The sequence below is a fragment of the Dipodomys spectabilis genome, unplaced genomic scaffold (assembly GCF_019054845.1).
Source record: "Dipodomys spectabilis isolate Male_0828 unplaced genomic scaffold, ASM1905484v1 ptg000006l, whole genome shotgun sequence".
In the NCBI taxonomy this organism is placed as follows: Eukaryota; Metazoa; Chordata; class Mammalia; order Rodentia; family Heteromyidae; genus Dipodomys; species Dipodomys spectabilis.
In genome coordinates, this window is record NW_024870683.1 from 8,218,547 (window position 1) to 8,362,725 (window position 144,179).

Consider the following 144,179-nt stretch of genomic DNA (forward strand, 5'->3'; position numbering starts at 1 on the left):
CGGCTCAATGTTGTCTTAATTTGCATTTTCTTTTATGATCAGAGGTGTGGAACATTTATTCATATATTTACTGACCATTTTTACATTCTTTTCTCCTCAGAGGTCTCTATTTAGCTCCTTTGCCCATTCTTTGGGGGTTTCATGAGCTAGCAGGAGCTTTCTGGTGGGGTGGAGCCCAGGGTCTACATAGGCTAGGCAAGCATTCTACTACTGAGCCATAAACCCAGCCCAAAGAATGTCACATACATATAAGTCATATGTCAAAAAAGAAAGTTTATTAGCCAGGTCCTAGTGGCTCACTCCTGTATTCCTAGCTATTCAGGAGGCTGAGATCTGAGGATCACAGTTTGAAACCAATGTAGGTGGGAGAATCCATGAGACTCTTATTTCCAATTAACCACCAAAAAGCTCAAAGGGGAGCTGTGGTTCAAGTGGTAGAATGTTAACCTTGTGTGAAAAATCTAAGGAACTAAAGAGCATCCAGGCCCTGAGTTCAAGCCTGAAAACTGGTGCATGTACACACACACACACACACACACACACACACACACACACACACACACACACACACACACACACACACACACACACACAAGTTATTGAGCTCTTACTGAGTACCAGGCTGGGATCAGGTACATGGGCAATATCTCTGGCCTCCAGTGTTGAATCTAGTCTGAGAGAACAACTTTTTTTGGTCGTGGGGCCTGAACTCTGGGCCTGGGCGCTATCTTTCAGCTCTTCAGCTCAAGGCTAGCACTCTACCACTTGAGGCACAGCACCACTTCTGGCTTTTTTTTTTTGCTTATGTGGTGCTGAGGAATCGAACCCAGTGCCTGATGCATGCAAGGCAAGTGCTCTACCACTGAGCCACCTTCCCAGCCCTGAGAGAACAACTTTTGAGCAACTGATCATGAACCCTGACCAAGTAGTCTGTTGGAGGGCAGACGAGGTTGAATGATCACTGTCACACGAGTAAGGTATACATATTGTTCTGGGACTCACAGCTAAGAACAGAGTTCAAAAGGCCCCCAGTTTGGGGGGTGTTTACCACAGTCATTAAACTTCTAAAGCTGTGGACTATTTTACAAGAGGATTCCAGGTCTTTGGGGACTAGCCTCCATTAACCCCAGGGGTCAACCAAGGTTGTATAAGCTTGGAGCCATGTAATATATATAGGCATGTTGTTTCCACCTTCCCCTAGGACTCTCAAAGGGCTGAAATTCAGAATTGTCCCTCAGTTTGACTTCTGACAAGTGACAAGTGAACACAAGTTTTCCACTCGTAAGACTGGATCCTCACTTTTATTTTCCCTCTCAGTGCTGGAGATTGAACCTAAGGGTTTTGCATGTTAGGCAAACTTTCAACCACTAACCTACCCATCCCCCAGTTTTTTAAAAAATTTTGTTATAATTTGAAACATTGGAAAGTTTTCAGATCTACTTTAATCACCTTATTTTATTTTATTTTTTAGTGGCAATACCAGAATTTAAACTAGGCGCTTGTTAGGAAGGCACTATACCAGTTGAGCCACATCACCAGCCCCCCCCCCCCTTTTTTTTTTTTGCATCTGGTCGTGGGGACTGAACTCTGGGTCTGGGCGCTGTCCCTCAGCTCTTCAGCTCAAGGCTAGCGCTCTACCACTTGAGCCACAGCACCACTTCTGGCTTGTTTCTTTTTTGCTTATGTGGTGCTGAGGAATCGAACCCAGGGCCTCATGCATGCAAGGCAAGCGCTCTACCACTGAGCCACCTTCCCAGCCCCATCCAGACCCCTTTTTTACCTGTAGTTTTTCTTTTAAGTTGTCAATTTTTTTGCCTAGGGCAGTCTTAGGCTGTGATCCTCCTACCTATGCTTCCTGAGCAGCTGGGATTCCAGGTGCATGCCACATTGCCCTGATTAGTGAAATCAAGTCTCACTAACTTTTTTGCCTGGATTGATCTCAAACTTCAGTCCTTCCAATCTCCATCTCCTGAGTAGCTGATGTTAATTCTGTCTGTCTGTCTGTTTTGTGTGTATTATATTTGTGTATATATTATATATGTATATACATGCATAAATTATATCCTGAACTATTTGAAAATAGGTTGTGGACAAGGGTGTTTCTCTCATGACTAAGAACATTCTACTTATTTATGTATTTATTTATTTTTGTTTGTGCTTGAACTCAGGGCTTGGGCTATTTGCTCAAGGCTCATGCTCTATCGCAGCTCTATAGTCAGCTTTTTGGTGTTTGAGATAAGAGTCTCATGGATTTGGAGCCACGATCCTCAGATCTCAGCTTCCCAAGTAGCCAGGATTACATGTAGCATGAGCTACTAGCATTCAGCTAAGGACATTTTTTTTTTTTTTGCCAGTCATGGGGCCTGAACTCAGTCTGGGCGCTGTCCCTCAGCTCTTCAGCTCAAGGCTAGCGCTCTACCACTGGAGCCACAGCGCCACTTCCAGCTTTTTCTGTTGATGTGGTGCTGAGGAATCGAACACAGGGCCTCATGCATGCAAGGCAAGCACTGTACCACTGAGCCACCTTCCCAGCCCCAGGACATTTTTTTTTTTAATAGTTACTATAGTTCAGTTCTCAAAACTAGAGATTTTCACAAATCCATGAAGTAGTTCTCAAATTCCTGAAATATTTCAATAGCTTCCCCCCCCCCCCCCCCCCTCTTTTAAGGTACTGATGTTGAATTCAGGGCCTAACAGGCCTCTTGGTGTTTGATTTTTTTTTTCTTTTTCTTTTGGGTGGTTCCTGGAGCTTGAACTCAGGGCCTGGGCCCTGTCCCTGAGACTCTTTGTGCTGAAGGCTAGCACTCTACTGCTTGACCCACCGCACCACTTTGGGCTTTTTTTGAGTAGTTTATTGGAGATCAGAGTCTTTTCTGCCAGGCTGACTTTTGAACAGCAATCCTCAGATCTCAGCCAGATGAGTAGCTAGGATTACAGGCATGAGCCACTGGCACCTGGCTGTGTTTGTTATTTTTGAGATAGAGTCTCCTTTCATGGCTAAGCTGGTCTGGACTGCAATCTCCTATATATGCTTCCTCATTTTGTTGGGATAACAGGCATGCACCACCATTGCGCTTTCCCTGTAGTTATCATCTTGCATCACTACCTAGCTACTGGTGGAGAAATGGAAATCTGGTGAATTTTTTATGCCTGGATTGGCCTCATATCACAATTTCTGCCTTCCAGATAGCTAGGAGTATGGGCTCCACATCAGGAGGTTTATTATCTCCCTTATCTTTCTCACTCTTTTTCCTTTTTTCCTCCCTCCCCTCCTCACCCTTTCCCTTCCTCTCCTTCCTCTCCCCTTCCCTTCTCTCCCCTCTTTCCTCTGTTTTAAAACCATCTTTTTCTAGCTAGACTATGACCCAAAGCATACTTTTGTATGGCTTTCTAGTTGCAGTTGGACTGGATGTAAAAATCAGGGCAGGTTTTATAGCCTGAGGTCAGCTAGTAAAGGTGATTGCTGTAAGAGAAGCTTTCCGGGCTGGACTGCAGCCTTCATTTCCTGTTTCACTCAAGACTTAGCTACACAGAGTTTGAAAATTGATGGCCTCTATTCTGCCACCAGCCATGTGCAGCCCTCCCCCTGCCTTGGTAGGCCAAAGATTGTCGTCTGTTGATGGAGTGGCTGCTCTGACTTTATTCTGAAATGCAGAGCCACTCATCTCCCTGTCCTGATCAGTGGGTGCCAACTCTGGCTTGACACACAAAATCCTTCCCATTGAGCCCCTGAATCCAGCTCTTCCTCCCTTGTCACACCCCCAACTCCACAGCCTGTGCTCCTTTGTTCACAGAAAATTGTGCTTTCTTGTCTCTGAGTATGTGTGTGCGTGTGTGAGCGTGTGCATTCCCCTGGTCAGAATGAATTGCTCCCTTATTTGAGCTCTAAATTGCATGGTTGCATGCACTTGTATATAGGATTCTGACTTAGGCCTTTATTAGGGTTGGTTGTCTATGAGTTTGGCTTCTCCTGTCTTTGAGTTCCCTTGGGCAGAAGGTACGTCTTTTCTTTCTTTCTCTGGCATTGCTTCTAAGATGGCCTGGAAAATAGGGTAGACACTGGTGACTGATGGTAGAATGGATAGCATATATTATGCTGTGTGAGAGGGGAAGGCTTTGGGTATAGAAATGGTGCTTGTAAGTGCACATTACTCATTCAGAAAACTGTAGTGAGGGGCTGGGAAGGTGGCTCAGTGGTAGAGCGCTTGCCTTGCATGCCTATGGCCCTGGGTTCGATTCCTCAGCACCACATAAGCATAAAGAAAAAAGCCGGAAGTGGAGCTGTGGCTAGAGTGCTAGCCTTGAGCTGAAGAGCTGAGGGACAGCACCCAGGCCCAGAGTTCAGGCCCCACGACCGGACCCCCCCCAAAAAAATTAAAAAATCAAAAAACTGTAGTGGGTTTTATTATTGCCGCTAATGGTGTTATTGTTACATCCCATATGGCTTGACCCACCCAGTTAGTGACTCTTGAATCTGGGAGCATAATCTAACTATCTTACTATTCATATGATAAAGTAGGTTTACTTCAGACTTCTTGGTTCATGCACCTTCCTAGATGAATTGGTTGTTTTCTCTTGCTATTTGGTTACTGTCTTTAACTCAGCAATATTCAAGGTGTTTTGAATATGTACACTCAAACTCATTCTGAAAATTTTAAGTAGACATTCAATTTTTTTGTGTGTGTGTCTGACCTGGGGCTTCAACTCTGGGCATGGGTGCTGTCTCTGAGCTCTTTTGCTCAAAGCTAGTACTCTACCCCTTTGAGCCACAGCTTCACTTCTGGCTTTCTGGTGGTTAATTGGAAATAAAAGTCTTATGGACTTTCCTGCCCAGGCTGGCTTTGAACTTTGATCCTCAGATCTCAGCCTCCCGAGTAGCTAGGATTACAGGTGTGAGCCACCAATGCCCAGTAACATCTAAACTTTATTTGTGTGTGTCGGTTGTGGGGCTTGAACTCTGGGCCTGGGCACTGTTCTCAGCTCTTCAGCTCAAGGCTAGCACTCTACCACTTCTGGCTTTTTCTATTTATGTGATGTTGAGGAATCGAGCCCAGGGCCTCATGCATGCAATGCAAGCACTATACATGGAGCCGCCTTTCTGGCCCCGACATCTAAACTTTTTTTTTTTTTTTTTGGGGTCCAGTCGTGGGGCCTGAACTCTGGGCCTGGGTGCTGTCCCTCAGCTCTTCAGCTCAAGGCTAGTGCTCTACCACTTGAGCCACAGCCCCACTTCTGGCTTTTTTCTTTTTGCTTATGTGGTGCTGAGGAATCGAACCCAGGGCCTCAGGCATGCAAGGCAAGCGCTCTACCACTGAGCCACCTTCCCAGCTCCCATCTAAACTTTTTAAATCATAATTTGGAATTGTTGCAAAGGATAGAATTTCTGTGTCTGGGTATATATTTTCTTTTTACAAACAAAACTTTGGGGGCTGGGAAGGTGGCTCAGTGGAAAAGTGCTTGCCTTGAGCCTTGCATGCATGAGGCCCTGGGTTCGATTCCTTAGCACCACATAAGCAAAAAGAAAAAAGCCGGAAGTGGCGCTGTGGCTAGAGTGCTAGCCTTGAGCTGAAGAGCTGAGGGACAGCGCCCAGGCCCAGTGTTCAGGCCCCACAACCAAGAAAAACAAAACAAAACAAAACAAAACACTTTGCTATATAGCCCAGAGCTGACCTGGAACTTGCTACATAGCCCAGGCTGGCCTTGAATTTATAATCTTCCTGCCTCAGTCTCCCAAGTGGTGGGACTACAAGCAAGTTCTCAAACAATGAATTTATAATTCATTCCCAGCTTGAATTGGATTTTTTAAAAAGTAGGATTGTTGTAAACATTTAAAAAATGAAACAATAATATTACTCATTGAAACTATCAGGGTGATTTGATACTACCAGCATCTACTTCAAAATTACATAAATCAGGCAGCATGCCTGTAATCCTAATACTCCTGTAATCCCACCACTTTGGAGATAGAACAGGAGGAATGTACTATACAGTGAGTTAGTTCAAGGCCAGCATAATCTACATAGTGAAATCTTGTGGAAAATTCAAGGGCTGTGAAGTAGTTAATTAATAGGGCATATGCTTAGTATGTGGAAGGCCCTTGGTTCCATCTGTAACACTACAAAAATTTCCCCAAAACAGCCTTTTAAAACTAATTAATTTTGGGCTGGGAAGGTGGCACAGTGGTAGAGTGCTTAACTTCTGTGCATGAGTCCCTGGGTTCGACTCCTCAGCACCACATAAGCAGTAAAAGCTGGAAGTGGTGCTATGGCTCAAGTGATAGAGTGCTAGCCTTGAGCTGAAGAGCTGAGGGACAGCGCCCAGGCCCAGAGTTCAGGCCCCACAACTGACAAAAAAACAAAAAAATTAATTTTGATGGTGCTAGTGATTAAACTTGGGTATACCTATGTAAACCCTCTAACACTGAGAATATACAGCCCCAGCCCATCTAGGCCCTCTTTAAGTATTCGCTTATTTTCCTTCCTTTTTCTCTTGTATATCTATTCCACAGAATTCTTTTTTCTTTTTTTTTGGGCCTGGTCGTGGGGCCTGAACTCTGGGCCTGGGCACTGTCCCTCAGCTCTTCAGCTCAAGGCTAGCGCTCTACCACTTGAGCCACAGCGCCACTTCCGGTTTTTTTCTTTTTGCTTATGTGGTGCTGAGGAATCGAACCCAGGGCCTCAGGCATGCAAGGCATGCGCTCTACCACTGAGCCACCTTCCCAGCCCACTCCACAGAATTCTTTTTCTTTCTCTCTCTCCCTTCCTTCCTTCCTTCCTTCCTCTCTCTCTCCTTCTCTCATCTCGTTGGCAGTACTAGGGTTTGAACTCAAGGCTCTGTATTTAATAGGCAGGCACTGTACTGCCTGAGCCACATCTCCAGCCCTTTTAGTTTTAATTACAGTTATTTTTTGTGATAGAGTCTGTTTCGCCAGCCAGCAGGTACCTTGATCCTATTTATGTTTTTTTCTCACCTTGACTAAGGGGCCAAACACACACCACCACAGGCAGAGCCAGCTGTGGAATTTTATCTTTTTTTTTTTTTTTTTTTTGGTCAGTTGTAGGGCTTAACCTTAGGGCCTGGGTGCTGTCTCTCAGTTCTTTTGCTCAAGGCTAACGCTCTTACCATTTAGAGCCACAGCTCCACTTCCGGTTATCTGGAGGTTAATTGGAGATAACTCTCATGGTATTTCCTGCCCCAGCTGGCTTTGAAACACCATCCTCTTAGCTCAGCCACCAGAGTAGCTAGGATTACAGATGTGAACTACCAATGCCTGGCTGGCTGGAATGTTACCTTAATGTAATTGTTTTGCTTGAAAATATTTTATCCAGCACTTTATCATAGGCACTGCAATAAAAATATATGTAAATTAAATTTTTTCTTTGCTGTAATTAAAATTGTTTTCTTCTGGGCTGGAAAGGTGGATCAGTGGCAGAGTGCGTGCCTTGTAAGCATGAGGCCCTGGGTTCAATTCCTCAGTACCACATAAGCAGAAAAAGCCGGAGGTGGCGCTGTGGCTCAAGTGGTAGAGTGCTAGCCTTGAGCTGATGCTGAGGGGCAGCGCCCAGGCCCAGAGTTCGGGCCTCACGACCGACCAAAAAAATAAAGCAAAACAAAAAACTATCTTCTTCTAGTTTGAGCTATCATTACAAAAACAGAAGTTGTTCAAAATTACATAAATGACAGAATAGTAAGTACATCAGGAAACTTCTCTTGTGTTGCAGGGTCAAGTGTTAGAGGGCCCTGAGTTATTTAATGGACAATTCCTTCAGCCCTTCAGGGTTATTATTCTTTGTGGCAACAGATTTTAGTAAGATTCAGATTTCTGAAAGATTCTGCAGCAAGCGACTTTCGGTAAACTCTCCAGTACTGTAGGGTGGGAAACCCCCCATTGGACAAGGAAGGAGAAAAATTAAGAACTTTGCCTACTAGAGATTTCTCAGAAAGATCACTTTTAGGAAAGGAAACCTAAGAAAGCAGAGTATCTGTAAACTTTGCAAGTCCATCCGTTTTGGAAAATCTTTACGTGTACCCAGGAGAACGTCTATGACACTAGCAAGAGAGTGACATTTAATTACCTCAAGGCAACCCAAGAGGGCCACGCAGCCTTCCCACCGATTGCCAAAGATCGACCTACTGTGCGCGCGACCCGCCACGGAGAGCCCCGCCCACAGCCCCGCCCCTCTCCGGGATTCGCCTGTGTATGCCCCGCCCCTTCCTGTTTGGGAGGTTTGATTCCTTTGGCGGGCGGAAGCGGCCGAAGCCCGGCGATCGGGAAGACTCCCCAGCCTCTTTTCGCACTTCATCTTAGCGTGGGACTGTTGGCGGATTCGTCTGTCTTTCTGTCCGGCCCTCCTGCCCTTCCCCTGACATCGCCTCTGCCCTCGCCCCTCAGGTCAGTTTTTCTGCCAGCTCTCCTCCGCCGTCCGTGAGGGCCGGGGTCTGGGCCGGGCGGGGCGCGAGCAGCCGCCGCCTCGTCCCAGGGCTCCGGGCTGCGCTGAGATGGAGTTCCCCGAGCCCCGCCTCGCCAGCCCTGTGCCCTGGGTGGGTTTAGCTAGTCTTTCACACCCAGGTTTTCTTCTCTCTGGGGATAAACAGTACCTGCCCAGAGGTACCGATGAGGTATACGGGCAGAGCATTTGCCACGCTGGAGGGCTGCCATCCGGGTGATTCCCGTACCTGTTCCGTGACCCTCTCTCTCTATCAGGAGGAGAAAAGGTCCTGAGGGTATTTACCTTAGAAAAAAAGAGAAAAGTTCTCAGTCCTTCAGGCCAGATCCTGCACTTCTTCAAAGTAAGTAGCGTGAGAGGCTCATATTAAACGGGTGCGCAGAAGGCTAGACCAGTAAAAGGAGCAGCAAGGTTGCAGCTACCTAGACGCCTGCATGGCAGAGGAAAACTCCTCTGAGAAGTTATCCCAAGACAGGAGTCAGGCCCCTTGCACCCAGGATGAGCAGTAATTTTATCTTTGAGTTTTCTCTATAGTTCGGTAAGAAGGCAGGAGGATTAAGATACCCAAAATGGTTAGAGCCCTCTATGACTAACTTTTCTAAAAAAATATGTTTCTATTTTCCTCTGAGGTGTGGGAGAAATCCGAAAAGCCCTTATGACACCTTCATGGATATCAGTGGATTTTTCCTTGCATTCAGCTATTATAGACCAACTAGATAAGCAAATCAAGTCCTTTATGCCTTTAGGAGTGAATGAATGCCTCTTTGTTGGTGCCCCTAGAAGCCTGTGCAAAAGGGCAGGGCAAGATGCCATTTAACTCTTTTATAAAGCCACATTAGGAGTCATTGATTTTTCTGTTTCTCTCTCTGTGTGTGTGTGTGTGTGTGTGTGTGTATGTGTAGCTGTACTGAGATTAAACTCAGGGCCTACCACTTGAGTTACTCTTACCATTGATCCACTCTTCTCTGCCCCCAGCCATTATGTATTATTATTTGAAATTATGCTTAGCGCACATTTGTAATCCTAGCTACTCAGGAGGCTGAGATCTGGGAGATTGAGGTTTGAAGCCATCGTGGGTAGAATAGCCTTCAAGATTCCATCTCCAAAACAACCAGTTGGTGTGGCTAAGTGGTAGAGTGCCAGTTGAGCAAGCTGAATGAATGTGAGACCCTGAGTTGGAACCCTGGTGCCAGCAAAGCTAAAAAATCTTTTGTAGACCTTGAAGTTCTGATAATTTTATTCATATTTTTCTCCACCTGATTTAAGAAGATGACCTAACTACATTATTGCAGGACCTACCTTATTACACTGTTTTCCTTTATGAGCTCACCACACTTCTGAGGTTATACTCTAGGTTTTCAAAATTCATGACCATCATTAAGGTTTGGTAATATGCTGGTTATTCAGCTCTGGAATAAGAGAGAGAACGTGAAGGCAGTGAATATTTTGCCCTACCACCCATCGATCACAGAGGTTTTTTGTTGTTGTTGTTTGGTTTTTTGTTAAGCGTATATTACCCGTACAAAGGAGTTTTTTTCATCGTGGCATTTCCATACATGCGTATGTATTTGATAATTCACTCCCTATATATTAGTCTACTTAATCTCCATGTCTTTTGAGAACATTTGTTTTAGCTTTTGTTCATTTTTTATTTTTTGAACTTCAAAAGTTGTATAAGGAGTTACAGTTTTAACATGTCCATTTAAGTGTCAGTGCTATTCAATAAGTCACTTCTTCCATTATTCCCCTCCATCCCATCTGTTACTTCTCCCTAGACTCATTTCACATTTCCCACTTCCTTTATCACCTAGGTACTTTGAATAGTCTCTCTTTCTTTTTTTGGTCCAAGACTGGGACTCAAACTTAGTACCTGATACTTTTGATCATTGGCTAGTGCTCTATCCACTGAACTATGCCTCCAATCCCTGAATATTCTTGTTATATTTGTGCTGTTCTCTTTTTCATTCACACTAGACCCTCCCATTTAATTTTTTTTTTTTTTTTTTTTTTTTTGTCGGTCATGGGGCTTGAACTCTGGGCCTGGGCGCTGTCCCTCAGCTCTTCAGCTCAAGGCGAGCGCTCTACCACTTGAGCTACAGCGCCACTTCCGGTTTTCTGGTGGTTTATTGGAGATAAGAGTCTCACGGTCTCTCCTGCCCGGGCTGGCTTTGAACCGCGATCCTCAGATCTCAGCCTCCTGAGTAGCTAGGATTACAGGCGTGAGCCACCAGCGCCCGGCCCTCCCATTTAATTTTAGTTTCCTGGTATTCATGTTGTTAGATTGTTAATTGTTTGAAAGATTTACTCCATAGAGTTTCACTCCTACATATTCTGTACCTCAGTCAACTAAATTGTGTACATAAGCATGTGTATACTTACATGGGAGGTTATATTTTGTATGTAAGATCCACATGAGAAAAAACATGCCTTTTGTCTTTCTTTCTTTTTTTTGGGGGGTGGGGGGGGGTCCAGTCCTGGGGCCTGAACTCTGGGCCTGGGTGCTGTCCCTCAGCTCTTCAGCTCAAGGCTAGTGCTCTACCACTTGAGCCACAGTGCCACTTCCAGCTTTTTTCTTTTTGCTTATGTGGTGCTGAGGAATCAAACCCAGGGCCTCATGCATGCAAGGCAAGCATTCTACCACTGAGCCACCTTCCCAGCCCTGGAATATTCTTCCTGTGTAAGAACTGTTGAGGCCTACAGATCAAAGACAACGAAGAATACATTTGTCATAAAGCATACTAGATGTGGCTAGGGATGTAGCTCAGTGGTAAAAACACAAGCTTAGCTGGGGCATTGCTGCATTAGGATATCTTAGAAAGCAGGGGAGGAAGAATGAGGTGGAGCTGAAGATGCTATTAATGAGAAAGCATTCAAATAAAGGATCATTATCATTTTAACAGACTTGTATACATTGTTTACATGGTCAAGTCCATTTCTAACAGACAGTATTTTCTGTTGGAAAAATTGTTCAAAGTTTTGAGAGGAATATCACATAAAGTCTGATTTTTTTTTTTTTTTTTTGATTGGTTGTGGGTGCTGTTTCAGCTTTTCTGTCAAGTCCAGTACTCTACCACTTTGAGCCACAGTGCTACTTCTGGTTTTCTGGTGGTAATTGGAGATAGGAGTCTCATGGACTTTCCTGCTGGGATTGGCTTTGAACCGCAATCCTCAAATCTCAGCCTCCTGAGTAATTAGGAGTACAGGAGGGAGCCATAGGCACCTGGGCTCTGGCAAATCTGATTTTCTTTATGCCACTTCTTGCCCTTTGAGTTATACCTTCACCTTTTCAGTGAGTTAGCTAACCACAGTTGTTTTTCTTCCCAATGTTTATTACAAACTAGTTTGTTGTCTGTTTGCCTTTTGTCTTCTCCACTAAATGTGCATTTTTTGAGTATGGAACTACATTTCTCCATTATACTGATAGTGCCAAGTGAAAGTTTGGCTTATCTTGGGGCTGGGAAGGTGGCTCAGTGGTAGAGCGCTTGCCTTGCATGCATGAGGCCCTGGGTTCAATTCCTCAGCACCACATGAGCAAAAAGAAAAAAAGCCAGAAGTGGCACTGTGGCTCAAGTAGTAGAGTGCTAGCCTTGAGCTGAAGAACTGAGGGACAGAACCCAGGCCCAGAGTTCAGGAACCACGACTGGACCCCTCCCCCCCACCAAAAAAAAAGAATTTCTTAATTTTAATGTATAAAATTTTTTTTTTTTTTTTTTTTGTCGGTCGTGGGGCTTGAACTCTGGGCCTGGGCGCTGTCCCTCAGCTCTTCAGCTCAAGGCGAGCGCTCTACCACTTGAGCTACAGCGCCACTTCCGGTTTTCTGGTGGTTTATTGGAGATAGGAGTCTCAAGGTCTCTCCTGCCCGGGCTGGCTTTGAACCGCGATTCTCAGATCTCAGCCTCCTGAGTAGCTAGGATTACAGGCGTGAGCCACCAGCGCCCGGCTTGTATAAAATTTTTTTTAATGATTAAAGTCTTCCTATGTTGCCTAGGCAACTCCTGGGCTTACTTGGTCCTTCTGCCTCAGTTTCTCAAGCCACTGTGCCTATTTGTTTTTAATGATTTGCATTGTATTTAAAAGTTCCACTCTAAGGAGAAGGATTGGGATTATGGGGGGAGGGGGGAGGCTGGGAAGGGATGTGAAGGATAAACAAAGGAGGAGGCTGCAATGCTTGGTAAGAAATGTACGCATTATCCTGCCCATGTAACTGTAACTCCTCTGTACAGTATGTTCACAAATAAAATTAAATTAAATTAAAAAAAAAAAAATAAAAGTTCCACTCTAGGGGCTGGGATGATGGCTCAGTGGTAGAGTGCTTGCCTAGCATGCATGAGGCCCTGGGTTCGATTCCTCAGCACCACATAAGCAAAAAAAAAAAAAGTTCCACTCTATTCTTTCTCATATTCTTTCAAAAGTTTTGAGAGCTGGGTGCGGGTGGCTCACTCCTATAGTCCTAGCTACTTATGAGGCTGCGATCTGAGGATCGTGGTTCAAAGCCAGCCTGGGCAGGAAAATCTGTGAGACTCTTATCTCCAATAAACCACCAAAAAACTGGAAGTGGCGCTGTGGCTCAAGAGGTAGAGTGCTCGCCTTAAGCTGAAGAGCTAAAGGACAGCGCCCAAGCCCAGAGTTTAAGCCCCACGACTAACCAAAAAAAAAGTTTTGAAAGTTTATTTTTTTATGTTTAAAACTTTATCTGGGATTAATTTATATGTGTGATATGTGAGATAAGAACTCTTTCACTATGACTAATCTGTATCATTTTTATCATTTATATGACTAACATATTTGTTACAAGTGGAGTAGATAATCTGGATAATATTCCTTGTTGATCATGTACTATTTCTGCCTTACAGGTTCTTTCTATCATTTTACATAACTTCCAAGTGGACTATGAAAGATTATGATGAACTTCTCAAATACTATGAATTATATGAAACTATTGGAACAGGTAATTGCTATTTTTTTTTCTTGGAGATAAAGGACCAATCAACTCTTTGGGAGTATAGTCTATTTGGGCTCTCATGAGCTCTTTGATTAACATATGCAGTTTAAAATTTTTTCTCCTTGAGTAGGAAAAAGTAGAACAGAAATAGAGGAAAATAGTAGAAGTTTGTAGGTCATTACAAGGTCTTTGGCTTTTATCCTAAATTAATCTCATTTGTAAATTCTTTTTTTATTTTTTCCAGTCCTGGGGCTTGAACTCAGGACCTGCATGTTATCCCTGAGCCTCTTTGTATTCAAGGCTAGTGTTCTACCATTTGAGCCACAATACCACTTCTGGCTTTTTCTCAGTAGTTTATTTGAGATAAGAGTCTCATGGACTTTCCTGCCCAGTCTGGCTTTGAACTGTGAACTCAGATCTCAGCCTTCTGAGTAGCTAGGATTATAGGTGTGAGCCACCGTCACCTGGCTTCATTGGTAATTTCTGAGCCAGAGTATCTGACTTTTGTTTTCTTTCATAGGGTCACTCTGGCTGCTTAGTGGTGAAAAGATTGGGTGGAAGAGGGTAAGTGTAGAGGAAGGGGAGACATGTCAGCAAGCTATTACAGTGATTTAGGTGGCTTAGATAAGAAATGGTTGTGAAGGTGCTGTGGTAGTTATTTATGGAAATATACAAAACATACAGTAAAAGCATGCAAAGTAGACACATCTCAACATAGACCATATAGAAATGCTCAGATAAGACAAGCTATTTCTAGTCAGTACCTGCTTCCTTTCCCCCATTGTAACTAACCATTGGTTTGTTTTACCCATGGGTAAGCCCATGGACTGGTTGATGGATTGAATATGGGGTACTAGATAAGAGACAAAGTTAAGGTTGATTCCAGGGTTTGGGGCTGGGCATCCAGGGAAATAGAGTGGCTTCTTACTGAAATAAGGAAATTTTCAGGAGTGACAACCAGGAGCTTCTTTTTTGGTAATGTTAAATTGAAGATATATATATATATATATATATATATATATATATATATATCAATCAGTATATATTATTCAGTTTTGACCCAATTTTGAAATGTAATTCTTTATCTTTACAGTTTAAGAATTTGTCTTTTGTCTAAGCAATTTAAATGCTGTGGCCTCTCATTGTTATTTATAAAGCAAGTTTATTTGCAAGGTTAATAATCATAGATCATACTTCTAAAGAGTAAATACTGCTTTTCTACTTCATTACAAAATGAGAGGAATTCTGTTGTGATAGGAAAAATAATCATCACCTAGACATTGAATTAGAAGAGGCTAGAGTCATGGCTAACACTTTGGGAGTAACAGAAGAAAAGTATGCAGACTTCTAGGAAAATGTGGTTCCACAGAGCCCTTTTAGAAAATATGAGAAGGTATATGTGCTTGAGTCATTACTTACCTCTTCTTTATACATTTTTCTTTACTTAGGTGGCTTTGCAAAGGTCAAACTGGCCTGCCACATCCTCACTGGAGAAATGGTGGCTATAAAAATCATGGATAAAAATGCACTAGGGGTAAGTTTGAAATTAGGTGTTTTTTTTGTTTTTGTTTTTGTGCCCAGTGCTGGGGCTTGAACTCAAAGTCTCATATTCAGCTTTTTTTATTCAAGGCTAGTGTGCCACCACTTGAGTCATGCTTCAACTTCTAGCTTTAGGCTAGTTAGTTGGAGATCAGAGTCTCTTGGATTTGTCTGCCTGGGCTGTCTTCAAATCACGATCTTCAGGTCTCAGCCTCCTGCGTAGCTAAGATGATAGGGCATGAGGCATCAATACCTGTCTGAGTTTTTCCTTTTTTTTAAAGACAGAGTTTCTCTGTGTAGCCCAGACTGGCCTGAAACTATTGATCTTCTTGCTTTATTTTCCTTAGTGCTGGGATTATAGGTGTACACTGTCATGCCTGACATGTGTGAGCCACCAGTGCCCGGCTATGCCTGACTTTTTCTTTTCTTTTCTTTTTTTTTGGGTCTGGTTGTGGGCCTGAACTCTGGGCCTGGGCTCTGTCCCTCAGCTCTTCAGCTTAAGGCTAGCGCTCTACCACTTGAGCCACAGCACCATTTCTGGCTTTTTTTTTTCCTGCTTATGTGGTGCTGAGGAATCGAACCTAGGGCCTCATACATGCAAGGCAGGTGCTCTACCACTGAGCCACCTTCCCAGCCCCATGACTTTTTTCAATATTGGATATTGTTTCACTGTGACATTTTCATGTATGTACATTATGAACCTTGATCATATTCACAACCAATGAAATTGTTTAATATTATACTTATGGTTAATTTTGTGATTAGCCCTCCAATATTTTAGTTACTGTTCTTTTCTAAGAGTAATATTTTTGTAGCTTAAAAAATGTAAATATTGGGGCTGGGAAAGAGGCTCAGTGGTAGAGTGCTTGCCTTGCATGCATGAGTTCCTGGGTTCGATTCCTCAGCACCACATAAGCAGAAAAAGCCGGAAGTGGCACTGTGGCTCAAGTGGTAGAGTTATAGCCTTGAGCTGAAGAGCTGAAGGACAGTGCCGAGGTCCAGAGTTCAGACTCCATGACCAACAACAACAACAAAAAAGTAAATATTGAGCTGGGTGCCAGTGGGTCATGCCTATAATCTTAGCTACTCAGAAGGCTGAGATCTGAGGACTGTGGTTCAAAGCTAGCTCGGACAGAAAAGTCCATGAGACTTTTTTTTTTAAATCTCCAATTAACCACCAGAAAACTTGAGCGCTGTGGCTCAAAGTGGTAGAGTGCTCACCTTAAGCTGAAGAGCTCAGGGAGAGTGTCCAGGCCCAGAGTTTAAGCCCCATGACCCACCAAAAAAAAAGTAAATATCTCTGTTTCTAAAGTGTTTTAGGGAAATGGTTCTTTTGTCCTTCATATTTCTTGTAGCCATATAGGTTAAGTGTTTCTGGGAATTTTAACATGTCTTTACCTTTTCATAATGCTAAATGTTGATCTATTTTGTATTATAGATAGGTAGATAGAGAACTCTTATGTCCCAGCATTTTATTCAAAGTGGCTTTAGATTTGCCTAATGAGGGGCTGGGAAGGTGGCTCAGTGATAGAGTGCTTGCCTCGCATGCATGAGGCCCTGGGTTCGACTCCTCAGCACCATATAAACAGAAAAAGCCCAAAGTGGTGCTATGGCTCAAGTGGTAGGGCACTAACCTTGAGCAAAAGCAGCTCAGGGACAGTGCCCAGGCCCAGAGTTCAATACCTAAGAAATCCTTTTCCTGATCAACTTCTTTTTCTCTATGAAAATGCTTTTAGGATTGAGCTACTCATTGCCTAAAAGACTATTCAATTTGTGCTTTTGACTATAATGTACATAAACTATTATTACACTGTGGTAAAATCTTAGTTTTCTGGTGTTTGAAGTTACTCTGAGTCATCTTTTCCTAACTCTACTATCCTTCCTGTGGTTTATTTATTTTCCTTTCTTTAAAAAGAAAAATATTAGCATAGATTATGCAAAAGCCTTTGGTGTGATATTTACAACATGCATGTACTTTGATCACATTTACCCCATCTATATTATTATTACTTTTTTTGATTATGCTGGTACTGGGGCTTGAACTCAGGGCTATCCATTAGCTTGTTGCTCAGATGGATGCTCTACCACTGTAGCCTCAGCTTCAGTTGGTGGTTAATTGGAGTTAAGAGTCTCATGGACTTTCCTGCCTGGGCTAGCTTTGAACCATGATCTAAAGATTTCAGCCACTTGAGTAACTATGATTACAGGCATGAGCCATCAGTACCCAGTCTGTATTACTCTTTCTTGCATCTTTCTCTCTCCTCTTTTTTTTTTTTTTTTTGGTCGGTCGTGGGGCTTGAACTTGGCTTGGGCACTGTCCCTGCGCTCTTCAGCTCAAGGCCAATGCTCTACCACTCGAGCCACAGCGCCACTTCTGGTTTTTTGGCGGAAACTTCCGGTTTTTTGGCAGCTTATTGGAGATAAGAGTCTCATGGACTTTCCTACCGGGGCTGGCTTTGAACCCGATCCTCAGATCTCAGCCTCCTGAGTAGCTAGGATTACAGGCGTAAGCCACCGGCGCCCAGCCTTTCTCCCTCCTCTTGCTTCCTTTTTAATAGTGTTTAGTGAATTTTATTATTCTAGTTACATACATGCATACACATATGATATATTTCTGTAATATTAATTCCCTGTTACCCTTCATGTGTTTGTTTCTAGACTTTTCCTTGTTCTGGTCTTCTGCTGAATGTTTACTAGCAGTATCTTAGTATGAGTATGTATCTGTGGCTGTTTTTTGTTTTGTTTTGTTTTGGTTCTTTTTGAAGATAAACTTTAAAAATTATTTTCTTTGACTAAGTATCTTAAATGTTAAAAAGGAAACTAATTTTCCTTCTGGATTGAGTTAGCTTTAGTAGTACATACTACTAAAGTTAGTAGTACATATTGTTTAAACCAACATAAACATTTTACAGATGTTTTTAATTATCAAACATTAAAAACATTGTAAAGCTGGTAGCTCACACCTAAAATCCTAGCAGTTCTTGAGCCTGAGAGGCAGAGGATCAAGGTTTGAATCCAGCCCCAGCAGAAAAGTCCTCGAGATCCCATTCCCCAAAATAATCAGCAAAATGTTGGCTAGAGGTTTGGCTCAAATGCTAGAGTGCCAGTTGATCAAACATGAGTTCAACCTCCAGTACCGACAAAACAAAAACACATTATAAAATATCTTACTGGTAGTGTTTAACACTAATTATTACCTTGTTTTCATTTTTAATTATGTAAGTGCTGATTGACACACTTAAATCAAAGGAAACATAAGGATTTCTTTTATTTTAATGCCCTTCACTTTTTATTTTGATCTTTTCAAAATATATGCTAAAATTCACAGTTACCTAATTTGTGAAAATTATAAATCATTTTTAATTTAACAAATACCGCTTTATTTTTTATTATTGCTAAATAACATTTATTATTCTAGTAAAAGATTATGAATTAAAAACCAGTTGCCCGTGGCGCACACCCATAATCCTAGCTACTCGGAAGTCTGAGATCTGAGGATCATGGTTCAAAGCCAGCCTGGGCAGAAAAGTCTGAGAGATTCTTATTCTAATTAACTACCAAAAACACAGAAGTGGAGGTGTGGCTCAAGTGGTAGAAAGTTCCATCTTTGAGGGAAAAAGCTAAGATACAGCATTCAGGCCCTGAGTTCCAGTCCAATACTGCTTGGCACATACATACACAAAAGAGAAGTAAATTTTGATGTATTTTTGTATGTTTTGAATTATTTAAGGTGGTTGATACTTTTTGCTATTTACTCTTTTTTTTTTTTTGCCAGTCCTGGGCTTGAACTCAAGGCCTGGGCACAGTCCCTGAGCTTCTTTTACTTAACCACTCGTACTCTACCACTTGAGCCAGCACCACTTCTGGCTTTTTCTGTTTATGTGCTACTGAGGAATTGAACCTGGGGCTTCATGCATGCTAGGCAAGCACTCTACCACTGAGCCACATTCTTAGCCCACTGTTTACTCTTAAAGTTATTGATTAGAACATTCCCAATAAATTTATTGCTCACTTTATTGCTCACTTGAAATGCTTTTATGTCACAGAGTGATTTGCCAAGGATCAAAACAGAGATTGATGCCTTAAAGAATCTTAGACATCAGCATATATGTCAACTCTACCATGTGTTGGAGACAGACAACAAAATATTCATGGTTCTTGAGGTTAGTAGTATGTTCCAGAGGACTAAAAGTTATTTGGTCATTTTATCAATAGTCAAGTGAAAATGAAATTTCATCTGGAAAATTGGTATAACTTAAGTAGTTGACCTGTTTTGAATTCTGTAATGATTTAGATCATAAAAGTAGACATATATAATATATTGGAGACTGATTATAAGAAAATCTTTCTAATACCCTTCTAATATAGTGGTATAGTTTAGTGGATAGAATTTGTTAAAATTTGTTTCTAAGGGAAATTTTATCTTAGTTTTATATCCTTTTATAGTGTCCTATGGCTAACAAATAACTAGTTTAAACAACAACAATTTGTCGTCTCAGAGTTTTTTTTTTTTTGGGTCCGGTTTTGGGGCCTGAACTCTGGGCCTGGTTACTATCCCTCAGCTCTTCAGCTCAAGGCTAGCACTCTCCCACTTGAGCCACAGCGCCACTTCCGACTTTTTTCTTTATGCTTATGTGGAGCTGAGGAATCGAACCAGGGCCTCAGGCATGCAAGGCAAGCGCTCTACCACTGAGCCACCTTCCCAGCCCGTTGTCTCAGAGTTTTGGAACTAGAAGTCTTCCTCTAAATTGAAGGCATGGGCAAAATTGTTTTCTTATGCATATTCCTTAGGAGAATCAGATACATATCATTTTCTTAGTTCCTGGTGGCTGTTGGCAATCTGGTCTTCCTTAGTTTCATATGTATCACTCTCATCTCTGCTTCCATCTTAAAGTGGCATTTTTCTCTCTGTATGTCCTCTATTTCTTGCTGCTTTTTGAATTTTTTTTTTCTAGCTCATCATTGTACCTGGGTGAACACTTCTAGCCACCAGGACTCAGAGTAGTAAATTTTTATGGATTTGAAGTTTTGTAGTGTAAGGTATTTGTTATATATCACCATGAACAGCTAAGACAATTATTTCTAGTCTTTTGCTTTTTAAACAAGGCTGCTTCATTGCATGACCTTTAATGAGCTCCTTTTTTGTTTTTTATTTTTGGGTCCGGTCGTGGGGCCTGAACTCTGGGCCTGGGTGCTGTCCCTCAGCTCTTCAGCTCAAGGCTAGCACTCTACCACTTGAGCCACAGCGCCACTTCCGTCTTTTTTCTTTTTGCTTATGTGGGGCTGAGGAATGGAACCCTGGGCCTCATGCATGCAAGGCAAGCGCTCTACCACTGAGCCACCTTCCCAGCCCTTTAGGAAACTATTAAATGTGAGTATGTTTTTAGTGCTTTGCTATAAAAGTTTAAAACCATGAGTGAGGGCTGGGAAGGTGGCTCAGTGGTAGAGCGCATGCCTTGCATGCATGAGGCCCTGGGTTCAACTCCTCAGCATCACATAAGCAGAAAAAAAAAAGCCAGAAGTGGCGCTGTGGCTCAAGTGGTAGAGCGCTAGCCTTGAGCTGAAGAGCTGAGGACAGCGCCCAGGCCCAGAGTTCAGGCCCATGACTGGAACCAAAATCAAACCAAAACAAAACAAAACAAAAAAAACCCTGAGTGAGCTTTTTAAAAGCAGAGTAGAAGTGGGTTCTACTTTTATATATTAGTTATAAAAGTGTTCAAGGAGGGGCTGGGGGCTGGGAAGGTGGCTCAGTGGTAGAGCACTTGTCTTGCATGCACGAGGCCCTGGGTGATTCCTTAGCACCACATAAGCAAAAAAAGAAAAAAGCCGGAAGTGGCGCTGTGGCTCAAGTGGTAGAGCACTAGCCTTGAGCTGAAGAGCTGAGGAACAGCGCCCAGGCCCAGAGTTCAGGCCCATGACTGGACCCAAAAAAAAAAAAAAGTGTTCAAGGAAAGAGTTACTGTTCTCATTCCTGGAATAATTATTGCCTTGTTTGATCCTGAGAGTGGTGTTTTTTGTTTGCTTGTTTGTTTTCCAGTCTGGGGCTTGAAATCAGGACCTAGGAGCCGTCCCTGAGCTTATTTGCGCCTGGTTAGTGCTCTACCACTTGAGTCAAAGCTCCACTTCTGGCTTTTGGATAGTTAATTGGAGATAAGAGACTCATGGACTTTCCTGCCTGGGCTGGCATCAAACTATGATCCTTAGATTTCAGCCTTCTGAGTAGCTAGGGTTACAGGTGTGAGCCATTGGCACCTGGCCTGAGAATTTATAGGTACCTGCTTAAAATTTATTAATTACTTTATTATTATAGAGGTGATATGCAGAGGGGTTACATTTACATGCATCAGGTAATAAGTATATTTCCTTTTGTATAGTGTCATCTGTTCCCTATTCTCTTGAGAGGCAGTTCCTTTGCCTTTAAGTTTAGTTTGTATATCTATGAGTTTGGTATAATATTTTTATTTTACATTTCATAGAAGTGATTTTGGTAAGATGTAACAATATCTATGTGCTTGTTGTTGTTGAAGTACTGCCCTGGAGGAGAACTGTTTGACTACATAATTTCCCATGATCGCCTGTCGGAAGAGGAAACCCGAATTGTCTTTCGTCAAATAGTATCTGCAGTTGCTTATGTGCACAGCCAGGGCTATGCTCACAGAGACCTCAAACCAGTAAGTGACCATGTTATACTTAGATGTTTACCTGAGAGTTCAACAGCATCTACTTGATGTTTTCATTTTCAGCTATGTTTACAAATCTTAGTGCTTTCGTTGCTGCTCCTCCTCTTCCTCTTCCTCCTCTTCCTTTTTCCTTCCCCCTCCTTCCTTTTCTTGCTTCTTCAGCTTCTGCTTCCTTCTCCTTTTTCCCATCTTCTATTTTTGTTCCAGTCAGAATATATCACATTTCTTTTTCTCTCCTTTTGACTTTGGTAGCCTTTTTGGATACATTTGCATTCTATTTATCTGTCAATTGTATGTGATGTTATAAATGTCTTTGTAATAAGGATTTTATTTCTGAATCATTGAGTATTTTCTATTTAGTCCTTTTCCTACCTGTTTCCCTTTTTTCCTGTGTAGTCCAGGTAGGCTCATGACCCTCCTGCCTTAGCCTCCTAAGTGCTGGGATTATAGACATGTGCTAATTTAAAATCTACTACTCTTTAAAGGAGGACTGTTCAGGGCTGGGAAGGTGGCTCAGTGGTAGAGCGCTTGCCCTGCATGCATGAGGCCCTGGGTTCGATTTCTCAGCACCACATAAGCAAAAAGAAAAAAGCCGAAAGTGGTACTGTGGCTCAAGTGGTAGAGCGCTAGCCTTGAGCTGAAGAGCTGAGGGACAGCGCCCAGGCCCAGAGTTCAGGCCCCACGATCGGACCCCCCCCCAAAAAAAAAAAAAATAAAGGAGGACTGTTCAATAGAATCTACAGACTCCATTTTTTTTTTTTTTTTTTCTGTCGGTTGTAGGGCTTAACTCTGGGCTTGGGCACTGTCCCAGAGCTCTTCAACTCAAGGTAAGCATTCTACCATTTGAGCAATAGTGCTACTTCTGGTTTTCTGGTGGTTAATTGGAGATGAGTCTCATGGACTTTCCTGCCAGGCTGGCTTGGAACCTTGATTCTCAGATCTCAGCCTCCTGAGCAGCTAGAATTACAGGCGTGAGCCTGGCTTACAGACTCCATTTATTGAAGACTGACTAAAAATGTGAATTATTATTTTTTTAATATACTGGGTTTGAACTTAGGGCCTTCTACTTGTTAGGTGTAGTCCTAAAGAGGTGACTATGTGGGTAATAGTGAATGTGGATTTATTTACTTATTTATTTATTGTCATTACTGGCCTTGAACTCAAGATTTTGTGTTTTCCCTTAGCTTTTTCACTCAAAGTTGGCAGTCTACAATCTCTACTTTTGGCTTTATACTTGTTAGTTGAAGATAAGAGTCATTATCAGAGTCCGAGACCTGTTTGCTTATAATTGGTAGTCAGAGTGTCAAGGAGAAATGGTTTATGCTAGTGTGTCTTGAAGGTGTAATGCTATAGTTATCAGCATTCTTTTTCCCCCTTTTTACTTATATATTTTTGCAGTACTGGGGATCAAACTCAGAGCCTTGCACTTACTAGGCAAGTATTCTACTAATAGCCTTATTCCTATTTCTTTCCTTTTATATTATATTTGTCTTTTCATTGGTTTTTAGTGATTTTTTTTCACTCTTGACAGATCCAAGTTTTCAAATATAAACAACCTTAAATCATTTTTAGAAGTGGCTATAAGTGAGTTGTCATATAAGGAAATCACAGTATAGTTTTCAAAATGTTTGTTTCCTAGGAAAATTTGTTGTTTGACGAATATCATAAATTAAAGCTGATTGACTTTGGTCTCTGTGCAAAACCCAAGGTAAGTGCAGATATTAAAATGCCTTCATTTCTTTACAAATGTTCCTTTTAGTATGTTACCTTGCACTGGTTTCTACCTTCCTTTTTTTGTTGTTGGTCAAAGGGCTTTAACTCAAGTCATGGGCACTGTCCCGAGCTTTTCTGCTCAAGGCTAGTGCTTCACCACTTTGAGCCACTGCTGTACTTCTGGTTTTCTGGTGGTTAATTGGAGATAAGAGTCTCCATGGATTCTCCTGCCAAGGCTGGCTTTGAACTGAGATCCACAGATTTAGCTTCCTGAGTAGCTAGGATTATAGGCATAAGCCACCAGTGCCTGACTAGAATTCTACCTTGTTTTTATTGAGCTTGGTTGTATCCACTGTGAAGAATGTTAAATTTCATGCCTGGCATCAATAATTTTTGTATATTCTCTAGATGGTTTTAATGTGTAGCAATAATTGAGAGCCATGACTGTAGGTATAGTGTTGGTCATGTTTAAGGCTCCATGGTTAAGCTGTGAGAAAATCTGTAGTGTTGAGGCCCAGGAAGCCATTGCATGCAGTATGAATTGACTTGAATTGTCCTTGCAGTTTGAGTATGGTACCACTAGATGATGCCTTTGTACATTTAGATAGGAGTTGAAAATCAAGTATAAATCTATCCTTTGTTATCCAAATGGTTATAGAACGAAAAATAAGTTACATTTTGTGAGATAACCTTCTTTTCTTTCAAAAGAATAAGGAAAATGTCCATAGATACTTCTAAATTTATACTGTTGGGCATTTCCCTAATTTGTATTCTAGTTGAGTACTGGTGTTCCTCAGCATAACTTCTCTGTGAGGTGACTTTGAACTTCCCAGCTTTGCTGTCTGCAGCAGTCTCCTGTGTGGCTGCTATTGGAATCTTCCTCCTGAGTTCTCTAATGATGGTACTCAGAGTTTCTAAAATGAGCTGTCTACACTCATTAAGAATGTTGAAATTACAGACTTGTCTCAGCCTTTTGTAGTCCCCTGATTACTTCCTGCCCCCATCAGGATCAGCTTGGTGCAAAGGGAAGCAGTTATTGCCTCTTCAGTTCAATGTCGGATTCTTTCTGATTCTGTTCCTTCATGATTCTTCAGGTTGTCAGTGGATTCTTGTGTCTAGGAAGCAAATGCTATAAGGCAATTTTACCATTTCCAGATATATCAAAACATAAAGATCATACTTTGAGCAGATGAGCTGGCTTAAGTCATACAGGAGGCAGTGGGGAGAATGTTTGACAGTCTCCATTAGCTTAGATTAGACACCTTCTAAGAAAACGGTGGCCTGGGAGAGGATAGCCTCAGCTCTGCTGAGCTCACTTTCAACATGTTTGAGTTGTAAACAAAATTTGTTTCTCAAGTCCCTTGTTAGTTATAGGGCTCTATATAGGAGTTGGACAGAAACTTCATTTTTCAGTATATCATGTATTTCTGTGTGTGAGCAGAGAAGGATCAGTAGATTTCCCATTTTACCAGATCTTAAAGCTAAGGTGGTGATTTTTCCTTAGAACTGAGTCCTGGAAATAGATTGTCATGGCATTGTTTTATGTGCTTTGTTGCTTTCTTCCCACTAAGAAAAAAGAAGCTGTGTAAAGATTTGATATTAGAAAGTGGAACTTAAAAAGAAATAATCCTTTTTTCCCTGAATAGTTGGGAGTAAGGAGACAGGTGTACTTGGATGTTTGCTAGGCTGCTTGTTATGCAGTAGATATTTAGGGCAGTATGAACCTGGCTTTACTGAGCTAAGGGGATAAAGGCTTTGTTCATGTTCAGGTTATAGTAGTATTGGAAATGTGGAATGTGAAGTCTACCTGTGCATGCATGCATGCATGTAAGCAAAGATTATTGGGTTGGCTGCAGAAGTCTCTGATTATTTGGGGTATCTCTTTATCTTCTCTTTGTATTCAAAAATTGTTCACCAAGGTTTAATACTCCTAAGGGCTGTATTGATAAGTGTTTCATTTTTATCTTATTGGCAGGGTAATAAGGATTACCATCTGCAGACATGCTGTGGGAGTCTTGCTTATGCAGCCCCTGAGTTAATACAAGGCAAATCATATCTTGGATCGGAGGTAATTATTCATTGATTAACTCAGTATGTAGTCAATATCCATTTATTGAGGACCTGTAAGGAATCACACACTATATTAGGGCTATAACATTACAATAAGAAATAATTTAAAGAGTTTATTATAAACTAATAGAGTAAATCATTTGAATTAAACATAATAACATACAGATTTTTGTTGTTGGTGGTGGTCTTGGCCTTGAACTCTGTCCCTGAGCTTTTCTGCTCAGGGCTAGCCCTGTACCACTTTGAGCCACAGCTCCACTTTTGGTTTTCTGGTGATTAATTGGAGATGAGTCTCATAGACTTTCTTGCTCTGGCTGTCTTTGAACTGCAACCCTCAGATTTCAGCCTCCTGAGTAGCTAGGATTATAGATAGGCATGGGCCACTGGTACCTGACACATATAGATTTTTTTGGGGGGGGGTTTTCAAGGGGAGGATAGGGTCTTGCTATATAGCCCAAGATGTCCTCAAATTCACAATCATCCTACCTCAGTCTCCTGAATGCTAAGATTATAGGTGTGCACTATTACTGGCTAGATATAAGGCACACATTTCAAAGTAGGAATGTATTTCTTGTGTGGCTATATGTATCTCTCTCTCTCTCTCTCTCTCCCCACCCACTGTGCTCTAGTTTGGACAGGTTAGTCTAGCTGGATAGAGTGCAATCTTGGCCTGACATCTTTGGTATTGATTAGAGAAAAAAACCTATCCTTTGTCCATAACTAGCTCTCTGAGGCTAGCAGTCCTTTGTAGAAGTCCATGTTCAGAAGGCCAGAGCTTGCTCTACTTTCCACTACTTGAGCCTTCAAGTTGACCAGCTCCTCTTCTCTGGAGTACTAGTGTTGCTGGTATTTGTCCTAAAGTAAAACAAAACAAAACAAAAAAATTCCCAAACCATTGAATTGTCAAAGCTTAGGAAGTTCTGGGCTGAACAGTTTTCTTATTTTAGGACATCTCCAAATCTTTCATGTGTTCTTGTACAGTATGATCCTTTGGGAGAGATATACCACAAATAGCAACTGGTCCTGATTTTATCTTCCTACCAAGTCTAGTTTTCATGGGGATCATCTTCTGAAACTAGTGCTTTATGGGAAAGAATTTGAGAAGTATTATATACTTGGTGGCATGAAAAGGTAGGCTTTAACTTGCTATTAGATAACAAGTGACCTTTAATTTTGATAGGCTCTCATATAGAACTTTGATTTATTTTTGTTCAAATTATTAGTTATATTTTGCTCTCTATTTTTCTTGAATATCTTCATATATGCACATTTTTCGAACAAAATACATACAAAATACATACATTTCCTACAAACAAGGCCTTTAATAGCTTTAGTTATCAAAATCAGAGAATTTAATATTGATACACTATATTTAACCCACATCCATATTTAAATGGTGTGACTTGTACCAGTGATGCCCTTTATAGATTTATTTTCTCCTAGTCCAGATCACACATTTCATTTCTTTAATATTCTCTAAGCTTCCTTAAGCTTTTTTTGTTTAACTTTAGTATTTTTCAGTTTTGTTTGTTTGTTTGTTTGTTTGTTTCTGGTCGTGGGGCGTGAACTTTGGGCTTGGGCGCTGTCCCTGCGCTCTTCAGCTCAAGGCGACCGCTCTGCTGCTTGAGCCACAGCACCACTTCTGGTTTTCTAGTGGTTTATTGGAGATAAGAGTCTCATGGACTTTCCTGCCCGGGCTGACTTTGAACGGATATCCTCAGTTCTCAGCCTCCTGAGTAGCTAGGATTACAGGCGTGAGCCACCGGTGCCGGCTTTTTTCAGTTTTTTTTTTTTTTTTTAGAATATTAATTTGAGTTTGATGCTTCTTTATGATTAGATTTATTCTATACATTTTTGGTAGAAATACCACAGAAGTAATATTGTGACCCTCTTAGTTCATTATAGAAAAGAGATTGAACTGTGAAAGTTTATCATGGTCATAATCATACTATATATTTTTTATCTTTTTCCCCAGTATTGGAGATAAAACTGAGCGCCATATACACACAATCTGGGCAAGTGCTCTCTGTCTCAGCCCACGTTTTATTTTTAATTGCTAAATACAAATAACATACAATTTTCCATGTTAACTAATCATTTTTAAGTGTATAGTTGAGTGGTATTGCAGTCACATTGTTATGCAATGAGTCTCCACAGTTCTTTTCATCTTGCAGACTAAAAATTCTACACCCTAAACAATAACTCTGCATTCCAGCCTACCCTATTCCCCTGGCAATTGTCCGTCTACTTCCTGTGTCATAGAATTAGAACCTTACAACCTTTGTCTTTTTGTAACTAGCTTGTTTCACTTAGTATGTCTTTAAGGTTCATTGTGTGGTAGTATATGTCACAATCGCGTTTCTTTTAAGGCTGAATAATATCCCTGTGTGTGTGTGTGTGTGTGTGTGTGTGTGTGTGTAAATGTACATATACACAATATTTTTTTGATTTATTCATGTTGATGGATACTTGTGTTTCTAGCTGTTGTGAATAATGATACTAGGAATGTGGGTATAGGAATATCTCTGAGAGCCTCTTTTTCATTCTTTGGATATAGTGAAAAGTGGAATTGCTGGTAATTCTGTTTTTAATTTTTTTCAGGAACTCATACTTTTTATCCTAATGGCTATATCATTTTATATCCCTGTAAAGTAAATACCATTACCCCATTCTATAAGGTAAAAAAATGAAAAGACTCAGGCCCAGATTAGGTGTGTTTGCAGATTCACACAGGTAGCTAGTATTGGTCAAGATTTGAACTAAGAGAAGCACTCTTTTTATTGTTCCTTCTAGTCTCTGAACTAGTGGCTGAACTAGATTGCTAGGGGGTTGGCAAGAATGAATTTCCTATTGGTCTGAATGGATCTGACTTTTTCCTATGGGAGCTTTTATTCTTAATATTATATATTTAAGTAGTTGTACAAAGGGGTTACCATTTAATATATCATTGTATAAGTACAATGTGTCTTCCTTTTTCATCATTCTCTCCTATCCCTCTTAGCTCAACCCCTCCCATCAATTTTCCTAGTTTTATTGAATATTCGTTGAATATTATGACTGCTTTCTCCCCTCTTTCCCATTCATCTCTTCCTCTGCTAAGTTGGTTTCTTGTTTGTATTAGTTTGGCTTTTCAACTTCAAAGACTCTAGTTAACTTAATATACCAAGAAACCATCTGGGTACTTGTCAAATATCCCTGGAGATTTTTTTTCCTGCCAGCCCTGGGGCTTGAACTCAGGGCCTGGGCACTGTCCCTGAGCTTCTTTGGCTTCTTTAGCACTATACCACTTGAGCCACATTGCCACTTCTGGCTTTTCTGTTTGTGTGGTACTGAGGAATTGAACCCAGGGCTTCATGCATGGTAGGCAAGCACTCTACCACTAAGCCACATTTCCAGCTCTCTGGGTTTGTTTTTTTTAAGAGGAGGATTTGAGAACTTTCATTTAAAAATAAGCTATTTAGGCCTAGTGCAGTGGCTCATCCTAGTAATCTTATGTACTTGCTGGTAGAGATTGGAAGGATCATAGTTTGGGATGAAACATTTTCGAGACATCATTTCAGCCACTAAAAAGTGGGGTATAGTGGCAGGAGCATTCCTGTCATCCCATCTCTGTGTAAAGCATAAATAGGAGGCCCTCAGTCCAGGCTGACCTGAAAAATAACTAATAGCAAAAAGAGTTAGGAGTATGGCTTAAGTAGTAGAGTGCTTGCCTAGCAAGAGCAAGGCCCAGTATTAAATGAAAAAATGGCTTAAATAATTTTAATATTTATTGTTCAAATCCTGCCTTAAAGACATGTTTTATATTACTATCTAATTATGTAATTTTTCATAGGAAATGGTTTCAAGCCCCTTTTTTTTTTTGGGTCTGGTCGTGGGGTCTGAACACTCTGGGCCTGGGCGCTGTCCCTCAGCTCTTCAGCTCAAGGCTAGTGCTCTACCACTTGAGCCATAGCACCACTTCCAACTTTTTTTTTCTGCTTATGTGGTGCTGAGGAATTGAACCCAGGGCCTTATGCATGCAAGGCAAGCGCTCTACCACTGAGTCACCTTCTCAGCCTCTCGAGCCCTTCTTTCCTGAGTTATTTTTATTTTATTTGGCACTTGGTAGCTTATTGATTTACTTGCATTTGTTTTGGATTGCAATTTTACTGGTTATCTAATTTGAAACAATGAAGTGAAGGTACCTAATAAGTTACCCAAAGAATACTTTTTCTTTTCTTTTTTTTTTTTTTTTTTTGGGTCCAGTTGTGGGGCCTGAACTCTGGGCCTGGGCGCTGTCCCTCAGCTCTTCAGCTCAAGGCTAGTGCTCTACCACTTGAGCCACAGCGCCACTTCCAGCTTTTTTTTTTTTGCTTATGTGGTGCTGAGGAATTGAACCCAGGGCCTCAGGCATGCAAGGCAAGCGCTCTACCACTGATCCACCTTCCCAGCCCCCAAAGAATACTTTTTCTACTCTGAAGAGTAGATTTCTGTAGATTTTTCTCTTCTTAAGTAGATTGTTCCTCTCAAGTAGATACCTTTTTCTCCACAGAATTCTATGGAGTCTTACTCTTACTTTTTTCATCTTTTAGGTTTTTAAATTTTATTCTGTTCATTTTGTTTTTGGTTGTGGGCCTTGATCTCTGGGCCTGGGCACTGTCCCTCAGCTCCTCAGTTCTTCAGCTCAAAGTTAGTGTTGAGCTACAGCACCACTTCTGGTTTTCTGGTCATTAATTGGAGATAAGACTTTCCTGCCCAGGGGATGGCTTTGAATCATGATCCTGAGATCTCAGCCCTCCTGAATAGCTAGGATTACAGGCATGAGCCACTGGTACCCAGCTTAAATTTTATTTTAAATCATGGCTTTGGGCTGTGGATACTTTACCACTTACGCAACATCCTTAACCCTCTTTACTTTTAATTGTTTTCTTTAAATTTAATTTTATTGTAAAGATGCTGTATAGAGGGGTTTCAGTTACATGAGTAAGGTAATGAGTACATTTCTTTTTTTTCTTTTTTTGGATCCGGTCGTGGGCCTGAACTCTGGGCCTGGGTGCTGTCCCTCAGCTTTTCACAGCACCACTTCCGGCTTTTTTTTTCCTTCTGCTTATGTGGTACTGAGGAATCGAACCCAGGGCCTCATGCATGTAAGGCAAGTGCTCTACCACTGAGCCACCTTCCCAGCCCAATGAGTACATTTCTTGTTGAACATTATTACCCACTCCTTTTTTTTTTCCCCCTTGGTCGTTTGTGGGGGCTGAACTCTGGGCCTGGGCACTGTCCCTCAGCTCTTCAGCTCAAGGCTCACACTGTACCACTTGAGCCAAAGCTCTGCTTCCGGCTTATTCTGCTTATGTGGTACTGAGGAATCAAACCCAGGGCCTCATGCATGCAAGGCAAGCGCTCTACCACTGAGCCTCCTTCCCAGCCCCAGTCCTTTATGTTTTTCCCCAGACTTTGAATTATTTTTAAGATAGGATTTTATACTTTTTTGCCCAGGCCTTGAATCATTATCTTCTTTCCTATGCTTTCTGTGTGGCTGAGATCCCAGGCACGGACCCTTATCTCAGGATTATTTATAGAAACTGGATCTCACTAACTTTTTGCCTGGGCTAGTCTTCCCAATCTCTGCCTCCTCGGTAGTTAGGAATATAGGCATGTGCCACAATATCCCATCTCTTAATTTTTTTTTTTTGTCGGTCATGGGGCCTGAACTCTAGGCCTGGGCACTGTCCCTCAGCTCTTCAGCTCAAGGCTAGCGCCCTACCACTTGAGCCACAGCACCACTTCCGGCTTTTTCTGCTTATGTGGTGCTGAGGAATCGAACCCAGGGCCTCATGCATGCAAGGCAAGCACTCTACCACTGAGCCACCTTCCCAGCCCCCCATCTCTTAATTTTTTGGTTTATAGCCATAGATGTAATCTCTTTCTTGACCCTAGATGATATTTGGTTATTTCTGTGCTTCCTCTTTGTTTTGAATTTAATGTCCTACTCATGGGTACCATGTTATCATGCCTTTATTTATAGAAGAAATATTAACTTTTCTTAGACATAAGTGGTTAATTTCTGATCTATAGCTTGGAACAAAAATCAGGTATTGGCTTAAAAAGAAAATTATTCACTTGAGGTATTACAAGGGAATTATAGTAATTTGGTATGATTCTGTAGACGACTAAATTACCTCAGTTATTAGTTTAGGTACTATCTAGATGTGCAGTGTAGCCCAAGTTATTTTAACTGCCCACATTTTGTTCCCTTCAAAAATTACTATCTCTCTTATTTTTTAAAATTTTCCTAAGAATAAAATGAGAGTAGGGAGCTATGATTTCTAATTTTGACCCAGGCCAAATGCTGCTTGAATAAATAGTTATTGCTTGGGACTCATGGGGCACCTGGATATCTCATGTAAAGGTTAAACTCCTTTTGGATTTTAAGATTTGTAAGGCTGTTATGCTGGCAGGTTAATTTCTAGCCTTACATTTGAGAAGCCAATCATTGCATATTATTAAGATTTCTGTACATAGAGAGGATTTAACAATGCAGCCTAGTCACATTTCCAGGTCATCAGGATGGTTTTGACTTGTTTTGACATCCCCATATCTGTTTATATACTAATAAATAACCTAAACCTTCAGTAATCATGTAGAATTGCCTTTCAGAATCAGAGACCTGGCCTCATTTCCTTATTATGCCCAATTTAGCCCAGCTAACTGGAAATAATCTTCTATCATATATTAGTGTGTAGCTAGAATGTACTGAATCAGAAATCAAGATGCTTTCCTTTTTTTTTTTTTTGTCGGTCGTGGGCTTGAACTCTGGGCCTGGGCGCTGTCCCTCAGCTCTTCAGTTCAAGGCGAGTGCTCTACCACTTGAGCTACAGCGCCACTTCCAGTTTTCTGGTGGTTTATTGGAGATAGGAGTCTCACGGTCTCTCCTGCCCGGGCTGGCTTTGAACCACGATCCTCAGATCTCAGCCTCCTGAGTAGCTAGGATTACAGGCGTGAGCCACCAGCGCCCGGCTAAGATGCTTTCCTAAGTGGCCTGCCCATTTATTGACTTTTGACAAGTCATCCTTTCTGGGCTTCAAGTTCCTTGCCTGTAGAATGAACAAGTTGAAAGGCATGATCTCTAAGTACTAGTCTAGGTTTGTGAAAATTTTGTGATTCTTTTTTTTTTGTGACAGTCTTAGGGTTTGAATTTAGGGTCCAGGCACTGTCCCTGAATTTTTGTGCCCAAGTCTAAAATGCTTTACCCCTTGAGCCACAGTTCCTTTTGTGACAAATTTTTTTGGTGGTTAATTGAAGATAGGAGTCTCATGGACTTTCCTATCTGGGCCAGCTTTGAACTATGATCTGCAGATCTGAGCGTCCTAAGTAGCATAAGTGGCATAAGCCACTTTCTCCCAGCTTCTATATATTTTCTAATGATTTTTTTTTTTTCCTCCCAGGCAGATGTTTGGAGTATGGGCATACTCTTCTATGTACTTATGTGTGGGTTTCTACCATTTGATGATGATAATATCATGGTTTTGTACAAGAAGATTATGGTGAGTATTATTAGGTGTAGAATGTCAATGTGAAAGTTTCCTATGCTGCGTAAGTATGTTTCCATTTATAAAGTGTAAACACAGGCAAATGTAATCTGTGCTGTTACAAATCAAGACAGTGTGAGTGGTTAAGAGGGAGTTGGTGGTGGCTTCTGTTTCTTGATCTGGGTATATTTATAGTTATATATTGGGAGTTTTTTTGTTTGTTTTGATGCCTATACTGGGACTGTGAGCTTTCTCTTGGCTCTTTTATTCATGGTTGGTACAAGAACAAAAGTGGCTCCTCTTTTGCTGGTTACTTGGAGATGTAAGTCTCACTGATATTGTAACTAGGATGATATACAAGCCACTGGTACCCCTCTGTATTCAAGTTTAGAAAACTTAGCAAGGTGTGCTCTTACATGCATTTTTGTACATAGTTTTCAATTAAAAAAAATATAGGGTATGTTTTTGGTTGTCCCAAAGTGAGGTAAGTAAGCATATATGATTATTCTGGTAAGAGTTTTTGTTTTGTATTCAAAAGTAATACCTTCATCAAATGCTGTATTAAACTATATTTTCCTATTAAGGTAATGGTAAATAAGAATACTCATTTCTCCAAATGTTTGGGAAAGTAAAAATTTAGCTTTGTCAGGAGCTAGTGGCTCATGACTGTAATCCTAGTTATTCAGGAGGCTGAGATCTGAGGATCATGGTTCAAAGCCAGCCTGGGCAGAAAAGTCCGTGAGACTCTTCAATTAACCACCAGAAAACCAGAAGTTGTGCTGTGGCTCAAGTAGTAGAGCAGTAGCCTTGAACTGAAAAGCTGAGGGACAGTACCCAGGCCAGAGTTCAAGTCCCATGGCCAACCAAAAAAAAAAAATAGCTTTAAGGTATGAGAGTTAAGAGTATTACTGTTGCAAGAGTCATGGCTTAAGCAACTACCTAAGAAGAGTGAGACCTTGAGTTGAAATAGTTCTATAATAGAAAAAAAGTTAGAAGAATAGTACAAGTGTTGTTAGAATCATCTGTATATTAGAAACAGGTGGTTGCAATGCATGGGTGGTAAGGAGTGACTGCTAATGGTAATGAGATTTCTTTTGAGCTGATGAAAACATTCTGTAACTCTGCAGTGGTGATGGTTGTCCACTTAATTATTTTTATTTTTTGGGGCTGCATATTCAACCCAAGGACTTGTGCACACTAAGCATGTGTTCTATAACTGAACTATAGCTCCAGCCTCAACAACTTTGTTAATACTAATATCCACAGAATTGTCTACTTTAAAAAGGGTAATTTTAGTTGAGATGAGAAGTATATTCAGGTTAAAAAAATAAGAAAAATCACACATAGCAAAGAAAATTGTAAAATTCCTTTAAAGTGTTAATATTCAAACTATGCTAATAAAAGAACATAAACAATAGAAAAAGGGCATTGTATTGTGTTTTTTTTTTTTTTTTTGTCAGTCATGGGCATGAACTCTGAGCCTGGGCGCTATCCCTCAGCTCTTCAGCTTAAGGCTAGTGCTCGACCACTTGAGCTATATAGCACCACTTCCGGCTTTTTCTGCTTATGTGGTGCTGAGGAATTGAACCCAGGGCTTCAGGCATGCAAGGCAAGCACTCTACCACTGAGCCACCTTCCCAGCCCTGTATTGTGTTTTATAGCAAACCAAGGTTATATCAGCAGATCCCTTCATTTCAAACATTTCAAGTTGATTTTTTCTATCTATCTATCTATCTGTCTGTCTGTCTGTCTGTCTTTGTTCCAATATCATGTATTCTTATACTCTTGCTTTGTTTACTTGTTCATGGCTGGGGCTCTACCACTTGATCTATGCCCGCAATCAGCATTTTTCTGGTTAATTGGAAATGAGGTCTTGCTGATTTTTTGCCCATCAGGTTTTTTTTTTTTTTTGGTTGTTTGTGGGGCTTGAACTCTGGGTTTGGATGCTGTCCCTCAGCTCTTCAGCTCAAGGCTAGCACTCTACCACTTGAGCCACAGTGTCACTTCTGGTTTTCTGGTGGTTACTTGAAGAGTTTCATGGACTTTCCTGCCTAGACTGGTTTTGAACCTTGATCCTTAGATCTCAGCCTCCTGAGTAGCTAGAATTACAGGTATGAGTCACCGGTGCTTAGCTTCAGGCGTGTGTGTGTGGTGTGTGTGTGTGTGTGTGTGTGTGTGTGTGTGTGTGTGTGTGTGTGTGTGTGTGTGTGTGTGAATTACAGGTATGAGTCACCGGTGCTTAGCTTCAGGCGTGTGTGTGTGGTGTGTGTGTGTGTGTGTGTGTGTGTGTCCATCCGTCCGTCCGTGTACCCACACGTACTTCTCAGGGGAGGAGTAACATGGGACTTTGTAAATCATAATTTAGGGTTGGGTGGGAAAGGTCTGTCTTACTTAGCAGTCAGCACATTGAGCTAGGAGACAGACTCTGGACAGTGAGTACTGCACAGACAAGCTTCAGATTCAAAGCTCTGTTGCCACTGTGACCTCAGGAGATTGCGTTCTCTCCTGACCAGGGAGTAGAGAGAGCCATGTTCAACTGCCATACCGATGCCATCAGAGTCCTAGCTGCTATGGTGGGGCCTCTGCCAAGTGTTTTAAGCCTCAACTGTGCTCTGTGGTAGGTTGTTCTAATGGCCATCACACCAGCACTTCTGTTGTGTGACTCAGCAGGGAATCCCTAGCCTCTATTGCTCCAAAACTGCTGCTTCTGGCATGTAACCTGACAGTGTGACTTCTTGTAGTTTAAAATTTGCTGTTGGACATTCTGCTCAGCCACCTCTTATGATTAATTTATATGTTTATACCCAAGTTCTTTGGCAAGGTGTGCTGTAACTCTTGGAGCCATGATTGCTCCTTATTCCAGACCTCCAGAGTAACTCTGTTTCTAAGTAAAGGCATTCTCTCAAGTTAGTGTCTTATTGTTTCCCTCTGAGAATGAGAGAGAGAGAATACTTTCCTTTGCTAAGGCTAGTCTCCCACTGCAGAGCAGCCACTACCTCATAGATCCCTGTTCTGGGATTAAGACTTGTTGGATGTGTGAGCTTTTCCTATGGTTAAAGTTGGCAGTCTGTCAATAGGCTCATCTGTTTTACCTTGTAAAAGTGTCTTTATCTTTCTCTTTCCCCAGTCTGGGAGCTGGGGACTCAATTGGAACGTTGTGCTGCCTTTTTTTTTTTTTTTTTTTTACTTGCAGGATTTCTCTGTAGTTTTTTTTGCTTCCCTTCTTACCTCACCTTCTTATCTCTTATTCTCTTTTTGAGGGAGTAGTCTTGTTGTGTCACCAGAATTTATTCATGGAATAAAAAGCAGATGCTTCTAATCTAGTTTTTGTTTAATTATCTTACTTTTCTGTGTTAAATACTGTAAAAGCCTTTAAAATTAATGCCTCAACCACAGACAGTTATTTGGGGAAGAGATGGAATAGTTTTGACTCTGAAGGTTGAGAAACTCTAATTCTACAAGGTTAACATTAAGTAATATTAGCAGTAGCTGTTAGCACTGCCTTGGGAGCTATGTGTACTGTATTCCTATTTGTCCTTGAAAGTGGAGGTAGATGGGCATGGAACTGGAAGTCAGCTTCCTAGAGTCATGAGATTTAGCCAAAATAGACTGTATAATATCCTACCATTCTTTCTAGTCTCCTGTAAGCTTTTCTGGATAGTAGTAGTTGCTCTGGCTCCTGCTTGTTGACTGTGACAGCAGTTCCTGTCTACCTGGAGTCACACTCTGTGTCAACAGCAGGATATAGAGGAGAGTGTTAGGATTGCTCTGTAGCTTCAGCTTCTGCACATGGGAAGTAGAGCCTTGGTCTTTGGGCAGCTCAGTAACATTTTTCTAGTATTAGATTGATCCCTTGAATTCGTCCCTCTTTTTGCTACTCATTTCTGTAAGGTAGAGCTGTGTTTCTTGTTTTGAAAAAATAATTTTACTTTTATAAGTTATTAGGATACTTTATTCTTTAAGATTTAAAAAAATATTTTAAAGCTGTTATAGAGTTGTTACAGTTTTATAAGTCAGATAATGAGTACATTTCCTTTTGAACAGTGTCACCCTGTCCCTCATTCTCTCCCAGATTTTCCCTCTGACTTCCCTCCACTCTCAAGTTGTATAGTTCATTTCCAACGTGTATAGTGAGTTTCACTGCTGAATCGGTTCACCCCTTGTACCACAGTTTCTGCGCCTCCCCTTCCCCTTCACAAATCAGATAAACTTATATACAAGAAAAAGGGTACAGAAATAAAAAACAGCAACAGAAGGGAATAAGCCAAAGGAAAAAAAAAAAGGAAAGAGGAAGAAGAAAAAAAGAACTGCAAAACAGTACAATAAAAAACCTCTTGTTTAGTTGGGTTTTCATGGCTCACGGTTATAATCCTGGTACTTAGGAGGCTGAGAACTGATTATTTCAGTTTGAAGCCAGCTGGGCAGAAAAGTCCTGGTGAGGCTCTTCTCTCCAATTTAACACTCAAAAATTGTAAGTAGTGCTATGGCTCAAAGTGGTAGAGCAAAAGAGCTCAGGTACAGCTTCCAGTCCCTGAGTTCAAGCCCCACAACAACCAAAAACAAACAAAAACAACCACCAACAAAAACAACCTCTTCCATTTCTTGGAGTTCATTTTGATGATTGTATGCATATAGCTATTAAGCCCTTGGTGAGCCTCTCCTAAGAATATAGGATATCTTATTCTTTAGAAACTCCATGTCAAATTTATAAACTTACAGGTTTCTCAAAAGATTAATCAAATCTCTTAGCTAGTATAGTACAGAATATTATACATCCTAGAACTCCCAGAATTCTAGGAAGAATGTAGAGACACATAATCATAGGATTTCACTGTTTAATCTTAGAAATCCTATTTTCTTACCATTTCTATTTGTTTTATACTTAAATCTTTATTAAGATATCTCTTGCCTTGGCTATGTGTTATAAACTCCTTTACTGTGGGGGAAGCCTTAGGTAAATAGATTTAGAGCTAGTATTCAGTGCTAGTTGTATGATAGAATTACTTGGGGCACTTTAAAAAAAAATAGTGGTTCCAACTCTTAGAGCATTATTTTTTTTTTTAATTATTTTACTTTTTGCTGGTCCTGGGGCTTGAACTCAGAGCTTAGGAGCTGTCTCTGAGCTTCTTTGTGCTCAAGGCTGGCACTCTACCACTTGAAACATGGTGCCACTTCTGGCTTTTTTTTAAGCAATTTTTTTTATTGTGATTAAGGGATTACATAAATTTCACAAATTTCATAGTATTGTGGGATAGTGATACTTAGTTAAAGTCACAAACGCATTCTAACCTTCATGGGGCAAATTGTCTTTATGGAGGTCTATAAAGTTTATGAGTTCTATGAGCTTTGACAATACAGTTATTTCTTCCATATCGGGGCTTGAACTCTGGGCCTGGGCGCGCTGTCCCTCAGCTCTTCAGCTCAAGGCGAGCGCTCTACCACTTGAGCTACAGCGCCACTTCCGGTTTTCTGGTGGTTTATTGGAGAGAAGAGTCTCACGGTCTCTCCTGCCCGGGCTGGCTTTGAACCGCGATCCTCAGATCTCAGCCTCCTGAGTAGCTAGGATTACAGGCGTGAGCCACCAGCGCCCGGCGCCATTTGTCTCTTTGCTCTTGGCTTACCTCACACAATGTGATTTCTTCTAGTTCCATCCATTTCCCTGCAAATGCCATTATTTTGTCCTTTCTAATGGCTGCATAATATTCCATTGTATATAGGTACCACAATTTTTGGATCCATCTGTAGTGGGGCATCTGAGTCATTTCCATTATCCAGGCTATTGTAAACAGTGCTGCAATAAACATGGAGGTAGCATGTGTCCTTGTATCCTGGTTCCTGTTGTTCAGGATAGATGCCTAGGCGTGGTATGACTGGGAGGTCTATATTTAGCTTTCTGAGGACCCTCCAGACTGCTTTCCAAAGTGGTTGTATAAGTGTACATTCCCACCAGCAATGTAATATGGTTCCTCTTTCTCTGCATCCCCTCCAGCATTTGTCGTTGGCTGACTTGTGGATGTGGGCCATTCTGACTGGGGTAAGGTGATATCTCAGGGTTGTCTCTATTTGCATTTCTTTTACAACTGGGGATGGTGAACATTTCCTCATGTGTTTCTTTGCCATTTTTATTTCTTCTTCTCTTTAGTTCCCTTGCCCATTTAGTAATTGGTTTGTTGGGTTTGGGAGGGATTAGTTTCTTGAGTTCCCTGTATATACTGGCTATTAGCCCTTTGTCTGAAATATTGCTGGTAAATATTTTTTCCCAGTTAGTTGGCTGTCTTTCTAGTTTGGTTGCTATGTCTTTAGCCGTGCAGAAACCTTTTATTTTAAGGTAGTCCCATTTGTTAAGTCTCTCCATTTTTTTTTGTGACCCTGGAACTCTGTTCAGGAAGTTCCTGCCTGTGCCAATAACTTCAAGTGTCTCTCGTACTCTGTCCTGCAATAGTTTCAGAGTTTCAGGTTTCATGTTAAGGTCTTTAATCCATTTTGAGTTGATGTTAGTGCACGGTGACAGGCTGGGGTCCACTTTTAGTTTTCTGCATGTGGCTGCCCAGTTTTCCCAGCACCTGTAGTTGAAGAGGCTTCTTCTGGCTTTTTTTTTTTTTTTTTTTTGAGTAGTTTATTGGAAATAAGAGTCCCATGGGGACTTTTCTGTCTGGGCTGGCTTGGAACTGCAATCCCCCAATCTCAGCCTCCTGAGTAGCTAGTATTACAGGCGTGAGCCATCAGTGCCTAGCTCACTGATATTTTTTATTTTTATTTTTGGTTCTGGTCGTGGGGCCTGAACTCTGGGCCTGGGCGCTGTCCCTCAGCTCTTCAGCTCAAGGCTAGTGCTCTACCACTTGAGCCACAGCGCCACTTCCGGCTTTTTTTCCTTTTGCTTATGTGGTGCTGAGGAATCGAACCCAGGGCCTCATGCATGCGAGGCAAGCGCTCTACCACTGAGCCACCTTCCCAGCCCCATCACTGATATTTTTTAAATTGAGAATTTCTACTTTCTTTTTGTAAACTTTGGCAAATTACTTGACCTCTGTGTCTTGGTTTCTTCATTTGTAAAATGGGTAGAATGCAAGGGGCTGGGATGTAGCCTGGTGGTAAAGCCTAGCATACTCAAAGGGTTTGATTTCTATTAGTGTTCAAAAAATCAAAGAGAGAGAGATGGAAAGGAAATTTCATTCTTGGTCATTTTGTAACTCTCAAATTTCAAATCACATAATGGTTTTACTTGTCTTTTGTGTAATTCTTTGGCTAGGACTTCATTACTACAGTGACTAGATGAGGTAAAAATGTGCATCCTTGTTTTTTGTGTCTTATACAGGGGTGGAGAACACTTTTTATGCCAACGACCATTTGTATATTTGTAGCATATAAAACTACCAATACAGACAGAAAGCCATGGGCAATGACAAGAAGCATCCATGTCTGTCCCATCATATATCAAATTATTTTTTAGGCTTTATAAGACTCATATACCAGACCTTTTTTTTTTTTTTTTTTTGCCAGTCCTAGGGCTTGAACTCAGGGCCCGGGCTTTGTCCTTGAGCCTCTCTGTGCTCTATTACTTGAGCTACAGTGCCACTTCCAGCTTTTTTCTGTTTATGTGGTATTGAGGACTTGAACCCAAGGCTTCATGCATGCTAAGCAAGAATTCTATCACTAAACCCATTCCCAACCCCTCCCCCCCCCTTTTTTCCTTGGTGCTGGTCCTGGCTCTTGAACTTAGAATCTGGGTGCTGGTGCTTAGCTTTTTCACTTAAGGCTGGTACTCTACCACTTGAGCCACAGCTTTTTGATGGTTAACTGGAAATAAAAATATCATAGACTTGGAAAAATCATATTAAGTGAAGAAAGCCAAACCCAAAGAAAGATAGGTTCCACGGTTTCCCTTATTTGCAATAATTAGTGTATATCTAGGATAATCTTAGCAGATGAGCAGAATAGCTCAATAGCTATATACATAGGGTGTATACTAAGTGAAATGAACTCCAAGACATGGACACAAGAGGTTTTTGTTTGTTGTTGTTTTTAATGTACTATGTGATTTTTTTTTTTGTTGATTTTGTATATTCTTTCCCCGTGTATCCCTGTTGTCTTTGTATTTGATCCTGGTAATCTGGTATTGTATATACATTTGTTTGAATTAGGGAAGGGAAGGGGAACAACAGAATGATGAGACAAAGGACAAGGGGGGAACCAATGCAACAGTGATATACACAAGACAATATGTTAGAAATGATCTGTACAACTTGGGGGGCAGTTAGGGTATGGGGAAGGGAAAGTAGGATAAAAATGAGGGAAAGGGTAACAAGTTTGACAACAAATTTAATTACTTATATAACTGTAACCCTCTGTACATCACCTTGACCAAAAAAAAAAAAATACAAAAGAAAGTATCACAGGCTTTCCTGCATGGGCTGGCTTTGAATTGTGATACTCAGATTTCAGCCTCCTGAGTAGCTAGAATTATAGGTGTGAACTACTGGTTTGTTGCTAGCTTTTATTGTATTTTTTTCTCTATTTCTTTGTTCTCCACACTCAAAGTTATAAAACTTTCTGAAGTTTGTATGTTATATATCTTTGTAGCCTTTGCACATTATTACTTAGAGAAAAATTAAATATTTACTGACATGAATATTCTTTTTTTGTTTGTTTGTTTTTTGGGGGGAGTCCAGTCGTGGGGCCTGAACTCTGGGCCTGGGCCCCATCCCTCAGCTCTTCAGCTCAAGGCTAGAGCTCTTAAGCCACAGTGCCACTTCTGGCTTTTTTTCTTTTTGCTTATGTGGTGCTGGGGAATCGAATCCAGGGCCTCATGCATGCAAGGCAAGCGCTCTACCACTGAACCACCTTCCCAGCCCTTTTTTGCTTTTTGATGCTAGTCCTGGGACTTAAACTCAAGCCTCTGCACTGTCCCCGAGCTTTTATGTTCAAGGCTAATGTTCTACCACTTGAACCACTGTTTCATTTTGTCTTTTTGATGGTTAATTGGACATATGAGTCTCACAGACTTTCCTGTCCAGGCTGACTTTCAACTGAGATCTTTTTTATTTTATTTTGTTTTGGGTCCGGTCGTGGGGCCTGAATTCTGGGCCTGGGCACTGTCCCTCAGCTCTTCAGCTCAAGGCTAGCGCTCTACCACTTGAGCCACAGCCCCACTTCTGGCTTTTTTCTTTTTGCTTATGTGGTGCTGGGGAATCGAACCCAGGGCCTCAGGCATGCAAGGCAAGCGCTCTACCACTGAGCCACATTCCCAGCCCCCTCCAACTGAGATCTTTAGATCTCAGCTTCCTTAGTAGTTAGAATTATAGGGGTGAATCAAAGCACATGCCTAAGTATTGGGACATTTTTATATTCCTTAAATATCTCCAATCTAAGATATTGGTTTAAAAATGAAATTCTTTCTTGGTGCTGTCAGTGGATATGGCAGTCACTTTTAAAACCTTTGTGAAGTTGAGATTGTCAAAAAGAGGACCCAGAGATAATCTGTCACCATCAGACAAATATGTCAGACTTAAGCATAACTTAAAGAAACCAAGAAGTGTTGTTAACGGGGTTCAGAGAAGATTCAGGGGTTGGAGCTTGATGGGCAACACTGGTTATGAGTAAAAATAAGAAAACAAAGCACTTGCTGCCCACTGTCTTCAGAACTTCCTAATTCACAGTGCCAAGAGCTAGAATCATACTATGTTGAGATTGCTGATGTTTTCTCTAAAAGCTCAAAGCCACTGAAGTCATCAGAGTTGCCATTTCCAATGCTAAGCTGCATGGTGAAAAAAATGAATAGACTGCTCATGTATACATTTTATTTTTGTTTAAATCAAAGCATAAAAACTGCAGGAAAAGAAAAACAATAAAATAAGACCACCCCTAGGTGTTTTGATTTGTCTTTTAGTCTAATTAAGACTTCTGTTGTCTTATCCACAGATAAAATAAGCAACTCCTCATACTCTAATGAAATTGAGCTATTATCCTCTTGATGTTCCTGATGTACTAAATTAACCCTAAGTTTTGCAATATTTTTACTTATACATGCCTTAAACTGCTATATTGTTTGTTTTCATTTGCATTTACTGCAATGTCATATTCATATTCATAAGACATTATTTTAATATGTAAGTGTATGAATAATGTTTCACCAATATATCTATTTGAATGTATTAGTGGGTCTTGAATTAGTACTTTTGGGATAGGAGCTTACTTTAATATAAAAGTGTTAAATCCTAAGTGCAGATGTTAGATCCAAACTTTAATATAATTTTTTTTGGCAAATCTAGTATTTTTGCAGTAGAATGAATATAGTAGAAAATGTCTAATTCCTGCTCAGTAGAGATTTGGCTTCCCTAATTAATATTATTTATTAACACTGTATATTCTTTGTTTCTCCTACTCTGAATTTCATTTTTTAGTTTTTCATGTATTTGCAAGTTGAAAATTGATTCAAATTAGGACTTTTATGCATTATTGTGAAATTTAATTTCACACATTATAGATTTTGAAATTTATTGTAATCTTGGCTCAGAACTATTGTTCCGAGTCACAGTGTAATACAGTCTGCTGGTTGAATCTAATTAAGGTGTCGTATCACTTGCATGCAGTATGTATCTTTGCCTAGAATGTTCTAAAATTCCTCACTTGGGAATAACATTTCCCTTGGTTCTTGGCTTGATTGAAAAACCCAGCAGTGTCTGACACACTGTATGTAACTCTTGTTTAAGAGTCAGATGTCGTTTATCTTTTGCATTTGTTGACTATTTTAACGAAAATGCTCAACTGCAATTTCCAGCATGGTTACTAATAGATTAAGGATTGATCTTATTAATGTTACCTATATTCATTTGCTATCTATCACTATTCAGAGGCAAGCATGACCATACTCCAGTTTTGGTGTACAATATATAGAGGCGTATAAATAATTAGTAAATGAAATTGAGTGGCTTGAAAGTAAAATTGCTTCTTTGAGTTGTTATTTATAATTTTAAAGAATTGAGCAAGGTGTCTGAGATTTATACAGTTACAGAGGTAATGGTAGTACTATGATTATGTGTTTGGGGAAATTGCTTGCCTTTCTTACAGCCATATGGAGAATGAACATTTCATGCCCACTAGAATCCCTAGAATTATCTTGCTTAGCCCACAGATCTTTCCCCTGCCCCCTACTTGGCTTTTACCTGCTCTTGTTCTTGCTCTCATTTACAAGGTAATTTTCCTTTAAATAAAGAAACAAGAATTTGCTGGTGGCACACACTTGTCATCCTAGGAACTCAGGAGGCTGAGATCCAGATGATTATTGTATGAAGCTATCACAGGTTATCTCCAAAATGACCACAAAAAAGTAGGGCTAGCGGCATGGCTCAAGAAGTAGAAAACAAGTTGAGTAAGCAAGTTGAGCAAGCATGAAGACTTGTATTCAAACCTTAGTATTGGGGCTGGGAAGGTGGCTCAGTGGTAGAGTGCTTGCCTTGTATGCATGAGGCCCTGGGTTCGATTCCTCAGCACCACATAAACAGGAAAAACAAAAAGCTGGAAATGGCGCTGTGGCTCAAGTTGTAGAGTGCTAGCCTTGAGGTGAAGAGCTGAGGGACAGCGCACAAGCCCAGAGTTCAGGCCCACAACTGGACCAAAAAAAAAAAAAAACCCAAAAAACAAAAAACCTTAGTATCAAGGGAAGGAGGCAAGAATTCTCTGTAAAGATTGAACAGAAACAAGGGTTAAGGGACACAGCTTGGTCGACACACAAGCTCATTTGTGGAGATGATCTTCTCCAGCAGAATTTTTCCCTAGCATCTATTCTAGAGACCTTGTTTATATGTGCTGTTCCTGGAGCTTGCACTCAGGGCCTGGATGTTGTCCCTGAGCTCTTTTTGCTCAAGGCTGGCACTCTACCATTTGAAACACAGCTCCATTTCTTGCTCTTTCTTTTTGTTGGTTAATTGGAGATAAAAGTTGCACAGACTTTCTTGCCTGGGCTGGCTTCAAACTGTGATCCTCAGATTTCAGCCTCCTGAGATTAGGATTTTAGGCTTGAGCCTCTAATTAGCCTTTGTCTACTTGTCAGATTCCTTAGATCTTCTAGTACAACATGGTAGAAAAAGTATTATATCACTTTTCTGGTCCTGTTTCTAAAGTGGTTTCTGCTCTATAATAGTGTTTTTCAACCTCCCTTTGTTGTTGACATTTTGGATCAGATGATTCTTTGTTATGGGGGGATGACAGGCATTGTATTTGTACATTTTGGGCATTGGAGGGACTTGAGCAGCATTTCATGACCTTTACACATAGTAACCCCAAAGTTGTGACAATCAAAATGTCTACAGAGAATCCCAGAGTTGCTAATGGGACAAATGAAAAGCAATATCTTGTAACATGGAATAAATGTTTAATCTTCTCTGAAATGTCTTAGTTTCTTCATTTGTGTAATACGGTTAATAATTCCTGCCTATTTCACAACATGGAATATGTATACTCATATTCTGTGCATTTAAAAAGTACTGTGCCCAAATAAGCAGTTGGGTTATGCCTGGCAGCAGAAGTCAGCTCTGGATGTTCTTTCTGCTGTTAACCCAGTGCAAAGAATGAAGCTGAGAATGTCAGGACAGTGTTGAGTCCTGGGTTTCATGGCTTGCTTGTGGACGGTACTCTACAAAAGTGTTGTGTGCAAAAAGGAAAGGTAAGTAGGTTTACTTTAGGAGGTTGTATGGCTAATTTTTTTGTTGTTGTTGTTGTTCAAGTACTAGGGATTAAACTCAGGGCCTGGTCATTGTCCCTTAGCTTTTGTGTCATAGTCTGCTGAGTGTTTTATCTGTATTAAATCATTGAATGTGCAATTTTTATACTTTTTATTTTTTTGGTGCCAGTCCTGGGGTATGAACTCAGGGCCTGATGCTGTCCCTAAGCTTTTTTGCTCAAGGCTAGTGCTCTACCACTTGAGGAGAGCCTCTGAAGAATTCCACAATTTTTAATTGTGTTATCAACAGTTCTGTTATTTACATTTTTGTATGCCAAATTATTTGGTTAGGATAAATTACTAGAAATGAGCTGCTAAATCAAGGATATATAATTTTAAATGCACTTACTAGATATCTGCAATGAATCTTCAGACAAGTTTATATATGTACCTCGAATTGTGTGTGTGTGTGTGTATGTGCGCGCGCGCGTGCATGTATGTGCGTGTGTATGCACTCCAGATCCTGAATTCTTTTTTTTTTTTTTCTGTCAGTTGTGGGGCTTGAACTCTGGGCCTTGGTGCTTGGGCCTTGGTGCTTGCTGTCCCTCAGCTTTTCAGCTCAAGGCTAGTGTTTTACCACTTGAGCTGCAGCACCACTTCCAGTTTTCTGAGTGGTTTATTGGAGATGAGAGTATCAGGGACTTTTCCTGCCTGGGCTGGCTTTGAACCGTGATCCTCAGTCAGATCTCAGCCTCCTGAGTAGCTAGGATTATAGGCGTGAGCTATCAGCGCCTGACTGAACTCTTAACTATATTTTTCTTTAATGATTGTCAGTTTGAAAGCCAGATATAATGTTATGAACCTGAAGTTCCAGCTACTTGGGAAGTTGAAGCAGGATTACTTGAGTCTAGAAGTTCAGGGCCAGTCTAGACACATAGTGAAACCCATCTCAAAAAAACAAAACAAAGGGGCTGGGAAGGTAGCTCAGTGGTAGAGCACTTGCCTTGCATGCATGAGGCCCTGGGTTCGATTCCTCAGCACCACATAAGCAAAAAGAAAAAAGCCAGAAGTTGGTGTTGTGTGGCTCAAGTGGTAGAGCGCTAGCCTTGAGCTGAAGAGCTGAGGGACAGTGCCCAGGCCCAGAGTTCAGGCCCCATGACTGGACCCCTACCTCCCCCCAAAAAAAGAGAAAACAAAACAAAGCAAAAAACAAAACAAAACAAAAAAACCCAACCACAAAAACAAAAAGGAAAGAGTCTGTCATCTTGATAGACAAGTGATGTCATGTTTTTAGTTTAAATTTACTTTAAGTCATATTTTCATTTTTATTAATTGTTAAAAATTTTTTTTTCTTCACTTTTGTTTTCTTTGTGGAACTAGAGCTTGAACTCATGGCCTTGTGCTTTCACTTGGACTCTTCACTTCCAGCTGGTGCTCTACCACTTGAGCCATACCTCTACTTCAAGCTTTTTACTAGTTAGTTGGCAATAACAATTTCATGGTGAGCTGTGATTCTCAGATCATAGCCTAGAATAACTAGAATTAAAGGTGTGAGCCACTGCTGCTAGGCTTCTTCACATTTTTTATTATTATCAATTATTGTACAAAGAGATTTCATTTAGATATTTCCATATATGTACATTGTACCTTGATCAAACTCTCCGCCTCTGTCCTCCTCATCTCCTCTCCCCTTCCCAAATCAATTTCAATAAGGCTCATTTTTCCATTTTCACTCAGGTCTATAAAGTATTTTGATCATATTCACCCGTCTTTTCCTTCTGTTCGCCCTCCCATTAGTTTTCCAAACCCTGGACAGGAACTGATTTATATTCCTGTCATTCATTTTCCCACTTAAAAGCTCTTACTTGGGAATTGGTTGGCATGGTCTTGGCTCATTTTCTTTGGGAATATATGCTCTTAATCTCATTCATTCACTTACTAAAAAACATTAATTGAGCACATTTTACATATGAGGGTCAGTGTTCTAGGTGAATAAAATAGCAAAAAATCTCTGATTAAGGAGCTTATATTTGAGTGTAGTGAGGCAGAAAACAAAATATGACAGAAGTAATAAGGACCGTGAAAAAGATAAGGTAATAAGGACTATAAGGCACATTAGGAATGGTTGTGGGGGTATGATTATAAACGTGGCTAAGGGAGATTCCAGTGGTATTTAAGTGGAGGTCTGAGGAAGCACAAACTCTGCCCTATATATGCCAAGAGCTGACAGGCTGAATGAACAAGACCCTGAGGCAAGATTATCTTTCATACCTGACTGTAGTTTGTTGAGGTAGGGGAGAGTGAGGTGAATTTGAGAGTAGCGAGGACTTGAGTAGATGTAGAGGCACAGACCACAAAGGGCCTTGGAGTCAAGGTAAGAAATTTGAGTTTCATTCTGAGGTGAGGAGCCATTGGAGAGTTTTGCATAGTGAAGTAACATGATGACTCAATGTTTTAAAAGAACATGGGTAGTTGTGAAACTAGACTTCGGGGGATAGGTCTAGAATCTGGGAGACAAGTTAAAAACTTTTTGCAGCAAGCTGCTTGAGAGATGCTAGTGGTTTGTATGAGCTTATTGGACAGGTAATGATGAGTGATTCTGGATATAGTTTGAACATAGAGCAACTAAACATTGATGAATATGGTATGTGAGAGAAAGGTAGTTAGTTAATTCATATTTTTTGCCTGATTAACTGGTCGAGTACTGTTGCTATTTATTGAGATGGGGAGAAATGTGAAACAAAGTTTGGTGGCAGTAGTGCCATTTTAATGATGTAAGACTTTTTTTTTTGTCGGTCATGGGGCTTGAACTCTGGGCCTGGGCGTTGTCCCTGAGCTCTTTAGCTCAAAGCAAGTGCTCTACCACTTGAGTCACACAGCACCACTTGCGGTTTTCTGGTGTTTAATTGGAGAGTCTTCTGGACTTTCCTGCCAAGGCTGGCTTTGAATTACGATCCTCAGATCTCAGCCTCCTATGTAGCTAGGATTATAGGCATGAGCCACCAGTGCCTGGCAAAACCTTTTTAAAACGTGATCAGAAGGTGGCTCAGTGGTAAAGTGCTTGCCTTGCATGCTTGAGGCCCTGGGTTTGATTCCTCAGCACCACATAAGCAAAAAGAAAAAAGCCGGAGGTGGCGCTGTGGCTCCAGTGGTAGAGCGCTAGCCTTGAGCTGAAGAGCTGAGGGACAGCGCCCAGGCCCAGAGTTCAGGCCCCATGACCGTACCCAAAAATAAAATAAATGTGATTCAAGTATGTTGTTGTTGTTGTTGTTGTTATTATTATTATTTGTCATTTAGGCAGAAAGTGGTTTTCTTCAATTTATTGTTAATCTGGTGGTGTTTTGCAATACAGAAATGTCAAGTTTTAATTTAGTCATGTTTTTATAGTTTTGGTTTGTGGTCACGTATAGAAAAAGTCCAAAAATAATCATCCTTGCTTTAAGTATTTTTTTTTTTTTTTTTTTGGGTCCAGTCATGGGCCTGATCTATGGGCCTGGGTGCTGTCCCTCAGCTCTTCATCTCAAAGCTAATTTTTTTCTGCTTATGTGGTGCTGAGGAATCGAACCCAGGGCCTCATGCATGCAAGGCAAGCACTCTACCGCTGAACCACCTTCCCAGCCCTGCTTTAAGTATTTTTATGGTTTCATATTTGCATTTAATTTGGATGAAGTTAATTTTGGTGTATACTGTGAAGTACAGTTCAGCCTTAATTTTTCTGAAATAATTACCTTGTTATCCTTGCATTGTTAAATTTGATACCTGCTATGAGAAATTATTGTATCATTTCCTCTGAATTGGGAAGAAAAGGGAGAGTGTGTGGCAGGCTCCGTAAAAGAGTATTTTAGTATGCATTAGGACTTAACAATGGCCTGGTTTTATCTTTGGTTAATGGTGTAGTGACCATAATTTTAGTACAGTAGGTTGTAGACATTGTCTCCTGTCTCCTCTATACTCCAAAACTGTATTTCACTTAGAAAGGTGCTTTTATCAGTATATCGCAATGATTGTGAATTCTCCATTATGAATCTTATGTTTTTAACCACAACCTTAACCACAGTCTTATCCTGATACTAAATATACTTTTATACTGCTTCATGTGCCAACTGGCAATTGCTGTGAATTATAAACTCCAGTGTGTGTTGGTAATACAAACTGAATATAGTGATATATGTACATACATATGCTGTCCATGTAATCATACTATGTATTCCTAAGCCCTGTAACATTTATGTTTTACACTATTAGTTTCTCTGTGCTTTAGTCCTTCCCTGATATAAGGACAACTTAGAGATAATTGTAGGATTTAGGTTACTGGATTTTTTTTTCTTTTAGGTAGTGGATTTATTATTATAACAAACATTAACTGAATCTTATTGTTAGGTGAAGTCATCAAACTTAGAATTAAATTTCTAGCACATTATACCTTAGAAATTTGTCTCAAAGTTGGTTAAACCTAAATCTCTTAAATATTTTCTTTGCTTTTTTGGTAGAGAGGGAAATATGATGTTCCCAAGTGGCTCTCTCCTAGTAGCATTCTGCTGCTTCAACAGATGTTACAGGTAAACTTTGTTATTTAAGTCATAGAAATCTGCTGTTATTAGTTTGGTCCAACTTTTTTTTGGCGGTATTGGGGATTGACCTTAAGTTTGCAAGGCAAAGTGTACCTCTGTTTACTTTGGTTATTTTATGTCCAAGCTGGCTTGGGCTGCGATCTTACTTGTGCTTCCCTGTGACACTAGGGTTAGAGATACCTCCTCCCAGTCAAAGTGCTTCCCTTATAACTGGGAAGATAGATGTGGCCCACTGTGCTCAGCCATTGATTGAGATGGAGTCTCATGAATTTTTATACTGGGCTGGCCTTGAACCTTATCTCCCAATCTCTGCCTATAAAGTCGATAGGATTACAGGTTTAGGCCACCGTGCTTGGCTTATTTGATCCAACCTTTAAGGTATTTATGGACCTTTTATTTGACTATTATCTGTTAGCTTGAAAAGGTTTCCATGTATGTATCTTGAAAATATTCTCTACTAAATCCTCTCTTAATTATGATGTAAACCTGTTTTTCTTTTAGATCAGGACAATATCTTTGTGAATATGAATTTTTTTTACTTTGTCTTGAGCATTGTCTATTTTCTCTAACTGGCTTATTCTACTCTCTATCCTTTCTTGTTCCCATTCTTGCACATTAGGTGTAAAATAGATAATGAATGAGTTGATGTCTAATTGATTGGGCCTTTCTCAAACTAGCATGTGCCCCAAATTGCCAGATGGTTAGATGGTTGTTAAAACACAGCTTGCTAGACTCCCTCTCTCCAGATTGTCTTTCAATAGAACTCTGGGGCATGACTGAGTATTTGTATTTCACACAAGCTCCAAGATGTTGCGATGCTCTTAATCTTAGGGCCATATTTTGAGAATGACTCAGTCAGTGGAATGAGGGTGAAAGGAAGGAATTCTGGAGTCTAGGTATCTACCTTAACAATCAGCGTACCTACTACCTATAAAATGGTAATGTTGTAAGTATGAAATGAGATTGATAAGAAACACTTTGAAAATATAAGTACCTTTTTAGAGCAGTTTTTTGTTCATTATGTATTCAGAATATCTTGCAGTTTTTCCATCTATTAAGCTTTCTCTTCTTTTTATTCAAACTTTACCTCAGGCTCACCCACCTTGATTAAGTAGGGCCAGACCACCAAATCTCCATAATGAGATTGAAAATGCCTCACTCTTTCTTCTTGACTCCAAAAAACTTAATCTTTGTTGATTAATTTTTCTCTCCTCACATTTGAAAAGTACAAATGGAAAAGAAAGGTATGCTTTTCAACTTGTTCTATGTGATTGTAAGCTCATTGGAGGTAGAGATTGCATATTCAGGATGAATGCCCTGCATGGTGGCTGCTTGAATATTAAATTGGTGAATATTTCCTGTGAATAGGTTTTCCAGCAAAAAGACTATTACATCATACAATAGATTGACTGAACTTCATGAATAATGTCCATACCAATGAAGTTCATGTTTGTTAAACATTTATCTTCCAAGCCTGTGTTGGTTGCTATAGTTTTCTTGCCCCTATTACCTTTTTGAAAGAATTTATTCCAAGGCTATTTTAAGGTCTTTGACAGCGTTTTTGTGATGATAAAGTTTACATCTGTTTTGGTGCATTTTGGGTTCTTAGTGGGGAAGATGTTCTGTTGTGTATTTGAAATGTTAATCTCTAGCTTCTTCTTAATGACCACTAGGTGGACCCAAAGAAACGGATTTCTATGAGAAATCTGTTAAACCATCCCTGGATCATGCAAGATTACAACTGTCCTGTGGAATGGCAAAGTAAGAATCCTGTAAGTAAAATGAAATCCAGTAAAACTTTCTTTCTAAAACTTGATGTGACCTACAGTGATATGGTCTAAATGTAGACAAAAATGCATTTTGTAGATTTACTCATCAGATTGGTGTTTGGAAGATTTAGAACTAATCATATACTTGATTGTTAATCTCTAGGACAGTAAGTAGTTGCTTTACCTAAGCCACAGGAGAATCACCTGGGATCTTAAAAAGCAATGCCTGTTCTCATCCTGGAACACTTACATGAGTACTTTTAAAAGCTCCCAGTGTTTCATGTTTAGTTGGGATTGTGAACAAGAAGACTCTCTGAGAATCTTGAGCAAGTGACTTAAATTTGCTAAACTCATTCATTCATCAGTAAAATGTAGATTTAATCAATTTTGCTTGCCTGATTAGTCAGGACATTATTTTAAACCTCACACATTTTAGTCTAAGGACCCTTTTAAACACTTAATATTTATTAATTTAGTAAAGGCTAGCTATGGTGGTATACACTTATAATTCTCAAACTTGGGAGATTTCAAGTTCAGGGCCAGCTTGAGCTCCAAAAAAAAAAGTAAAGTAGTAGTAGTAAACCTGCTACATACCATAAATAAATTTATTTGAAAATAAAGTTAGCAAAAAAGTGGCATGTTTTCTATCTTCTCAAACTTCTGGTTTTGTTGGTATTGGGAACTTCACCTCAAGCTTTTTAGACAGGTACTCTACTACTAGAGCCACAATTACAGCCCAGCCCAGCCCAGCCAGCCCAGCCCAGTTTTTGCTTTATTTTTCAGATAGTCTTGCATTTTTCTGTCTGCTGCCCCCACCCCACCTCCCCCAGGCCTTGAACTGCTTGCTGTTTAGCTTTGATCACAGGCACGTACTGCTATACCTGGATTATTTGCTGAGATGATATCTTGTTGTTTGAGTGTTTAGTTTTAGAACATCTTAGCAAGGTTGGGGCCCTGATTTAAACCATAGTACTGAGAGAGAGAAGAAGAAGAAAAGGTGGTGTTTTGCCGACTGTTTTTACCTGGTCTGTCTCTGAGTTACATTTCTTTTGATCTCTACCTCCTAAGAAGCTGGGATTATAGCTATCACTCACTATGGCTGGCTAAAACTTTCTTTGAGATCTGGTTTGGTAGAAGATACCTATATAGTCAGTTGCTTTTTCATTGTCTGTTTTGATGTTACTTTGATTCAAACATGAATAATATTTACCCACATGCAGATATATAATAGGAAAAAGGAGAAGTATTTTAGATAAATCATTAAAACTTGACAAGTTTGTTTTCTTAAGGATTAGTTGCATGCAAAATCTGAAAACATAAACTTATAAAATCCATAGTCTATCCATTAACTAATTTTCTTTGTAACATGTGATTTGGAAAGTACTTGTTCATTGTGTTGTGTAAATCTTCCAGGTCGTAACACAAATATATAATACTAACAAACAAAAGAACCCATATTAAGTATTGGAAAGCCATTGATTTCATAGTGGCAGATGCAAGTTTTCTAAAATGTTATTTTTGCTTGAAAAACTAAATTGTCTCTTTGGCAACAAGTATACAAGTACTGTTACTTAAATTTCCTTAAAATGTCATATTCACTTTGTTTTTCTTTTATATACTATCTGCTAAATATTCAAGTCTAAATAATCACAGTTTATTGATACTCTTTCAAGTGAAAATCCTGTTCTTTGCAAAAAAACTGGCTAGTTGAACTTGTAACTCAGTCACACAGATTCTTTTCCTCTAGATTTGTATCATATTTTGGTCTGCACTGTGGATACTTGGTATTTTGTCACATGGAATAGTAAAAGCATACTTACTCAGGTTGAAATTTAAAGAAATTAATATTGTTTACTGTTTCATCAAAGACTTAGTAGAAATACCTGCTTTTGAACTGTGAGTGCATGAGAATGAACACACCGTCTTTGGTACCACTGGGTGGATTTGTAACGAAGTACCAGTTTACTCATTGCTTTTGGGCCACTAGTATAAATGTCATCACTATGAAAATGGAAAAGATTTATTTATTCACTCACTCATTCATTCATTCATTCATTCAATCCAGTGTTGGAGTTTGAACTCAAAGTCTTGTACTTGTTAGGAAGGTGCTTTACTACTTGAGCCATGCCTTCAGCTCTTTTTACTTTGGTTATTTCCCAAATGGGAAATACTTGGAAGTAGGTTCAGCCTATCCTATTTAGACTTCCTATATGGCTGGGATATCATACATGCTACCACACCAGTTTTATGGTTGAGATGGGATCTTATGCACTTTTCTCCTGGGTTAGCTTTGTGATTTTAACCTCCCAACTAGCTATAGGTATGAGCCTCAACACCTGGCATGGAAAATAGTTTTAACCTTGAAAGCCTCAGGAGCCTGTCTACCATATTTTGCAAATGACCTAATACATATGTGAAAGTACATGTAAAAAAATGCTATTTAGTTAAGCAGTTAATTTAATATTCTTCCCATGCCAGTGTCTAGAAAATACTTACATACTATATATGTAAGTTATATATTATACATATTATATATATGTTATATTTATTATGTAAGTATTACATAAGAAAGTAAATGGCACTCAAAGAATTATAGGTCCCATGGTTTCCCTCATATGCAATAATTAGAATACGTGTAGGATAATTTTATCAAATGAGCAGAAAAGCCCAAAAGCTATATACATATGAACATACAAGATGATGCTAAGTGAAATGAACTGCAATCTATGGACACAAGAGGTCTTTCTTTGTTGTTGTTGTTTTTAATATTCTACGTGATTTTTTGTTTCCTTTATATATTCTTCCCTCTATGGTATATCCCCTGTTGTCACTGTACTTGATTTTGGTACCCTACATCTTGTATATACATTTATCTAAGGAGGGGGGGAGGGGAATAACAAACCGCTGAAACAAGGACACAGGATGACCCATTGCAACAGTGAAACTCACAGGACTGTTAACCCCTAAAGTGTCTCCTATCCCTGTCCCCCTAAACCTCCATGATGTACTTATGTCTGGTAAATACATGCAACACCCAGAGTGTGGGTGTTTGAGCAGTGCACTGTAAGGTCCAGGAAACTGCTGTGTGAGATGGGTGGTGCAAATGCATGTCTTCAACCATCGGGGGTCATTGTTTCCCCACATGTGGAGGGCTGTTCATGCCTTTTCAGCCATGGTCCTAATAATCCTAAGGATAGGATATGCTATTGTGATAGAATAGATACCTAGATGAAGAAAGTCTGATTTTAACAACCCCAAAGGTTTTGTATTATTGTTATTTTTAACCTGAGAACAGTACAAAGTTTTAGATTTTTTTTTGGCATAGTATGAAGTATAATAAAGTTTTCAGTTTTCCCAGAGTGTACAGTTTTCTTTCATCTTAATATAATCATTGCTGCATGTGGTAGCACATATCTATGATCCCAGCCATTCAAAAGGCTGAGGTAGGAAGATAGCAAGTACTAGGCTAGTCTGATCAATATAGCAAGATCCTGGCCAAAAAATAAAATAAAATAAAAAATTAATAATGGGGCTGGGAAGGTGGCTCAGTGGTAGAGTGCTTGCCTTGCATGCATGAGGCCTGGGTTCAATTCCTCAGTACCACATAAGCAGAAAAAGCTGGAAGTTTGAGCCACAGCACCAAATGGCGTGCTAGCCTTGAGCTGAAGAGCTGAGGGACAGCATCCAGGCCCCATGATGAAAAAAAAATAATAGTGAAAATTTGTTGAGCACTTAGAACAGTATGCCATTATAATAAGGGTTCTATTTATTTATTTATTTATTTTATTATAAAGATACTGTACAGAAGGGTTACAGTTACATGACTCAGGTAGTGAGTATATTTCTTATTGAGCACTGTTACCCCCTCCTTTGTTTTTCCCCTACCTCCCTTCCCACCCCACCTTCCCAACTCCTTTTCCCTCCTTCCTTCCCCTCCCCCCCCTTTATATTATATGGAAGAGTAATTAGATTGAACTGTTGGGATAGTACTTTAGGGGAGGACAGTCCTGGGACTTAGGGCCAGGGCACTCTGCTTTAGCTTTTTGCTCAAAACTATCATTATAGTACTTGAGGCACAGTTCCACTTATGGCTTTTTGCTGGATAATTGGAGATAGGAGTATCACAGACTTTATTGCCTGGGTTGGCTTGGAACTAAATCCTTAGTTTCCTGAGTAGTTTGGATTACAGGCATGAGCTACCAGCTCCTGGCTTAGGGTAGTACCTTTAAGTTAGGCAGTGGGCTTGATGTTTGTTTTTTTAACTGTTTTAACTCATTTAATCCTCACAGAATCTCTGAAATAGGTACCTTTAAGTTAGGCAGTAGGCTTGATTTTTTAAAAGAACTTTTCTAACTCATTTAATCCTCATGCTATCTCTGAAATAGATAACTATTGTTCCGCCATTTTGCAGATGAAACAGCTGAGATTTTTTTTTTTTTCTTTTAGTTTTAGGGCTTGAACTCAGGGCCTGGGGACTGCCTCTGAGCTCTTTTGCTAGCTCTTTATCACTTTGAGCCACAGATGAAAAGTCTCATGGGGACTTTTCTGCCCAGGCTGGATTCAAACCATGATCCTCAGAGCTCAGCCTCCTGAGTAGCTAAGATTTCAGGCACAAAACACCAGTGCTTGGTACTTGAGACAGAATGTTTAATTAACTTGGTCACACTTAAATGACTGGGAAATGTCGAACCAGGATTTGTACCCAGCCCCAGTCAGACTGCAGCATGGGATAGATCTGATAGCTCTAGCTCAGGGCCTGATCCTACACATCCTTAGATCCTTAGCAACATTGCTTGTCTGACCTCTCCTGGAGCAGAGTCATAGAGAGGTGACATTGTAGTGTGTGTGTGTGTGTGTGTGTGTGTGTGTGTGTGTGTGTATGTTTTAAAGAGCTCTAGGCTAGCAATGAATATTGTCAGTCTTAGACAGATAACAGTATTTTTTCTGAGCATTTTATTACTTCTAATATGGGTATTTTAATATCAATCTCCTGTGCATGTTTGGGTCATGTGTTGCCTTTTATAGAACACCTTTACATATTGGGCTACTTACCTAGTTTACTTGCCTTACAAAGCTGTTGAAGGATATGTAATTTTTTAATTTTTTTTTAATTTTTGGGTCCAGTCGTGGGCCCTGAACTCAGGGCCTGGGCGCTGTCCCTCAGCCATTCAGCTCAAGACTAGCGCTCTACCACTTGAGCCACAGTGCCACTTCTGGCTTTTTTCTTTTTGCTTATGTGTTGCTGAGGAATTGAACCCAGGGCCTCATGCATGCAAGGCAAGTGCTCTACCACTGAGCCACCTTCCCAGCCCCAAGGAATATGTTATATATAGAAGAACATACAGAATCATTGTTGCTTTTTGAAGTGCTAGCCTTTTTCTTTTAGTGTTTTGTGTTTTACTAAGAATGAATTATAAAAAAGAATTCAGATTTACATGGATATTTAAGGCATAGATGCTGTAATAACTCTGCACAATCTCCTCCTGTCATTTTCATGCACAGCTCTAGTACCCAAATATTGTGTCAAATGGAAGTAATAATCAGTTCCATTTTTTTGTAGCAGGCACGGATAATCCAAAATAATTGACTAGTTTTGGGTATGCATTTTTCCTCCAGTAGCCTAACTTGAGTGGGTGAGAATTCAGAACATACAAAACAAATATTGAGCTGGACGCTAGTAGCTCATGCTTATAATCCTAACTACTCAGGAGGCTGAGATCTGAGGATCATGTTTCAAAGCCAGTTTGCGCAAGAAAGTCCATGAGACTCACATCTCCAATTAACCACCAGAAAACCAGAAGTGGCACTGTGACTCAAGTGGTAGAGTGTTTACCTTGAGCTGAAGAGCTGAGGGACAGTGCCCAGGCCCAGAGTTCAACTCCTACAACTGATTAAAAACCAAAAAAAGTATTGAGCTTCTTTGGAAAACTCAGCTTGAGGTAATAGTAATGATTTTCAGACCTTGCTATGTTTGTTTCCCTGCTTTTTTCATTCTTTCTAGTCTAGGAGGTCAATAGAACAGCTAGTACCTCTTTTCTACCTTTCTCTTCTTTAAGATCCTGTAGGGAACCCCAAATATGTTTCTCTTCACTTGAGCAATGATGTCATCCAACTGAGGTTAAGATCATCCAGATGAAGGAATCTACAGTTCTTTGTTTTTTTTTTTTTGGTCGGTTGTGGGACTTGAACTCTGGGCTTGGGCTCTATCCCTGTGCTCTTCAGCTCAAGGCAAGTGCTCTACGGCTTGAGCCACAGAGCCACTTCCGGTTTTCTAGTGGTTTTATTGGAGATAAGAGTCTCACGGACTTTCCTGCCCGGACAGGCTTTGAACCGTGATCCTCAGATCTCAGCCTCCTGAGTAGCTAGGATTACAGGCGTGAGCCACCAGCACCTGGCTAGGAATCTACAGTTCTGGGTAAAAGTAATACTTGGGGAAATTTCCACAGTCCAAGCAATATAAACCTTTGTGGTCTCTACTTTCCCTGTAACCCATGAGTTTGTGCTTGTGCCAGCTGATAGTGCATGTTTGTTTGTTCGATCTGCTGTAAATTGAATGGCTTAGAAACAACAAACATTCATTTTTTTTTCTTTTTTGTCGATTGTGGAGCTTGAACTTGGCCTAGGCACTGTCCCTCAGCTCTTCAGTTCGAGGCAATTGCTCTACCACTTGAGCCACAGTGCCACTCTGGTTTTCTGGTGGTTAATTGGAGATAAGAGTCTCAGGGACTTTCCTGCCCAGTCTGGCTTTGAACCAGGATCCTCAGATCTCAGCCTCCTGAGTAGCTAAGATTATAGGCGTGAGCCACTGGTGCCAGGCTCAAACATTTATTCTTTACAATTCTGGAGGGTAAAAATTTCAAGATCAAGGCACTGGCCCATTTGGTGTCTGGTGATGACGCACATTATTATTCATAGTTGGTTCCTTTGAATTACATCCTTCCATGATAGAAGGGGTGAGAAATCTCTTTGGGTACTTTTATCAGGGTACATGTTCCATTCCAATCCTACAGATAGATCCCTCTCATAATCTAATCACCTCCTAATACTATACCACTGATGGTTAGGTTTCAAGATAGGAATTTTAAGGGAGTTTCATTCAGATCACAGCAAGGTCCTTCCCTAATCTTTTCTAGTTTGCTCCCTTTTTTATGATAGTGAAATGACTTTGTCTTGAGCTCACTGTTATAGGTGTAGTGTCCTGAATAAGGGAAGGGCATGATATTGCCCTGTCTTGTTCTGGGTAAACCTCTTTCTTATATTTAGTTCTAAATATCTCACTTTGAAGGTTGGTACTAATCTGTGGTATGTATTATCAAAGAAAGTGGCAGAATAGTGAGGATTCTTAATCATTAAAGCAAGTTGAAGAAACTACAAGAGAATACTTGAAGAGGAAAGCTGCCTATAGTTGGAATATACAAATATCAATAAGGTTCTAATATCAAAGAGGAAACAGAATTTTGCATATTAGTAAAAATAGTTAACTATTTTTAAAAGCCCTAGTTTGTTTTGATGTATTAAATGTGTCCATTATACATTATACAAGACATATATGTCTTTGAGCTCTCTTACAGCTCAGAGAGGTGTGACATATTCAAGGTCCTGTGGTTATAAAGTGATGTCACAATTAAAAATGAAGTTTGTCTCTGATCTCAAAGCCTGTTAGCTGTCAGGCTGCACTGATTCACAGTGGATAGATATCACAGGGACACAGACCTCAGCAACAAGGGGAAGCTGGCCGTCCCAACTGTTCTGAGTTCCCTGCAGAGGAGGACTTGAAGCAGAAAGTAAAACATCACTTCCTGGGGCTGTTGTGAAGAGAATGTCTTACTTTGGAAAGATGAACTTTAAAATAACATTCCTTATGGTTCTCTTTACATGTAATCTTTTGGACTCCTTTCCAGGTCCATCCCAGACCATTTCTGCCATTTATTCTCAGTGATCCTCACTCAATTCATTACTGGCCCCAATTTTAGTGAGGTCTTATCATAGAGGGATCTGAATACCAGGATTATTTCTATCCTTAAGTGAAATTAAATTTATATAGGAAGTCTTAAGTGTTTTTAAAAATTATGTTTTGTTATACCTTCTGCATGATTATTCTCGTTCAACATCTATGGATCCTTGGACTGATAACTTCCCTGATAACCTGAGATGTACATACTACAAGTCTGAGCTGCTCTTATGATTTGAACAACTACTAATTTTCAAGAGCTAGGTGACTGGTGTTTGATGAAAATGCCAATGCAGATTTTATAGTAGGGGAAGGAGTAAGGGTCTCTTTTCTGCACAAAAGCACCTTAACTACTGATCAGGTAGTGTAAGGATATGACATGGGAACTCATCTTCTTCAAGTGTTCACTGTCATCTGATTACATCTTAAAAAAATTAGGAGCAATAGTGAATTGAGAATTTAAGTCATACTTAAATTAACATACTTGCCTAACATTACAGAGGACACAGTAATATAAGCCTATAATATAAGTCCTAACTACTCAGGAGGCCAAGATCTGAAGAATTGTAGTCTGAGGCCAGCCTAGGCAGAAAAGTCTGGCAGCCTCCATATTGCAAAATAACCAACAAGAAGCTTGACTCGGGGCTGGGAAGGTGGCTCAGTGGTATAGTGCTTGTCTTGCATGCCTGAGGCCCTGGATTCGATTCCTCAGCACCACATAAGCAAAAAGAAAAAAGCCGGAAGTGGCGCTATGGCTCAAGTGGTAGAGCACTAGTCTTGCGCTGAAGAGCTGAGGGATAGCGCTCAGGCCCAGAGTTCAGGTCCCATGACTGGACCCCTCCCCACCCTCCCCCCCCCCCCCAAAAAAAAAAGCTTGACTCTAGATGGGTGCCAGTGGCTCATGTCTCTAATCCTGGCAACTCAGGAGACTGAGGTCTACAGATTGTGGTTTGAAGCTAGCCTGGAAAAGAGAATCCATGAGACTCTTACTTTCAGTTAACCAGCAAGAAGCCAGAAGCAGAGCTGTGGCTCAAGTGGTAGAGCACTAGCATTGAGCAAAAAAAGCCCAAGGACAGTGCCCAGGCTCTGAGATCAAGTCCCAGTACCAGCATATGTGTGTGTACACACACGCACACACATTTGCACACACACACACAAGCTAGGCTGGAGGCAGAGCTCAAGTGGTGGAGTGCTATCCAAACCAGCAAACTGAGCAAGTGGTAGGCCCTCAGTTGAAATTCTAGTACAGTTCAAATTCTAGTGCTGCAAACCCCACTCCCCAGCCATCAAACAGCAAAATACCAATGTTATAAGGAATGTTGATTTGTACCCCAAGTTTGACAATCTAATGTTGTTTTGCACGTTGCTGTTTGATTTTATAAAGTAATTGTAACTTTTAATTTTTAAAACAATAAATTTGTGATTTTGTTAATAAAATTTGTAATATCCTTTTTTTATAGTTTATTCACCTTGATGATGATTGTGTAACTGAACTTTCTGTCCATCACAGAAACAACAAGCAAACAATGGAGGACTTGATTTCATTGGTAAGAAATACATATGAATTTGAAAGTAGTGTCTTTTGTTTTACTGTTCTTTATTAGTGCATTACAAAGAATATAGCATTTTCAGACTTTATCATGAATATAAATATTATATATTATTTATGAATGATTTTAATGGAATTCTTTTCTGATGTTTACTGCATGTCTTTAAACATAAATACTACACTTAAGACATCGATTAGTGCTGGGAAGGTGGCTCAGTGGTAGCGCTTGCCTTGCATGCATGAGGCCCTGGGTTCAATTCCTCAGCACCACATAAGCAAAAAGAAAAAAGCCGGAAGTGGTGCTGTGGCTCAAGTGGTAGAGCGCTAGCCTTGAGCTGAAGAGCTGAGGGACAGCGTCCAGGCCCAGAGTTCAGGCCCCACGACTGGACCAAAAAAAAAAAAAAAAAAAAGAAAGACATTGATTAAAGATGTTTATGACAGAAACAGAGTAATTAGTTCACAGGGGATTGATAGTTTGTTTAAATTTTGACTACTTTCAAGATTCTGAAGAATATATATTTATATACAGTATATTAATTTAGGCAATCATATTGAAAATTCCTGTTACCTTTCATTTTTTCCTTTTCCTTTCCTTCTTTTCTTTTTCTTTTTTTTTGGGGGGGTCCAGTCATGGGCCCTGAACTCTGGGCCTGGGCGCTGTCCCTCAGCTCTTCAGCTCAAGGCTAGCGCTCTACCACTTGAGTCAGAGCGCCACTTCCAGCTTTTTTCTTTTTTGCTTATGTGGTGCTGAGGAATCGAACCCAGGGCCTCAGGCATGCAAGGCAAGCGCTCTACCACTGAGCTACCTTCCCAGCCCTTATTTTTCTTTCTGGTAGCTGAATTTGAACTCAGGGCCATCCTCATACTTGTTTTGCTTACTCTGTTGCTAGTTTATACTACTTGAACATGCCTCTAGTCCCTAAATTGCTCTTTTTTTTTTTTTTTTTTTTTGGTGCATGAGTGACTCTGGGTTGTGGGAGCAGTTCTTTTCCCCAATCCCTGTGATATTGACACCCAGGTGTTGTTTAAAATTGTCTTGAGAGGAAGGTCAGGTGGTAGGATAGTGGGCCAATTCTGTTTTTCTAATCCTATAGTACCAGTAGTTGTTTCTTTTCAGTCCAGGTTCCTGTGAACCTAAGATTTAACTGAATTTCTAAAAATATTATTACTTTTCTAGAAATGGGACTTCTTTCTAATAAGTAAACCTATCGCCTTCAGACATTTGACTTTCAAAAGAGGGAACTGCCTAAAAGATAAGGGAGACATTAGTGTATTAGACTTGTGGATTGACATTAACTGAAAGCGTAACTAATGCGTTGATTTATCTGTTATTGAACACAAAATTCCCCTGTGCATCTTATTGTAATGAGAACTACACAGTAACTGTGGCAAGAAAAGTTATAAAAAGGGTATTCCCCCTTCCCCCAGCAAGGGAAAAAGGGATGACTTACTGAGGAACTTTCCAAGCAGCCACTCTTACGAGTTTGAACAGACACAAAAAGCTCAATAGTAATGTTTGAAAATGAAGTTAGCTGGGTGCCAGTGGCTCATGCCTGTAATCCTAAGCTACTCAGGAGGCTGAGACCTGAGGATCTTGGTTCAAAGCCAGCCCGGGCAGGAAACTCCATGAGACTCTTATCTCCAATAAACCACTCAGGAAACCGGAAGTGGTGCTGTGGCTCAAGTGGTAGAGCCCTGGCCTTGAGCTGAAGAGCTGAGGGACAGTGTCCAGGCCCAGAGTTCAAGACCCGTGACCAACAAAAAAAAAAAAAGAAAAAAAGAAAGTAAAATTAATGTAAAATCATCAGAAGTAGAACCCAAAGACAGAAAGATGTAAAAGTACCAAAGGTGCTATAAAGATCAGATGAAACAGAGGAGAGGAAAAAACTGTCAAATATTCCAAAACTGAAGTATATGAGTTTCCAAGAGTGAAACGGAACTTACATAGGCATAGTGAATGAAAATATATCTATATATATCAAAGCCTCTTCTAAGCTGGATGTTGATAGCTCACACCTGAAATCTGCTACCCAGAAGATCTGAGGATCATTACAGGGTAGCCTGGGCAGACAAATCAGAGAAACTCTTTATCTCCATTTAACAAGCAAAAACCCAAATATGAAGCTGTGGCTCAAGTGATAGAGTGCTAGGCTTATGTGAAAAAGCTCAGGGACAGCATCTAGGTCTTGAATTCAAGCTCCAGAACCAGCATCAGAAACAACAAAAAACCACTCACCTTTTCTAGTAGAATTTCAGAAAATTGTGTGAAAAGATTCAGAAAGTTTTCAGAGATAATAACAGAAGATCATATACAACGCCTCTGGAATCAGAAAGACTACACTTTCTCATATTCTACTATAACCAAGAGGACCATAATACCTTCAACACTAAAAAATTTATTACCAACCTAGAATTCTGTACTTGACCAAAGCAGAGTTAGGTGTGAGGAGAGAGAATGCTGTATTTATCAGATATGAAGGGTCTCAAACATTATTTACCTCATCGGAAAGTTACTCGAGGATGTATTACATCAAAACAAAAGAGTAAATGAAGAAATAGGAATACTTACGATCTAGAAAATTGGGGATCCATTATAGGATATAGGTGAAAGGAATTCCTAGATTGACAGTTGAGTAGCTAGCTGTTTGAGAAGCCTGTCCAGGGTGGAGCATGGGATATAGACATATAATATCACCAGGGAGGAGGCAAGTTTGTTGATATACTGTGAACATGTTAAGGGAAAGGGAGAGAGAGGGGAGGGAAAAGAGGGACCAGGGGAGGCAGAGAAAACGAGGAAGGGAGGGTGGGAGAATGTGGTTTGAATTACTAAGAATGATAATGGACTCTTTTTAAAAATTTTAAAACTTTAGTAAAAGGTCTGAAAGAAAGAAATGTGAGAATGTTGGATAAATCTAGAATATGCGGTAAGGCTTTTTTTTTTTTTTTTAAACTTAGGGCCTGCTTGCTATCCCTGAGCTTCTTTTGCTTCTTTTGTATTACCACTTGAGCCACATCTCTACTTCTGGCTTTTTTTTTTTTTTGCAAGGCGGGGCAGGGGGGGCTTTTTTTTTTTTTGGTCTGTCATGGGGCTTGAACTCTGGGCTTGGGCTCTGTCCCTGCGCACTTCAACTCAAGGCTAGCGCTCTACCACTTGAGCCACAATGCCACTTCCAGTTTTTTAGTGGTTTATTGGAGATAAGAGTCTCATGGAATTTCCTGCCCAAGCTGGCTTTGAACCTCAATCCTCAGATCTCAGCCTCTTGAGTAGCTAGGATTACAGGTGTGAGCCACCAGTGCCGGCTTAGGGGGGCATTTTTATTTGGACACAGAGTCTTACAAACTTTCCTACCCAGGTTGGCTTTGAACCTTGATCTTCAGATCTCAGCCTCCCTTATAGCTAGGATTATAGGTATAAGCTACTGGTGCCTGTCTGAGACCCTATCTTAAAAAAATAAACAAGCAAGGCCTGGTGGTTCATGCCTGTTATCCTAGATACACAAGAGGCTGTGATCTGAGGATAGTAATGGGAAGCCAGCCTGGGCAAAAAAAAGTCTGTGAGACTCTTATTTCCAGTTAACCACCAGAAAACTTGAAGTGGAGCTGTGGCTCAAAGCACTAGAGCACTAGCGAAAAAGTTCAGGGACAGTGCCCAGACCTGGAATTCAAACTTCACAACTGACAAAAAGGAAAAAAAAAAAAAAGAAAGAAAAGCTGGATGCCAGTGGCTTATGTCTATAATCCTAGCTGCTTAGGAGGCTGAGATCTGAAGATCATAGTTCAAAACCAGCCAGGGAAGAAGCTATATGAAACTATCTCCAATTAACCAGCAAAAAGCTGGAAGTAGTGCTATGGCTCAAGTAGTAGAGCTTCCAGCCTTGAGCAAGAGAGCTCAGAGAGAGTACCCAGGTCCTGAGTTCAAGTCCTAATTCTCATAACCCCACCCCTTTTCTCCCCCCCAAAAAGGGGAACAAATGAAAACAAAACCTAAGAATGTGGGATCTCTTTAAACTTTTTCTTCTGTTTTCTTCATCTTTTTGTTTTTAGCCATGTGTAATTTAGCCTTTGGACTGATTGTCAATCCGTATGACTATATCCAATCACTATAACTGTATTGGTTGTTAAAATATTAGGATTTTTGGATAATTATACTGTTGTGAGTACTCTCCTTGTTGCCTCTGTTAGTCTCCATATGTATCACTTCCCACAATTACTTTATTTAAATTTTTTAAAATTGTAGGGTGTTGGGAATTGAATCCAGGACTTTGCATAGAGCTAGACAAGCACTCTACCACATCCCAGCCCTATATTTTACAGTAAAAATGTTAATAATTGACCTGGTAGAAGCCTTCTAGGACTTTACTCTTTTCTTGGCCTCTAGTCTCATTATGTGTCAGAATACCAATTAAATATTTAGAACATTGTCCTACTTGGTTGTAGATACTGTTTGTATACTCATTGATTTAGTTAACAGTTATGATAAAATTAGAGTTATGATAAAAATTCGGGGAGGAGATGTGTAGGAAAGGAGGGCGTTTTAGGGTTAAAGTCTCATTTTCCATGCTAGAGTATCTACAGGTAATATCTCGCTGAAAAACTTAGAGCTGTATAAGCAAGTGATTTAGAAATATGAACTCATAGGAGAGATAACTAAAAGTCTTTCGACATTCTGTTTTTGTAAAGCTGCTCTTATATTGAGAAAAATAATGAAAACAGTATTATAATAAACAACTCTAGTCTTCTAAACAGATTGGTTTCCTTTTCCTCCAGTGGCAATACGATCACCTCACAGCCACCTATCTTCTGCTTCTAGCCAAGAAGGCACGGGGAAAACCAGTTCGATTACAACTCCCTTCTTTTTCCTGTGACCCTGCCAGTACCACCCCAAAGGTAAGTACTATAATCTTTTTTTTTTTTTTTGGGTCCAGTTGTGGGCCTGAACTCTGGGCCTGGGCGCTGTCCCTCAGCTCTTCAGCTCAAGGCCAGCGCTCTACAACTTGAGCCACAGCACCACTTCCAGTTTTTTTTTTTTTTTCCTGCTTATGTGGTGCTGAGGAATCGAACCCAGGGCCTCATGCATGCAAGGCAAGCGCTCTACCACTGAGCCATCTTCCCAGCCCAGTACTATAATCTTTTGTCTGATCACTTACTAGTCTTACCATGAACCACTGTGTTCTTGAGGGAACACATCTGTGTTGAATGTTAACTTCGTGTCAAGGAGGCAAGGCATTTCATTTATTTATTTATTTTCAAAAAAATTTTGTTGTGATTAAGTGGTTACATAATTTCCCTAATTTCACAGTATTGTGGGATAGTGATGCTTAGTTAAAGTCACAAACACATTCTGACTTTCCTGGAGCAAATTGTCTATCATGGTCTATAACATTTATGAGTTCTATGAGCTTTGCAATACAGCTATTTCTTCCACATTGGGTGGTATGTACATTTCTTTTGTTTTGCATATCATCTGCTGTTCCCTCTTTCCCACTTGTTCTCTCCCTCCCATGGCTGCCATTAAGTTGCTTAGTTCATTTTGGTCAATGTCCAGTGCAGCTGATGGGTCCCGCTGTTGTTTTTCCCTGATTCCCTCTAGTTCTGTGTCGTCTTCCTGATTCCCCTCCAGTGTACACATATATACCATACATGTGATCAGCAGCATGGGGTTATTTAGTAGTGATTCGACCAGATGAGTGGAAGTCCTTTGTTTCTTAAGTCTTGTTAATTTTGTCATATCACCTAACATTTTGGATTTAACATCCACTTATCAGGGAGACCATGTACCATTTGTCTCTTTGCTCTTGACTTGCCTCGCTCAACGTGATTTCTTCTAGCTCCATCCATTTCCCTGCAAATGCCATTATTTTGTCATTTCTAATGGCTGCATAATATTCCATTGTGTATAGATACCACAATTTTTGGATCCATTCATCTGTGGTGGGACATCTGTAGACATTTTATTTTTTAAACATTTTGTTGTTATTAGTTTGTTTAGAGACAAAGTCTTGCCTGCCTCAGCCTCTTGAGGCCTGGGATTACAGGGTGCACCACCAGGCTTGGCTGATTTCAACTTCATCAGTGAGCAAATCTGAACTTTAAAAGTTTGATGTTAATATGGATTTAAGGAAAATTCCTCTCTTTACTTTTCCTTTTTTATTTTTTATTAAAGTACTTCCTAGTTATTGTAGAAATAGATCAAGCGAAAAAGAAAATTAGATTTACCCACAAACTTGCCAGTTATAAATAGTTAATATATTATCATATCTTCCCTATATTTTATAAGTGTGCTTATTTATATAATTCGAATACATACAGAGGCTTTTAAAGGACACAGTGTTACTGAATTGCAGAGAACAATTTTAAAAACTATTTGGAATAAAACCCATGAAAGAGAATGCATTATACTTCATATGACATAAAACTTGTTTTTGTTTTGTTTTCCAGTCTTGAGGTTTGAACTCTGGGCCTGGGTGCTGAGCTTTTGTGCTCAAAGCCTGTGCTCAACCACTTGAGCCACAGTTCCACTTCTGGTTTTTCTTACAGTTTTTAGCCGAGATAAGATTCACAGACTTTCCTGCCAAGGTTGGCTTCAAACTGTGATAATCAGATCTTAGCCTTCTGAGTAGCTAGGATTATAGATGTGAGCTAGCTGCTGGTGCCTGATGGTTTTTTAAAGACTTGTTAGCATACATTAGTTTTCATGAATACAAGGTATCCTGATCAAGTCTTCTATCACTCTTGTGAGAAAAAAATTTAATAAGTTCATTGTTTTATTTTTTATCATATTCATCCTCATTTGCCTTCCTTGTTTTTGCTGATAGTCATTCCCCAAGAGAGCCAGTTTTTCTTTCCTGTCATTTTCAGTCTTCTTCTTTTTTCTTTTTCTTTCTTTCTTTCTTTTTTTTGGTACAGATCCTGGGCTTGAACTCAGGGCCTGGATACTGTCTTTGAGCTTTTCCACTTGAGCCACAGCTTCACTTCTGGCTTTTTGGTAGTTTGTTGGAGATAAGAGTATCATGGTCTGGCATTTGAGCTATGGTTCTCAGATCTAAACCTCCTAAGTAGCTAGGATTACAGGAGGTGAGTCACAGGAATCAGCTTCTTGTCATTCTTCCCTTTTTTTGGCCAGTCCTGGGGGCTGGTGTGCTGTCCTTGGCTCCTTTTACTCAAGGCTAGCACTCTACTACTTGAACCACAATACCATTTCCAGCCTTTTCTGAGTAGTTTATCAGAGATAAGAGTCACACGAACTGTGATCCTCAGATCTCAGACTCCTGAGTAGTTAGGATTACAGGTGTGAGACACTGGTGCCTAGCTCCGTCATTCTTTTAAAAGTATGTACAAATTGTTCCAAGAGTTTCACTAGGGTTTATAAGCTATTTTAGTTTCTGCTTTGATATTTATGTTAAAAAATTTTGCAGTATCTATAGCTCATGCAACTCAAGTTCCTTCTAAATTATTAACCTTTACTTTGTCTTTATCTCAGTTTCCTTTGTCAATTCCTAGGAATTGAACTCATGACTTCACTTGAGGTATATACCCTCAGTCCTTTTGCTTTTAGTTTGTTTTTCAGATACCATCTCAAGATAAGTTTGCTGGAGCTGATCTCAGACCATAATCATCCACTTCTACCTCCTGGGTAGCTGGGATTACAATCTCGAATCACCATACCCAGCCTTGTATGAATATTTGGAATGGAGAAACTTTGTGTGTTGGGAGCAATATGTCATTCCTAAATGCTTGCATTAGTTGGTGTTCTGTGTGACTTTATAGCTCCCAGTGGCTTGAATCAGCTAACCAAATAGTTGGTCAGAAGAGTATGAAATTTTGTAGTATGTCTTCCTTCAGATTAATTCAGGTTGTAATTCCAATGATGTTATTATTAGGAAACTTAGAGAATTCAAAATATTCAAATGATTATGTGGATGAGGTGATTTTTTTTTTCTTTTAGCTCTCAAAACAATGAAACATATTAAAATGCCACCTCTTTCATGATATTCAGTTTAAGAGCCCTCTGCCCAGATTCCTTTAACATCCCATTTAGATTGCTCTTGGGCCCTTGTCAATCATGTTTTGGGTGTAGGAGTTCTTATGTCCCTGCCAGATCTAATCTAAAGGACACAGTGTTAATGTTCTATTTTCCCTCCCAAGTTGGTTTGCTCCCAAATGTAGCAGTGCAAGTGGCTGTTGTAGAAGAAATCTCTGAAGTGAGATAATCTTATTCCTGTGATGGTATTCTAACTTATCCTTGGGGGAGTTTTATGGGCTGGTAAATACCCCAGGCCTGGGCAGATCTTTTGCCCATGGGCTTAGTGAATTAACCCCTCATTCTTGTTGCCCCCATTGTCTAACCCTTTAAACTTTCAAACTTAGTTGGGTTCAGTAGGAGACAAAAGCATGAAATTTGCTTCTGATCAGGTAATTGAATAAAATTAGAAACTTTCAAGAATAGTCACCTTAGCTATATTTATAACATCTCAGTTAAGAGGTCTCAGACATTTTCTTGAGCCTTTGGGTTTTCTTCTATCTGAACTGATTTGGTCTCAAGTGAGCTACTTGTATGATTTGTCTTCTGTCTACTACCTAATAAAATTTTACCTAATAATTTCATCATTTGGCAGTTGTGCTATTTTTTTTTTTTTTTTTTGGGTCCGGTCATGGGGCCTGAACTCTGGGCTTGGGCGCTGTCACTCAGCTCTTCAGCTCAAGGCTAGCGCTCTACCACTTGAGCCACAGCGCCACTTCCGGCTTTTTTCTTTTTGCTTATGTGGTGCTGAGGAATCGAACCAGGACCTCATGCATGCAAGGCAAGCACTCTACCACTGAGCCACCTTCCCAGCCCTGGCAGTTGTGTTATTGAATCAACTTTGATAGCAATAGAGAAGCATTTTAATTTCAAGAAATAAAGGTAAAAGCCAAATTTTAGGTTCTTTTCCTATCTTGTATAGGCATCGAGTCTTGAGACAAGCCATCATAGCCTCTTCTATACTGTTCTCTCCCTTGACAGAGTCATCCTGTTTCTTGCAGGTATTGGTTATAAGAAAGTAATTCTGAATTATCAGTCACTTGATGGTGTTTTCAGTGAAACCATGTATCTATCCCAAGAGTCACAGAAGACCCCACAATCATCATCATTATTAGCATTTTCAGGCTCCATGCTGGATCTTGGGAAATAAATCTGTATAAAGTGGGGGTACTTTGCTCGCTTTGTAGTCGAGTTGACATAAGTCTCTCTCTCTCTTTCTCATAATGGATGATGGGTGTCAGAAAAATGGTTAGCAGTGGGTTATGTCACTGTAGAATAATGATCATTGCTGAAGTTCCAAACAGAACCAATAGTTGAGTTTAGAAAAATGAAAAAGAAAGAGAATAGTGTTCAGAGCAAAATAAATGGAATTAGCAAAAGTTGTGTCATCTAGTTGTACTTGATACATTCTGTAACAGTGGATAGATTTGCTTGGTTAAAATGAAGAGTTCAAGTAGGGGAAATAAGGGTGAGAACAGTAGAGAAGAGGTAGACTATAGAGAACCTTGAAATACCATGTTTGAGTTTCAGTCTTTGTGCTTTAGATAATGGGAACCTCTCATTTGAGCATGAGAGAGATGAGACTTTTGAAAGGTTTCTTTAATGTTGAATATAACTGTCCAGTCAGGGAGGTATATGTGCTATGAGTCCCTGTGCATCTCATGACCGCCGTCTCCACGGATTTAGCTTTAGTATTTTTTCTCAGCCTGCCACCCCATGTAGCCATTTCTAGTTCATGATGGTTAGTAATTCTAGAGAACTGTCACCCATGGTTGGGAGGGTGAGAAAAGAGTGGCAGAGACTATATATTCTTTGATTAGCCCAGGTATGAGAAGATTTGTCCTTTTAAGAGCAGTTGCAGTGGGTCTAAAAAAGAAGGATGAGGTATCACATTTTTGGTAAATTTTTTGTCTAGGTTAAGAAGACATTGAGACAAAAGGAAAGAGGGATTTTTTTTAAGTCCAATAATATCCCACTGCTTTAGAATTCAGAGTATAGTATACCTTTATTTTATAGAGGGGGAAGAATGAGAGCAAATAAGTTAGTCTGGTGGTAGTTTTAGCACTAGTCCTCAAATATCCTGTCTCTAGGAGGTTTTTATGAGGCTTTTTTTTTTTTTTGCTAGTCATGGGGCTTGAACTCTAGGCCTGGTCACTGTCCCTGAGCTCTTTAGTTCAAGGCTAGTACTCTATCACTCAAGACAGCGCTACTTTCGACTTTTTCTATTTATGTGGTACTGAGAAATTGAACCCAGAGCCTCATGCATACGAGGCAAGCACTCTACCACTGAGCCACCTTCCCCACCCCTGACAAATTTTTGTTTGTTTGTTTGTTTGTTTTGCTTATGTGGTGCTGAGGAATCGAACCCAGGGCCTCAGGCATGCAAGGCAAGCGCTCTACCACTGAGCCACCTTCCCAGCCCCCCTGACAAATTTTTTACTGGTAGAAATTCTGTGTTCTTACAACTAAAAGACCTGAATTTCAAGTTTTCTTTTATCTTCTGCTTTGTGTGAGCTTTTTCTTTGCAAATTTGCAAATGAGTTATATGATACTACTGGGTGATTATAATTAGGTAAGTCAATAGTATGTCATGTAATGGAAGAATGTTCCCAGACATATTAAAGAGTCAAAGTTTTCTGATAATTTTAACTAAATTTTTTTGGCTCTCTGATTTCTGTATTAGATAGTAAGTTCATTCAGTATTCTGTCTGTCATTTGCTATCAGAGCCTTTCCCTATGTCTGTAATATACCGCTTTTAAATATCTGAATCATGGCTGGGTGCTGGTGGTTCATGCCTATAATCCTAGCTACTCAGGAGGCTGAGATACAAGGATCACTTTTGAAGCCAGCTCTGGCAGAAAGTCCCTGTGAGACTTATATCCAGTTAACTGGAAGTAGCAATGTAGCTCAAAGTAGTAGAGCACTAGCCTTGAGCAAAAGAGCTCAGGACAGCGCCCAGGCTCTGAGTTCAAGCCCTACAACTGACCAAAAAAAAATTTGTTTTTGAATCATGGTGCTGTTATTCCTTAACTTTTTTTGTCTTTTATTGAATAGTCAAAGAATCTGAGTCTGGAAGATATGACAAGAAGTGATGAAAATTACGCAGCTGAATTAATAGACTGTGAATGGTCTGAAGACAGTTTATCAACTCCACAAACAGCACAGGTTGTTGGTATTTATTACTATTTAAAAGCAGAATATATGCTTCAATTACAGAAGCATCTAGACTAACATGAAATCTAGTGTGGGCTTGCAAATTTATTGAATCTCTAAAACATTGGAAGCATTATTAAGAGATTATTTGGTTTGTGAATGAAAGGGAAGACAACTATTTCCAAGTTTAAGAAAGTCAAGTTTTTGTTTTGGAGCACTTTATTGTTCCTTTATAAAAACAAAACAGAACAAAAAAACAAGATACAATTTACGCGTAGTTAGTTAAATTGACCCTCTTTTTCTGTATAGTTCTGTGTGTTTTGACAATATGAGACCCTCACAAAAATTAAGATATAGAACAGTTTTGTTGTCCCATTCTCCAATTCCCTCAAACTCTTTTGTGGTCATCTCTCACCCCTCTTAACTCTGGAAGAAACTCTCCTTTTTTCTTTCCTTTAAAAACTTTTAATCTTGGGCTGGGAAGGTGGCTCAGTGATAGAGTGCTTGCCTTGCATGCATGAGGCCCTGGGTTCAATTCCTCAGCACCACATAAGCAAAAAGAAAAAAGCCAGAAGTGGCGCTGTGGCTCAAGTGGTAGAGTGCTGGCCTTGAGCTGAAGAGCTGAGGGACAGTGCCCAGGCCCAGAGTTCAGGCCCCACTACCGGACCCCCCCCCCCCAAAAAAAAAAAAAAAAAAAAACAAAACTTTTAATCTTGAAGTTTGTTGAGTTTCTTGGGTATGTGGGTTAGTTCAAATAGTGTCTCACCTTTCTTCTGGGACTCCTGTTATAAGTATATTGGCACAATTTGGAGTCATTCAGTTCTCTGAGGATCTTGTACATTTTTCTTTTCTTTCCTTCCCCCCCACCCCCTGGTTCTGGGGCTTGAACTCAGGGCTTGGGATCTGTCCCTGAGCCTCTCTGTGCTCAAGGCTAGCTCTCTACCACTTGAGCCACAGCACCACGTCTGGCTTTTTCTACGTATGTGGTACTGAGGAATCGAACCCAGTACTTCATGCGTGCTTAGTTGGACAAGCACTCTACAGCTAAGCCACATTCCTAGCCCCCTCTTGTTTTTTTGGTTCCTCAGATCAGATCGTTTTTATTAACCTATTTTCCAATTCCTTCATTCCCTTTCTTACTATTGGAAATGTTGAACTACTATAATGGATTTTTTTCATAAATATTGTACATCTCAACTCCAGAATTTCTGAATGGTTCATTTAATTTTCCATATTGACACTTTTCATTTGTTATGTCATTGTTCTTATACTTTACTTCAGACATGAAGTCCTTTTATTCTTTGGGTGTATTTAAAAATTAATGCCACAGTGGAACTCACTAGACACTATGTTGAAAACGAACTATACAACTTAGGAGTGAGAATAAGAGGGAAAAACTGGGAGAGTGAGGGAAGGGGTGAAATTGTCCAAAAAGAAATAGACTCTTTACCTGATTTGTATAAATATAACCCTTCTGTATATTTCCTTTATAATAACAAAAAAAATTAAAAATTGATTTAAAATATTTGCCCAGTTCAGACCTCAAACTTTACTACAGAGCTATAACAAAAACAGCTTGTAGTTACTGGCACAAAAACAGGTCCAAAGACCAATGGAGCAGACTAGAAGATCCAGAAATAAAGCCATATACTTATAGTTATCTAATATTTGAAAAGGGACCCAAAAATATACATTGCAACAAAGATAGCCTCTCCAACAGTTGATGTAAGGAAAGCAACAACCATATGTAGAAAACTAAAATTGGATCCTTGCTTTATAGCCTAGTGTGGCCTTGAACTTGTGATCCTCCTGTTTTGTACTCCTGAGTTACTAGGATTTCAGATGTGCAGCCCTATTTTTTTTTTTGTTGTTGTTGTTGTAGTTTTTTGGCTGGTTCTAAGGCTTGATCTCTGGGCCTGGGTGCTGTCCCTGAGCTCTTCAAGGCAAGCACTCTACCACTTGAGCCACAGCACAACTTCTGGTTTTCTGGTGGTTAATTGGCGATAAGTGTGTCATAGGCTTTCCTGCCTTGGCTGGCTTTGAACTGCAATCCTCAGATCTCAGCCCCCTGAGTAGCTAGAATTACAGGCATGAGCCACTGGCGCTCAGCCTCTGCAACCCTTTAATACATTTTTATAGGCTCATTTTTCTTTTCTTCTATGTGCTGGTCGTGGGGTTTGAACTTAGGGCCTGAGTGCTGTCCCTGAGCTTTTTTTGTTCAAGGCTAATGCTTTTACCACTTGAGTCACAGCTCCACTTCCAGCTTTTGGGTGGTTAATTGGAGATAAGAGCCTCATGGATTTTCTTGCCTGGGCAGGCTTTGAACTGAGATCCTTATATCTTAGCCTTGTTAGTTGCTAAGATTACATGTGCAAGCCACTAGCACTTGGCTAGGCCCATTTTTCCTTGAGCTCTGGTATTTCTTTAAGGTGTTTGTGTTAAGGGTTAAAGACTTGGATTGGATTGGATTGAGCCTTTTCTTTAAGATAGAAATTAGGTTTGCTTCCTCCAGCCTTCTGGGACACAAACAATTTGAGACTACCTTGAACTAAATTTAGAATTTAAGTTTCTGAGCTGGATGCTGGTGGCTTATACCTATAATTCTAACCACTCAGGAGACTGAGATCAAAGATAGCTCAAGAATGAAAGTCCATGAGACTCTTTATCTCCAATTAACCACCAGAAAAAGAAAGGAAGTGGAGTTGTGGCTTTGAATGGTTGGGCGCTAGCCTTGAGTAAAATTGCCAAGGAACAGTTCCCAGGCCCTTAGTTCAAGCTGTTACCATGCATTTACTTTGAATTTGAGCCCTAAACTTATGTCCAGTGTTTACTCACACATTAGAGGAGACCTGCCCTATCTAGAACCAAGGCCCAAATATACTATCCTTCTGACTTTCTTGAAAAACTTATTTCTATTTAATGTGCACTTTTATCTTAGTTATGCCCCGATGGCATGACATGAGAGCTTTGGCTCCAACTCATCACATTGCAGTCATAGGTTCTTATGGTTTTTAAAACCAACGTTGCAGGTCATCAGAGGTAGAAAGCAGATGCCCTTTGGGTAGCACACAGTCTTGGTTTGGATTTCTGCTCCTATTTTTAGTTTGACCTCTGAGAATTTTTCCTATTCTTTTATTATTAGCTCAGCTATAAATTTCAAGAATGAAAAAATTTCAAATTAATTTCTTTTAAAGAGTATTGTAGCATGTTTTCTGCCCTGATCACTAAATAAACTTTTGTTTTTGGTATATACTAGAGGCAAACCATAAAAATCTAGGTACTGGAAGCACTTTTAGAAATTATTTGGGGCTCTATTTCTTAAGATTCTTGTTATGCTTAAATACTTGGTCAGAAATATATTGAAAATTACCTGTCAATGAAAGAGACTAAAGTGGTCTACCTGTGCTAAAGAGAACTGAATATACCTTTTTAAATTTCCTGGTATTTCCAATAATACACTCTTGATAATATTTAATTTTAATAAGAACAACTTAAGGTAATTTGCAAGTGATTAAGGCATGTTATAAAGAAATTGACTTTTCTTCTTCAGTATGCTTTATCTAGTAACTTTATTCTTCCAGTTTACCAAGCAATGGACAGAATCAAATGGTCTAGAGTCGAAATCATTAACTCCAGTATTATGCAGAGCATCTGCCAATAAGTTAAAGAACAAAGAAAATGTATATACTCCTAAGTCTACTGTAAAGAATGAAGAGCAGTTTATATTTCCCGAGCCTAGGACCCCAGTTAATAAGAACCAGCATAAAAGAGAAGTTCTAACAACACCAAATCGTTACACTACGCCCTCAAAAGGTATTTGCGTTTAATGATTAAAAAATTTCAAATGTCATTATTCTTACTGTATTAAATACCATATACTGGGTGGGAAACTACTAACAATACTGTTTATAGAATTCACATTGCCTTACTGTGTTAGTTTGAAGTATATTTACTTAGCTTTTAAATTTCTTAAATGAAACTTTTTCACACTCCCACAATTGAGTCATAGAACCATGGGATATCAAAACTGAAAGGCAAGCTAGAGCTTATCTATATCAACTTCTGTATTCAACAGTTTAGAAATGTGAGACTCAGAGAAATGTAATGATTTTCCCAAGGTCATGTGTCCAGGTTCAGGTCTTGCTTGCCCACTTACCCCTATGTAGAATGACTCAAACCCAAGTCTCTGCTTTAAGTAATTTATGTATGAAGCAGTTCATGAATATAATGCATCTTGATCAATATCACTGCTTTAATCATTTTCCCCCATCTCTCCTGTTCCTTTCATTTTTGATGGTTTTTATTTATTTATTTATTTTGGGTCCGGTCGTGGGGTCTGAACTCTGGGCCTGGGCGCTGTCCCTCAGCTCCTCAGCTCTTCGGCTCAAGGCTAGCGCTCTACCACTTGAGCCATAATGCCACTTCCGGCTTTTTTCTTTTTGTTTATGTGGTGCTGGGGAATTGAACCCAGGGCCTCAGGCACTCAAGGCAAGCGCTCTACCACTGAGCCACCTTCCCAGCCCCGATGGTTTTTATTTTTTAAGTAACTATGAAGGTTTTGAAATATATATTGTTGGGGATTTATTCTGTAATCTTTGAAGTACTATCAGTTTACATATTTTGTTCTTACAATATATGTCAGCCAAAAGTAATTACTGGCCATTTTTTTTAAAATACAAGAGCTGCCTCAGGGAGCTATAATTGATAGCTTTCATTAATACATTTTACTTTTGCTGTGAATTTTTTTTTTTTTTTTTTTTTGGTCCGTCATGGGCTTGGGCACTGTCCCTCAGCTCTTCAACTCAAGGCTAGTGCTTTACCACTTGAGCCACAGTGCCACTTTCGGCTTTTTCTGTTTATGTAGTGCTGAGGAATCAAATCCAGGGCCTCATGCATGCAAGGCAAGCACTCTACCACTTAGCCACCTTCTCAGCCCCTGTGAATTATTTTTGACATATACTTTAATTTCATTTTTGTGACTCCTGTATAACTCAGTGGGTGGTAGTTGTATCTCTATACCTAGAGGTGAAGACTTTTTCATAGGTGTTTCTGATTGCTGTCATTTTCTTTAAAAATTTTTATTGTTATTATAAAGGGGATATATAGAGGGGTTATAGTTACATAAGTCAGGTAAATGCTGTTTTTTTATTGTTATAAAATTTGGAAGAATAGACTTTTATAGTTACAAACCAAACCCTCAATTTCTTTGTAGAAACCTGATGTCAAAGCTAGGCACTATTGATTTATACCTGTAATCTCAAGCTACTTAAGAAGCTAAGATCTCAGACCATGGTTCAAAGCCAGCCTGGGCAAACAAATCTGAGAGACTCTTATCTTTACTAGCAAAAAGCCAAAAGTCGTGTTGTTGTTCAAGTGGTAGAGTACCAGCAAAAAAGCCAAGCAAAAAATGAGGCCCTAAGTTCAAGCACAAACCAACCCACCTTTCAGCAACCCACCATCAACAAAATGATGTCATATTTTATTATTATTTAGTAAATATCTCTAAAGTGTATAAAACTTTCAGTTAATCAGTGGTAACCAGATTTCTTTTTGTTTTGTTTTGTTTTTGCGTCTGGTTGTGGGGCCTGAACTCTGGGCTTGGGTGCTGTCCCTCAGCTCTTCAGCTCAAGGCTAGCACTCTACCACTTGAGCCACAGCACCACTTCCGGCTTTTTTCTTTTTGCTTATGTGGTGCTGAGGAATCGAGCCCAGGGCCTCTTGCTTGCAAGGCAAGCACTCTACCACTGATCCACCTTCCCAGCCCCAGTAACCAGATTTCTTATAGCCTAAAAGCACAAAATTCTAGAATAGGGAATAAAAAAACAACAAAGCTCACACCTCAAATAACTTGTCAAGCTTTCATAGGGGATTTATCTTTTTGCTTAATGAGTTGAGTAGGTTTGTGATTTGAATTAACACCTTTTTTTTTTTTTTTAATTGTTGGTTGTAGGGCTTTAACTCAGGGCCTGGACACTTTCTCTGAGCTTTTTCTCTCAAGCTATCATTCTACCTCTTTGAACCTCAGTGCTGTTTCTGGTTTTCTAGTGGTTAGTTGGAGATAAGAGTCTCACAGACTTTCCTGCCCAGGCTGGCTTTGAACCATCATCCTCAGATCTCAGCCTCCTGAGGAGCTAGAATTATAGGTGTGAACCATCAGTGCCTGTCAATCAATACCTTTTAATATAATGTCAAAGGCATAAATTGAGCACTTTCAAAATACAAATGACTCTAATTTGTAGAGGAGAGCCATTAATCATGAAATCTACATTTATATGATCTATATGTACATAAAATATTTATAGTATAGTAAGTATGACCTCACTTTACAGTAGAATAATAGATCCCTATACATTAAAGGCAAAATAATTTTGCTTTTACTATAATTCACATGGCAACATTTCTTTAAATAGGTATTTTAATTTCAGTGGCCAAATAATTACAGCATTTCTGAGTTATTGAATGAGATGATGTATTCATTATGGATAGAAATTTGGGGACCATAATATTGCCAACTACATATAGTTTGTATTTGTTTCCTAATAGCTAGAAACCAGTGCCTGAAAGAAACCCCAATTAAAACACCAGTAAATTCAGCAGGAACAAACAAGCTAACGACAAATGTCATTAGCCCTGAAAGGCGGTAAGTGTTGTTTTTCAGACTCTTTGTTCTTTAGTGTGTGTAATGAGACTGTTCTTTTCATCTATAATATACCTGATTAGGAGAACTATGACATAGATGCTGTTGAAGACTAGAGAAATGTCTGCGTGGAGACAGTCTGAGATCATTACTGAAGATATTGCCCCTGCTTTAAAGGGTGGAATCATGTAACTGAGCACCAGTGGTTTTGGCATGTTAAGTACAGCAAGCTGGGAAGAACTGGTTTTTCTTCCTCCTTTTTGCTGTATAGTATAGGCATCTACTATAGATGACATTCCATAAATAGTAGAGGCACTGTCCAATTGATCTTGATTGGAATGAGACGTATCTAGATTAGAAAAGCATCCCTGAGTGTGTCTATGAGGATGTTTCCTGAGAATAAGGGGAAAAGAACCACCCTGAATGTGGAGCACACTGTTATATAGGTTCGAGGTCTAGATGGAGTAAAAGAGGAAAAAAAAGAAATTCAGTACTTTAGGCTCTCTCTGTACTTCCTAGCTACCATAAAGTGAGCTGCTCTGCTGTATCACACCCTCCCTGCCATGATGGACTGAAAACTGAAATTGCAAGCCAAAATATAATTCCTTCCCTTCTTTTCTCCCTCTCTCCTTCCCTCCATATTTCAGTGCTTGGGGTTGTGCTTGCTAGAAAGGCATTATACCACTTGAACCATATCCCAGCCCTTTTTGCTTTAGTTGTGGATATTTTTTTCCTGTGTTGGTACTGGAGCGTGAACTTGACCTGGGTGCTATTCCTTAGCTTTTTTTACTCAAATCTGGCACTCTACCACTTGCCACAACTCCATTTCTGGCTTTTTGGTGGTTTATTGGAGTCTCATGGACTTTCCTATCTGGGCTGGCTTTGAACTGTGACCTTCAGATCTCATCCTCCTGAATAGCTAGGATTATAGGCATATATATATATGTGCCTGGCTGCTTTAGTTATTTTTTTAGATAAGGTCTCTCATATTTTTGTTGGCTTGTGTTGACCACTATCTTTCTTCTTAAGTCTTATACATTGCTGGGATGTCAGGGCCCTTCTCACTTTTTGGGCTGTTCTTGAACTCATCTTCACCTTTTTACCTCCCAAGTAGGAGAGATAGCAGGTATTAGCTTCTATATCCAGCCTTTTCCTTTTAAATTTTTTCTTTCAGGTTGTCACAGTGATAAAATGTCTGATTAACACTATATTGACTGTGTTAAACAGTATCTGTGTTAGTCAGACAACACTTTCCTATTGAATGAAAAGTTCCGAGGCATCAGTGATCCTTCCTTGTCTTTTATAACTTTTAAAGCTTGATCCATTTTGGGTCCCCTCTAGAGAGAGATGACTTTAGTCCTCCCTGGGGAGGAGTAAGATGATCTGGGCCTGGCACACCTGAATGAGGTACAATTGAGTGTAAAGGGACAAAAGCAGGGTCTGTGAGGACTCTAGCAGGCAGAGGGCCCAATGTTACTTGTGCTTTGTTGTTTTAAGGTGCCGCTCAGTGGAACTGGGTCTCAACCAAGCACATTTGGAGGATACTCCAAAAAGAAAAGGAACCAAAGTGTTTGGGAGCCTTGAAAGAGGACTGGATAAGGTTATCACTGTGCTTACCAGGAGCAGAAGGAAGGGCTCCTCCAAAGATGGCCCAAGAAGGCTAAAGGTAACAAAACTGTAGTTCTTTAACATGAGTTTCAGAAAACTGCTAGTTCTTCTTCTCCCGACCTCCTCCCCACTTCCCTCTCCTCCCTCCCTCTCCCCATCCCCTCTTTTCTGTCCTTTCTTTCCTACCTTCCTCCCTCCCTTTCTGTCACCTCTCTTCCCCTTTTACCTCTAATCCTCCTCCTCTCTCCTTTCTTCCCTTCCTCTCCCTTCTTTCCTTTTTCTCTCTCTTCCCTTTTATTTTAAAAAAGAAATTGGTATTTTTAATTAACTTATTCAGTTAATGTGTATTTTTGTGTGTATGTGTATGTGTGTGCACGCGCACACGCATACATGCATGCCAGTCCCAGGACTTGAACTCAGGGCCTGGGCACTGTCCCTGAGCTATTGTGCTCAAGACTAGTGCCCTACCACTTAAGAGCCAGAGTGCTATTTCTGGCTTTTTGGTAGTTAATTGGAAATAAGAGTGTCACAGGCTTTCCTGCTCCATCTGACTTCAAACCTTGATCCTCAGCTCTCAGCCTCCTCAATAGCTAGGATTACATGTGTGAGCCACAGACACCTGGCTAATGTGCATGTTTTTAACATTACATATATGCCTATTCCTATGCAGTGAGCTTTAAGAATGCTTAAGTAGTCTTAGTATGGTGGCTCACACCTGTCATCCTAGTTACTTACATATTGAGATAGGATCATGGTTTGATGCCAACTCTGATAGAAATATTAATGGGATCCTATATTGACCAATAAAAATCTGAGCGCATGCCCGTCATATCATTTATGTGGAAAAGCAAGAATCTACTAGAAAATAATGAAAGTAGTAATGAAACTTAAAAAACTTGAGTTTAGGGCTCAGTGGTAGAGCTCTTGCCTTGTATGCCTGAGGCCCTGGGTTCAATTCCTCAGCACCACATAAGCAAAAAGAAAAAAGCCGGAAGTGGCGTTGTGGCTCAAGTGGTAGGGCGCTAGCCTTGAGCTGAAGAGCTGAGGGACAGTGTCCAGGCCCAGAGTTCAGGCCCCATGACCGGACCCAAAACAACAACAACAACAATAACAAAAAACAAACTTGAGTTTATGGCTCAAGTAGAAGAGCACCTGCTTAACAAGCATAAGGCCTTGAGTTTAACCCATAGGACTCTTTTTTTTTTTTAAAGGAGGGGCTGGGAATGTGGCTCAGCCACACAGTGCTTGCTAGCATGCATGAAGCCCTGGTTTTGGTCCCTCAGTAACCACATAAAAAGCCAGAAGTGGCGCTGTGGCTCAAGAGGTAGAATGCTAGCCTTGAGCACAGAGAGGCTCAAGGACAGTGCCCAGGTCCTGAGTTCAAGCTCCAGGACCAGCAAAAAAAAAAAAAAAAAGGAAAAGAAAGAATGCAGATGTAAATTAGATAGTCACTCTCTTCTAAGGGCATGTAATTATAGTTCAAATATTCAAGATCAGATGGAAAAATTAATCACAGAGGCAGCATGAAATTAGGATAGCATTCAACATGTATGGGGAATTGAGAAATGCCTTTAGGATGAAAACTTGAGCTTGATTGTTCTATCTCTGGCACGCAGAAGAGTTCCTGTCAGATAGATACCTTTGTAGGCTCTTGCAGAATATGTGTATACCTGGAAAGCTATTTGGAACCTTTAGTGTAATAAGTGTGAGGAAAATACTAAGTGATTGGGACAGTAGCCTGGGAGGTCTTCAAGAACTTGCCTAAGAGATTTGGATCTTCTTTAGTAGACCTCTTATGCTTTAAAGGGTATGAGCCGGGTGCTGGTAGCTCACACCTGTAATCCTATCTTCTCATGAGGCTGAGATCTGAGGATCATGGTTTGAAGCTAGCCTGGGCAGAAAAGTCCTAGTAAGACTCATCTCCAAATAACCACTCAAAAACTCAAAGTGGCACTGTGGCTCAAGTGGTAGAATGCTAGCCTTGAGCACAGAGGCTCAGGGACAGTGCCCAGGCCCTGAGTTCAAGCCCCACAACTGATGAAAAAAAGGCTATGTCATTAGTGTGGTAATATATTTGGTTGAGAAGGAGAGGAGAAATAAGGTATTAATACTTCTTCCCTTCTTGAGTTTTCTCTGAGCATTCATTCAATCCTTAAATGAATGCCACTTTTGTTTGATATAAGTGGAGGAAGTAAGAGGTAAATGGATAAATAAAATAAAGTTCATATCCTTGGAAAACTAGAGTAACAGTGAAAACAGACCAGGATGGGACATTGCTTTGACACTCTGTGCTCTGTTCTATAATAAAAACATGTTCCAAGTGTTTTTGTGATTAGGGTACTAGATTTATGTTTTTTCAGTTTTTACACCAAGTTGGGCAATTTGGAGTGATTTGGGGAAAGGAGAATGTTTAGCTGCTGAGTAGAAGGATGATTGAGAAGAGAATGTTCTGAGAGCCTACCTATGCCTTGCTTTGTCTTGAAGTAGAAGATGGCACCTATCCATTAGTATCTGTTGCCTTGTTGGCTTACACAGTACACTGGGAAGTCTGTTATATGTGACTATCTATTTCTGAGATTTTTTTTTCATTGGACACCTGAAGTATTCAAACCCTAACATTGGGATTAATAATAAATAAAATTAAAGGAAATTTATTGAACTGTGTACATTATTGAGAACTTAAGCAGTTATCAAATGCTAATGGGTAAAATGTTCATCTATGTAAATTATTTGGAAATCTGAATACATTGTTCAATAGGGCATGCTGTGGTGTTACATTGGCTTTTCAGGTAGTTGCTCAGTGTTTTCCAGATGTAGGAGAAAAATCCAAAAGATTGGGAATCAGAAGGCCCACAGCCTAGCCCCAGTTGTTGTCATCAGGTCTTCTCTCCCCCTCTCCCCCCCCCCCCCCCCCCCCCCCCCAAGTCATGGGGCCTGAACTCTGGGCCTGGGAGCTATTCCTCAGCTCTTTAACTTAAGGCTAGTACTCTACCACTTGAGCCGCAGCGCCACTTCTGGCTTTTAATGCTTATGTGGTGCTGAAGAATCGAACCCAGGGCCTCATACAAGGCAAGCACTCTACCACTGAGCCATCTTCCCAGCCTCTAGCTCTAGTTTTTAATATTTGATTTTCATTTGTGAAATCTGGAGATAATGATGTAATGGTCCCTTTGTATAGATAAGTCTGGAAACAAGCTCTACAAATGGAGGCTGCACTGCATATGAAATGCTTTATTGATATAACATCTTTCAATATTAAGAATCATTATCATCATTTTAACCACAATATAGCAGAATGATGTTTTAATTTGCACAGATTTAAACTCTGAAACTTGATCTAATTTTTTATTTGTTTGGAGGGGTTAGGGATTCAGCATTTTACTATGTAGCTGTCTGGCCTTGAACTTTGCAATCCAACTGTATCAGCATTCTGAGTACTAGGGTCACAGATGTGTACCACCATACTGTGTGTGCACATGCACATGCACATACCAATTCAGAGTCTTGAACTCAGGACCTAGGCTCTACCCTGAGTGTTTTTGTTTTTGTTTTTGCTCAAGGCTAGCACTCTACCACTTGTGCCACAGTTTTACTTCCGTCTTTTTTGATAGTTAATTGGAGGTAAGTGTCATACAGACTTTCCTGCCTGGGCTGGCTTCAAATTGTGAGCCTCAGATCTCAGTCTCCTGAGTAGTTAGAATTACAGGTATAAGCCACCAATGCCTGGCTTTATTCTTTTAAGAAATAGATTTATAGAATGTATTAAATTTATGTCAGCTTACTATAATTGATAATATAATAAACTTAGACTTATGCTCTGTATTACACACACACACACACACACACACACAAGCACAAAAATCTTAACACAGTAAAGACAGTTAACTTTTTTAAAACTTAAACTTACCTTAAAGGAAATTACATATCATGTTTTGCTAATTAAATTTTTATATATTTATGTACATATATATCACACTATGGGAAATTCTATCTTCAGAAATTTACATCTCTTAGGGGAGGAGTCCAAAGGTGTAACGCCTTTAAAAAAAATAATGAACTGCTTATTAAAATGAATTCCAGAAAGTAGAAAGATGTTTTTGTGGAGCAATGAAAGGAGGAAGGGCGAGTCAATGTACATTCAATGTACATTATGGTAAAAATGAGCTACATAACTTGAGGGTAGGATTGGGAAGGAGAAAGGGGGAGCACTATGGAGGGGTGACCCTGATCAAGATGCATGGTACTTACAACTGACAAGGAAGTGTAACCTCTTTGTATAATTACTTAATATTAAATTAAAAAAAAGAAACATCTTCTTGAAGTTACAGGCTCTGTCTTGCATCTTGTATATACATTTTTATAATTTGGGGAGGGGAAGGGATATAACAAAATGCTTAAATAAGGATACAGGTTGACCCATTGTAACAAGAGATGTACAAGACACTGTGTTGAAAATGGACTTTACAATTTTGGCGGGGGAGGGAGGAGTTGGGGAAGTGGGGAGGAAAGGGATGGTAGGGGAAAAACAAAGGAGGTAGCAATGCTTGATAGGAAATGTACTTATTGCCCTAGTCATGTAACTGTAACCCCTCTGTACAGTACTTTTACAATAACAAATATATATGGAAAAAAAGAAAAGGAATGACAAAAAAAAAGTAAGGTAGTAGGCTCCATTCTTCACATTTTTTTATGAAAGGAACTCAAATCTGAAAGACATAGAAAGGGATTTTATTGGACAGTGAAAGAGCTACTAGGAAGAAGGGATATTTTTCCTTTAGAACTGAAGCAGTGCTTTGCTCATAGTGAGTACACAAAAAGTGACTGGTGACTAATGAAGGATAATTAAGGATAAAATTAGAGCTGTGTACTGGTGGCTCACGCCTATAATCCTAGCTGCTTAAGAGTCTGAGAGCTGAGAAGCACAGTTTGAATCAGCACAGAGAAAGTCCATGAGACTCTTATTGCCAATAAAACACCAAAAAGAAAAGAAAAAGAAAGAAAAAAGGGCCAGAAGTAGAGCTGTAGCTCAAGTGGTAGAGCACTAACTTTGAGCAAAAAAAATCTTAGGGACAGGGCACATGGCCTGTGTTCAAGCCTCAGGACTAACACTTAAAAAAAAAATTTCCCCCCAAGTCTTTCCATTTCTTTATGAAAGGGGTGATGTCACTTTTTTCTGATAGAAGCATAAAATTTCATTTTGTATATATACCACATTTACTTGATCCATTCATCTACTGAGAGGCATCTAGGTTGGTTCCATATAGAAAATAATGCTGCAATAAACAGTTGTTCTGGTAGCTGTGGTAGTATAGCCTTGTTGGTGATTATTTGGATAATTGCCCAGGAGTGGGATTCCTGGATCATAGGGGAGTTCTATGTTTAGTGTTTTGAGGAACCTCCATACTAAAGTAAGCCAGACCCAAAGAAACATAGGCTCTATGCTTCCCTCATTTGTGGTAATTAATATATGCCTTGGATAGTCCTGGCAGAGAATCATAATAGCTCAATAGCTATGTACATATGACCATACAAAATAATGCTAATTGAAATGAACTCCAGGACATGGAAACAATAGTTCTTTTTTTGTTTTTTGTTTGCTGCCAATGTACTGTATCTAGTTCTTTCTTCTTATTTTATTTCATTCTTCTTTTTTCATTGGTTTATCCCTGGCAATCACTGTCTTTGATTCTGTATCCCATGTCTTGTATATATATATTTATCTGATCTGGGGAAGGGAAAGGGGAATAACAAAATGCTGAAACAAGGAAAAAGGATGACCCATTGCAACAAAGACACTATGTTGGAAATGAACTTTACAACTCTGGGGATCTGGGGTAGGAGTGGGGGTGGGGAGGAAGGAAGGGATAGTGGGAGAAAAACAAAAGAGTGGATAACAATGTTCGACAAGAAATGTACTCATTACCTTACTTATGTAACTGTAACCCCTCTGTACAGCATCTTTACAATGAAATAAAATTAATATATATAATAAAAGAATAAAAAAGAATAAAATTAGTTCAATGGGTTAGTACACATCTGAAATTCTAGTGCTTGGGAGGCTAAGGCAGGAGGGTTCAGCATAGTCAACATAGGAGGCCAGCATAGTCAACATCTTGAACTCTGTCTTAAGGAAAGAGAGAAAAAAAATGAAATTATTTCTTTTAGAGATCTATCTATATAAATATGTATATTTTTGTTTTTTAATTTATTTTAAAGGTGATGAATTGGGGTTAGTTATATAAGTAAGTTAATGAGTACATTTTTTTAAACACTATTACCCCTTCCCCCATTTTCTCCATTTCCCTCCACCCCCAAGTTGTAAAGCTCATTTCCAACATAGTGTCTAGTGAGTGTCATTGTTGCATTAGTTCATCCTTTGTCTGCTGTTTCTGTGATTACTTTTCCCTTCCATGGATCAGATAAGCTTATATACAAGACAAAGGGTACAGAAAACTAAAACAGAAAAAAAAAAACCATATAAATAACTGCATACAGGACATAATAAGAGCCTCTTGTTTCCAATTCTTGGAGTTCATTTTGATCGGCTTCATTATATATGGTCCTGTGCACTTAGTGATTAGGTTATTGTGATCCCCTGCTAAGAACATCACAGACATAGTTATTACAAATGAGGGAAAACATGTAACCTACAGTTCTCTGGGTCTGGCTTGCTTCATTTAATAGAATTTTTTCCAGGACTCTCCATTTCCTTACAAATGGAGCAATGCCACTTTCTGATGGAAGCATAGAACTCCATTCTGTATCTATTACCACATCTTCTTGATCCATTCATCAAAAGAGGGGCAATCTGGGTTGGTTCTATATCTTAGCTATAGTAAATAATGCTGCAATGAATATGGAAGGAATAGAGGAGACAGTAGGGCTCCTTGGCACAGGTCAAAACTTCCTTTAAATAAAGACTCAGAAACACAACAAATCAAAGACAGGTTGGATAAATGGGATTGAATTAAACTTCAGAGCTTCTGAATGGCAAATGACATAGCTAGCAAGACAAGTAGTCCACAGATTGGGAGATCTTCACTAGCCATACAACAGACAAGTGCCTTATACCTAAAATACACTTAGAGCTCAAAAAAATTAAATTCCCCCCAAACAAATCCTCAAAGAAACAACAAACCCTTTAACATGTGAACTAAAGTCTTAAAGAGAGACTTCTCAGAAGAGGAAATAAGAATGGCCAATAGACACATAAAGAAATTCTCAACATCTTTGGCCATAAAAGAAACGCAAATCAAAACAACATTAAATTCTACTTTAGCCTAGTTAGAGTGGCCATTATCAAGATATAACAACAGATGCTAGTGGGGATGTGGCCAAAAGGGAATGCTACTACACTGTTGGTGGGAGCGTAAGCTTGTTCAACTACTCTGGAAAGTAGTATGGTAGTTCCTCAAAAGACTAAACATAGGGGCTGGGAAGGTGGCTCAGTGGTAGAGCGCTTGCCTTGCATGCCAGAGGCCCTGGGTTCGATTCCTCAACACCACATAAGCAAAAAGAAAAAGGCCAGAAGTGGCGCTGTGGCTCAAGTGGTAGAGCACTAGCCTTGAGCTGAAGAGCTGAGGGACAGCGCCAAGGCCCAGAGTTCAGGCCTCACGACCGGACCCCCCCCCCCCCCAAAAAAAAAAAAAAAAAAAAAAAGACTAAACATAGAACTCCCCTTTGACCCAGAAATCCCACTTCTGGGTATTACCCAAATGACCACAAACAAGACCATACTAAAGCTACCAGCACTTTTTTTTTTTTAATGGTTAATTGGAGATAAAAGTCTTACAGACTTTCCTGCCTAGGCTGGCTTTGAACAGTGATCCTCAGATCTCAGCCTTCTGAGTAGCTAGGATTACAGGTGTGAGCCACTGGCACCCAGTATTTTTTAGAGTTTTGTAGTCAAGGAGAGGAAAACAGTAGACATTACTTTTTAAAAGGAATGCCTGTTATATTCATTCCCTTATAGAATTATAGAGTCAGCTTCTGGAACTCTATAATGGTCTTTATAAGTAATCCAGAAAAACAAACTTTCTGTGGCATTTGTTTTATGTTCCCATAGTCTGCATTTCAAGACTATTAATGTGCGTCCTGGTATGGGAAGGAAAAAGAAATGGAGTTCCAACACATAGACAGGTTGATGTTACTTAATAGCTATTTGCTTTAAAAGATAGATAATATAGGTATGGTTCCTACTAAATACTATTTCTCCTGACTTTCCCAGTTGCCCTAACCCAATTATCTGAGAGTTGGCTTTTAGTATTTCCTTGAGCTTTTTTTCTTTGAGGTTGTTTTAGATGTGTAGGTTGGGGAGGCTGGTTTTATGTGAATATAGATTTACTTCTCATTTTTTCTTTTTCTTTTTAAGCTTCACTACAATGTGACTACAACCAAATTAGTGAATCCTGATCAACTCTTGAATGAAATAATGTCTGTTCTTCCAAAGAAGCATGTGGACTTTATACAAAAGGGGTAAGAACCACTTTTTACTTCCTGCTTTGTAGACTTTGAAGAAATGTGCACTGATTTGTTTTCTTCTCCTAACTTGCTAGATAAAAAAAAAAAAGATTCCCACTACTTTCCAGAAAGCTTTTATACTAATGTCATTGCTCACAATTTATTCTCTTTGTTAGGTTTGAGTTTTAAGCACCAGTCTTGTGACCACTTTCAAAATTAGACTTTGAGAAAAGGAAAATCTAAAGTTGTAGTTCTCCTTTAATTTTTACAAATTTTATTTTTTACAAGTATATTTGTAAAGTATAATTAAATGAGTGAGATACTTGGAACAAATCAGTGATTTATAGTTAATCCTTCTCTTTGTAACTGTCTGTCTTGCAGGATTAGGTTTTCAGTACATAAAGGAGGTATTCTGCTTAAACTTCCCTTGCTTTTGAGTGAACGGCCATCAGAGGCTTCTTGGCCACAGTCTATCCTGATCTCTATCATAGACTTTGGATAATCTTTCCCTCAGCATGCAATCTCTCTCTCAGGAGATCACTAACTAGATGCTAACCAATACTTTGTCCTCCTGAGCAACCGAAGGACTCTGTCCTGATCTTTTCTTTTCTTTTCCTTTACTTTGTTTTTGCTTTTACTTTTTTGTGACAAAGCAGGAAAGCAAAAGTTGTTTTTCAGTGGTATGGTGTTACTAATCTCAGCAATATACCATTTTTTCCCCAGAAAGGATGAATGGCTGATAATCCTCCTTATAACTGAATTATTTTCATTGAGATTGCTGCTTTTTCCTGTCAAGAACCTTAAGGATAGGGTGTTTTGGTATTTCTTAAGTTGACTGTTGATATTTAAGGGATCATACCCTTTCCCTAAACATAACTAAATAAGCAGAGAATGATATTTTGTGAACTCTCCTTATATGTAACAAATATAATTTCTATACACTTTTGAGGAAAACTCAATCAAATGCTCTGTGTGTGTGTGTGTGTGTGTGTGTGTGTGTGTGTGTGTGCACGCGCGTGCGTGCATGCAGGCTTGGGTTTGTTGTTTATTTAAGATCACTAAGACAAAACTGTCATGTAAAATAATTTTATGTGAATTAAAATGATAATTTTCCCTGTGCAAAATTTGTGTGTATGTGTATGCTTGTATGCATGCACCTGTGCACGCCAGTACTGGGGCCTGACCTTGGGGCTTTGAGCTCACTTGGCTTTCTTGCTCTTGGCTAGCGCTTTACCATCACTTGAACCATGTCTTTAGCCCAGCTTTTGGCTGGTAAATTGGAGATGGAATCTCATGGACTTTTTTGCTTAGGTTGGCTTTGAACTAACTGAGATTCTCCAGGTCTCAGTCTCCTGAGTAGATAGGATTACAGGCATAAGCCACCAGTGCTAAGCTATTAATCTTATTTCTTAAGATTAGCTTAAAGCTTCACTTGACTGGGCCTTCCATTGTCAGGGGAGGTGATGTGCAGTTGTGACTATAAAGGCCGTATGTTTCAACTATTGGAATGTGCCATCCTCTTGGATTTTTCCTTTGCTTTTCTTTCTGCTATAAAGTGCTTCAGTAATCATAATCTCTTATTATTCTTTTAAAAACCTCAAAAAATAGATGTCTTTCTAGTAGGGTAGTGGCTTTAGTTTTATTTATATGGAATTTATATTTCATATGAGGCACGTGGACACAAAATGTTCTTAATCTTCTCTGTTCTTTGTTATGAGCATTGTGAAACTGGCCTGATGTTATTGTATTACACTGTTAAAAAGGGTTGCATAAAAAAATGCCAGATTTCATGAGTGTGAATGGCATGTTCTGCTATGAAAGAAGAGCTGTCCTTTGGAGCAAAGGAGAATTCTGCAACACCTCTTATCCTCTTTCAACACCCTTTCTTAGGATCCTCACTCAGCTTGTAGGAAAACACCAGTCATACTCTGTCACTAAAGCATAGCTAGGCCATTTGGAAACTAAACAGTAATACATTGCTTCATGTGAAATAATGGCTTATTTCCCCTACTGCCTCCAAAAAGCTTAAAACAACTCTGTCTAGTATTATCCAGAATATTCATGGTTCTTTTACTAACTGGTATCTTATCTTGTTTTTTCCAGCTATACACTGAAGTGTCAAACACAGTCAGATTTTGGCAAGGTGACAATGCAGTTTGAACTAGAAGTGTGCCAACTTCAAAAACCCGATGTGGTGGGTATCAGGAGGCAGCGGCTTAAGGGTGATGCCTGGGTTTACAAGAGATTAGTGGAAGATATCCTATCTAGCTGCAAGGTGTAATTGATGGATGGTTTCCATCCTGCCAGGATGAGTGTGGGGGTGAGACTGGGGTGATTGGTTTGATTTTCAAAGTCCATTAGAACTACAAACTCGTTTCTAAAGACCAATGCTTTCTTGTTTTTAAACAAAAAAAAGTATTTCCTGGGTGAATCTAAGGCAAGCCCATCTGTCATTATCTTTTACTGTCTTTTTTAATCAGGTGGCTTTGTATATTAATAACTGTTGACTTTCCTAGTTTCACTTCTATAAGAGAATGTAAGCTCTTATCTATGTCTCCTTTTGATGTATGATTTCTTTCTGAAATAAAACCATTTGTGAATATAGCAGGCTTCTTTTCTTTGTATTTGATTTCGATCCAAATAAAACCTCAAATGGCTTCCTGACTATTAAATAGAGACTATTTGGAGTATGTTTTATCTGTTATCAGATATGCCTTGGGCAGAAAAACAGATAAGAATTCATTTGCATAATTTTTTCCTGTCTCTGATTTAAGTAGGATTTATTGAGATCGTTAACTAAGTCACAGCTGTGGTTACCAGAGTTAAACAACACATTTAATATGTTGAATAAAAGAGTATTGACTCCAGTAAGTATGTTCAGTCAACAATGATAAGTATCCGAACTATGAACCCCCATGAAATGTTACTTTATGGTAATTTTCTAAGTCTCAATGTTGGCACCAAATTTGTATTTTTATTTCATTTTATTGGTCTCTAAAGGCTAGAACTCAAGTTACATTTGTATGGATTTTTACCAATTAAACTAGTTGGAGGAAAAATAGCACGATTTCTGGTCAGTAGTGAGGGAGTGTTTTGTCATTCATTTATTCAATAAACACTAAGTGCTTTACAAGCATTAGATCATGGAGCCAAGGGTGAGACTGGCTATAAACTCGGGGAGTTCAAAAGTGCTGTTGAGGCAGATGTATAGATCAGGTTTCACAGCATACACAAGATTGAAGGTAGGAATGATTTCTTGGGATGAACAGCATTTGTTCATGAAGAATAGTAATTTGCCAGCAAGAGAAGAGGGGAGTGAAACGTTTCTAAGTGATAGGATTCTGTACAAAGGCCTGTGATCATTAAGTGTTGACTTAGAAGGTGGTGTAAGAAGGAAATAAGAGATAAGAGTTGAGTTTATTTAGAAATAAATCATGAGCCTCAGTGTCCTGCTAAAGTAAGTGCTTTGGTAAAGAAGAGCTAGCAAAGGATTTCCGTTGTTTAGTAACAGCTTTCCTAGTTACAATTCACATGCTATAAGATTCACCCCTTTTGCTGGTGGTGGCTCATGTGTGTAATCCCAGCTACTCAGGAGGCTGAGATCTGAGGATTGTGGTTCAAAGCCAGCCCAGGCAGGAAAGTCCTTGACACTTATCTCCAACTAACCACCAGAAACTGGAAGTAGTGCTGTGGCTCAAGTGTTAAAACTCTAGCCTTGAGCTGAAGAAGAGTTCAGGAACAGGGCCTGGGCCTAGAGTTCAAAGTCCCCTCCTCCTCACAAAAAAGATCCACCCCTTTAAAATGTTTATAACTCAGTATTTCCCCTTCTCTTCTCTTGTGACATGGGTGTTGATTTTGACATGTGTTGATGTTGACATGTATGTTGATTCTGACATGCCAAAATAGACATGCAAATTACAAGTGATACATCAAAATTGGCACATGTCACAAATGGCATGTTAAAATCTACATGCATGTCACACGTGACACATCAAAATTGACATATGTTACAATTAGAGACATGTCACAAGTGACTTGTCAAAATTGACATGCACAAATGACACGTCAACGTTGACATGACAAAATCTACATGCACATCAACATTGACACATCACAAATGGCATGTCAAAATCAAATGACATGTATCAATATTGACACACTTGTCAAAATTGACATGTCACAAATGACACAAAAATCAACACATGTCACAAATAACACATTTCAAAATGGACATGTCAAAATCAACTCGAGTCACAATGCATCAAAATTGACACGTCACAATTGACACCTGTCAACTGACATGTCACAGATGCCACGTGCTAAAACTAACATGCATGTTACAAATGACACGTGAAATCCAACGTGCACGGCAAAATCAGTATGCCTGTCAAAATTAACACACATGTCAGATGACATGCTTGATGTGCGTCATCTTTGACATGTACATCACTCTTGACATGCATACCGTTTTAACATGTATGCCATTCATGACATGGATGTCATTTTGATATGTCAACATGGATGCTACTTTGACATATATGTTGCTCTTGACATGCATATCATATAGGTCACACATATGCCCTGTATGTTATACATGCTACACATGCAATATATATGTCACATGCCACTTTTGCCATGTATGCAAAGTATACAGTAAATGGGCAGTTGATGGTGGAAGCCAGGGTGGAAATTTGTAGATAACAAAGAAAGAGGCTAGAATGTTCCATGGGGATGATAATTCTAGTGGCCGTATTGCTAAGATTACATGTTTAGATTGATAGGCATATATATGCTTATTTAATATATAATATAATAATATATCTATATATAATATATGGTATACCCACACATATTTGTTTTCTCTGGCTGATGACAGGGCCTATCAGACATCCCAGCAATAATCACAATAGCAATAATCATACCCAATGACTAGATGTTGGCTTTTAATACTGTTCTGAAGACAAAAGGAAACAAAAATCCTTGGAGAAATAGCTAGGGCAGGAAATAGGCAAAGTAAGTCTAGAATATCTTTCTGAAATGCCAGCAAGTAGGACAGTGACAAAATAGCAATTACAAAAGGACCCATGTTGGTGGGGGTATGTCGTAAGTGGAAGAGAACTTGGATTGTTGGTAGGTGTTTTAACATTTTAAGATGTTTGAAACAGCAGATAATGTAAAAGCTCTGTTATATCTTAGCAGGGTGACTGAGCAGTTGGATGGCTTCTTAATGCTTCAGGTTATCAACTATGTAGTAGAAAAAGTAGTGTCTTCTCAAAGAGAGGCCGTAAGAATATGTACAACTCATGGCACAGGGGTTCCCAGACCTTGCTAGAAGATCACAGTATCCTCCAAACTGCAGGATCGTCTTTACAAAACAAACTGGGTATGTACTCCCATCCTAATCCTTCCATTACCAAACATCTACCATTAAGTGATTAGCCATTAGCCATTTATTTAAAATTCCATTTTGGGGGCTGGGAAGGTGGCTCAGTGGTAGAGTGCTCGCCTTGCATGCATGAGGTCCTGGGTTCAATTCCTCAGTACCACATAAGCAAAAAGAAAAAAAGCTGGAAGTGGCACTGTAGCTCAAATGGTACAGCACTAGCCTTGAGCTGAAGAGCTGAGGGACAGCGCTCAGGCCAAGAGTTCAGGCCCCACGACCGGACCCAAAAAAAAAAAAAAAATTAAAAAAAAATTCCATTTTTTCTTCATATCTATGTTTCCCCCTCCCTTCCTTTCCCTCCTCCTTTCTTTTCCTTTTCCTTTTCTCCTTCCCCTCCTTTCTCTCTTTCTCTCTCCCTCTTTTTCTCTTTCTTTCTTTCTTTCTCTCTCTCTTTTCCTTCTCTCTCTCTCTTTCTTTTTCTTCTCTCTTTCTCTCTTTTCTTTCTTATTCTTTTCTGTCTCTGTCTCAGACAGATAGGGTCTTGCTATGTAACCTAGGCTGTCCTTGAACTCTCGATCTTCTTGCTTCAGCCTCTTGAGTTTGGGGATGACTGGTGTATGCAACTACACCTGATTTGGCTCATTTCTAACTTCATTTATTCAGTCAGCATTTATTGAATTTAAGGTGAAATATGGGAAGGAATACTCGAATTGGCCCGCAATCAAAATCCTTAAGACACTGGGAATCCTAAAAAGACACTGGGAAGCCCCAAAATGCCTGCATATTCCCACAGGGCCTGCTCTGCCTCCATCCTACACAATCCTCCCTCTAAGCCAACTTTCTAAGTGATATTTGTTTCTCTTAGTGTATGAAGAGAACAGTTTGGGGTATGACTTCCTACTTTGAGGAATGGTAAAGAATTCTCCAAGATCAGCTGTGGTATTTTGTCCATGAGACCGCCGTTTAGCAGGAAGAGCACTGGATGTGGGGACTCAAGCACATGGACCCTGAGCCTTGTTCTGCTGTATGACCCTGGATAAGCCACTGCCTATTTCCAGGTATGTTTCTATAAACATGACACACATGCACAAATGTGTATAACATTTCAGGTATCAGATGACATCGAGTTGATTTCAGTGTAAGTTGGAATGACAGATCAAAATTTCAGCTAATTTGAGCGCCAACTAACTAGGTAACTCAAAAATACATTCCACACACATGGCTTCTTACAAGGATACTCCAGCCTGGATGACACACTTCCATATGTAGTATCCATTCTGTGGATTTGCTTGCTATTCTGATTTCCCAGTTGGGTTTATATACTTTGAAAAACCCTTCACAGAGAGGAATATTCATAGAAGCACAATCTAAGTCACCAAACAGAGTCACAGAGCAGAAAGATTATTTCATCGGAGACTTTCAAAGATGTATTGTAAATGGGACATTTCCCACATTTGTCCTTACAGATGAGAACCATCCAGAAATCCAGGGTTGCCATTAAATCTGAAAAGCCAGGATCTCCATTAAAAGCTGAAAATTCAGCTGGGTGCTGGTGGCTCACACCTGTAATCCTAGCTACTCAGGAGGCTGAGAGCTGAGGATCCCAGTTCAAAGCCAGCCTGGGCAGGAACAGTCCGAGAGACTCTTATCTCCATTTAACCACCAAAAGACTAGAAGTGGCACTGTGACTCAAGTGGTAGAGCACTCGCCTTGAGCTGAAGAGCTGAGGGACAGTGCCCAGGCCCAGAGTTCAAGTCCCACAATCGACAAAAAAACAAAACGAAACAAAAAACTGAAAATTCTCTGCTTCAGTATTTTAATGTCAGAGACACACATACAAAAAAAGTCTTTGGGGAGAGCTCTATCAGGGTTTAATTAATTAATTAACTAATTAATTGTGAGACAGAGGCTTACTCTGTAGCTCAGGATGGTCTGGACCTCATGATCCTCCTGCCTCCATCTCCAAAGTGCTGGGATTACAGGACTGTGCTACCAGGTCTGGATTTAATTTTATTTTTCCATCTCTATATTTACTGACAAAGTTGAATTTGTGGCTAGATGTTGGAAGAAGGAAGGAAGTGTTGATTTGTAGGACTTCAAAAGGGACCCTTGAGATGTGAACGTTGCTTCTCTCGGCCTCTCCTGTCCCTGCTGTGTCCTTAGCTGAGAAGAGTTTTTTGTTTTTTTTTTTGAGAGAGAGAGAGATGGAAAGAAGTCACAGGGGATATTGTCCAGGGTTACAAGATCCACTATCCATCATGACTCCTGACCACAAACAGTTGGAGCCTTTCTCTTTACTCTGTGGGTTTTTTTTTTAATTAACCTTTTTTTCATTTTTCCTAGTTTAGAATTTCACATTATAGTCCTTTGTTCATTCTCCTCTTTTCTCTAGATAATGAAAATGGATATAATATGAACTTAAACTCACTTGCCCTGGGTCATTGCCAGTGCTTAATAAAAGTGTATTAGTATTTGTAGTAATGATAATAACCCACAGATAATGATGTCGCTAAAGACCAAAGGGTCCCCTTGCATGTGATGCACCCCACCACCTACTTAGCTTTGCCAGATTTAACGGAGACCTTGACTGTTTCAGATAGTCATTGTCCCTTTTAAATTATCAAGGTTTCATAGAGATGAGCATTCTTCACTTAAGGGTTTTCCAGACGGTCTGATGTGCTGGGCTCTGCATAACCTTGTTCCTATGTCATCATATGTCATGCTGCCTCTCTACAATTGTCCCTGATGTTTGCAAATGTGAACTGCTCAAAGGAAAATGAAAAGAAATTTCCTTTGTTCACACACACACACACACACACACACACAATTGCCAATGGTGGCACTTAAGAGGGGTAGAGCTGCATAGATTTGGAGCAGTGTAGTATGAGGAATGGTGAAAAGGCCAGCATTTCAGAGCTGTGGCTGAGGAACATGCGGCATCTTACAAATCTGAAGAAGTGTAGAAGAAGAATTTGGCCTCTTCTGGCTGGACCGAGTGGACATGAAGAGGACTAAACACAAGGGCAGGGTCCAAGAAGCCAGGCTGACTCAATATAAGCTCTTTCCTTAGCTATTTGGGAAGGAAAGATTTGCTGGACTTGACAATCTCTGTCCCTGGTATTCACATAAGTGGGAGTGCCTCTACATGAAGGGTTGAGGAGGGTGTATCAAGTATTAGATGTCTATGTTTAGACTACATCGTTTGAGGTTTCCCTTGAACCTTAATAATTATTTGAGGTAATGGTTATTTGAGGTTAATTTGGTTTTGTGTATGTTTTGTTTTGAGATAAGATTTCCCTGTATAATTCAGGCTGGACTCAAAGTTGAGGTCCTTCTGCCTCTACGTCCCCAGTGCTGGAATTGCAGGCATGTATAATGATACCCAGCTTATTTGAAGAACTGGGGTCTCGAAATGAATTACCTTGCCAGGTAGGTAATTTACCACTTAAGTCTGTTCCCAGCCCTTTCTGCTTTTGTTATTTTTCAAATAGAGTCTTGTGTTTTACCAGGGTCATCTTACATTGAGATCTTCCTATTTATGTTTCCCAAGTAGCCAGGATGATAGGTATGAACCATGACGCTCAGATTTTTTTTAGGGGGGGGCGGTCCGGTCGTGGGGCCTGAACTCTGGGCCTGGGCACTGTCCCTCAGCTCTTCAGCTCAGAGCTAGCGCTCTACCACTTGAGCCACAGTGCCAGTTCCAGCTTTTTTCTTTTTTCTTATATGGTGCTGAGGAATCGAACCCAGGGCCTCATGCATGCAAGGCAAGCGTTCTACCACTGAGCCACCTTTCCAGCCCCAGATTTTTTTTTTTAATCTTTTCTTTTTGGTACTGGGGATCAAACCCAGGATTTACACTTGCTAGGCAAGCTCTTTGCCACTGAGCTATAACCCAGTCCTAAGCTCAGATTTTTTTAAATTAGTTGACCTGGAGTCTTGTAAACTTTTTGTCTTCAAATTGAGATCCTCCCAATCTCAGCCTTCTGAGTAGTTAGGATTATGAGCATCAGTCATTGTGCTCAGTGATACTTTCACCTTCAGGCAGAGTTAAAATCAAATCAGATCTCATGGAATCTTAGTAACACTTTTACCTTCCTAGCATTGTCAGACAAGGTTAAAATAAAATTAGATTTCCTAGCATCTCAGATGTTAAGTTTTTGTATTTGTGGTGCTGGGGATTGAGCCCAGAGACTCGTATATGCTAAACAAGTGCTCTACTGCTAAGCTGAATTACCCTAGTATGGGCAGTTAAGCCCAAGGCCTTGCTCTTGTTAAGCAGACACTCTATCATTCAGGTCATACCTCAAGCTTCCATGGTTTCTTTCCTAAAGTAAGATCAGAAGCCATGAAACGTATCCTTAGAACAGCCACAGCCACATCTCAGTGGGTGGCTATGATATAATTTGTTAATTAACTACTTCATCTGATACTTGAGCATTGACAGATAGGAGGACTTAGGAAAGGCTTCTGCCTGATTGCTGTTTTTCTTTTGTTGTTATTGTTGTTAGAATACTAGATACTTTCATGGCTGCTTCTATCCCTAAATTCCAGCATTTTAAACTTTCTCTTCCCATTGCTTGAGAAAACTTCAACATTCATGTCTACCATTTTTTTTTTTTTTTTTTGGGTCCGGTCGTGGGGCCTGAACTCTGGGCGCTGTCCCTCAGCTCTTCAGCTCAAGGCTAGCGCCCTACCACTTGAGCCATAGCACCACTTCCGGCTTTTTTCTTTTTGCTTATGTGGTGCTGAGGAATTGAACCCAGGGCCTCATGCATGCAAGGCTAGCGCTCTACCACTGAGCCACCTTCCCAGCCCCATGTCTACCATTTTTATCTCTAATTGTCTACCTATCAGTATTGATACCAATAGATGTATAACTATCAAAACCTGTTTCTCAGCTTTGTTCTTGGCTAGCATATGGATGTATCCTTTTCTTACATTTCATCATCTCTTAGCTGTCAAATCTTTTCTCACTCTAATAAAGCTTATTATTTCAACCATTTATATTTAACATTAAAGTTTAATCACGAAGTTGTTAACCATAGAAAATTATTAAATAAGTGAGTTTGGAATGAGCTAGAAAGAAATAAGTGAGTATTTCAGAACAAGCACTTTGGAAAAGAAATTTATGCATAGAAAACAATGGAGAATTACAATTAAGAGCTCTAGGGAACTCAAGCTGATTTGTCCAGCTATTACATAGTCATTTCAATTTAAATTAAAATTGTAACTATTTTCTAGTCTACTAAAAATATGAGGTGTCATATTAAGAGTTTTAATGGTGTGTTCTCCAGAGAATGAAAAAACACAAGAATGGAGGACATAAATAACTATGGTGCAGAGTGAATAAATTCTCTGCCAAAATGAATATGATAAAAACAAAAATGACAGTGGATTATTGTATTCTCTCTAGTGAAGTGCAGCTCACACAGTTCACAGGGTATCTAACTTCATATCATTTTGTCAGAGCTCATGGAAAGAACAACACACAAAAATTAACTAGCAGATAAACTCAGGCTTAAGTGAGGCCATAGATTTTGTTCCTAAAGTATTTTTTCATCACAAAAAGTAAGTTGATACTATTTGATATCTCTGATTAGAAAATTAGTCTAGGGGCTGGGAAGGTGGCTCAGTGGTAGAGCGCTTGCCTTGCATGCATGAGGCCCTGGGTTCGATTCCTCAGCACCACATAAGCAAAAAGAAAAAAAAAATGGAAGTGGTGCTGTGGTTTAAGTGGTAGAGCACTAGCCTTGAGCTGAAGAGCTGAGGGACAGCGCCCAGGCCCAGAGTTCAGGCCCCATGATCGGGCCCCCCCCCCCAAAAAAAAAAAGAAAATTAGTCTAGCCAAGATTTTAACCACTATAGAACATGTTTAATGCAGTCAAATTTTCTTCTGGAGGAGAGGGAAAAAGATAAAATAAAAAGCAGAACGTTGCCAGGCACTGGTCTAGAGTCCTACCTAATGTCTAATCCTAGCTACTCAGGCAGCTGATATCTGAGGAGTGAGGTTTGAAGTCAGCCCAGGCAGACAAATCCCTGAAGTTCTCCAATAGTAAAAATGAACTGAAGATGTGGATCAAGTGGTAGAGAGCCAGCCATGAGTGAAAAAGCTGAATGAGAGCAGGAGGCCCTTAGTTCAAGACCCAATACTGGCATACAAAAAAAAAAAAAAAAGGAGAAGGAGGAGGAAGAAGAAGAAAAAGAAGAGGAGGAGGAGGGTATGACTATCAGGAGTAGGTATGGGAGGGGGGAAGAGATAGAGGGGGGGAGGGGCCCAAGGGGCGGGGGGAGCATGTGTGTTAGTCAGAGGGTGTTCTGATGCTGAGACACAGATAATTTGGGACCCTTTTGGAATATAATGAACTAAGATAAAAAGAAGCATCTGAAATCTGGAGAAAGTAAAGATTAATTGATGTAAAAACCTGACCAAAGTACAGAAATTCTTTTTTTTTGTAAATCTGCTTTATGTTCTAGAATATATGTCTATAAAACATAAATGTATAAAATTGATTTCATGGAAAGTTCTATGAGCTGTTGAGAAGAATGTGTATTGTGAAGCTGCTGGATGGAATATTCTGTAGACTTCTGTTAAGTCCATCTGATCTATAGTGTCAACTCTGAAATTTCTTTGGTTTTTTTTTGTTGTTGTTGTTGCTGTTTGTTTAAATGACCAATGTATTGATAGGAGTTGAGTATTGAAGTCTTCCAATATGATGTGAGGTCTGTCTATGCTTATAAGTTCAGTAGTGTTTGTTTAATGAAGTTGGGTGTGCCAACTTTGGTGTGTATAAATTAACACTTGCTATATCCCTTTGACGTTCCCTTTCTTAACATGAAGTGACCTCTTTTGTCTCTTCTGACTAATTGTAGACTGAAGTCTGTTTTTATCAGATATGAGTATAGCTACTCTCCTGACCTGCTGCGGTATGTATCCTCTCCTTCTCTTCCATCATACCGTAACTGTCATTAAGTGACTGTATCATCTGACAGCAGTCCTGTTTACCACATTATCTCCAGTGTCCACCACTCACTGCTGCTAGGACATAGTAAGTGCTCAACATGTTTTTTGGGATTTTGTTTTTGTTTTTGTCAGTTGTGGGACTTGAACTCAGGGCCTGGGCTCTGTCCCTGAGCTTTTTCACTCAAGGCTACTGCTCTACCACTTTGAGCCACAGCACCACTTCTGGTTTTCTGCTAGTTAATTGGAGATAAGTTTTATGGATTTTCCTGCCTGGGCTGGCATCAAACCAGGATCCTCAGATCTCAGCCTCCTGAGTAGCTAGGATTACAGGTGTGAGCCACCAACACCCGGCTCAATATATTTTTGAATGATATGTATGTCTCACACATACTAAGCTATAGAAGTTTCCCAGCACTAATTCTATTAGGATTATTCCTAATTCTCCTATTTTATCCTCAAAAGTATTCTCACTGATATTTAGTCCTGAAGTTGGGTACCTGGGCTAGGAGAGAGAGAGAGAGAGAGAGAGCGAGAGCACTACCCATGGATATCCCTTCTTGAGATTTGCACCTTTTCTTTCTTTATAATAGCTTTCTCCTCTTTGCTTAAGCTTATTCAAGTTTGTTTTCTACTAGTTTGGAATCTATGCAACGTACAAAATAAAATCATTATTTAGCATGGATCAAGTAGAGAAGGGAAAGGATGTAGGACATTGGGGTTCATGAGAGCATATGAAGCATTGAGCATCAGGACTGACCAAGCTGAATTCAGACTATGTGAATGCGGACTCAAGAATTGTGTTCTAAAGCCTGGTGCTGGTGGCTCATGCTGAGATCTGAGGATCATGGTTCAAAGCCAGCTTGGGCAGGAAAGGCTGTGAGACTCTTATCTCTAATAAACCACTCAGAAAACCAGAAGTGGCACTGTGGCTCAAGTGGTAGAACGCTCGCCTTGAGTTGAAGAGCTGAGGGGCAGCATCCAGACCCAGAATTCAAGCCCCATGACTGACAAAAAAAAAAAAAAATTGTGTTCCAGACTCAAGAGAAAGAAATAATTTGTTTACATACAAGGTAGTTTTGAGAATCAAATGAGTTTAGAGGCATGAATGTGAACTGAAATAGAATAAGGGTAAAACTGAAATAGAGGGGAGTTTACATACACCTAAAGATTAGCTGATGTGGTGATCCAGAAGGAAGCAGCAGGAGTATGGTTAAGTTCAAGGCCAGCCTGAAACCCTATCTCATAATAAGTAAGTAAGTAAGCAAATAAATAAATAAATAGGCAAGCCCAGAGAGTTCCTCTAGGAGCAAACACTATTAAAAGAACAAAGCACTAGTATCACAAAGGACAGGATGTCCACATTCTGTAGCTGTCACTGTCCCCTCTAATGTTTGGGCTCCCTCTGCCTTCTCCATGAGGAGCCCCATGCTGCCAAAGCACCTGGCTCATCTGCATTCTGCAGGTGTGTTCAAAGTCATTCAGCTCCTTGTTTCTTATCTGCCCTACTTGAAGACACTCTCAAACGGTGTGAAGGACACTAGCAGGCCACTGTAGGGTGACTCTTGTGATTGAATAATGCATGAAACCAGCGGTAGCCAAGTGGGAGCCTCCCCAAGTAGATGGTGAGTTGAGAACAGGGTCTGGCCTCCATCTGTGGGGCCCCGACTTTCCCATCCATGGGATCTTTCAGATTGATGGCTTGTGCCATATGGATGAGTGTCCTTAGTATGCTTCCTTAAATGTTTCTTAGCTGGCTAGAAGGGGGCATGGACTAACAAATTAGATAAGAGAGTGTTTCATAGTTTCTGAAGGCTGCTTATGTCTCATGTGGGCCTTGTGGTAATGTAGGAAAATAGAGGAACTGTTACCTACCATCAATGGATATAGAAACTGGGGCTGAGGAAAGTATGACCTGACCAAAATCAATCAACCTATCTATCTATCTGTCTCTCCTGTCTGCCTGCCTTCCTGCTTGTCTGTCTGTCTGTCTGTCTCTCTGTCACACACACACACACACACACACACACACACACAACACACACAACACACACAGACACACACACAGTGTCTTCCATGCAGCCCAGGCTTGCTTCAAACTAGCTATCTTTCTGTCTCTTAGCCTCCAGACTTCTTGAATTATAGGTGTGTTTTACCATGATCAGTGCAACTACAGATACTTTTTTTGGGGGGTCTGGTTGTGGGCCTGAACTCTGGGCCTTGGCGCTGTCCCTCAGCTCTTCAGCTCAAGGCTAGCGCTCTACCACTTGAGCCACAGCGCCACTTCTGGCTTTTTTTTCCTGCTTATGTGGTGCTGAGGAATCGAACCCAGGGCCTCATGCATGCAAGGCAAGAGCTCTACCACTGAGCCACCTTCCCAGCCCTAGAGATACTTTTAGGGAGATTGATTACTGTGATCCATTTCTGAACATTCAGGTATGGCCTGACTAGGGTCTGGGAATCTGTATTGTTAGAAATTTCCCCAGGAATTCCTAATGAGCAGTACGGTGTGGAAACTACTGGAAGCTGAGGGAAGCATGATATGTGGGTTTTAAGCCTGGGTTTCACATCCACTCCTTTTAGCCTTGGGTCTCACTTGCTTTCTTCATGTAATAAAGGGGTCGGCTTGGAATAGGTGATCTCCAAAGTCTCATCTAGTCCTTACATTCTTTTTTTTTTTGTCAGTCGTGGGGCTTGAATTCAGAGCATGAGTACTGTTCTTGGGCTCTCTTGATCAACCTCTTTGAGCCATAGCTCCATTTCTGGTTTTCTTGTGGTTAATTGGAGATAAGATCTCATGTACTTTCCTGCCTGGACAGACTTTGAACCATGATTCTCAGGTCTTAGCCTCCTGAGTAGCTAGGATGACAAGTGTGAGCCACTCAGTTTAGTCCTTACATTCTATGTGTCTTTATAAAAAAAAAAACGGCACAGAAATGCAGGGACAAAGAGGGAACAAATGCAGCAGGGCTACTCACTAGACACTTGGTTGAAAATGAAATATGTAACTTGCGGGTGGGGATGGGAGAGAAAAGCTGTGAGACAATGAGGGAAGGGGTGACATTGTCCAAAAATAAATATACTCATTGCCTAACTTATGTAACTGTAGTCCTTCTGCACATCACCTCTGTAACAACAACAACAACAACAAAAGTTGCCCATCAGCTGGGATCTAGTGGTTCATGCCTGTAATTCTAACTACTTGGGGGAGGAATCTGAGATTTGAGGATCATGGTTTGAAGCCAGCCCAGGCAGGAAGGTCTGTGAGACTCTTATCTCCAATTAACCACCAAAAAGCCAGATGTGGAGCTGTGGCCCAAGTGGTAGACTGCTATTTTTTGAGCAAAAACACTCAGGGATGGTACCTAGGCTTTGAGTTCAAGTCCCAGGACTGGCACACATGCATGAGCGCGCATGCACACACACACACACACACACACACACACACACACACACACACACACACACACACACACACACACACACACACAAACTGCCCACCAAGGGGTGGACTTAGTAAAGTTCTGACCCCTTGAGGCTCTAGAATAAAGGGACCCTGAAAATTTTGCAACAATTTTGTTGCATTTTAATATGTTTTTTCTTCTCATATCTAATAAAATCCCAGTTTTGTTCACATGTTCCTTTCTCTCCATGTAGTCAGGTGCTCAGAGCATAAGTTGACTGGTTCTAGGCAAAGGGCTAGATATGTGACCCATTTCTGGCCATTGCAATAAGGAAGGGCTTTGCTATGGGCTTCTGGAAAATAAAAGTTCTCACTGTTCTTGGACAGATGCTGGAAATGCCTCTCTTTATGAAGATTGTAAAGAAGGAAGCAGACAGACTTTGCTTCTCTTGGCAGGTGTCTTGCCACCAGCTTTCAGATGAAGCTCACTCAACTTTAGAATACAATGATCATACATTTTTCAGGGTCACTGATCTTAACCATATAACATCAACAACAACAACAAAATCCCCAAATTCTAGTACCTTAGCTTAACAGGGGTTTATTTCTTGATCATGGGAAGTATGGAAAAGTCCTTTCAGGTGGTGGTATGGACTGGACTATGTTCTCAACGAATTCATCTGTTGAAATCTTTTATTTTTGGAGGGGGGGTGGTCAGTTATGGGGCTTGAACTCAGGGCCTGGGCACTGTCCCTGAGCTTTTGTGCTCAAGGATAGTGCTCTACCATTTTGAGACACAGTTCTACTTCTGGTTTTCTGGTGGTTAATTGGAGATAGAATTCTCATGGCCTTTCCTGGACTGGCTTTGAACTGTGATATTTAGATCTCAGCCACCTGAGTAGCCAGGATTACAGGCATGAGCCACCAGCGCCTGGCTCTTCTACTGAACTCTTAGCCTTTAGTACTTCTGTATGGTAAGTATTAAAGATAAGGTCTTTAGAGAGGTGATTAGTTCAGAATGTGGCTGTTAGTCTGAGTCCTACCCTGTATGGCTGATGTCCATATAAGAAAAAGAAAGTATGGCATATAAAACCACACCAGATATGCAGGCACAGGAGGGAAGACCATGTGAAGACACAGTAGGTGAGTAGTCATCTTCAACTGAGGAAGAAACGAACATTTCAACACTTTGATCTTGAACTTCGAGCCTCCAGACTGTGAGAAAATAAATTTCTGTTATCTAGATTACCCCTTGAGTGGTGTTTTATTACTATAGCCATAGATAGCTAATGCATGTGGTAGTTCAGGGAATCAAGCTTCTTCCTCCAGGGAGTTCTCCCATCCCCTAGATTGTGAGGTCTCTGCTCTGGCTGGCAAACAAAGGAAGGCACAATGTGTGGAGTGGTTTCTGTGTGCCACGCTTAGAGGCAGTGCATTCTTATACCTACCCTGTATTTGTTGGCATTCAGTCTCAGGACCATACTCAACCATAAGGGAGACCAGAGCTGTGAGCTCTAGAAAAGAGAAAATGGATGAGTGATTGTCTAGTCTCCACCAAAGATAGAAATGTCTAATGCTCTGAATCAATCCCTGTTCCTCCTCCAGATTCTAGTATTTCCTTGTTCAGCTTGACCCAGCTTCCTTTCTTTTTCTGCTTAAGAATCCGAACTCATACCTATTCCTATCTTCTCAATCTTCCTCTTCTCTGATTCATTGCTACATTGCATGATTGGGTAGCAGGGGGTAGGTTAGAGATCCAACTGTCTGGGCTTTTCCAGTAAATTCATGAAAATGTGCAGTGTCTGACAGGGTGATTCTTAAGTCTGCTATCATAAAACCAAGAAGAGGGGAACTTACTGATAAGTTTAAGCCTTTATTTTTTTAATATCATTCTTTCTCCCACAAATCACAATATCTGACACATCATAGCTAATGAATATTTATAAAATGCATGAGCAAATGAATGAAAAACCTTATCCTCTACCTCATTGTCTTTTCCTCCTCCCCTGTGCCATCCACTCCAGCCAAATGGTGTTCGTTAGACCAACCAGGATCTTTGTTTTTGTCTGAATTCTTTTCTCTGTAGGGAGAGCCTTTCTCTGCTCATTCAGACCAGGTTTTGCCTGTTCTCTCTATCCAGCTTAAGTTTCAGATCCTCTCAGCCCCTCCTCAGCATGCTGAGGATACCTTCTCCCTCTGCAAGGCTGTCTTCCAGGTTCTGCAGTGTCCTGCCATTCTTGATGTCCTTTAGGCATGAGTTTCCTCTAGTAGAATAATAGCTCCATGAGGGCATGGATGATTTAATCTGCATACCTCCTGCATCCTGGGCCTTGCTTTCCACCCACAGAGGAGGGCTGGGTGACTGCTTTTGGGGTTGGAAGCAGCAGATGGACTGGAAAACCTTTGTATCATTCCACATAGATACTTTATGCTTATTAAACAATAACTTTCCATTCTTGTTTCCTTGAGGCCCTTGAGCCTTTTATTTTTTTTGTGTCTATGAATTTGACTATTCCTGGTACCACATGTAAGTAGAATCTTACAATATGTGTCTTTTTATGATTGGCTTATTTCCCTTAGCATAATTGCTCAAGTTCATCCACATTGTAGCACTACGTGTCAGAATTCCCTTCTTTTATTTAATGCTGAATATTCCACTATTCTATTTTTTTCATTTGTTGAGGGACACTTGGGTTGCTCCTATTTTGAATATTGCAAATAGTATTCCTGTGAACTTGGGTACACAAGTATTTGTCTGAGTTCCTGCTTTATATTCCTTTGGGTTTATACCTAGGAGTAGAATGGCTGGGTTGTATGGTAACTATGTCTAACTTTTTAAGGGGCCACCATACTGTTTTCCATAGTGGCTACATCTTTTCCCATTTCTATTTTCCATGTCCTAATTTTTCAGCTAAAACTTGTCCTCTGCCACAGCTCTCCAGCATCACCAACTTATCTCCACCCCCACACCCCCACCATCCACCCTGTGTACAACATGGATGTGCATGTCCCACTTAAGGAAAAAAAAAAGTTGCATTAATAGTTAAAAGTGTGGTATTATGGTTGGGTCTGGCAGTAGGTGATTGATGGCCTCCATTACACCCCATTAGATATTTTATTCTTGTTAAATGAAGAGCAGCCAACTTTGTCAAGTATTTTTAGTTCCCTCTGGTCTTCTTGGTCCGATCTATTCTTCAGGATGGCCTGTAAATGGCCACATATGGCTGAGTGTCTGCAGGACGGATGGCCGTGCAGCTGGCGTTCATTGGCCACCAATTTACCCCAGCCCCCTTCATTGTAAACCTGACAGCACTGGGGAGCCTTGTAGATCTAACCAAATATATCTATTTTCTAATTGTCTATTTATCACCTTCTGGGGATTTGTGGGCCTCCCATCTGAAGGCAAAGAGGGGATGGCCTTGAACAATGATCCTTGTCAAGGTTCTCGCTTGCTCTAAATTAGGGCCTAGTTGCTAAATAACTAATTTAGTCCTGCTATCAAGCTGAAAAAGTGGGTATTCAGCACAAAGTGCCAGCTGGGGAATTGATTATGTCTTCTCTCAGCAAGCATGATAAACCAGCAGCAGAGCCTCTGTGTAAGGCTGGAGACGGCTCCCGCGGGGCGTGGGTTTCATCACTGAGCAGTGCCAGGCCCGTTTCCTATGTGGCAGCTGAAGTCTGGGGCACCGGCCTGTCCACCACAGCACCCATGGGAGCCCGCCTCTCCTTGCACCTTCCTAGCCTTTGCTTGGAGCTGTGGGGGATGTTTGCATCTGTCAGAGACCCAGACCAAGGTGAGGACGGGGGAGGGTAGATGAAGGTCATCCTGACAAGCCCCCATTTCCAATTAAGAGTCAGATTATTGAAGGTGGCCCAGGCCTGAGACTGGGGGAGGGGATGGAGGAAATAAATGGGATTAGGAGGTGCTTCTGAGAATATATTAATAAGAACAGCTGCCAGACTTTGAGCAGAGTAAGAAGGTGGTAGCTGAAAATAGAGAGTTCAGGTTTACTGCTTGAGGAATCTAATAATGAAGACAGCAACCATCGTTACTCAACCCTCCCCCCTGCAGGCACTGGGACAGCATCTCCAGGTCCCAGATCTCTTCTCAGCCTCCAGGCCAATCAGGCTTCTACCTGGATTTATACTTAGGGAAAAGGAATTTCAGGAATGTTACCTCATCACCTTGTTGAAGACTGATCTTCCCCCTCCCCCCCACTCCAATTCTTTTCTTGTTTGTCTGTTTTTGTTTTTTTGCCAGTCTTGGGGCTTGAACACAGGGCCTGGGCACTGTCCCTGAGCCTCTCTGTGCTCAAGGCTAGCGGTCTACCACTTGAGCCACAGCACCACTTCTGGCTTTTTCTGTTAATGTGGTACTAAGGAATCAAACCCAGGGCTTCATGTAGGCAAGACAAGCACTCTACCACTAAGCCACCTTCCCAGTGCCTCACTCCAGTTCTTTCATAAATCTCAGAATGCAATCATCATTCTTCACCCAACTGAGGGGTAGAGGCCATAATGGTGAGCAGACAACCAGACCAGGCCCTGCCTTCTTGGAGCTGATGCTGGAGCCTCAGTGAGACTAAATTTTTGGTTCTCATAACCAATTAGACCACTGATAACGTGTTTTTTGAATTTCCCCTTTAACATCCTGAAATTAGATTCATAATGCTATATTCCATTTATTCATGCAGTATAGAATCAATATAGCATTTTGCCTATCATCTAATATAAAAAGGAGATTCATTTTAATAAAAGAATATATATAACAACATAAAAAAGCACATTAGAATACTCAGGGGGTGACCCTTACAATGGATGTTTGAATTTAAGAAAAAAGAGATACTATCTACTGGAATAGTGATGACATTTTCTCTTCATCTTTGACATTTGGAAATAAGGACTAAAAAAGTATATTGGTAAATACTGATATAGAAGTAGTATCAGTGACTCAAAGGCCATGAGTGGCATTGCCAACAATAGTGATATTTTCCGAAATGATGAAACTCCAAGTTGGAGGAAATAAAATGTGGGGGTGGGGAGGGAGAAGCAGGAAAGCCAGTTTCCATGCTGGTTGCATTCCTAGAAAAGTCATTACAAATGAAACCAACCATACTAGCTTTTGTGTTTGTGTGTAAGATGGAGTTAGAATCTAAGTTTAGATAATTATAAAAAAAATTATCATAATTATATATAATTACTTATAATTATAATTATAAAAGATCTTTAGTTTTTGGTGGTACTGGGGTATGAACTCATGTGGTTGGTTCTGCTCCACTGAAAGTAACAACTACCTAAAAGACAAGTAAGAAAATAAATAGCAATAATTACAATAGACAAAATAAAACTGCCTTGGTTAGCTGCAGATGTAGCTCTGTGGTGCAGAGAGAGGTTCTGGGATTAATCCCTAGCATTGAAAACAAGAGAAGAGAGAAGAAAAAGGAAAGAATAAGACTGGGTGGTGGGCTAGCCGGAGGACGAGAAGCTGCTTTGAAGAAGAGGTCAGTTTCTGGTTTGGGCCAAGTGTGCCTTCTATACCCAGCTGCTCTTGAGAAGAAGAGACAGCATGCTCTGGATGGTCCATTCTTCAATGAGAACAAACGAAGGGAGGTCAGGAAGTTGGCTGTGCTAGGGGCCTAGAACACTCAATTGGGTGATGTTCTTTTTTTCTTTTTTTGGTCTGAGACTAGGGTTTGAAGAGTTAGGTTAGCTAGTGCTCTACCAATGGAGCTCTCCAACCCTGGGTGCTGTCCTTCCCCCTCCACAGCTGCACTTCAGTTTTCTAGTGGTTAGTTGGAGTTAAGAATCTCAGACTTGGGCTGGGATGTAGCTCAGTGGCAAAGCGCTTGCCTAGCAAGTGCAACATCCTGGATTCGATCCCAGTACCAAAAAAGAAAAGACAAAAAAAAAAAAAATCTCAGACTTTCCTTCCTCGGCTGGCTTTGAACTGCTATCCTCAGATCTCAGCCTCTTGAGCAGCTAGCGTTACAGGTGTGAACCATTGGTGCTCAGCTGAGTGCTGTTCTATAATGTAGTTCTGTGACTTTTCAGTGGGGCAGAGGTGTTTTTCAGTTGGCAGAGATTGGGAGACAGAGAGAAGCAGAGATAGCAGTTCCTAAGTGACCTTGGGCAAACCACTGATTCTTTATGACTTCTGTTTTCTCATCCATCAAATGGAGGGAGCGATCATTGTGCTCTTCTCCTCCCAAGTTAAGAGGAACTTGGGTGATAGGGACAAGTACTTTAGTCCTAGACACTTTGAAGAGGCCTTGTTTGTACTGGGAACAACTAGAAACAATTTAACTCCTCTAAAAAAGGGAGATTGGTAAAACAAGAACAGGTTAGAACTTAGTAGAACTCACATATTTCACATGTGTGAAATTATAGTTAATGCTAGAGAAGTATGTTCATGGAATAGTGAATCAGAAAAGCAAGCTACAAAATAATATAATGATAAATGGATAATATATGAGATCCTATGTTTATTTAAGAAAGAAAGCAAATAATATACAAACCAATAACAACAGCAAAAAAATAAATATATCAAAATAATAACTGGTTATTCCTTGGAATTAGAGCTGATTGTAATTTGTTTTTTGTTCCTATGTATAATACATTGTGTCGCTTTTTAAGTACGAGAAACAAATCACAAATGGTTCTATGTGTGTGTGTGTTTGTGTGTGTGTGCACGCGCGCGCGTGCGTGTGTGTGTGAGTGTGTATGTGTATTTTGTCCCCCGGGCTTGAACTCAAGACCTGGGTGCTGTTCCTCAGTTTTTGTGCTCAAGGATTGTACTCTACCATTTGAGCCACAGCTCCTCATCCAGCATTTTTGATTATCAATTGAAGATATGAACCTCACAGACTTTCCTGCCCGAGCTGGTTTCGAACCATGATCCTCAAATCTCAAGTCTCCTGAGTAGCTGGGATTGCATGCATGAGCCACCAGTGTCCACACAAATATGACTTTTTTTGAGATAGATTTTGCAGTATTGTTCAAGCTGACTTTGAACTCACTATACAGCCTAGGTTGGCTTGAATGCTCCATCTCCTTGTTTTAGTCTCCCGAGGAATGAGCACAAACTCAGAACCAGACAAGACGTGGCTAGCTGACTGCCTCCTTTCCTGTAGTTTCACTTGCACAAAGGTAAACAGATGGTTTCTCACTGTCCTCCCAGGAGCAACAGGCTACCTTTTTGTTGTTATGCTCTCTGTTCTCTGCGCCTGAATCATGCAGCTCTGGGTTCTTGCAGGCAGTGCTTATGAGGTAGTGATTACTAGGCTATATACATGCCATTGTCTTAATGATTATTTTTGTGTGTTGTACTGGGGATCAAATCCAGGGTTTCATGTGTCCTAAGCACTTCTCTTTCATGGAGCTACACCCCCAGCCGAAGTATCACTATTTCAACCCTCATGACAACCTTATGATATGAGCATTATAACCCCCACGTTATAAGGAACAAAAACAAAGCTGGGAAAGATTACATTACTTATTGACCATACATCTTGTAAGTCAAAGAACAAGGATTTAAACCCAAGATATCTCTGAAGCTAGCTCTGAGCCAATGGGCCAAACTTAGTAATCACTTGGGAGATGAATTTCTGGCCAGTTTTTCATATCTTTATAAATGTAGTTGAAAAATGGCAAAATGCAGAGAAACAACATCTTAGCAGGATAGTGAGTTGGTCAGCTCTGGTGTGCTGCTTGTACAGAGGAAGCTTCAGAGGACCACTGCTGCTTTTCCTTGGTTTAGGGCTAGGTAGGGACTTTAGCCCTCGTCCCCCAGCCTCTGCCCACACTGAAGTCCAGTGTATGCTGCGGGGAGGCCCCTGGGGGAAGAGCCCTCTCTAACCCTATCCTGGGAGGGCTCTTCTACTCTTATCTCTCAGAGAAGAGACATTTACTGCCTATTCAAGCCCTTACTAAATCCCTCATGTTTCAGGGCTTACTTACATTCCATCACTTAATTTGGACCCACAAAGCACCACTATTGGGGAACAACCTCTCAATCCAAAATAACTCCAATCAATGCTATGTCTCAAATACTCATAAAGGTCACTTGCTGGAGCAAAAATGCTAAGCACAGAGTCATTTTTTATAATTGCGAGTGTTAGATGTTGTAAACAAAACTTAAAGATCCCTTTAAAAAAAGCAATATGCCTAGTGGTTAGTTTGCAGAATTCATGAATAGAGAATGGGTACTTGGGGCTGGGAGTGTAATTTCCAATGACAGCATCATCCAAGGATGTAAAATGTCCTGTATCCCAAATGGCTTAGATGGAGGCCAAGATGATGCATGCAAAAAGCTGTGCCAGATAACTAGGCAGTGGTTCTGGTGGTAACAAAAATGCCAGTGTCAAAGAAGAGAGTGAATACAATTGCTTCCTAAAAGTTTACATGTGCAAGTTGGTCAGAAGCTTTTGGAAAATTTCATTGGGAAATCGTAGATCTGTCTACACTTGGGGCTATTATACAGTTAGACACATTTTCTGTAGACCTACTATGTGCTAGGGGTTGCATCTGATCTACCACAAGAGAAGTTGGGTGGAGGAAAAATCAGAGTTCCCAAATTACCATATGAATCCCTTGGGTCATTGTGGAAAGAGGTCTGACTTGTCTGACCCCCTTCGTCTATTGAAAGGAATATTGTTGGGGCTAAAAGAGAAAAGAACGTTAACCCAAGACCACACAGAAGAAAGGTCAAGTTCTCTGACAAGGAAAGAAGGACAACAGGCTGAGAGGCAAATCGACTCTGGTAGCCAAAGCCCATCCTTTCCACAGAGCCTCATCCCTTCCCATAAGCCCGAGCTTGACCAGAGAAAAGCAGAAAATGACTACCCTAGAAGAGACCCATGTGCTGTGCAGAGACTGCACATTTGCTGGGTTATGCTGGTGTTTAAAAGAGGGTGGCAGCATCAGTAGGGTTAACTAGTCTTGCTCAATGCTGCTGGAAATATGAAAATCTATGTCCCTTCTTGCCCCCCACTAATACAGAAACTTGCTACGTAGTCCAGGCTGCCCTTGAACTTCCAGTTCTTCTGTATCAGCCCCCTAGTCCCCAACTGCTGGGATTATAGGTGTCTATCACATGTCTTGCTTAATGTCCATTCTTGAACATTTAAAAACTGACATCTGGAATATTTTAGAACATTTTAAAACAATTACAAAGTTATAATGTCTACTGCATTATGAGTATAGACTTTAGAACATAAGACTCTTACATAGTTGCTTAAATGTATCCAATGAAATACAAATGTCAGAGTAATTTGACATCATCTTAAAAAATACACAAATGAGCTCTTATTTAACAGTAGGAAATTGTATTTCCAATCTACTTCCCCCACAGAATTTTATCCTAATGTAATGTATTTTTATGCTTGAAAGTCTTTTATTGATTTTCCTATCATGCCTCTGTACAACACAAAGATGTATATAAATTGGATTTAAAAAAATTCCTCTAACCATAGGTCTCCAAGTATTAAAACAAATTCTTCTGGATTGAGTTATCATCTCAAGAATTAGTAATATGAATAATAAAACTAGCACAAATTTTGACAAATAATTATTAAACAATTAAAATTTAAACTTATCTCCTTATGAGATGAATGGGGGAGGGAATCTCATACAAACACACAGACTGTGAGCTATAAAACGCAAGAGAAAGGCAGTTGCACAACTTTGATGTAAAATAGTAGCCTCCAAGGTGTTGCAGTGGACAGCCTGCAGAACAACAGCCTGTGTTGACCTTGGCTTTGGAGAATAGAGGTTACAGTTTCTTAGAAGTAACATCTAGAGCTGGGGTCCAGTGGCTCACACCTATAATCCTAGCTATTTAGGATTTGGGGATCTGAAGATTGCAGTTTGAAGCCAGCGTAGGCATGCTAGTCCATGAGACTCTTATCTCCAGCTAACCACCAAAAGAAAAATTAGAAGTGGAGCTGTGGCTCAAGTGGTAGATTGTGCCAGTCCTGAGGCTTGAAATCAGGGCCTGGGCACTGTCCCTGAGCTGCTTTTGCTCAAGGCTAGAATTCTATCACTTGAGCCACAGGTCCACTTCTGTCTTTTTTCTGAGTAGCTTATTAGAGGGTAGAGTCTCATGGACATTCCTGTCTGAGGTAGCTTTGAACCATGATCCTAGATCTCAGCCTCCTGAGTAGCTAAGAAGGCAAGCATGAGCCAGCACTGTGACTGAACCAGCAAGGCACAGTAATGAGTCAGGGTGAAAGGTGAAAAAAAAAAATCTATAAATCTCTGTAGTAGAGGAAGGCAGGCATGGAAGGGGAGCTATAGAAGGAAGTGTGAACTGAAAGATTGGTCTGATGTTTCTACCACAGACAGATCAATTTTAGGAAAGAATTCATACGAAAGTTGAGAGCCAAGGAACTGACTACTTATGTTCTCTGTACTAAGTGTTCCCTCAAAATGCTCTGCGAATGCCTGGAGCAACTCCACAGCCAGGACTGGTTGAGCTGTCCATGATGCTCAAGCTGCCCATGATGCTGATCATACCTGGGGCAGGATGGGGCTCTCCACCATTAGCAAACCCTCTGCTACTTGGTTTTGGCAGTTCCTCTGACTCAAAAATGCTCAGGGCCTACCACAAAGCCTGATCTTCATGTCCATGCTCCATCTCAGACTAAAGGAGAGCAGTGATCATGTGTTTAGACTGAATGAGAACTGAGCAGCCTCCTCAGCATTTTTGGCTAATCATACCCCAAACAATTTAAAGAAGCATTCTTATCTCCATTCCATAGTGGAGAGAACAGAAGCTAGCAGGCACTAAGTAACTTACCCAAATCATGCAAAAGCGTGTGGATACGGGAGCTTTCAAAACTAGTCCAGCTCAGCCTTGTACTGAAGCGTGAGCCCTTTTCTATCTCACTGTGTCGCCTTAAAATGTAAAGGAGAATGAGCCTATTATGAGCCAGCTGCCTTCCATAATAGAAAATTTAAATCCACTGTAGCCTGAAAAGTTAACACAACTATGTTCTTGTTACAGAGGATGAAAATGAAGCCCACAGTGGTCAGCTGTGTGGCTGGAATTTAGTCCTAGGTCTGCTTATCACTGAGCCACATCTCTACCCTCCTTTAGACCAGCCTTGCCAAACTCATAATTGGATTCAGAGCCCAGAACTTTTTGCTATACATTTTTTGGATTTCTCCAGGAGGAATATGGGATATTGAAACAATAAATGCCTCTTGGAAGATTAGACTTCTGAGTCCATTTGACTCAGCTCCATATTTTCACAGTTATATTACTCCAAGAATGCTCCTGAGCCTTGGTCATGTGCCAGTAGCACCTGTCCACCTGCTACTGTGAGGTACTGCTGAAGGTGCTATGTGCCACTTGATGTGAAGCTACATCTTAAATTCCAGAAAGACAATGTGACCATTGTCTCATAGAGTCCTATAGAGCTGGAGTTCGAGGAGGCAGGTAGCAATCTGGATCATACTATTGGGAGGACATCCTACAAGATGACAGGGTCTGAACTGGAATGTCACTGCTGTTTACACAGTCCGGTTACAACACTAAACTTAATCTGAAGAGTTTAGAGAGCTGCGACCTCAAAGCCAGCTTGCAGTACAGAGCTTGAGCCCATGTGGGTTGCTGACTAGGTGAGTCCTAGGTTAGGGCTATGCAGATCTTTGAGCTTAACTGTTTACTGGGCAATAAATGATTACGCTGTTCGCGTATTATTTTGTGAAGATAATTCCAGCTAAATGCAGTTTGGCTTATAATCAGATTAGAATGAGAATTAGTTCTTGACTAGGTTAATCTGCAGGCAGTAGAACTTAGGGGCACTGCTAAATGGAGTCACTTCTGTGACCTACTGTCGAGACTGGGGCTCAGAAAGGTAGAATGACTTGCAAGGTCATTGGCTGACCTAAGCTTGGAACCCAGGTTTCCCTGCATGGTCTCTACATAGTGACTTTGAGCAATCTCTAGGCCTTTCCCCTTCCCCTCATCACCCCCTAAAATGCAGCACCAGTCACTAAAGAGTCTAGACAACATAGACTTATGTGATTCCTTTCCACATGTTCCACTAATGCAGAATAAGGTCACGTGCCCACTAAGCTCTGTGGCCTTGGCCAAGTCACTCAATCTGAATTGGAGGCTCCTTACCAATAGAAAAACCTCATGGAATGGATGATTTCTCAGGGACTTTGTGCTTCAAATGCCTCGGTAAATGAGGGACTTTGTTGGAACTGCAGCCTATCTGATATTCTCCCCAACTTGACCTTTTCTTAAATTCGTTTCATTATTCTCTTATTCATAAGAATGCATTTTCATTTCATGGTTCCTATGTTTAGTGCTTTCTCCTGATGATGCTCCTCTTCTCCGGTATAATTTTTTTGTTCCATTAATTTCCAAGGACCATTTTGCCAGATCAGAGTGTTAAGAATCATTCACACCTCTTCCATTTGTCTAACCAACCGCTCATCCATTTCTCTCCAGAAATAATTGTATATGGTTCAATAAGTTTATTGTTCAAATCTGTTTACACTTCAGGATGCATCTCATCAGGATTTGCTATAAAGGGTAGGAGCCGGTTTCCAATGATCATTATTATATCTGTTTCTCTAAGATTTCCAAATATTCATTCCTCTTCAGGGGTGGTTTTAATACGTTTTTTTCTTGATTATTTCTCCTTTCCCTGGAAGACAGACTTAAAACAAAAAAGTACTACTTATTTGAGATATTTCTTTGTCTCTGTCTCCCCACTCCACCTGAACTAGTGAACCATGTGGGTGTGATGCTGGACCTTTTCTGTTTCTTGAATGAGTCTGTCTGTATTCTGAGATGTTTCTCTAATGGTCTTGCCTGGTCTTTGTGACTCTTTCAGGATATGGACATGGTGGCTGGTAAGGGCTGAGAAGGGGGAGAGGAAAGAAAAGAAAGAAGCAGAAATGCAAGTCCAGCATCTGGACCAGGGAGAGATTGTCCTGCACAGTTTCAGGACATAAGGCAATGCCCCTGCCAAACCAGACTCAGTTCTTCCTGCTCTTGAACTTCCAAGGGCCTCAGTAGCACAGTGGATAAAAGCTTGGCGCTGTAAGGCCAGGATAAGGAGGTTTTCCCCTTCAGTTCTACCAATTAGTAACTGAGCACTGTGAATAAATATCTTAATCTTTCTGTACCTGAATTCCTTGACTGTGAAAACAGGGTAACTATAGTTTGTTTCTTGTGAGGATTTCTCTACTCATTGATTCTGTTATTATCAGGTTCCTAGAGTAGGCATAGCTACATAGGAAACACTGGGGATACAATAGCTGGCAAAGTCTATAGATGGCAAATTCTTTTTTTTTTTTTTGGCCCAGTCATGGGGCTTGAACTCTGGGCCTGGGCACTGTCCTTCAGCTCTTCAGCTCAAGGCTAGCGCTCTACCACTTGAGCCACAGTGCCACTTCCGGCTTTTTTCTTTTTGCTTATGTGGTGCTGAGGAATCGAACCCAGGGCCTCATGCATGCAAGGCAAGCGCTCTACCACTGAGCCACCTTCCCAGCCCCCAGATGGCAAATTCTATGATATAAATCCAGACCATGACTGCATTTCTGGTGTTGTGATGTAGTTAGGGTGACAGTGCCATATACTAGCCATGTAAAAATGTACAAGAAAGAGTCAGAAAAGGGAAATCCAAGATGCTGTTAATATATGATACTATCAATTGTATGTTGCACCATGATTGGTCTTCTGCCAAGAGGAAATATGTTTCCAACGACATTTGGATTTGTCACATCCCAATCTGCAATCCTAATTTCAGAGCTGTTTAAAGTAAATGCCACCTTAGAATCAAAGAACCAGTTTTGGTCCTCTACTCCATTGGTAGCTCTGTTCAAGCTTCTTTCAAAAACTCCTTAAGTTCTGAGGCCTCCTTGTTGCCAGCTTCATGGCTCTGTGGGCTACAGGGTGGCAGAGGACCCTCCTTTAGTTTCAACAAGAGATTTCTACCAGTCATACATCTGACAAAGGCACAGTGCCACTCACTGCTAGATGTGTATCATGTAGGCTGCTGTGGTAGGAGTAGGGTGGGGCAGCTCACACACTGTAGATTCTGCTGGCACTGAGTGGGTATCAGAACATCTTGCTGGCTCACTCTCTTCCAGGGCTGTTTTCTCTCACAGATCACATGTCCCTTCCATCATGGTTCCCTTTTTGAGAAAACACCATTTGTTGAGTTCCAGTAACTTGAGCTCCACACAGTGTTCTCTTGTGTGCAACTCTTAAGAGCTTCTCCTGCACTCTGATTGTGCTCCATCTTCTATGAATGAGGCTCTGGAAATATCAGGTTGTGGGCTGTTCCCACTCCAGGGTCAGGGGTCAGAGCTGGTTTCTATCTAGTATTCAGAAGCCTCATTGAGCTAAGTGCTCAGGGAGAAAAATCCAAGGCTGAGAAGATTGTTCACTAGATAGATCCTGGGACCCGTAGAGGCCGCTTTGAGTATCAGTACTAACCCTAGAGTCTGGAGATGCCTGTTCAGGGACAGCTCAGGAATGTGCTAAGGATGGAGCTGTGTCTCCAGGTCCCTGGTGACGCAGGTCTGGGTTCGGTTATGGGGACCTAGACAGTGTTGGAAACGTGGCCCAGGACCCTGGTGAGAGGTGGAAAGTCATTTTGGGTTGAGGTGGTGCTGAAGATGATTGATTATTGTGACATGTGAAAATAGGTATTTATTGGTGTTTTTTTCTTTCTTACCAACATTGTTTTTCATTGTACAGAATCTAGAAAAATACAAAGAAACAAATAAAAGAAATTTAATCCCGGGGCTGGGCAGGTGGCTCAGTGGTAGAGCGCTTGCCTTGCATGCCTGAGGCCCTGGGTTCGATTCCTCAGCACCACATAAGCAAAAAGAAAAAAGCCGGAAGTGGCACTGTGGCTCAAGTGGTAGAGTGCTAGCCTTGAGCTGAAGAGCTGAGGGACAGCGCCCAGGCCCAGACCCAAAAAAAAAAAAAAAAAAAGAAATTTAATCCCATAATCTAATCAATCTCCTTTTTTCTCTAAATATTGGCCCAGGCAAGAGTATATAGTTGGATTCCCACATACTATATTAGTCATTTAATATACAAACCATTTTTCTTCCTTTTTTTAAATTTTTGTCAGTCATGGGGCTTGAACTCAGGGCTTGGGTGCTGTCCCTGAGCTCTTTTGCTCAGGCCAGTGCTCTACCACCTTGAGCCACAGCACCACTTCTCATTTTCTAGTAGTTAATTGGTGATGAGTCTCATGGACTTCCATGCTCAGGCTGGCTTTGAACCATAAACCTTGGTTCTCAGCCTCCTGTGTAGCTAGGGTTACAGGTTTGAACCACTAGCACCCAGCCTAAACCATTTTTCTAAAGGCTTTTCTTTTTTCATTTAAAACAGTTGACATTTATTTATCAAAGTGAAAATATGAAATTAAAATTACAAATTGATAAATATTAAACATTTAAAGCAAGGTTATTTCAATAAAGCTGAGATTTTTAAATTTGTGTTTAAATGTTTTATTAAATCCAATTAAATGTTAAAAATATACAACTATACAATTTGATTGCCAGGGTCCATCTGGTTTACAACATAAAGAACCGGTATCATACTTTATGCATATTAGCTCTCTAGACCTATGTGTAGACAAATTTAAGAGTGAAATTAATTGTTTACTATTGAAAAATATTCCTCAGCTGTTATGTGCAGCTGTTGCAAATACCCTGCTAATTAGTGAGTACCTTTGGCACCAAGCATTGGAACTTGAAGAAAATAAGAAATGGACATTTAGCTCTACTGGGAGATGTTATTTTGTTATGCAAAAAAATCTTGCATTTCACACTATGTGAGAGGAGGTATTTGACAAATTAAATTGTCTTTGGGGTACTTAAGCAGGTCCACTGCTCAAATCTTCCCTGTAATCTGAAGCTACATTCATCTCTGATGTCATTAAAGCCCAAGCCACATAGGGCTATGGCATTGGGATTTAATCCAACTTTGTCTAGAGACAAGAGAATGAGAGCTGGGGACACATTTGCCAGTTGATGTTTAATGTTTCGAGTTAATACTTTGCAGGGTGACACCAGATCTAAAATTGCAAAAGGGTCCCTGTCTTCTGTCACAACAATGTATATGTATGAGATACACAGCACCCTGAGCCTCAGCAGGAACGGTACTTGCCCAGGTCTAGGGACTAAGGAATATGAATATACATATAATAAATATAGTTTAATATATATATATATATATTTTAAAAAATCCTATGGGTACATTTTAACAAGTGCTAATGAATCTGGAAATATATATATATATATATACACACAAACACATATACATATATATACACATATACATAAATACTTTGAAAAGATAAGAATGTACTAGATATATTTCCCCCAAATTTTCTAATATGAAGATTATCTTTATAAATATTATTTAAAATTTTTGTTTAATGAAGCTGGGTGCTGGTGGCTCATGCCTGTAATTGTAGCTACTCGGAAGGCTGAGATCTGAGGATCACAGTTCAAAGTCAGCCCTGGCAGGAAAGTGCGTGAGACTTTTATCTCCAATAAACCACTAGAAAACCAGAAGTGACAATATGGCTCAAGCAGTAGAGTGCTCACCTTGAGCTGAAGAGCACAGAGACAGCGCCCAAGCCCAGAGTTCAAGCCCCACGACCACCACCACCAACAACAAATTGTTTAGTGAGTTAGAGGGAATGATTACAGGCATGATGGTTCATGTCTGTAATTCTAGCTACTTAGAAGATAGAGGTAGGAAGACTGAGGTCTGAGTCTGGATTCTGCATGAGACCCTTATCTGAAAAACTAACTGAAAAAAAAAAAAAAACCAAAAGAACTGGGGACACGGCTAAAATGGCCTAGTAAACTTAAGGCCCTGAGTTGAATCCTCAGTATTGTCCAATATTTTTTGTTTCATGATTGTACAATATTTCATAAATCAGATATGTCACCATTTGTTAAGCCAGCCTGTATTGTTTCTAAGTTTTATGTTTCCAGTTTTTCTCTCCTACAAACAATACCACAATGAACATCCTGGGCCACATCTCTGGAAGGCACATCAGTAAGTCAAAGGAGAGGTACACGTGTACATGTAAATAAATCAGAGTGGGGTCTCTCTCTCCCTATGCTGAACTGAGAAGTTCTTTGTATACTAATGTGGTTAAGGGTTGGTCCCAGGGAGAGTGTTTCCTGCAAGTAACTGTAGGCCTGGGGGATTGAGTCCAGAGGTCTGGGTCACAATGCTGTAAACTTGGGCAAGCTCTTTCCTGTATGGGCCTCAGTTTCTCTATCTGTAGAAAGAAGGATTAGAATAGCCATTTTCTTGGCGTCTTTGAGATGGGAAATGCTCTGATCTGGCAGTCTACTTGATGTGAGAGTGGAGTCAAGTATCTCTCTGGTACTCTGCACTTGACACCACCCTGCACCCTGCTGGTTCCCTCCTGGAGAATACTCAGAAACCTGCTGGACTCAGAAGCCAGTCAACTGTCCACTAAGAAGCCAGCAGGCAACAGCAGGTTGAGAAGTGAGGGCCACCACTGCTACAATTCACCCAGCTAAAGCTTCATTTCCCAAAATTACATTCTTCCTGCTGCATCCTTCAGTGCCTAATTTCATGTTGTTATTGGTATTATTATTATTACTATTACTATTATCAAATGTTTCCAAGGTCTTCCCAACAGGGGCTGTGGAGTGTTTGGGCTACAAGGGGCAGAAGATCTAGCCACAGGTTAATACGATGTGGTACTGAAAGAAAAATATGGAAACTAGGCTTCAGATGTTTAGTTATTTGGCATTGCTGTGCTTTCAAAACGCTGCTACTCATTGTTTGGATAAAGATCCCAAACAGCTATGTACTGGGTTGGATATTTTCTTCCTACCCCAAAATTCTTTTCCACCTAGAGCCTATGAATGTAATATGAAGCCATTGCAGATGTAATCAAGTTAAGATGAGGTCATACCAGTACCTTAATCCAATGATTGATTACTTCTCCCAAGAGAAAACAAAGGAATGGAGTGATACAGGGACAAAGCCATGGGAGGACCAAAGCAGAGAGAGCCCTAGAAGATAGGAGAGAGAAGGAAGGATTCCTCCTTTCACAAGAGCTGGCTGACACACTGCTTCTGGACAACTGAGAGAAAGCCTCTGTTGTTTCAAGCTGCCTAACTTGTGGTAATTTGTTACGGCTGCATATATAACTAATAAAACAAAGTCTCTCTGAGGATGCAGGTTGGTGAATGAATGGGGGGGGGGGGGGCGGAGGGCAGGGGGGGAGGGGTGTGAAGGGAGGGGAGGGAGCAAGGCCGGAGGAGAAGCTGGCTGTATGGTTTTGGGTGAGTCTTTTCCCTCACTAGACATTGGGTTGTGTTTTTTTCTTCATATTTTAAGGTGTATTTACATGCAATAATGCATGTTACAGACAGTAACGGATGATGCAGTTACAACCAGTAGCTAATAACTCCATTTTCATTAGATATTCTTTTTAAGTCTGGATAGCAAGGCATTGGATTAGTCCAGTGTGTGTGTGTGTGTGTGTGTGTGTGTGTGTGTGTGTGTGTGTGTGTGTGTATGCACATGTGTGCTGGTCCTAGGGCTTGAACTCAGGGCCTGGGTACTGTCCTTGAGCTTCTTTTGCTCGAGGGTAGTGGTCTATCCCTTGGCCACAGCTCCACTTCTGGCTTTTTTGGTGCTAAGTTGGAGATAAGAGTCTCATGGTCTTTCCTGCCTGGCTGCCTTTGAACTTCACTCCTCAGATCTCAGCTTCCTGAGTAGCTAGGATTACAGGTGTGAGCCACTGGTACCCACATAGTATAGTGGTTTTGTTATTTATTGTACTGCTAATTAACTTCCTGAAGCGACGTTCTTTATGATTGTTTCAAAACCAATTTTTTTATTTTAAGAATCAGAATGCTGGTTGTCAAGCAACAGTACACATAAGGCCCCAGATTTAAAAACAAAAAAAGTACAGGTAAACTGCACCAGTCAGTACTTTGGGTTTGGCAGAGCCCTTTTGACAATTCCTAAACTACTCTTAACTTCTGGTTCTCTGGCATCAAGGTGAATGGAATTTTATGTCAAATGATTATGAGCACCAATCCAGAAGTGTAAGTCTGAAAACTTTGCTTCACTCTTGTGGCTTATGAAACTTTCACATGGGTTCAGAGACGGTGGTGTATTAGTCTTCTCTGGCTGCTGTAACAAATGATCGCCAGCCTGGTAGCTTCAAAATAACAATTCTAGAAGCCAAAGATGCAATCACTTTAACTTCAACGGGTGGAAATTAAGGTATGGATGGGACTTCAGCCCTTCTGGAGGCTTCAGGGAGAGACTCTCCTTGCTTCTGCCACCTGCTTGTGGATGCTGGCATTCCTCGGCTCCATCTGTGCAACCTGTATCCCTGTAAGCACTTACCTTGTTTTTGTCTGTGTACTTTCCTCTTTCTTATGTCGACACTGTGACTCTTTTTAGGCCAACTCCAGGAGGAGATGAGGAGACTCAAAAGCTTAGTCACAAAGGCTACTTTACTGTGTAGGTTAAGATTTACAGTCTTAGGGGAAGAGGGTTTAGGAAGGGGTAACACTGTTCAAAAAGAAATGTACTCATTAACTAACTTATGTAAGTATAACCCCTCTGTACATCACCTTTACAATAAAATTTAAATTAAAAAATATTTATAGTCTGGCCTAGAAATGAGGATTTGATATTGGGGGAGGGGCTCTTTCTAACCTATTATAGGAAATGATGTATCTGCCTGGAATCCTTAGCTGATACCTATTCCATTAGCCTCCCTCTTTCTTACTGTCATTCCCACCCTCCTCTGTCCAGTAAGAAACTTCTAGAAAGAATCTGAAATCCTTTTCTGGATGAGAGGATAGGAGGTAGGGAGAAAGGAGGAGCTTCCATTGGCTATCAGCCTTCTGGACAGCTCTATGAGCTCAGGGCACATCGAAGGGAGAAACAACTTCCTGTGGAGTAACAGGACCCAACATGCAGCCATGTCTCAAGGAAATCCTATGCCAAAGGTTCATCCAACTAGGGAGAGAAACTGTAGATTCTGAGCTGAGTTCCCATGGAAGGAGATTTCCCCCTCTGACAGATCCTTTCCATGACCCTTGGAGACAGAGAAAATGAGGACCACCTTTACAGATGGAGAATACTGACACTCAGAGACAGAGAGCAACTTCCCAAAGGGAAGCTAGAGGCTGTCTGTACTGGGATCAAACCCAAGTCTGACGGCTTCTGAATACATTTGCCTCTGAGATTCTACTGCTGAGATGAGAAGTCTGCTATGAGCACAGGCTCAGAGTGGCATACTTGAGTCAGGGAGTACCTTATTCCAGTTCTCAGAGCTTCTAATTTCTTATCTGTGTCCTTTAGCTAGAGTCCTTGATCTGCCCTTGCTTAAGACGCTTCAAGGGCAACATATCTAGAGAGCTTTAGAACACCACTGGCCATAGAAAAGGGGAGGCAGTTCAGGTGTTCTTGGCCCAGCAAGGCTATAGGTAGAAGAGCGATCGTTAAGAGCAGAAGCTGTGGATGGTATCATAGACAAGGTCACCTGATACCTTCAAAGGTTCCCAGCAGGCAGGGGCATACCCAAGGCCACCTAACTGTTGTGGACAGCTGTTTGGGTTAATTGAGCAGGTATTCGGTGAGTAGTGATGGAATAAAGGCAAGGGATGATGGCAAGCACAAGGATTGCCAAGTTCAGTGACCTCCAAGTCCGTGAGGAGAGATGGGGACATCAATTACTCTCAGATAAGGCAGTGCCTAGACACACATGAGTGTGGACACAGAAAGGAGTGGGGAGGGCCAGTGGAAGTCTGAGCCTCTGTGGGGTCTGGTTTCCTCAGCTCCTCAGACTCACCCTGGGAGACAGAGGAAAAAGAAGAATTCGCATTACCATCAACAACTCTCATAGTTTTAAAAATTAAAGATGTAGTGGTCATCACAGAATGTGGGTATAATAGGTAAAGAAAAAATGAAGAAAAAGAAAATAAAAATCACATAGGTTAACTGAAGATATGGCTCAAGTGGTAGGATGGAAAAGCCAGTGAGAACACAAAGCCCTGAGTTCAAACCCCACCATCAACACACACACACACACACACACACACACACACACACATCACAACCCTAATGCCCAGTTATCAATCTCATTGTTCCAATATTTCAGTGTATTTCCTTCTGATAAATCTCAACCCCCACTTCCCCATTCTATTTTACATAGTTTTGTTGGATCCTATTTTTCAGGAGAAAAAAAAAACTAATATGTTTGTGTCACTAATGGTTTTGGAAAACTAAAATTTTGTTATACATATTACATTCAACAAACTGTGTCCTGCATGAGCCATGAGCCAATCCCTAAGATACTTGGCGTGTGTGTGTGTGTGTGTGTGTGTGTGTGTGTGTGTGTGTGTGTGTGTGTGTGTGTGTGCGGTGTTAGAGATTGAACCCAGGGTCTTGTACATGTGATACAAGCAAGCACTCTACCACTTAGCTACAGCCCCAGGCCATCTTTTTTCCTTGGATGTGGGGGGAAACCAAAACTCTAAGAATCTAGAATACTCCTAAAATTCTTTCGTATTTGTTTACACAGTTCATTATCTTCTCCAGACAGCTTCTTGGTTTTGGAATTGTAGTGGTAAAAGGTTAAGTTTATTTTAGATCTGTGCCCAGCAATGTTGCAGGTGTGTGTTCTCAGCCACAGTGTTTAGGGTACCTGTAACTCCCCATATGTACCAATGCTGGCTTGGATCATCTTTGAACCTCTGTCAGTTTCAGCAGTAAAAATGATCTCCAACTGGTTTTCTACAATTGTGAGGAATTTGGGACTTTTTTCCCCCTGTGTTTAGAGGCCATGTGAATGATTCTATTTCCTGTGGAATGTTTCCTTTTTCCCCCATCTGTAAGTTTGGATGACCCTGATGGATTTATCTGGTGTACCATGACAGGAGACAGTGAAAAAGTTGAGATGTAATGAGGGCAAAGGACATGCCCAAGGTCACCTGGGCAAATCAATGCTGATGTTGAGCCCTCAGCCTGGGGCTGGAGTCACTTTCTAGTACTCTGTCCACTGTGTCACACTGATAGATGGCCCTCTGCTGTGGCCTGCCTTGTTTCCATTTAGTCTTGATTCCTAAAATAATCTATCCTGTAACATACAGTAGAGTTAGCAGAGAAAATATGTTCTGCCACTTATTGCTAAAAGAGCTGGGGATCTACGGTGGGCTGTGACCCTTTAAGAGCGTGCCCTCCATTCTGATAAATCAGGTACTGGATGGCTGTGTGGGAGATTAGTGCTGACGTGTGTGGAGTCAGTTAGTGAGGTTATTAACAGGGCATGATGGCTAGACATGAGTACCTGGACCTAAGAAAACCAAGGTATGGCCTCTGAGAGCAGCGTGGATTGAGGATTGTCCACCCACCCAGCCACAGGCCCCTGGGATAACTGTGTGCCATGCCCTCTACCCCACTCCATTCTGGCTACTTGCAATGTTTGTGTATGTGGTGGTGGTGGTGGGGCATGTGTAAAAAAAAAACAAAAACCTGGAATCCAACTTGACTGTGTAGGTTTATTCCCTTTCCCTCTCTGCCTCAGTTTCCCCACCTGTCTAGGTAGAAAGATACAGTAGTCTCTAAGGGCTCTTCCAGGTTAGGTCTGCCTGGTCTCTTCATCTCTGCCTTTGTCTTGTCTTCCTTCTTGGCTGCCTGAATAGCTGCAAGACAGCCCCTCAGAATGAGGTGTTCAGGGGAAGCTCACCATCCTGTCACCAGGTCTCAGGACACACTTTTTTGAGACCTGCACTACAGCAAGGTCTTCTCAGAACTGCAAGTGATCTATCTCATTGACTTGCAGGAGGGTCTTGTCCCACTCTTGATCCGCTGCATTGTATTTCCTTTTGAAGTGGGACTATACACTTACTGCCTTAGCAAGAGAGCCAGGGGCCTCCTGTGGTCTGGCAGCCCGCAGCTCCTCAAGTCCTCTGGGCTGATGCCCTCAGGCTGCTTCATTCCTGCTGTGCCATGGGCCTTCCCAGCCTCTCATAGCCATTTCTATTCCACAATATGCTTGGTGCATGGGTGTTTTTCCAGAAAAGGCTCAGGTCTCTCTTGCTTAGCTCTTCAAATAAATGGAGACTTCTACTGTAGGCCCCAGCCCAGCCTGGGAAAGACAGGGTCCTTTTCAGGGATCCCCTCCATACTCAACCTGACTTGGCATTTGCCCAGTTCAGGAGTTCAAGTTCTTAGTGTCCTTTGGGTGGAAAAGCATTGCCCCAGTCCTTTGTCTCATGCCTTATCTTTGTGTGTTCATATTCATTGCTCCCTGAGTCTACTGAAAGAATCTTATTGTCTGTGGTGCCATGAGAGGAAAGCAAGAACAAAAGTTACAAGAAGAGAACACAAGAGAACGCGGCCTAGTGAGCATTACCTGATCACAGTCAGCTGGATTGGGAGGCTGAGTACTCTTCACAGCTGTGACTGACCCTTGGATTTCCTAGATTGCCTTCTGCTGGAGCTATGCCTAGGTGCTGAAGTCCAGCTTTTCTTCAGGGGAACCACCTTTCCAAGTGGGTTTCCTACTCTTCTTGCTTCTCACCTAAGGCAAAACCTGGGCAGCCAGGGAAAAAAAAAGTTAAACATAAGTTGAGCATGGTAGTCCATGCCTATAATCCCAGCATCCATAAAGTAGAAGCAGGAGAATTATGTGTTCCAGGCTAGCTGAAGCTACAAAGTAAGTTCAAGATCAGTCTGTGCTACAAAACAAGACACTAAGCTGGGTGCTGGTAGCTCATGACTATAATCCTAGTTATTCAGGAGGCTGAGGCTCTGAGAATCATGGTTTGAAGCCAGCTAGGCAGGAAAGACCATAAAACTCTTATCCCTAATTAACCACCAGAAAACAAGAATTGGAGCTAGCATTGAGCAAAAAGCTCAGGAATAATGCCTAGGACCCCCCCCAAGAAAAAGAAAAAGTCCAGAAAATGCTGTGCTATATTTGAATATGGCTTGTCCTCTCTGAAACATGTAGTGGAATTTAGTCCTACTGAAAGATTAGAAAAGGAAGGAAGAAGTCAACCATGGTGTTTCAAGGTAAGGATTTTTGAGGCTTTTTTTTTTGGCTATAATTCTAAAAATCTATGTTTTGTTAAATATACTTATTTCCGCCAACAACATAGTATTCTAGTAGAAATGTAGCCAACCATCCTCCATGGGACACTTAGATATTCCTAATATCTTACTTTCTATGGAATTTCTAACATTTGATTCTTCTTGACCTAAGAAATGGCAAGTTCATATGATTTGACCTAACATAACTCTCTGGTGAACATCCTTGAAACAAATCTTTGAATAATTTTTTTGATTGCTTCTAACATTACATCCACTTTTTTTTTTTTTTTTTTTTTGGGTCTGGTCATGGGGCCTGAACTCTGGGCCTGGGCGCTGTCCCTCAGCTCTTCAGCTCAAGGCTAGCGCTCTACCACTTGAGCCACAGCGCCACTTCCGGCTTTTTTCCTTTTGCTTATGTGGTGCTGAGGAATCGAACCCAGGGCCTCAGGCATGCAAGACAAGCGCTCTACCACTGAGCCACCTTCCCAGCCCCTACATCCACGTTTTTTAAGCAGGCCCACACTTGGCACACTGATGGCTGAGTATATGTCCAAGGCAGAGCAAGAGAAATGGAAGGTATAGGAGCTGGCTATTACAAGGTGCTGGGGCTTAGCCCAAGTCTAAACTATGTCTCTCCCTACTGGTGGCCCTGGACAGGTGCTGTGCTTACTCTGGAGAGCCACCAGCAGAATTGTCATAGGGAGACAACAATATTTGGTTTCAAAGATATTGGTAGTTTAATAAAAAGCTTAGTCATTTCAAACCTGTTCAATTACTGTCAAGTTTTAGAACTCTTTTCCAAGCTTTGGATCTTCTGACCCTTGTAATCAGAAGTCCTCTTTCTAGGGACAGATGAATCAGTAATAAGATGGTTCTTACCCTTCCCGATCCTTACAGATAAAGGACTCCCAACTACATCTATGGTTTATAGAATGTATAAAAATGAACCCTGGCCTGGAGTGTGGACCCCAGCCTGGCTGTGGAGGAAGATTCTGATGGATTCCATGGTGGCAAAACTTTCGAACCATCCAAGCGTGCAGGCTGAATTTAAAAAATAATTGTCCTTTTTAATGATGTAAAACATGTCATCTAGATTAAAAAATAAACACACTTTATTACTTTCCCAGTCCTTTCTTCCTCCCTCCCAGGGCCAGATGGGGATTGCTTGAATATTTCTGGCGTATTTCACATATTTAATAACGCCCTTGGAGGTTCTTTCAGATCTGATGAAAATGTGGGGTGGAACTCTGCTTACACACAAGGCTTACAGAAAAGAAAGCCTCTGTGTGTGTGTGTGTGTGTGTGTCTTGGGAGGGCATCTTATTTTGGAAACAACTGGACCTCTAAATCCAATGGCTTATACTTTTTTTTTTAATCTTGACCCACAAGAGAGGTGGTTTCTCTGCGCCCCTCCCACCTCACCCCATACCTTTTGCAGGGGGTGATTGGGGGGGGGGGTGAGAGAGAAGAAAAGAAGGAAAACGATTGCAGCTAACTAAGCAAAGTAGAGGTTTCTGGACAGAGCCAGGCTTCCTCCACATGAGCTGCCACACGAATGCAAGAAAATAATTAAAGTTTAAATGTATTTATACATCTTCTCTACAGATATTATAGATCCAACCACGGCTGCCTCTTCCTGGATGCCTATGGCGCAGTGCAAGGACCTGCAGGGTGCGGGGGGGGGGGGGGGGGGTTCTGGAGGCCTCTGCCCGGGTGGGGGGGCCCTCCCTCCTCCTCCCCCCTCCCCCCGCCAGGCCTCGCAGAGGGGCCTCCGGACCCCTCCCCGCCCCCACGCTCACAATGGCCGGTGGCGGCCCCCCGCGGGCTGGCTGCACCTGGGTGATGGGCACCTCCCGAGACGCCCCGGGACTGAGGACCTGACAGGCGCGGGCCGCCTCCTTAATAGACTGCGGGAGTGTTCTCCGCCAGGAGTCGGCGGCGGTCCCCGAGGAGAGATCATCAGGCAGAGTGGTCCCCGGAGCAGGATTTATTAGCAGACAGGATGGGGAAGTTGATTAGCCTCCGCGGCTGAACGGACATCCTGTCAGACAGGCCTCTTAATCCAATCACTTACCTGTCCAGGGGAGCCCGCAACCCGCGCTCGCCCGCCTGCCCGCCCGCCCCGCGGCCCGCAGCCGCCCCGCGCGCGCGCGCGTGCGCGCCCGCCCGCCCGCGCCCGCCGCCCAGCCCCGCGCACACCCGCTGGCCCAGGATCAGGGGACCCAGGCCCGTGTCCCGGTCCCTTCCAGGTCTCCTGGTGGTTTTGTTCTGTGACCCTCTCCCGCACAGAAAACCTCAACTTTCTGTGTGGCACTCCCAGAAAATGGCCTTTCCTGGGGTCTTGTCTCATTAACTTTGAACCACCTTTCCAGCTTCATCCTCCAGGGTCCTGGCCTGGGTGACCCCTGCTGTGTCCCAACCAAGCCACTTTCCCCCCTTCCTGCCTTGCCTGCCCTGGCTTCCGGTCCAGGGTCAGCCTCCATCTCTGTTCCTCTTTTTTCAAATTCCGTTTTTGTCCTTGGCGATCTGGCTTACGAGCACCATGTTCTCTGTTCACATCTCTCCTCTCTCTAAGCCCAGGAGACTTCTTCTCCCTGGGGAAGTTTTAATCTATCTGTGCCAGGTGAGGACGCTGCCCTATTCTTGATTCAACTGTATACTGTCCCTGTGTGACATCTCTCAAATGACCTTTTTCTCTTCTGGGGATAGTAACAGCAAATTCCTTACAGGGTTGTCTGGAGGATCAAACGGGAGGATGCCCGGAGACCTGCTGTGGTGGCTGGTGCACAAAAGCACTAGGTGATCAGCATTTGTTGCAGTCTGTATAGCAGTAGTCCTGGAGGGTATGTCTACTCCTTTGCTGTGCTGAGTTCCATGAGACCTGGGGCCAGACCTTCACCATCTTTCCTCTGCATTCTCATCTTTTCCCTCCTTGCCTAACGTCAAGCACACTCCTTTATAGATAACATGGCTGACAGAAGTGTGGCAACTTCTAGCCATCCTATGGGCCAAGTACAGCAAATCTCTGGGTGACCCCACAAGACCCCCATCTCTGGCTGATCTGACTGTGGAGGAAGCAGGGGGGTGAGGGACAAGCTCCCTATCTGCTTTCAAGTGGCAGGCATTGAGTTGTGTGTTCTCTTCAGCTCTTGTCAAGTGTTTAGGAATTCAGACTCTATTGATCGCTGCGTCTTCAAAGCCATCAATCATCATTAAGAAACAGGACCTGAGCTCCAGATCGGGTGGCAGGTACTAGGTAATTTAGAGGATTTTACACACACACACACACACACACACACACACACACACACACACACACAGCTAAATGAAGTTGGCTAAGATAAGCACTGAACACCCAGTAGGTATGGAGAGAAAAGACTCAGAGGACTTGGAGAAACTAAAGGTAACTGCCCAGGAAGTACATTAAATTCTATTTTCTGGTCACAGACTTTTGTAGGCAATTGTAGTGATCTATGAACATTAGACTTTGGGAAATGTGGATATGAGGTCTCATCCATGCCCTGCCACCTCCTACTTATATCTACTTTTTGCCATTCACATCCATCAGTCTTGCCTGGATGAATACCAAGGTCATTGGTCTCTAGTCAGGCCATCTTCCTTATTTCCTATTAATTTATTTTTAATAGTATTTTATTATGTAATAATATTATTATATATTGATTCATAGGGATCAAACCCTTGGCCTCATGTATGCCTTGTAAGCACCACTGAGTTATATCTCAACCTCTCATTTTCCTTTTCAAAAACAGTACAGTCAGGTACTGGTGGCTCACACCTATAATCCTAACTTCTCAGAAGAGTAAGATCCAAAAATTGTTCTTCAAAGACAGCCCAGGAACAGTAAAATCTGTCTTCACCATCTTTTATCAAAAGTTAGCCACCAAAAGCTGGAAGCAGAGCTGTGGTGCAAGTGGTCAGAATGCCAGCCTTGAGTGAAAAAACTCAGGGACAACACCAAGGTCCTGAGTTCAAGCTCTCGTACCAGAAAAGAAAGGAAGCAAAGGAAAAAAAAAGAAATGAAGGAAGAAATAAAGAAAAAATCAGAACAATATTTTTTTAGGCAAGAGCTGCCAGGCAACATGCTCATTCTTTGGTATTTTTCAAAGATTTCTGGCCATGCCTGGATAATCTTAGTGTGACAGAGTTTAGCATTGGAAGCTAACCAGGTCCTGCTACTGATCAGTTGCCCAAATCTGGGCAGGAGGCAGGGAGCTGGGCATTTAATACGACTGAACTTCAGTTTCTTCATCCATCCAATGGAAGCAGATTTGGTCTACTATCATAGAAGTTGAAATTTAAAGTAAAAGTGAGTATTAGGGATATGTTTTAAAAATATAGTACTATACAAAATTAGATCAGGGTTGCCATCATGAAATGATTGCTCAGATTTCATTCGTCTTCAATGCTAAGTGCTGGGAAGCAGCAGTCTCTAAGTTTCCCTGTCCTCAGTGAGTTCATAGGCGAATGAGGCAGAGAGTGAGACCTGAGACACTGGCTAGGCCCCCAGGCAGAAAGAAGTCTATACTCTGAATTGGCACCAGTAAAGCAAAAGAGAAGGCAAAGGAGTCAGGGATGGAGCGCTCTCCCTTTCTGCCAGTGACTGGCAGATTTCCAGGAGGAGGGAACATTGCATTGTCCATTTCCATGGATGAGAGGGGAATAAATGTCAAGACTTCCCTTTTTGGGGTGAGGACTTGGGGTGGGTGGGGTACTAGGCTTCAGAAGAATTGCAGATTCTGGGGTGTGTGTATATGTGTGTGTGTTTGCCAGCCCTGGGGCTTAGACTCAGGGCCTGGGCACTTTGCTCAAGGCTAGAATTCTGCCACTTGAGCCACAGCGTCACTTCCGGCTTTTTCTGTTTATGTGGTACTGCGGAATCGAACCCAGAGCTTCATGCATGCTAGGCAAGCACTCTACCACTGAGCCACCTTCCTAGCCTGCAGATTCTGTTGAATTTGTTGTCTGACAGATTTTCTGCCAGTCACATCAGTAGAATGACAGAGGACACAGAAATGACACTTTGAATGTCCTTCCCCACAACTACCTGTCATTTTTGTTTGTCTCTAGCTCTTACCTTGGGCAACACTACTCAGACTTGCAGTGCCCTCTTTAAGGACCAGCTGAAAACCTTTTCATGCCAGGGAGCTAGAGCTTGCCCACAGATGCTGCATCTGTCAACTACAGCTTTCTCAACCTTCTCTAAAAGGCACAAGGGGGTAGACCTGATCTGGGCTCTCTGGGCCTCCTGTGCTATGAACTGGCATCAGTTAGAGTTGGAAGGTCTCTCTTAATGTAGACAATAGGCAATCCCCATCAGGAATGAGAAGAGGGTATGGATCTGCTTGTCTCAATTGCTCCCATTTTGCCTCCTCTACTCAGCCTGTGAGTACCTCCTTAGGTAGGTAGGAGGTAGCACCAATGAGGAAAGTGAATTTGCTCAGATAAAAATCCCACTGTTGAGGGAAACTGCTCAAGTTTCTAACATAATAATGATTTCAAAATTCAGAGTTGTGGTGGTCAGAAGGTCTTGAGTCCACCTCTTAGGCGTTGAGCTCTGGAGACAAAAGCAGAGGTCTGGGACTCAGATCTGAGAAGAAGAAACCAGGATTTGTCTGCTGTCATTCAACCATGATTGAGACCAGGACCTGGCTCTTGACATTTCACTATCTTGAGGTGTTCAAGTGGCTTTGTGTGAATGTAGGACATGGGACTTCTTGGCGATTGGTGTCAGAGTCCACCAGAACTGTAATCTCTGCCTCCCCATGCCTCTGCTTACCCTATCTGAATCTGCCCCCTTCCACGCTGAGTGACGGCAGGGGAGGCCCAGCCCCTCATGGCAGGGATGGGTAGAACAAGGGCTGTTCTAGGCTGCACAGGCTGGTGAACTTGACTGACTGTGCTCAGTGATTCCCCTCCCACCCAAGGGATAGAGGGAGAAGAAGGCATCTAGGTTGGAGTTTAGGAGCAGGGACAAAGTTTTAGGAATCTCGGTTCCAGCAGAGACTAGAGGCTCATTAAATGGGTTGTTGAATCCAAAGACAATGAAGCAGGGGTTCTTCTAGGGGAAGGACTCCCTGCCCCCCCCCCCGGAAGGAATTTCATGTGCCAAAGCTTAGAAGCCTCAGAGGCAGGTGAGGATGAAGAGGGAGGGCAAGGGAGCTCAGGGAAGGACACTGAGAATTGCCTAGTTTGAGTCCTTCCCCCTTTGAGCCCATTCTAGCAGCCTTCCTGAGGATATTCAGGCCATACTTGAATGCCACTAGTCACAGCAAGCTCATTCTCCCCTTAAGATCCTTTGGTGTCTTAGGACACCTTTGATGACTAAGTGGGCACAGATTCTCTCAGAGCTCCCATTGTTCCTTAAATTGCCTGCTTCTTTGGTGCCATGCCATCCAGAGCCTTGAGTGAAAGGCCAAAGCACTTTGTGACTATTCTGCTCACAGAGGGAATCATCAGCTGATGATGACAAAGAGAACAATAAATGGGTAGCTATTACCCAGGAAGATACTGGTTAGGCTGGGCTGGGCTGAGTTCTTAGAGGCAGGATATCCTGAGGTCTATATGTCTCTCAGGGTATCTGCTTATACCCACTGCCTTAATTCATGGAGCTTGGGACAGAAAACCAGTGATAACCAGAACACACAGGTCCAGAATCATGAGTACTGACTGAGAGAAGGCAGAGTGTAAAATTTTGTGCCTTAAGGTGGTTTTGGAACTGGGTGTCAGAGATGCCAGTGCCCCTGAATACCCTTTCCATTCTAGAGCCTGCCTTGCTGTGAGCTGAAGATGGAAAGCAGGTGTAAGAATCTGCCATAGGGTGAAGGGAGTCTCCATTTACCTCTGGCCTTGTGGAGAAAAGCAGCTAGAGGCCCACAGCAGATAGGCAGGGTGAGGCAATGCTCAGTGGAGAGGCAGCCAGCCCTTCTCCCTGACATCAGGGGTTGTAATAAGGTGAGCCTTGTGGTACCTTCACCTGCTCCAGGATCCCTCCTGACCTTTGCGTTCTCCAAAAATATCAAGGTGATGACAAGATACATCTATCGCATCTCAACTATCACTGCAGTTGAAAGATGGTCCTGGAGCAGGTGGACTGCTTCAATTATGATGGATGAGGATGGTGACAGCTCTCGGGAGAGCTGCGGGAACCTGGCAAGTGTTCACTCAGCTATGACTCCTCTGGTAGCAATTTGACAAGATCAGAGCACTTTATGGAAGTGGAAGTTTGGGGACCTCGGGGTTTGCTTGGCCTGGGACTCCAGTTGCTTGAAACCCTCTGCCAGCCACACAAGGTGGGGTGGCCACTGCTGGGAGCTCTCCTAGGAGGGTGAATGTGGGGGGAGGCAGAAGTCACTTGTGGGGAGTTTTTAGGGCCTCCTGGCCTTAGGCATCAAGTACGGGACTAGCCTGCTTCTATTTCCCTTCCCTTTCCTATGCTCCTCTAGGTGACAATATCATAGATTTAGCCACAGTTTCACAGGATAACTGAACCTTGTCTGAACCATGTACTGGGTGATGATAGTGAACAGTATCACAGCCTGCCCTCATGGTACTCTCCAGGGAGTTTCTGAGAGGATCACACAGCCCTGATTGGGATCAGACATGATGTTGGACATGTCATCTCTCCTATCTGAGTGCCTGTTGAATGTCTGTATATGAGATGGTAGCTAGGAATTAAGTGAGAGCACAGCTTTTCTCTGGGTGGTGTTCAATGAATGCCAGTTTCCTCCCTCATGGATCCAGTTGTTCTTTGGGAATTTCCTAATTCACTCTGAGGACTTGGCAGAGCACTTCTTGCTTGCACTGGATGTGGCTCCCAGGAATTCCATGTGGTGGTAGGTGATGGGGTTGCCAGCCTTTTCTGTGTAGTTGGATGACAGAGTCCCTTGGTCCTGACTCCCTTGTGGTAGTTTCTGGGTAGAAGCTGGCTATATCCCTGACTGTGCCCCTCACAGACTAGATAATTCCCAGTGGTCCCTGGTTTGGGTCCTTCCATGTAGTGTGTGTGTGTGTGTGTCTGTGTGTGTGTGTGTGTGTGTGTGTGTGTGGTGGTCATTGGTTAAGCTTTGAAGCTTTGAGGAGTTCTTCACTCCACAGGGTAACCTTCCTAGAACTGGGAGGGAGCCCCTAGTTTGGGTAGCTGAAATTCAGAAGTAGTACAGTTAATTAAATTCTTTTCTTTCCCCCTTCTGGTCCTGGGACTTGAACTCTGGGCCTGGGCTCTGTCTCTGCGCTTCTTTTGTTCAAGGCTAGCTCCCTACCACTTGAGCCATGGCACCCCTTGTAGCTTTTTCTAGTTCATTGGAGATAAGAGTCTCACAGACTTTCCTGCCTGGGCTGTCTTCGAACGGCAATCCTTATATCTCAGCCTTCTGAGTAGCTAGGACTACAGGCATGAGCCTGTAATCATTATACCTTTTTTTTTTTTTTTGCCAGTCCTGGGGCTTAAGCTCAGGGCCTGGGCTCTGTCCCTACACCTCAGCACCACTTCTGGCTTTTCTGTTTATGTGATACTGAGGAATCAAACCCAGGGCTTCATACATGCTGGGCAAGCATCTATCACTAAGACACATTCCCAGTCCATCATTATATCTTGTTAAGCACCTGCTGTCTCTACTGGAAGTGATGATGGGATTTTCCCACTTCCCCATTGGCTTACCTCTCAGGAGTACCTCCTGTTTATGAAGGGCTTCTCCAGCAGGCTAAGGACCCTTAGCTGGGAGAAGATCTGCTCAATACAAGCCAGATCTCCAGGGAGCTTAAAGAAGTCCACAGCATAGGGATCACATTTTCTTTAGGCTGTTGTCTAAGACTTCTCTTTTTACTAGATTCTTGCCCTAATGATCCTTTCAGGGCGAACAGCAGAGACCCAAGGCCTGCAGACCAGGAGGATTCTGGTTTAGCCACTCTACCACTTCTCCTCAACCTCATCATGTCTCCTATATCTGGGCCAGAGAGCCACAGGTCCTCCAGCCTTCTTAAGCCTGAGGAGGAGCTGTATTGTCCCTTTCCACTTGCCAGGTCACTGTTTTGTGATGGAGGCAAAGAACAAGTGTTTGACTGTGGCTTGATCCCTGGTTCTGTCTCTTTCTAGTTAAGTGTCGGTGGGCAGATGATTTAATCTTTCTAAGTCTTAGTTTCCTTAGCTGCAAAGGAGGGGGGCTGTGCTAGTATCTATTTAATAACATGGCTATGATAAATAATGGGGTAATGTGTGTGACATCAGAATGGTTTTTTTCTCCTAGCTGAGTGTCTAGCTTCTTCTGAGAAGTCTCCTCATTGTTCTTAGGGCCTCAAGTCATAATTTCACACTTCTCTGACTAGAGGCACAGGACAAAGTGTAGCCTATTGGAATCTTGCCTTGGGATTTTATGCTCTGGCTGGAGAAGGAAGAGCTCTTCCTCTCTGTTGCAAAGATACAAAATGTAAGCTTGGCATTGACTATAAACATGGTGCCAGCCTGGGCAGGGCAGCCAGCTGAGCCATCAAGAGGAAACAAAAACAGCTGAGGGGGTGGGGGAGAAAAAGAGAGAGCGCGCACCCTAATTTCTTGACTGCACATGAGTTGTTGGGTGGTGCCATCTCCGTGCAGTTAGTCCTGTTCTTCCTATGGTTCCAACACTGGAGTGAATGCTCACAACGATTCTCTTTTGGATTAAGCTGACTGATGGGTTTCTGTCACCTGTAGCTAAAAGATCCCAGCAAACAAATACACTTAGCACAGTATCTGGCATAGAGCAAGGGGTCCATAAGTGGTAGCTCTCAGTATTAATTCAAGTCACCTCGAGGTGTCTTGGTACAGGGGTAGAATATTCCTCTTCATTTGCCTCCAGCCTTCCTTCCTGTTGTGAGCACATGTGTGCTCTCCTGACCACCCAGCACCCAAGTCTTTTTGGCTGCCTCTGTCACACATGAAGCTGATGGAGAACTTGAGGCCTGAACCTGACTGGTGATAAAGGCAGCAGCCTGAGCCCATGTAAAAGAGGGCCAGGACAGTAGAGGCCTGGAATGCAAATGCCTGCCACAGGACATAGACACAATCAGGCTGCCGACGTCCTTCCCCATGTCGGGGCCTGATAATGAACAAGTAATTTATGTCCAGGAGTCAGTGGAGCCTGTCGCAGGCCAGGGCTGAAATGTTACTACGAGGGATTCCTAGGAAGGTCATTGCCCTGTTCTTGTCACTGTTAAGGGTTGTCTGTAAATGGTGTTGTCTCTGAGCCTTCCCCTTGTTCTCTTGGCTTCTTTGGACTGGGCATGTGAAAGCTTGGAGCTGCCCTGGAAGCAGGCCCAGAATATTTGAAAAGTCTGACCTCAGATTGTCCACAGGCAAGAAGGGATGATTCAGAGTGGACTGTGCCTCGTGCGGCTGTGCGGGGTTTGAGTGAGGAAATGGGACTTTGCTACCTTTCTTTGGGGACAAAGCAAAACAAAAGACAATAGCCCCAAAGACCTTCTGTCTGAATTAATTTGCATCAAATGCCAGATATGACAGAAACAATATTCCAGGAATGAAACAACAAGTTATCTCCTGAAGAGCATAAAAAAGTGGGGGAAGGGACAAAGGAGAGGGCCCTAGGTTAGCGAGTAAGTAGGTGGGTCACTCACCCTTTCCTGTGTGTGAGCAGACTCAGAGAATGTCTTGTTGTTGCCAGTCCTAGGGCTTGAACTCAGGGCCTGGGCACTGTTGCTGAGCTTCTTTTGCTCTAAGCTAGCACCTGACATTTGAGCCACAGCAGCACCTCAGGGTTTTTCTGTTTATGTAGTGCTGAGGAATCAAACCCAGGGCTTCATGCATGCTAGCAAGCACTCTACCACTAAGCCACATTCCAAACCCCTCAATGTATGTCTTAACAGAACCACTTTATGAATAAGGAAACTGAGGCTTGGCCTCAGTTCATGCAGCTTTTGCATTCCAGAGTTGGGCCTTGGCATTCCTAACACAGTGCTCCATCCATTGCTCAGTTTCACCTGCTCTTTATAGAAACAAAGGGTTGTCTCTCCAGCAGAGAGAACTCTGAGATCTTCCCCACAAGTGGCCATGGGCCCTGCTTCGTGCCTGAATCATTTCAGAGTTTCTGAAATGACTCCTTCTGAGGTAGTGAGAGAGGAGACCTCGGATACAGAGTTTGCTTTCAGAGGAGGCCTGGCCACTGGTGTATGCATCGCCTCAGTTCAGCTTGGTCAGGTTCCAGCGAAGGGTCTGAAAGTGTGGTCCCACATGGAGGATCCCCACACCACCAGGCCCTCATTAGTGTCTTCCTTTCAGCTCCACCTCCCCTTTCCATATTGGAGGTGGCCTGAAACGTGATCTATATACCCTGAGAGTCCCAGCACTGCCGTTTTTCTTTTCCTCCAAGATGGAGGTCCACATTTAAAGGTACTCAAATGGTTAAAAATGATGCCAAATAAGCTTTACTTGAAAGCTGTGAGCTGAGCATGCCAGGGCACTTGAGCCCTGGTGTCCATTGGATGGGAGGTGCTGACAGCCTGGTAGCACCTGTGGCTTGGGCTGGGTTATCTGGTGGTAATGGTGGGGGATGATGCATCAAATTCCTCTGAGTCTCCATCTTGTCAACTCTGAAGGAGTTGTGATTATCTAGATTATCTAGATGAAGATTATCTAGATGGGGACAGTACTGAGATGGAAGCAAGCATAAGCCAGGAGGAGATAGGGAGAAGGTGGTGGCGGCTTCTTCTGGGCTTTCTCTGTGCAATTCTATGCCATGTTGGCATCTGCCTTTTTTTCTCCCTCAAGGCTAAGCTTCTTTGAGAATGATCCACATGGGTTGAAGGGTCCATGACTGGAACTCTCTGACCATGATGGCACAAGGTCATACAGAGTCTCATGAGATCACCGGCTAAGGCCTTGCAGGGTAAGACAACTTGAATTGGAGATGAAAGTCACATTTGTTGGTTTATTCTTCTGGTTGCTCTTGCTAACACTTCCCCTTGCTTATTATGAGATATGGGTTGTTGGGTTGTGGGTGGGAAAGATGGTGGGAAAGATGCTACTGCTCAGAAGAAGGTTAGGCCTAGATAATCTTTCTGGAAAGTTCGCTCTTGGGAGTTGGTCTGCGTGAGTATATGTGGCCACACTTAACTCCTGTGGGCTGAGACTGGGTGGTTAGACTGGCCTCTGTCTTGACATGACGCCCTGTAGACTCCAGCAGAGTCAGATGTGAAGGCAGACCTGAGAAGAAAAAATCATGTCAAAATCTTGGAACTGTGCCCTTTCTAGGAGTTACCAACAGCTGACATTTAAAGGCAATCATGTGGTAAGTATGGAATGTGGCAGGAAATGCAGTTTGGGGCAGGTACACTCACGTGTGAATTGTTTTCCTGCTCTCTGGGTTGTTCTTCTGTCCTGTGTGCTTGTTCTGATGGATGCAGAAAGTGAATCTAGTGATTTCTCACTGAAGTCACAATTACTCAGGAACTCTGCAGTTCTATGAGCCCAGATGTTGTGTGGAGGCAGGGGTCCATGGCACTTTGGGGCCAGAAATCTACCAAATGTGGCTGCACCTGCCTCTGACCCCCTCAGGGGACTCTTCAGACCATGGACCTTGGACTGGCCCATGACCTTCTGTTCCAGCCAATGTCTGTGCTGAACACCTTTCCAGGAAGTTGTGTGTGTGTGTGTGTGTGTGTGTGTGTGTGTGTGTGTGTGTGTGTGTGTGTGTGTGTGTGAAGGCAACTCTTTTTCTCTCCCATCTACACATAACTCATTTCTTGTCTTCTCTCTTCAGTATCTCCCTCCTGGACAGCACTGGGTATAGGCACAGGAGTTCTTTCTGCCTTAGGGTTCCTACAGTTATATAGGATCTTCTAGAATCCTCTCCCTTCTTATGAGATTTGGATCAAAGGGGGAGATGGCAGAGTTCAGGGGTCTCCCACCCAGCAACAGACTACAGTCTCACTTACAACCCTTCCCTCCAAACCTAGTGCCTTATATGCAGTGTGTGGCAGGCGGCTATGCCATATCTTAATTTATCTGTTCTTCACCAAGAAGTCTTTTTAAAATTATATATAATATTTATTTATTGTAAAGATACTGTACAGAGGGGTTTCAGTTACATCAGTAGGGTAATGAGTACATACCCTATCGAGCACTGTTACCTTCTTCTTTGTTTTTCCCCTACCATCCCTTCCCGCCCCACCTCCCCAACTCCTCCCACCCCCAAGTTGTAAAGTTTGTTTTCAACATAGTGTTTTGTACATCTCATTACTACAATGGGTCAACCTGTATCCTTACTTAAGCATTTTGTTATTTTCCTTCCCCTCCCCAAATTAGAAAAATGTATATACAAGATGCAGGGCACTGGAATCAAATACAGTGAAAACAGGGGTTATACCAGGGGGGAAGAACATACAAAAGAAACAAAAAAAAAATCACATAGTATATTATAAGAACATTAAAAACTACAACAACAAAGTTAAACATCTTATGTCCCTCTCTTGGGGTTCATTTTGCTTACCATCATCTTATATGGTCATATGTACATAGCATTTGACCTTTTCTGCTTGTCCTAGGTATATACTAGTTATTGCAGATAAGGGAAACCATGGGACCTATGTTTCTTTGGGCCTGGCTTACTTTACTTAATATAATTTTTTCCAAGTCTTTCCATTTCCTAACAAATAGGGTGATGTCATTCTTTCTGATGGAGGCATGGAATCCCATTGTTATATAGACAATATTTTCTTGATCCATTAATCTATTGAGGGGCATCTGGGGTGGTTCCATATCTTAGCTATGGTGAATAATGCTGCGATAAACATAGTTGTGTTGGTAGTTTTAGTATGGCCTTGTTTGTGATCATTTGGGTAAATGCCTAAAGGTGGGATTGCTGGGTCATAGGGAAGCTATGTTTAGTCTTTTAAGGAACCTCCATCCTGCTTTCCAGAATGTTTGAACAAGTTTACACTCCCACCAACAATGCACATCCCCTCCAGCATCTGTTGTTATTAAATTTCTTGATTACAGCCATTCTAACTGGGGTGAGGTAGAATCTCAGTGTTTTGATTTGCATTTCTTTTTTGGCTAGAGAAGTTGAGCATTTTTTTTTTGGGGGGGGGGTCCAGTTGTGGGGCCTGAAGTCTTGGCCTGGGCGCTGTCCCTCAGCTCTTCAGCTCAAGGCTAGCACTCTACCACTTGAGCCACAGCGCCACTTCTGGTTTTTAGGAATTGAACCCAGGGCCTCATGCATGCAAGGCAACCGCTCTACCACTGAGCCACCTTCCCAGCCCTGAGCATTTCTTCATGTGTCTATTGGCCATTCTTATTTCCTCTTCAGAGAAGTCTCTCTTTAAGTCTTTAGCCCACTTATTAATCAGGCAGTTGTTTCTTCGAGGATTTGTTGTTGGGGGATTTAATTTTTTTGAGTTCAAAGTATATTTTAGATATGAGGCCCTCAAAGAAGTCTTTATGCCTTTCTTCAGTCTTGCTGTGAATAGGAAACTACTCTTAGAACAGGTCTATTAAAAAGTAGAATAGTATCACATATATTGAGTTGTTAACTTCTTTTATACATCATGAATATTTACCATTGTCATTACATTTTTTTATAATATAATTTTTAACAACTGAGCCATATTTCATTGTATACAAGTTTCATAACCAACAATTTCCCCAGTGCTGGTGGTTCAGTTTGTCTGCCTTTGTTATTACCTCTGAATAAGTGAAGCTTTTGATATTCACACAGTTATCTGAGGATATTCCTATATGGATTCAACCTAACCCTTGTGTATATTACCATAGACAGAAACACACAAAGCCACAAAGCATCCACCACATTGCTCAAGACTGAGCTCACCTGCTTTGAATCCAGACAGTGAAAAGACCCTTTCCTTCCAGGGGCCACCAGAGAATAAGGAATGCTTGCAATGATTAGTGTTGGGCTGTTGTCGCCTTTGCATGCAAGTATTTCATACAGGTGTCTTCACTGGACAGTAGAGTGATCAACTCATTCCAATTTGCAGGACTTTTGTGGTTTTAGCACCCCAAATTTAGAGTTTTCAGATGAGTCTCCACCATT

At 41.2% G+C, this 144,179-nt stretch overlaps 1 protein-coding gene across 1 annotated transcript; it reads left to right on the forward strand.

Moving 5' to 3' along the window:
- The first annotated feature begins 8,261 nt into the window (after window positions 1–8,261).
- Melk (maternal embryonic leucine zipper kinase) lies at window positions 8,262–91,883 on the forward strand. Its single transcript, XM_042696263.1, has 18 exons — window positions 8,262–8,392; window positions 13,301–13,395; window positions 14,838–14,923; window positions 18,975–19,091; window positions 21,456–21,599; window positions 23,248–23,316; window positions 25,297–25,389; window positions 32,819–32,917; window positions 50,051–50,119; window positions 51,805–51,903; window positions 61,312–61,398; window positions 66,168–66,287; window positions 72,476–72,586; window positions 76,156–76,387; window positions 79,118–79,214; window positions 80,709–80,877; window positions 89,191–89,294; window positions 91,383–91,883. Exons 2-18 carry the CDS (start codon window positions 13,338–13,340, stop codon window positions 91,558–91,560), a joined length of 1,932 nt encoding a protein of 643 aa, XP_042552197.1. The 5' UTR covers window positions 8,262–8,392; window positions 13,301–13,337; the 3' UTR covers window positions 91,561–91,883.
- Window positions 91,884–144,179: the final 52,296 nt, after the last annotated feature.

Excerpts from the sequence above, each read along its gene's own strand:
- Melk (XM_042696263.1), top strand. The coding sequence starts at position 13,338 with ATGAAAGATTATGATGAACTTCTCAAATACTATGAATTATATGAAACT. Across the intron at positions 13,396-14,837 it reads ATATGAAACTATTGGAACAG|GTGGCTTTGCAAAGGTCAAA; the intron begins GTAATTGCTATT and ends TTCTTTACTTAG. Across the intron at positions 21,600-23,247 it reads CTCACAGAGACCTCAAACCA|GAAAATTTGTTGTTTGACGA; the intron begins GTAAGTGACCAT and ends TTTGTTTCCTAG.